This window comes from Melanotaenia boesemani, chromosome 2, assembly GCF_017639745.1.
Source record: "Melanotaenia boesemani isolate fMelBoe1 chromosome 2, fMelBoe1.pri, whole genome shotgun sequence".
NCBI lineage: Eukaryota > Metazoa > Chordata > Actinopteri > Atheriniformes > Melanotaeniidae > Melanotaenia > Melanotaenia boesemani.
In genome coordinates this window covers 14,500,065-14,644,243 of record NC_055683.1, presented here as the reverse complement: position 1 = coordinate 14,644,243, position 144,179 = coordinate 14,500,065, and the positions used below count along the sequence as shown (strand labels likewise).

Here is a 144,179-nt window from a genome sequence, read left to right as displayed (position 1 = left end):
TCAGGGTGAAGTCCTGCCCGTTCATATGCTCAAGGTGATGCTTCTCTAAAGCCCTCTGAATCACCTGAGCAGTTTTGTCCTGGCTGGTCAGCTATGAAGGAGAAAGAACAACAAGATCTTTTTGGCATGTTTACATTTACACAGCGTGTCTTTATAATGAAGTCCTGAGCTTTAACTCACCAGGATGCTTTTGTACATGTTGCCATTGTTGTGACCCAGGTCCACGCTGACCCTGACGATGCAGCAGTCGGCCACCTGGCGGTTATACATGGGCAGCGAGGTCATGGACACGCTCCGTTTGTGGTGGGAGGCCAGAGGAGGCTTCAGCCGTGTCCCACCGCTGGACGACGATGAAGCGGAGCAAAGATCAGTGCTGCAGTTGGATGGAGTCGGAGAGTCTGAAGAGGAAGTTGCAGAGGAGCACGGGGAGGATGAAGAGGAGGACAAGGAAGAGGAGGAAGAGAAGGCCTCGGACACGTTGTTGCAAGAGCTGTGAAAGGACTTTAGAAGAGGGCACCAACAAAAGAAATATTGATGAGCATCAGCTACAAAGATATTATGAAACGTAAGAACTGTGTAGCATTTATGGGTTTCTCTGGCTCAGCTTAGGTCATGCTCAATTGAAATTCCACTGGTGAGGAACTCACTGCAGTTTCGATGGTCCTCCAAAGAGGAGATTACGCAACATTCCCATTTTATTCTCATTAGAAATGCTTTAGTGGTTTGTTTGACTGCTTAGAACAAGGCGGCTGTTTGTGATTAAGGAACAAACGGCGCTATTCCAAACACACAAAGACCATCACTGTTAACACAACTGAGAATAAAAGTACAGAAAACAGAGGAGAAAATAGAGGCGAGTCAGTTACACAAACTAAAAACCCTTCTCTTTTATTTCAAGAGTCTTCTTGCTCTTTGGAAGAACACAAATGTACAAGCAAATAAAAAACAGCTGTGGCGTTGTGCTATGTGGGCAACAAGCATCAGACCTTTGCTGTGGTCTTTAGTTATTCAGAGAAATGTGGAAAACAAAAATGCCGATTAAACAGTAGAAGGTGCATTAGGGCAGCCTGCTGGTATCCTACACTTATTTTCTTCTGAGCTCTTTTCTGTGAAAAAACAGTTTTTTTAAGGATTTACACAGCATATAGTAGACCGGTGGAGATGTATAGATGTAGCGTATGAGCAAAACGGAGAGAAATGAGGAAGTTAAAGCTAATTTCTCTCCTTGATCATAATAGGTACTGCGATCACTGGCAGATAAAAGTGGACTAGGTCAAAGTGCTGATGAGGACACGGCAGGAATATTGAGAATACAGTATTATGTTGTTGGCAATGGACTACATTTCATAAATGTTTCCTTATTTACACTGCAGAAATACAGTGTAAATATTTTGCATTTTCCAACTTAGCAATACACACATCAACAAACATAAAACATTAAAAAAAAGGTTACAGCTCAGATATGGATACCATAAACAAACAGGAGGTGGAGGGCAAATTCACAAAGTTAACAAATACGAGGTAAGTCAAGGGGATATCAATCCATCCAATAGTAATGAAAAGAGGCCGGGTCCAATATTGTCCAGGAAAGGACTATAGCAACATGCTTAGTAGCATGCATAACATAAAAGGCTTGTGCTTATTTTTCACAAAACAAAGTGCAAGTTATGTAAATGTTACATGACTCCTATGTTTGGATATTGAGAGTTTTCATTACATTTCCACTATAGTTCTCCATCCCAGAATGAGCCAGGAGACACTAACCCTTAGCATTACATGTAACAAAAAGGGCTAAGTGGTGGGGGCAAAGGGCTAGAAATAGGATTGGGTATTCAAAACTACCTGCAGTCTGATGGAACAGGCCAAGTTCGGGGAGGAGAGATCCTCCATCTCAGATCCACTGGATCCAGAAGATGAAACACTGATCTGGTCAGCAGGGACTCTCTTGGCTTCGTCGCTTGCTGAACGAAGACTGAAAAAGCAAATTTAGTTTGAGAGCAAAGCTACACCTAGACAAGTATACTGCAGCTGGAAAGTAAATGACATAATGTCAGCAAAAAGCATGACCTAAGCATCTCATTTGAAGACAAAAAAACTTCATGATAAGCCAACCCTGTTACCTCTTTAGTGGTAAATAGCTGTGTGCAGGTCTGTGTACTTAGTAAAATGTGTGCATGTTGGAACATATGCAAACTGGACCAATGCGGCCTGGTACTCACAAGGAGAGTTTCTTTGTGAGCGAGCGTTGGCTCCAGGACGGCGGTGAGCATAAATCCACTGGAGGCTCCAGCTGTGTCGACAATTCATAGCTGCAACAAAAACACACAAGAGTCCTGCAAACTTCGTTGATCAATGTAGGAAACCTTGTTGACTCAGTCTAAAGACTACAAATGTTTCTGTTCATCATCCAAAGGCCTCACATGTATTTGCCCTCTTAAAAAATTTTTATAACTTTCAGATTACATAACAACCAAACTTAAGATCATAAGCAGCTAAAGTATTGTCAAATGCTAAAAGAAAATTTTAAAAAAAGGAGAAAACTTTGGCTCACCTCTCCTGATCGGTGAGCAGTTGGTGTCCTTGTAGCCAGGCAGCGACTCTGGGGTGATGGGGGAGGCTGTACTGCGAACAGGTTGTTTGCAACAGACGAATCTGTGACAGGACATCAAATTCCTGTAGGGAGAGAGAAATACTGATAACGGTTTATGTTCTTAAAAAGAGGTTGCAGACCAACCTTTTTAGCTTAGTTGTTATTTGAATTGCTATTTGACTGTTTTAGTCTCTTATTTTCTTTATTTCATTTTATACATCTTACTTATGTAATTATATGCTTTTCTATTTTAAATATCACCTATTTATGTTGCTCTCTGTCTTTATTGTTTTGTTTGCATGCATGTTGTATGTGTCTGTGTGTGTGGGTGTGTGAGAGAGAGATTAAAAGTGTAAGTAAGGTCATATACTTGGGTGTGTGTAGAGGCCCTTCATACGTATGTAAAGCATTTTGTGCTCCTTTTTTTAAGAAATGTGCCTTATAAATAAATTTTTAATTTAAGGCATAAACAGGAAACACATGCAACATGTCCTGCCTGCCGTCATTAAAGTAGTTGCATAACCAGATTAGACTAGAAAGGTGAAACATGAAATAGTGTGCTGCAGTTAATACGTTAATGTTTAAAAAGTATCACGAGGTGTCTGGTTCAACCATACACTAAGGTAGGTGTCCTACCTTTTGTTTACTTTGACAACACATATCTACTGCCCAGCCAACATGTCAAAATTATAAAACACCTTTGGACCTTTTATTTAACTGTTGTGGACCAAAAAGATCAAATAAAAAAAAAAAAAAAAAAAAAGGAGGGATGCATAAAAGATGATTTAAGAGGAACCACTTACCCTCCTCCTCTTCTCAAAGTTTATGAGGCCACCCTGTCAAAAAGAGTAAATGGTTAGTACTTCAATTTATTGCACACATCAATGATTAATTAGATACAAAAAAATACTGAGCAGTACATGAAAGTAGTAAGAAACTCCAGTGTAGTTGAAGGATAAGGTGTATGTGATTTAACGATGCATTGCTAACAGTACATTATAAACATTCCCAAAAGAAAAACTACTGAGAATCATCCTCAGTGTTTGCATGACTGACGGGGGTTTTGAATACAGTGATACTCCTTTAAAAGACCTTCAATTCGTCCATGAAAGTTAAATAGGTGATTTTTAAGCATGAATGAGGAAATTTACAGTAATCTGACACCGGTGTTGTAAATCAGCTCAGTCAGCCAGGCTGAAAAATATGCATTAGCTTAGCAAAACAGTACTAGCTTACAAGACTTTATATGTAAGTAAAACTTCTGGTCCCAACCAATGTTTGCATCACCAATAAAGGAGCCATAAGACAATCCTATATGGGACCATTTCACTCTCAAAGCTCTCAAAATAGTTTTTTCTATTCTAACCCAATAAAAAACAAAAAGAAAACACTTGAGTGTTTCTACACTACTTATCAATAACTGCGGTGGATTTAAGTAAACTTCTTGCTACTTTGTGCTGGAATAAAATTCAAAATATGTGGAAATCTTCTGTATACTTCATCACTAGACAACGCTGTCAGCTACTGCAGAAGAAGTGTTCAATTGACTGGGATGTACCTTCACAGTGTCTGGCAGAGCAGTGTCCAACATGGTGAGGATGGTCAGATAGGTTCCCAGGTAAGGAACTATTCCATTTGAGGTACTCTGCAAACACACAACATAACACACTCATATGTTCAAGTTGCAGCTGTAGTCACTGCATTTCCTTAGCAGCCATTCTTTTAGCCCAGTCATTTTTTCCCCCCTTAGAGCCATTTTTGTCTTTAATACTGACACGACAAAGTCCACACAAGGCAGAAGCCAGTCAGCAGCACTGTGGCCTCAAATTTCAGCCCAGGAGAATGTGCATATGACTCATAAAAAGACCCTAGTCTGGTCTATTATTACTGTCCTATAATCATGGTGACCTGAAGCCATTTGAAACCTGCTAAGCTCTTAGTGAAGCTAAAGATAGGGTTGGACTTCAGCCATGCCAAAGATATTCCACCCGCACCAAGGGAAATTTGTGCTCCTGTGGCTTTGAGGAGGATAACATGAGAGGGATTTTTACATGAGCCTTCTGTCTCACCTGAAAATTACTTCTACAAAAAAAATAAATCATGTTTTGCAGCATTCTTCTTGTGTGCTCAGGCTGAACTCAGCAGTGTGTCGCACTGGCTTTAAGACTTGTTTTTACTTTTTGCACAAAGCTTACCATCTGTCTGGGGAGGTGACACCTCTTGGATATCTTTGGAGAAATGTTATCCACAGTTACTTGGCCTCCGTCCTGTTGAAGATGGGGTTATAGTTAGTTAAAAGATTACAGACACATGTGGGTCACTTATAACATTTATGTCTGTGAAACAGCTTTTTATATGAAAAATGTTAACAATCAGCTAAATACAACCGTCACCATGTGTATACATTGACATGTCCTGTTAATTATGCTTTATAAAATAATAAATTCCAAGCTTTTTAATAATTGTACTGATAAAAAATAGGATTTTAAGTTCATAAGAGTTTACAAAGAAAAAAAGCCACCACCTTTTCTGAGAACTTATTGTAGTGCAGTAAATACAAGATGTTTTGTTGTCGTGTACAGAAAGTTCTGTGTTGATCCTGAAGTTCTTTCATTAAAACTAGACAAAAGACGCCTCTGATGCAGATGCCTAAAGACGACTACAGTGAGGGAGAAAAAAAGAAAAAGAAAAAAGGGAACACGATGTGCTTGAGGCCTCTTGTTTGCCATTAAAACTTTGCTTAACATTTCAGTAAATATTAACTCAAGAAGGAATCTTTTTAATGATTAAGAGAGAAAATTCACACTCAAGAGGACAAATATTTCCAGCATGTAATGTAATGTTTCCACTCATTTCTCATTGTGAACTTTTCTGTTAAGGGTTATGAGAGTATTTTAGCTTGTAATTTCTGATAGGAAAATGAGCATAAATTGAAATTAAAATATCGTGTCCTTTAAATTATTTTATGTGTATCTACAGGGTTTTTTGTTTTTAAAATCTTTCAGTCTTTCGGCTCTGGCTTTGGCTATTCAGACCAGTGAATCAGAACAAAATTTGATTCTGAAGCTAATATAACATAAGCAAACTATTTTCTATTCATTTAAATAAATAAATAGTTCCTTGTGCTTCTTGGCTCTTTCTAATGGAAAGGAAATTTTGGTTAGTATATAGCCTGATACCATGGAATATCTACACTGAGTAACCTCTTTGCCAGCTTCTGTGCTAACAGCCATGCTAACTTGTAACCTCTTTGCCAGCTTATAAGCCAACTTCCTCTGTAACATGTAAGTTAAACTCTGTGCCAGCTTCTATGCAAATTTCTTTGCCAATGTGTATGCTAACCTCTGTGCTAGCTGCAGTTGTTGAACTGTGGCTGCTAAGTTTAGGATGATGCAGGTTTGAAATGAGTGAATAAATAAAAAAGTTAATTAATCTAGTGCCAAGTCATACAGCAGTGAAATATGGTTAAGTTTCTCACAAAGGAGGTGTTTTGGTTGACCCATTTTACTTTTGTAATATTTCCCCATGTCCTAAAATGGAGTCCTTTTCAGATAAGAAAATAAACTAGATTTAAGCACAAAAGAATGACTTTGACCTGCATAACCAAGAATCTACACCCACATAGTCCCTTGAACAATTCAATGTTCCATAAAAAAAGGTATTTATTGACAAATGAGTCAAACTGAACAAGTAGTATTTCTTTCTCACCTCCACCAGGAGCCCCCTGTTTGCTAGAACACAATTCTCATCAGGGAAGGTCTCACAGAGATTATCAAACGTGGTCATGCTGTCTCTGCAAAAAGAACACGAAATATAATCACAGCCTAATCTGACCAAAAGTGAGACATTTTGATAATTTAACCTTCATTCGTTGTAATTTGTGTTAAAGATTTACATATTACTGCTTGCAAGCTGTTGATACCACACAGAAAAGCTGAAGTTATGGCATGCTTATTCTTTTAATCCAATGTTCATGACCTAAACCAGAATATGGGTCATCGCCCAAAAGCCAGACATTTGCTGACTTCCATCATTGTCACTGAATTGCACTCATTAAAATGATGATTATCTAGAAAAACCATAAAAAACACAACCAGAGGAATGTGGTCTTTAAAATGGCAGAGATCCAACCCCCACCTGCTGACTGCGGCCCAGGTCTTTCTCAGCCTGTAAACAGGATTAGACTGCAGGGCAGACAGGATCGCTTTTAGAGACGAAAAATTCTTCAACAGACGGCAATCCTGCAAAGAAGCAACTTCATTTTTAAGTATTCCAGTAAGTTTGTTTTCTATTAAAAAGGCTGAGAAATTGCATTCTTATAAGGCCTCAAAATACATCTTAAACCTCCCAAAACTGCTGCATAATTACAGTAACATAATAACCAACCTGTGCCACTTTGATCCACTTCTCTATGATGCGAGCCCTCTGGGCCGGCGATGTGGAAGGCTGTCGGGAAGAAATGCGACCCGAGTCTGCAGGCTGGCAGAGTAGCGACACAATCACCAGGTTGGTGATAGCGTTGAACTGCGTGATGGTGGCTCGGATGGTTGGTGACATGTTTTCCTTTTTGTCTCTTTGAGACCATACACAGCCCAAACACTGGTAGGGCACCACTTTGATAAAAAGAGCCTGAAATAGCAAGAAAAGCCACAATCAGTGAGGCTTTAATCATCAGAATGTTATAAGCTGAGTTTGAGGAGTATTCTTGAACATACGGAGTCCATTCGAGTGAGCTGCTCAGCAATGGCTGCAGCTGAGAAGCTCATGAAGCTGCATTGATCTGGAGAGTTTTCACACCCCGAGTCTTCATCGCTAGATCCCTCCTCATCTTGCTCAGTATTTGCTGCAGCAGAACTAATTTCTGAGGAAGAACACAGCAGGAATCAATAATTTTATCACCAGCAATACTAATTTTGAGGCCTTATAAGCCAAGTCATGCCATGAAGGGTCACCTTCTTTCTGGAAGCTCTTGAGCAGTTCATCAGCTTGCCCAGCCAGTGAGCAGAAATTGGGTTGACTGTGCATGCTATCATGCACTGCAGAGCTGATCCTCAGGTGATCCAACAGCAGCCTGAGTGCCGGGTGCAGTGGAGGGTCCCTGAAGTCCTCGCTGTATTCATCCAACCATGTCTGGACAAAGGGCAACAAAGGGCTGAGGAGACAGCGGAAGAGACGTTATTCTTTCACCGTTTAAATGACACAAAATATTTATGTTTCATCCATTTTTAAAGTCAAAAGTTAATCTATTTACCTCCTGTAGTACTCAGTGTTGTCCAGGTCTGCAGAAGTGCTGTCTCTGCAATCATAAAAATCATAGAATTAAAAATGTTTGTGTACAGAGCCTGTTTTTCCCCTTTTGACTAGTTATTTCATAATTATTATTTGTCGACCTAAACTTGACCTCAAATCCTGCCAGCCACGGTCTAAAAATGCTCTGTGAGCATAATTGTTGTTGTTGAAAGGCTGCAGATAATGAGCACCAGCTATGTACTTATCATTACATCAAAGCTAGGGTGAGCAAAACTAGCATGCTCGCTGTTCAGTGGAAACATGGAACAAAAAGACTCTTATACAACATAGTGACTCTGCAAGAACAGAGGAAAAAAAAATCTAGCAGATTTAAAGACATCACACGGTGGATCCTCAACATTCTTTATCAGAAAGGTTGAAACTCTGCAGTAAAAACACGGAGAAAAGGACTGCAACTACTGCTCACCTGAAGGACCAAAATTATGCTAGTTTCACTGTCCTTGACTGTACTTGTTATTTTTGTCCTTTAATGACATTGTTTTCACCAAATTTTCCACTAATTTATAATAGATTTTAGATTTTATTTGTCGTACGCAGTGCAAGTGACATCTGGCTAGAGTGTCCTTCATCTTTTTCAGTTTTAAATGAGGACATGGAGGGTGTTGATCTTAGTTTCATACCTTTTTGGTACTCCAACGCAAGTTTGCTGCTAAGGTGGTGCAGCAAGTTGTTCATGTTGCAACAACAACAACTTTAGTCAAACAGAATTTGCAGTAAATAGTTATTTAGTCCACGTTTGGCCTTTTAAAACCAAAAGTATCTCCAGACAACATAAACATCTGCTACAGCTTCACTTTCTGAACTTAGTTTATTGTCATCGCTCAACATTTATGTTTAGTGGTGCAGCAGTGAAAAAGGTCCCCCACAAACTGTTTTAAGCTAGGTGTACTAAACGTAATAGAATAGAATAGAAATACTTTATTAATCCCTTTGGAGAGTGCTCAGGGAAATTTGGGAATTAATTGGTAATTAATTAAATAAAATAATTAAATAAAACTAATTCATATAACAAAAATTTAAATGTTTTTTGGTGTAAACCAGTGTACTCCCCAGCACAAACTGCAGCAGGATCAGAATTTCACTGCACGATTATCGTGGACAAAAGCATTCATGATAATTTTGAGATATCTAACAATTAACTTCATCAACTTTGTTACACTTAAAATACACTACTCACAAAAAGTTAGATAAAGCCAAATATCTCTAAGATTTCAGAATGAATCCAAAATGCACTATAACCTCTACATAGGTGATGCTTTGATGCATTGGCATGTACAACTGTTCAGTGTTTTATTTCAATGTTTAACATGCTCTTCTCTCTTATTTAAAAAAAGATTCCTTTCTCCCCGTAGGGTAGTACAACTATGTTTAATTAGCTCACACAATAGCTGGCATATCCTCCTAAATATTAAATAAGTAATAAAAGTAAAGTTGAGTAAACAATAAAATATATATAGTACCTAAAAAATATTCCATACATACTCACATGCATACCCACAACTATCATAACATACGTAAAAACAAGTCTATCAAGTTACTGGCTCTATAATACCAGTCAAGTTTTTCACTAGATTTAACGGGAAAGTGTCCAAACTTTAGTCTGGTACTGTACATTTCACATTCAATTACAAATAAAAAAATAACTACATTAAAATGATTAGTCTTGCACATAAGATATTTGTGATAACAAGTTGATTAACCACACACACACACAAAAACAGAAGAGCCCAAACCATGAACGGACCACTAAGTGTTCTGGTTCACTAGCAGCTTGTATCTAAACAGTCATCTTCATCATAATGTTCACATTTTGACATCATCAGACCGAGACAACACTTAACACACAAGACACTGATATTTTAAGTTGTAGTAAACTCACCACTAATAGATTTTATTTTAATGAATTGTAAGAGATGGAGGAATTACCATCAGGTGATTCCACCTAAATGCCCTGCATTCATCAAGTAATATAATTAGCATGAGCTTTTTACATTTTCTGTCAGTTTCACCCAAAAGTTGAACATCTTTAGGTTTTTGTGAGGAGTGTATATCAATATTTCCTTCTTGTTGCTATACTGTGTCCCAATATGTCAATACAACATGTGGGTATCACATTGGTCCTGACAGACGGACGGACGTGAACTCACTCGTGTTTATGTGTGGTTGTTTTTTCCCCCCTCTTGGTATTGATTAAACGGAATAACTTAAAGCCAAAACCCAGAAAAGAGCGCTAGAAATCAAACATCCGTACCTCCGGAAGAGCAGGTCTATGAGCTGTGTGGTGCTGGTGAAGGTTCTGTAGGTGGAGAGGAAGATCTTGCTGTAGTCCTGGTCTTGGTTGCTGCTGTCGAGGAGGTAATTTACCAGCAGGTCGAGAGTGGCGGCCTTCAGGCGCCGCACCTTGCAGGTCCGGTACTGGACAAAAGCAGAGCAGGGGCTCGTCTCATTGGGGTTAGGGGAGGTAGGGACGGGCTCCCGTCGCAAAGTGATCCCATACACCACGCCACCATCCACCTCCTCACCCCACTCCTGCACTGGGTTCTAGAAACAGGAAAACGGCTTAAAAAAATACCAACGTCAGTCAGATGTACAAATATAAATGCAATTCTGTTTGTGGTTAGAACAGCAGGGTCAGATGTTGAGTCACGAAAAGCTCAAACTTGTGACAAACCATGATGGTCCCACAGCCAGGTGTGACAACACAACCCACTAAGACACTCAGTGATCCTGCGTATGATCCGCAGCATCATTCCAAGCCTACACTGACTGCACAAACAGGTTTATGTGTAATAATAATGATAATAATAATAAGCTAAGAGGTGTCCACCCCTACGGGAAACATGGAACAAATATGCAGCTTCGCTTCCATGAAAAAAAACGTCATGTTACGCCAACATCAAATTTCCAGGCATCACAGAAACCAGAACTCTCCAAGAAGCTTCTGGGTACACTAGTGTTTGTGGACAAATAAGGGATTAGCATGACGTTTGTACATCAAAGAAACACACAGCGGGCGTTAATTCAGCAGGTGCAGTCACCTTATTGAAACTGTTTGTCATATATTCAAACAGGAGTTCGGGCCTGGTTTGATGTCAAAGAGCTTTTGAATTATTTTTATAGCCAAACCTCTTCAGAGCATCCAACAGCTCTCAAAATGACAGAGAAACCGGTTTAATCAAACATGAATACTAAGCACCTTGTTCAGGTTTTAACAAGACAGCAGCTGGGGTGCATAAAATTATGCAAAAATAAATAAATAAATCTTTCATTTAACCTCCACGACCCAGTTTAGAGCAAGTCTCCAACACTTCCAGTTCCAACTGTATAATATAACCAGAGGTGTTGACAGTAGCTCCTGCATGACTTGATTTCATCTGAATTCCATGCAAATGACTCACAAATCTACCTTTACTGAATGGCATCACTTAAAAAGCCAGGAGATGGAAGGATTTGCATGCCTCCCTATGTAAATGATTATTCAAATATTCCTTCATGGTATGATGAAGATTAGCCTCTGCATCGGCAAACCAGTAATTGAACAATCCTCCATTGTCTTTCCAAGAAGTTGGAATCATGCACAGTGCATGGTGTCAGTGTCAGCAGAGCACTGCTGGTACAAAGCACTGAAGAAGTCAAATCTGCACAGACGAACGTTTAGTGAGAGGAGTAAGGAGCCTGTACAGGAGGTGGTGACTGATGACGCACATAAGTTGCTTCAGAGTTGGATTGTTGATCACCTGCAGGTTGAATTTAGGCCTCCATTGAGTTCACCTCACATTTCAATCACGGATAAATTTAAAGATCATCTCTGTTGCAGCAGTAAGCAAACATTGCTACTTAATTTAACAGGTTAATTACATATTCAAACAAATGAAGGAGTGAAGAGACCTCCATACAACACTTAAATTTCAGAAAAATCCCACATCTCTGTGGATGTGTATGATCACCTCTTACAGTCGGCTCCACGTTTTTCTGACACTTATAAAATGTGATCAGCTCAGACTCACCATGGTTAGCTCCCATTTTCCCATCTCGCTTGGTCGTTTAAGGAGCGTTGCTCTCCATCGTGACAGGAACGGGTCTCAAGGTTAACTTCCACGCTTTCCCTTTAATTTCAAACAGTACTATTCTTACGGTTGCATATCGATATAAAATTTTTAAAAAACCTCATTAAATTCTGTGGTTTCACGCGCAGGTATATTTGTATTTTCTTTAAAAACGCCACAGTTTTCGCTACATTTTGTTTTTTGTGTGTAAATGCGACGGTTTGTTCCCGCGAGGCTGTTTGTGTGGACGCTGATAAAGACGCAACCTGATCTGTTCGGACGTGTTTGGGCTGAGGAAGGACCTGAGAGCACAAACACCCGCTGGGAGCTCTCCTCTGGGACCAGGAGGCGACTGAAACCAGCTCGGCTTTATACTGGGAGGCGACTCTCTCCGGCAAGTGGTGTGACAGGAGGTGTGTCCGTGACGGTGTGTGTGCTCCAGCTGCTTTAAATACGATTTAAGAGCATTAGGCCTACCACTTAATGCTTTACCACAGTTTTACTGAAGGAGTTCACTTGTACTGAACAAATAAATAACAAATAATAAATAAAATAAATACAAAAACTAATATTACCACTGCTGGCCTTCTTTTATTAAATAATTTAAAAGAGTTAGTGTATTTTTGTATGTTTTAATATAACAATAAATATCTTAGAAATACTCTTGCCTTAAATTTTGTTCTGACAACACAAACTAGTAAATAAGTAGGAAAATGTAACTGCAAATACAGCTTTGTGTCACTTACTTACTTTTAAAAGTGACATTTGTTTAAAATTGATTGTAAATTCAGTTTGACAGCATTTGACACATTTTGACAGAATTTTAAAAGAGCCCAAGATTTTTTAATAAATTTATAACAATTCCTCCCCTTTTTGGAAGGTATTTTTTACATTTTGAAAATTTCTGCATTATACACTTTTAGGTCCAGCTTGCTGGCACCAGGTTGGACCCATTACCTTCAGAACTGTCTTAGTTCTTGGTGTGATAGATTCAACAAGGTGCTGTAAACATTCCTCAGAGGTTTTCTCCTTGTTGACATGACAGCATCAAACAGTTGCTGCACATCCATGATGAGAATTTTCTGTTTCACCACATCCCAAAGCTGCTCCATTGGATCGATCTGGTGACTGTGGAGGCCATTGGAGTCCAGTGAACTCATTGTCATGTTCTCAGTTGGAGAAACACAATTTTTGGAGCCAATCAAAACAGTGTAAGTTTGAGGCAGAGCTGCTGCTGAGAGAGCTCAGTAACTCTCAGCTGTCTGGTGCCATGAAAAATGGTAGGGACAATCAAGGAGTTGCTAATATTGGTAGGGACATGTCTGTACCATCCCTACCCAATTCTACATACAAGGTACTAGCCAGTACCACTACATGACTAAACAACTAGATATGGGATTTATGGCTCTTTGAAGGGAGCTGGGGAGCTGTTTCTTTTAAAGAGCCATTCAAAAGATTGGCTCGTTCTTACAAAATCTTACAAAATTTCACAATATATTAGGATGACAAACAATCAAAATATGTACCTATATAAAATCTACTATACAAAATTTTAAAAATTATAGGAAAAATATAGATGAAAAAGGATAAACCTGAGCAGTCAGTGCAAATTCTAGTAAGTGTTTTGGCTAGAACTCACAGTATTTGTTTCCAAACAATACTCTCTGCCCGTAGATGGAATGAATGGAGCGTGTTGGACATCAGACTTCTATGATGTCACAAATGTGATGAAGTCAGTGTGGAAAATTTGTATATAAAAAGAATGGCTTACAAATGAACACCTCACAACTGTGAATTGGTTCCCACTGTTTATTTAAAAGAGCCGTTAAAAAAAATCAATTCGTTCATGAACGTCACATCTCTATAAACAACTCATTCTTACTGAGCTGTCCCCAGATCAAGAGTCCATTACTGGCTGTGAAACCAGAAAACAAGTCATGCTTGCACATCATTCAACTTTAACTGGCAGGAGGCACACTGCCTTTCTCAGCACATGATTATATCTGGATGAAGCTTAAATGTCACAGTTTGGGGCCACTATCTTTACTGTAAAAGGTCCCAAAGGTTTCTTCATCTCAGAAAACATAAACAATAAGAAATTAATAAAAACACAAGAAAGGAAAACCACTGATATGATTAAAGTACCTGAAAAAATTCTCTTCTCTTTAGCATAACTTGGGAAAGTAAGGAGTGGAGAAACCACACATGCCTTAATATTTCAAAAACTTGAAGTACCATAGTACCACTCCAACAGTTGAGGCGCTGCATAAAATGTCAATAAAAACAGAAAATAATGATTTGCAAGTCACATCCCCCCATATATTCCCAGTAAATGATAAACAACATATCAGATGTTAAAACTGAGACTTTTTACCATTTCATGGAAAATATATGCTCATTGTGAATTTGATGGCAGCAATACATCAATAAAAAGTAGTTCCAGGGTCATGTTTAGCATTGTGCAGCATCCCCTCTTCTTTTAACGACTGTCTGTAAATGTCTGGGAAGTAGTTTTAGGAGAGGAATTTTGTCCCATTCTGGTCTGATGCAGGACTCTGGTCTTTTTTTTTTATTATTGGTGAAAGGTAGTATGACTAAATCTGCAAGGAAAGAGACATCTGGAGGGAAGCAGATGTTGCTCTAAAACTTTTATGTACTTTTCAGCATAGATGGAGCTTCACAGATGTAGAAGCTGCCAATGGTTTACAAATAAATAAATGAAAAATCATATTTTTAAATTTCCACTTTGCCTCAGAGATTCAAAGGGAATTTTGGTCCACAGAGGGCAACAGTGTTTCTGGATCGTGTTCACTTATGGCTACTTTTTTGCATGATAGAGCTATAGCCTGCTTTTATGGATTTCAGGGTTAACTGTGTTCTCTGGAAGTGTTCTTGAGCCCATTTTGTGATTTCCATTAGACAATCATGTCTGTTTTCAATGTGGGGACGCCAGAGTACCCAAAGATCACGACCATCCCATCCTTAAATCCAGCCTAGTTCTTTGTGCACAGAGATTCCCTCTGAATCTTTTGACAATATTATAGATTTTAGATGGTGTGATCTTCAAGGTCTTCACAAGTTCCTCTTGAAGAACATTTTTCTGAAATTCTGCCACAATTTTTAGATCACGTTTCTTGCAGATTGGTGAATCTCTGCCCATCTTCACATCTAAGAGGCTCTGCCTCTCTGAAGTGCTCCGTTTAAACCCAGTCATGTTACTGACCTGATGCCAACTAAGCTAATTAGTTGTCAAATCCTCCCCCAGTTGTTACTTGTCCTGCCTTTTATTGCCACGTTCCAGCTTTTTATAGATGTGTTTCTGCCATCAGATTTAAAATTGGCTCACATTTTCCATGAAATAATAAAAACAAACATTGTTATTTATGTTCTGTTAGGACTGAAATATGAATTCATGGGATTTCTAAAACACTGTTTCCCTTTTATTTCTTCTTTTCTTACAGTTTACACAGCATCACAAGTTGTTTGGAATTGGGGTTGTACCATTTTCCATAATGCCACTGAAATTAATATTTATGCTTGTCATCTCAATCTGTTCCAAAGCATATTGAAGTCGTTATGATTTGTGATCCTTGTTCAGATTATTATTTTATTGCTCCTGTTGAAGCAATGAAAATCATTTGACAAGGCCCTGATGCAGATCACCTGCAGACTGAATGACTGAGTCTTTGTGTTTCAGGCAACATCTCTTCAGGTCGATCTCGATGACACCAACATTTCCAAGAACAGGAAAACAAGCTAAACTTTTCTGTGAAAGATGGCCTCGCTCCCTGTGCTTGACATTTGTACCCTGAATTAACTGACAGATTGTTTTCCTCTTTTCTTCCAGCTGAAACAGGCAAAAAAATCATATGCTCTTTATTTAGTGAAGTGAACTTTTGGGCTAAGTACTCATGCATGAAACTATACCTCCCAAATCTATGGTAACAATAGTTCTGAAACAACTGGCAAATATATTCTTTTTGGTCTAAAATCTTAATGTAGAAGTTTCTGTAATCCAACCAGCACAGAAAACGTCACAGAAAACAAACCCTCTGTTGCCTTTGGATGTGGTACACTGAATCATGGTGTTATGTAATAACAAGGCTCCTTGCAATAACAACACCTCCACTTCGTGTCATTTGTATTTGTGTATTCTCTAAGTTCAACTAAAGGGCATTTATAAGGGTTGAACAGATCATAATTATTATAAGGCCTTTATACTTAAATTGCTGTAAATTCAGGTTGAGATTTGCCTAATTCAAAGATTAGCCAAGAATGTGCACACATAAGTGTAGTTATTATTGTGTAGGTGAATGGAAGTTGTATGATTTTGAGATGTACAGCAAGAAGTAAATTATAAAAAGTTACTAATTAAATCTTGACATTTAGAGCCAACAGTAACCTTCAGGCAACATCTTCTGAAAGTTTCCTAAAGCTAACTTTTAAGGAAGATATTGGCTAAAGGCACTCTGGACGATATATGAAAATTAAGTATGACTATACATTACCTCGACATCAACAAGCTTTTTAATAAAGACAGTGATGCAATGTTTGCCTTGTGCCACAATTTCAGGCTAATGTATTCTCCCTCATTGGCTAGCGTTAGCCTATCCTACTCATAGCTAATAAGTGCGCTGCTAAGACACAAACAGAGATCAAAGACAGACATTTTCCCAGACGCGTACATATACGTGTAGGAGAAATAAAATTTTTATTGTAAACTGTAACCTTGAAAATTAATAATGAAAATTAAAAAAATAAAAACTAAACAGTCCTACTGCCACAAGCGTACTTTGCTGCAACTTTGCCTTTAGCCTAATGCTAACATTAGCATGCTGATTTTTTTTAATGCTTTCAGTCACAAGTGTGCTTAGTGCTAACATTTTAATATTAGCAATGTGACCTATATAGTGTAATTTTCATCAGTTTAAGTTAGTTTTAACATGCTTACACTTAATAATAGTTTTTTTAAATCATACTGTAAAAAAAAGATTTACTCATATTTGAGTGGCATTTAGCTTAGTTTAGCTTAGCTAACTTCCCAACAGGGTTTATAAAGACCCCAAACGCCACAAATTTCAGGCACCTTCTTTCAATTGTATTTTTAGCTCCAAAAAAGTGATTCACACTGGTCAACAAGTAACATTACAGCTTTTCTAAGACATGAAGTGCTTGCTTGTAATAATTAAAATTATATTTTTTTTTTCTCATATCAACATTCAAACGGTGAGAATTTGGTGGAAACAACAATATGGATCCATCTTGGCGTGGGTAACCGGTTCAGGCTGGTTGTGGTGGCATTGAGGGTATTTTCTCAGCTCACTTTGGGCCCATCAGTACCAATGTAGCATGGTTTAAACACCACAGCCTACCTCAGCATTGTTGCTGACAAAATAATGCACCATGCTGCAAAGCTCAAATCATCATCAACTGATTTCTTGAACATGACAATGAATTCACTGTACTCCGAATGGCCACCACATTCACCAGATCTCAATCCAACAGAACTGTCTGTTTTAGCTGACAAGACCACTTTTAATTGCAATGCTCTTCTGCTGCACTGTCATACATATTGCCATGTCTGAATTCATGTGAACGTCTGTCAGGGAATCAACTTTTTAGTGCTCACAGTGATTGACCTAAAAGGCGGCATGCCACTTCAAATGGAAACAGCTGACATAAGAAGTGGGAGTGAATCCCACGTCCCCTCAAAAAGAATTACAAACTAAAATCATAAAATATAAGTATCTGAGCCTTGGAATCTGGAATTCAAAGACTTTCAAAGTAGGCTGACGCATGACATGTTACAGCTGTGAGGAATGCAGACAGACGCTTCTTTATCGAGAAAACACAAAGGACAAATACCTTTTGAAAGTCTCAGCGTTCCTCAGCCTCATGACAGGCACGTTTAGGAAAAACCAGTATGTTTACTGACAGGACATTTATTCATTGCAGCACAGCTTAATATGATTTAACGCTGCTGGTTCTTTAGCCTTAGTAGGCAATTGTTTTTGTTTTATTCCCTTTGTAATTAGAGGCTTTAACCCTCACCAAATTATAAAATATGCAGATTTTTGGGTAATTCTGGTCTGATTCAGCTGTGTGCATCCTCGTGTGTTCATGCAACAATGGCTGACCCTCATGTCAAAGAAATTACTCAACCTGTGGGTGCCTGTTAGTTTTGTTTTTTAAGCAATCACAACAGTATAGTGATTCCCAACCCTGGTCCTCAAGGCACACTATCCTGCAGGTCTTAGATATCTCCCTGCTGCTGTTAGATATCAATGCTGACCTTGCATTCAGCTAACATTGATAGGATCTTTGCATCCTTAGACTCCTGGTTCCAATAGAGAGAAGTCCAGCTTCAGTGTGACTATAAACCAGTCAGTCAGCAAGTTTCTGCAGGAACATCTCTACATTCTTTTTTTGTCATATAAAAAAAAAAGCTTTTGTTACCTTGACATGTTTCATTGCGGTAACCAAAACCTTTTCTTTTTATCTGTCCGAAAAAATAAAACAGATTTTATAACCTGAGTATGAAGTTGATCGGCTGATTCCATAAATGCTTGCTTTGTCCAAACTTCTTAATTATTATAGTTACTTAAAGAAAAGAATATAACAAAATGTGGAACTCTATAGGTTTTACATGAAAGATCGACATTTTTACACAAAAAGGGGCCAAAGATCAACTACCACTTCCTTTAGCACATGATACACGTCGTCATCCTTAATAAAAAGTTAGAGGGATCTCACAATTTTTTCTTTCTTCATCTTAGAGGTAAACTTTAAATGTTGTCTTATGTCATTTAGCAGCAAGCCATTATTATTGATGAGGAATGATAATTTTTTCTTAAGATCATTCTCAGGATGAAAATTTCTGCTATCTGAACACTATGTTGTGACCCTGATCTTTGACTCGGGCCTCAAATGTGAGACTGTAAAACAAAGTGTGATTAATATACCCTGGATATCTCTCTGAGACCTACTCAGACATTTGGGATCTGGACAAGCGATACTATAAAGCTGGTTATTAACTCGATAATTCAACCCAGGATTTCCCCATGTAGATCAGTGCGCACTCACATAAAAGGGGTGAAATTTGCAGTGCCTAACCAATCGCAGACATGGAGCAACCCTGCAGAGCAGCATACTTCACCATGGAAGAGCAGATGTTTCAGAGCGCTTCCTCAATTTCGTTTTTATTTATAACCTCTGCCTAGGCATGTACCTTTGTCTGTCTGTCTGTTTGTTAGCAACATAACTGGTTAGATTTTCAGGAAATGTCAGAAATGGAATAAAATAACAAGTGATTATGTTTTGTGGGTGATCCAGATCACCACCTGGATTGAAGATTTTTGTAAAGGATTCTTTAAGATAAAGATCAAATGGCTAAATTCGCTCATCCAGGTGTCATTAAGCTCTGCAGGAGCCTGGTAACAAACCATTCATTTGATTCAGGTGTGTTGGAGAAAGGATGCATCTAAACACTGCAGGATAGTAGATCTACTATCTACATCAACACTGAAAATATCATTGGCTGTTTTTCCAAATTTAAAATTTGATGACCACTGAAGTTCTAATAATCAGCTAATTATTCACTAAAATCTAAGCCTTAAAAAAAAAAAAAAAAAAAAAAAAAAAAAAAAATTTTCTTTTCCTGGTCTGGCTCCTGCCTGGCCCCCTCATCAAAACTTTTCTAGGCCCGCTCCTGCATATAAATCCTGTCTATTACCTGGCTAAACAAGGGTCCTGCTTTGATTTGTATTTCAGAACCTGCTCATAATTTCCCATTTACCACATTCATGGCTCCTAAAAGGTAAGCCTGCCTATCCAACACCTGCACAGCACCAATGATTTAGAGAAGACATCATGTTTAATCTTGACACTTGCTAGATATCTGAACCTGGTTCATCTGGCTGTATTCTGACCAGCAGATTTTACAGCTGTGTCACCAGCAAACCCCAGCAAATAATGAAAATAATATAATGTAAATGCAAACAAAAGGCTATCTAATTGAAACAGGCTACCGTTTTGCATTGATATCCTGCTAGTTTCCTCTTCCTTAACACAAGCTGAACAATAAACAAATGAGACACACTGAGGCAGCAAAGCAGATCAGCTGATCATCGACAGTCACATCATGAGTCAAGGAGTAAAAGGAGAGTGACACACAGCGCAGAGCGACTGGAGCAGCAACTTTTTTAATGTTTTATGTAAAGCACTGAATGGTCTGTAAATGAAATGTGCTATACAAATAAACTTGCCTTACTGCAACCATGTTTGGTTTAGACTGTGCCTATTTTTATATTTAAAGCAATAGTTTTATGTAGGATTTTAGTGTGATATGATTATCTGAAAATAAAATGCTGAAACCATTTTTGTAAAAAACTATGTTTTATTTGAAGAAATTTCAGCTTCAAAAGTACAACAGAAGCCCAAAGATAAATTCTGTACATCAGTTAATATAAACATAAACTTGTGTTTTGTTGTTCTCTCTCTAAATGGATGCTGATAAAAGTTACATCAGATGATTTTTAGCACAAATATAAATGTAGAAAAAAGGCTGTAACAACAACTGACTGGCAGTGTACGTGCTATGGCTTTGGTAACAAGATTACATATTCAACGAAATATAAAAGCGCAGCAATAATAAACAACTTCAACACACTGTGTGCCTTCATGTAACACTTGAATATTGAAAACATGCCCAAGCTAATCTTCAATCTAAAATTAAAACGTCAAAACACACTAAAAACATGCTTAAAATTGCAATTAATCTCAAAATGGTCCACTAAACTGAAGAAGGGTCCAAATCTCAACAACAAAAGAAAAACAGCATGAGAACGAGGACCCACTAAGATGCTGGCGGAACGTCATGTTGGACCAAAGATCTGAACCATTTAGAAAACACAGTGGACCTGCAGACCGGTTCCCTAAATGTAAACAATCAGATATATTTGTGTAACAGGTGTGTTACACAAATATTTGTTATTTTTTTTTTTTTCGTTTTCTTTGTTTGTTTTTTTTTTTATTTAGAGCACTTATTTTTTTGGAAAACCTTTATTTTCTTAACGTGATCCCAGTTTCCTTTGGTGATGTCACTTCCTGTTCACGTCTTGCTCCTCAGTTTGCCAGCAGCTCCGCTGAAGAGAGGTGAGGCTGTAGCGCTTCACGCTCTATAATGTGGAAAAATGTTAAAATACGGTTTAAAACTCTCCCAGTCCGCCTCATACATGGTTTTATGGTTACGCTGTATATTCTTCCTGTTATGTTTGTTAGTTTGGACGCAGTACAGAGCTTTTATTGAAACATGCACATTTGTCATGTTCAGCTAGCTGGAGCACATGCCTGGTCTCTCTCATGCAGTCCGCTGTTCTTTTCCTTGCTGAAGGTGTGCATGGTGAAGCCAGGTCAAGTCAAATTGCAGCACTGATTTATTTTGAACAGAATAAACCTGCCAGCCAGTTGCAAGACAACAGTGGTGTCCATCTCATCCTTTGCCAAATTACACGATGCAGATCTTGTACTAGACGGTGCAGAGTCAGACCGGTTACATTTGAGCTGTAGGGTGACCAATGACAAATTTTAGCACATGACAGGCTTCAGGTTTATACTGGCTACTGGCAGTGGGAGGAACTGTAGTTAAAATAATGAAAAAAAGGCAACTTCTAAGATTAGCTACAGTTCCCTTCAGAATAGGCTGCTCATCCAGCATCCAGATATTTACCTGAGCAGCTAAACACATTCCAAGTTCAGCTTCACTAAAGACCACACAACATATTAAAGTCATGCAACAAATCACACACATCTCATCTGATTAACATTAAGATGATGCTAAACGTTCAGCTGACCACATCCGCTTAATTATAAACACAGCCCATGAATGGCTGATAGGTGAACGTTAACTGTGGTTTTAGAGACAAAGCTACTGACTTCTAACAGAGACAAACACCAAGCTTCAGGCTTTCATCCTGAATGATGACTGCTAAGCTAGCAAGCTAAATTAAGCTAACTTAATGTTAGCAAAATTAATGGTTAGAAGTTGATCACAAAACACAGAAAACTCGGCCTCCCACATACTGAGTCATGTAGAAAATGTGAAAATAAAGAATCAGGCTTTGCTCCTGAACTGCTGTGATCTGACAGTTTTTCTTTTGCTGCTAAAGTTTAAGTAAAATTGCAAGAAAAGTCTTTTGTTTCAAGTCCAAGTTGACCACATGTTGCCGTTAAGCCTCCAGTACAGAATTTATCATCATGCCTGTTTGTCCCCAAATCAAGACAATCTGCCACCTTTGATTTTCCCTGTGAAAGATTATATCAGCGCTGTAAGCTTAGATGGTGATTGTCAGATGAGACTGCAGTTATGAAGAAAATTTAATAATGAATTAAAAAAGATTGTATGAGAGCAAATTGACAAACCCTGGTTACATAAAGCATTTCCAGAGTATTTACCACTTGTATTTACAGTCGATTTCTGATGCATTTAGACGTCTGGAGAAAAAAAAAAAACAGAAAAATGTGAATGAAAGCAGCTGTTTTGGGAATTTGGTTGTATTCATATACAATTAAATATTTTGATGAAGAAAAATCTGGAGCATATGCAGCGCATCGTTTGGCTAATTTAAGTCTACTTAAATAATTCAACCTCAAGCTGTATTATCTATTTTATCTATTGGATTAACACATTTAATTTTATAAAGCTAACAGAAAATACACACCCCACACACACACTCACTGGATTAATTAGGTGAGGAGTAGCAAATGGTCAACAAAGGATTTCCCACATTTCCTTCTTTTAGTGCACAAAAAAAAGGTAAATAATCAGAGTTACATCTATCAAAGTTAATCAGTGCAGGGCAGAGATTCAGTGCAACCCAACGGTTTCCTTATCCAGGGTTTCCTTTTCTATGAACTGGACTAATCGTGATTTCTTCTCATCAGATTATAAGGAACTAGACTACATCTTTAAAAAGTACCTTTAGAGCTTTACAAATAAAAGCTAAACTGAAATTAATCTGGTCCACTTTAAGGCTAAATGTGTAGTTGTGTTATAGACTGTCTCAGAGATAGACAGAAGGCGATTTACCTGCTTGGTAATAAAGCTCCAACTCTTCATTATAGTGATAAATGGTAAATTGGGAGGAGGAGAATTGTGGGAAGTGAGAAAAAGGGAAAGTAGGGACAAAAAGAAAGAGGTAGTCAAATAGCAAGCAAGCAAAGCACCCACAGGCAATGCAAGTTAAAGCTCATCACAAAGCCGGCACTTTTATCAGGTAACAATAAGCCAGACTTGTTTTTAAATAAGAGAAGTTTAAGTGCAGCCCCCCCTTCAAGCAGCTTAGAATTAGAGACGGCCCAAAACCAAAAGACCACAGTCAGAAAAACTAAAGATATCACCACAATGATTTCTTTAGTTTAACATTCCTACATCATTTTTCTTCTACGTGTCACAAATTAAACACTTTGTGGAGAGAAGAGACGGAGGAAGCATCACTTACAGAAACAGAGGAACAGCGTGTCCACACACATGGCGTAAACACTGAAGAATCCATGAGCGATGAGGTACGAGCCAATCACCACAGTCTGATGAGAGCAAACAAATGTCATTCACACACACGCACACACACGCACACACACACACACACACACATACACACACACAGGTTAAAAATAAATAAAAATTACATTGAGTTAAACAATACAATGTACACAGATATAATTAAAACAAATATAAAATAACATATAAATGAAGAAAAACAGGTATAAAATAAAAATTAGGTTCATACACCTATAAAAATATAAAACACAAAAACATTAATTAAATAACCTCACCAGGATGGGCACCCAGTAGTAGTGAAGGTGGGGAGCAGTATTCTCAAACGCCTTCACTCGTCCAGAGAAGAAGAAGAAGGCAAAGACCCCTGTGGACAAAAACAACAAATTCATCATCTGTACAGTTCATTTACTATCATTTCATATTAATTATTGATATCATTTATTCCTGCTATAAAAACTCTAAAACTTATTAAAAATTTGAGTCACAGAGTGACGGGCTCAGTGTGCTTTTTTTTTTTTTTTTTTTTTTTTTTTTTTTTTTGCTTTAATTCTTCTTTTAGCATTTTGTACTTTTCATGCAAGGAGGTGATCCATAAAAAGCATTTTATAAATAAAAATTGTTTTGTCAAAAAAATATATAATAATAAAAAAAATTGGAATGAATTCTTTTAGAAAATGTCTGAAATTGTCTCCCATTGAAACAATAATGCCAAATGCTGGATCCAGGGCCCCGTTTCAAAAAGCAGGTTCAACACACTCCGAGTTAAAAGTGCAACTCGGGGTTAACTAATTCTGAGCTGTCAAACTCAGAGCTTTTGGTTTCAGAACAGGTGATAACTATTAGTTCAATCAACTCTGAGTTAACTTACCCCTGAGTACAGCTCATGCATGTGCAGATAAAAAGCCCGCATCAATGGAACACGGAAAACATGATTCACCATGGCAACAGGTGAAAAAAAGAGGCGCTCCTCCTATTTTTCTCCAGTGGAGTTAGAAAAATTAATGAATGCATATGCAGAATATCACCATATATTTAAGGAAAAAAAGCAATACAGTAGTGGCAGCAAAAGAACATGAGCTGGCAGAAAATAGCTGACCGAGTCAGTGCGTGAGTAGTATTTTTTTTTTATTTCAAGTGTTCCACTTATTAAATATTTGCATTTCTACTTTAATGTATCTTGGTATTAATATTCTCAAAAGACATTTCTTAATTTGGTGCTTTGTAATTGTTTATGCACTGCAACCCTACTAGAATTTTCCTAACTGTAGGCAGATCGTTCTCGTTGACAGTCTGATCACATCCAGCAGTGACAGTTACCTAAGCAAGAGTTGCTTTTCTTTCCCTTTAAATATCGCACTAATGCACAAGCATCACGGTCATCCTGATACAAAATCAGAATCAACTCAGCATTTTTACATGCCACAGAGCATGATTGGATGTTAAGTGCATAATTTTACCATGCAGTCGACTTGTTGGAAGTATCTGCATTTGTTGTGTTTCATCACTCATTAATTCAGGTTTGATGCGTCACCCATGTGTGCGCATTTTAATATGATCTGTCTTTCATGTGATTTAGACTCAAGATCTTTATTGTCATTATGCCAGCGTAACAAAACTTCGAGGAGTCTCTCGGCTTAGCACACTTAAAGAAAATAGAAATATAAAAGGCACACAAAAAATATGAAAAAAATTAAGATATAAGAACATCTCTATATTTACAAAAAAGTTAAATATATTTAGCATCAAGATTAAGGATTAAAAAACAGCGGACTCACCTACAAGTCCGACCGACGATGAGCAGTTTGCCCAAAAATAAGACGAAATCTGTCACTTTATCCACGTCAGCAAGCCTAAGGGATTAATGAATTTAATTAGATTATTATTCATTAAAAATTAAACTCTACTTAAGCCATGACAAAATAAATAAATAAATAAATAAAAAATAAAAAAAATACCTCTTCCTGTTCCTCCTGAGAAGGAAGGAGGCATCTTTGGCAGATGTGCAAAAGTTTTTGCCATATATCGCCACCTAGCGGCCAAGTTTGCACATTACATCAACAGAAAAGGTCCAGGCGTTAGTTTTCATGATGGCACAACAACACAAATTAATGGGTTAACAAGTATGCTGCAAATGGACTCAGATTTCAGGATCACTTCAGTGATAAACCTGGCTAGATCGCCATGGTAACTGATGTTGACTGAACAGCCTGCTCAGGAAACAGTCATGTTTGGAGTTTAAACTGAACAGGCTGATTTTCTGAGGAGATCTCAGAATGAAAACATGTATAAAGCATAACTGAAAATGGTTGAAACTAACCAGAAGCATTCCAAAACCGCAGGATTTTCTTAAGGTATCAAAAACACAAATTTAATTATGAGGAAAACAAAAAGCAAATGAACAACAGTATTGTGAGCATCTATTGCAGGCATTGCTAGCCATAAAACAGATCAATTCTAACTAATTTACACTTTATGTAATGAATTCTGTTGAAGATGTTAAATTTTGGCGAGCACACGAGGAAGAAGAAAAACTTTTCTATTACTGATCTGAGGTTTAGACTCCAATGTTGACTGTTAGGGTGAGAGGTGTTGACGTAGCTGACTGTAAATAATTATATTTAAAAAAAAAAGCGGGATGTGGTTGTTTTTGTTGAGGTCCATAGCTAAAAGAATATCAGACAGGGATTCAGATGGGAGGAGGGGCAGCAGAAAGTAAGTGAACTACTTTTTTAAGGTCTCAAATCTGAATGAATAGAAGGTGTCGAGGGTTTGCAAGTGAAATTTAAACAACAATTCTGTGGAAAAAACATAAAATAAAGACATGCTGTGTTTCTTTAACTGATCAAACCTTTAAGATGCCAGATTCTGACTTAAAGTGTTAATATGGAGGGTAGTGCAAACCAGAGTCCCTTCAGAGTTTTAGAGAGGAAGCAACAACAGGGGTTTTGTTTCCACAATCTATGAAAAAGAGAAGAAGATGGGAGCTAAAGAGGATGCTGCTGCTTCCAGGTATATTTATACAGGCTGGGAGTTGCATACACTTATCCAACAGGTGTTACTACACTAACAGAGTCTAAAGTTGGAGAGTGTTGGGCTGCTATCAATTTAGCATTTCTGTTACTGTGACTAACAGAATAAGTTTTATCAGTGATCAATCTACAAGCTCATTTCATTTTGTATCAGTGAAGTTATTTTAATTCATCCTCACTGCAGCAGAGTCAGAGCTAAAAACCACCTTTAAACATGTGAATGTGTCAGAACAGCTTGTGTTTACTAACGAACAGTTTCCTGTTGAGAGAAATAAAACAAAACCAACCATAATGTAGGCGTTTCGGTTCAGGAACTTGTTGATTTTCTTGCACAAGAGGCATTTGACAAACTTTTTTGGGGCTCCTGTGAACGATAGCACAAGTCGATGGATAAGCAAAACCAAAACAGAAACAACATACACATCTGTTCTGAGATCTTTTATAGATACTTTAAGGGATCATTAATGTACCAGACCTTTCAGCATGGTGTCCAAACACTCCAACAAAGTCTTGATGATCCACAACAGCGTGATCTGAACGATTGAGAGGATAAGGGAGCCAAAGGCCAGAGTCCCTGTGTGATACCTGAAACAGGATTTAAGTCATTCTCAGTTGTCAGCTGAGAGACGGAGCAAACAACACAAGTTTACAATAAACATCTACACACCTGAGAGCTCTCCCCAGGGAAGAAAACACTGGGAAGGCAGGAATGTCAGCTGGTTTCCTGAAAGCCCAGTAGTAAGAGGCAAAAGCACCAGCTAAGGTCATCTGTCCCAGAGCTGTGACGAAGTTGGCACACCAGAAGAAGAGGAAGACGTTGTAGAACTGCAGGCCGATCAGGTATTTGTGGTAAGCCGTTTCTCCACCGTAGAAAGCAAAAAGGCACTGGGAGTTGGGGCACTGCGTCTTCATGGGACTCGTCGAGTAGTTCTGAACAGAAATCCCAAACAGGTTCCAGAAACCCAGAACATTTAATGCTCAATGAGACCAATACAGAGATAAAGACCACAGAAAATGAATGAAGGGAACTTACAGCTGGGTTACACGTTGCTCTGGAGTACTCACACGCCATCTCGTTGAACACTTTGTAGATCGGTTCATTAGAAGTAGACAAGAAACTGATCTTTTCTGTTAAAGTCTACAATTTAAATTCTTCTCCATGACTGGATGCAAAACATGCATGTTCTCTCTGTAAGCCAGACAAACTCATACATCAGCTCATTGCAGTGCTACACATTTACATTTTGAAGCTGGACACTACAAATCTAACAAATCCATCGGGTCTGTACAACATTTCCAGTCTTGTAAATTGAAAGTTTATGAAAAGGGCTCAAGCAGACTTCCTTATACTCTAAGATAAATCACACAGTAAAAAAAGTTAAATAAAAGGTGAAATCAACAATGACAAAAGCAACTAGACACTATGTGTGTTTTTCAAAGTGAGAAGCACTTTATAAATAAAATTTGATTAAAATAAAAAAAAGAATCTAATAACAAACTTTTGATACATACAGAAAAACATCCGTAGTAAACAGAAAATTACCAGGACATTTTACTTTGTACGGACACTTTCATTAATCTAAAAACTGGAGTTCTGTCCTTCCACTGTAGATCTCCTGTTGAATTTGCTGAATAAACCAGATTAAATGAATTGCTTTAACTGGTAACAAGTTTAATTGATCCAGGATCAGTTATTAAGTTCTTATCCCGCATCATTTCTATTACCAGTGAAACACAGATTACAGCTAGTGGTGGTGGTCAGGTTCTGTGAATCTGGTGTAAAGTGTATGTCATTAGGAGACTAAAGCTGTGTCAAATCTACTGTTGAACTTAGAAGAAAACGAATCTTGGATAAATTCATAAGGACTCCAGATATGTTTCATTTTGAGAAGAGTTTTTGTTCCTAAGATGTACAAAAAACCCAGAGAAAAAACAAAACAGGTAAAACTACTGTGAAAAGTTCCTTTTATGGACTTTTCTTAGAGGGTATGTGACATTTATTCTTTTTTGGACACAGTCTATTCAGATATTGCAGCTGCAGAATGCAATTAAGTAATATATTAATTTAAGTCTTGCATTTAAACCTGCAGTAACACAGGCTCCTCCTGATGATGATAAATATACATCACAGCACTGTGACAGTCTGCAAGGCTGCAGTCAGAATGGTACAAGCTTGGATCGTATTATATCGCTGATAAAGACTTTAATATGAACTGGATATTTACTTACTAATTCTTGAAAAATCACTGCAACCAACCTAAACATACTAGTGTTGTCACATGCTGGCGTCTTCAAAACATGTTTCGTTTGAATGCAGAAAAGGCCATTATAGCAGACTATGAGTCTTCATGAGCAGAGCTTAAAATCTCTCTACTTGTGTATTTAAGAGTAAAGGTGGATTTATACTTGCGCGGCATCTGCGTGCGGTCGGCTACGGTGTAGCTAACGCTGGTAAGTTTGCTCTCACAAGCGAGTGTAAGTGTTGTGTTGCAGTTTATCCTCCTAATCTGAAGGTGGCAGCAGGAGTGGTATTGGCCGGTAAACTCACCAGGTCGGAGTTCTTTTGATGGTTCACTTCAGTTTGGTAGGTATTTTCTGTTTTAAAACAACAACGGCGTCCAGTTTGGTTCAGTGTCTTTATTAGCTTTGAACCCTGCTGTAATGTTTAATGTTTAATGTAAAGCACTTTGAATTGTGTTGTACATTAAATGTGCTATACAAATGAACTTGCTTTTGTCTTTGATCCACTGGTTATTGTTTTTAAACACGATCAATCACAAGGGAGTACCTCCACGTAACCGTTTGCGTAGCAGGGGTGCACGTCAAGCCTCTGCAGGCCTATGCGGCACCTACAGCTGTGGTGCAGACACCGTGTGAGTATAAATCTGCCTTGTTGTAAAGGATACACAGCCGTTACTTTCCAGTAGGCGATGACCAAGACCATGAGGAAGAAAGTGAAGAGTGGGTAGAAAAGGGAACCCATCACATGTCCAATGGCTCTGCAACCAGCATAAAAACAAAAGATTCCTAGATCAGAACTATCCAACTTTATCAACCTCCTTTCCCCACATCATCATGCTCTGCTGTGAACTCTGACTTGCTGGATTCTTTAATGACAGCAATGGTGAAGCCGATCCTCTTCCTGAGGAAGATCACCAGCAGGATGATGACAATTTCCACAATAGCCAGGATAATCACTAGGAGGAAGAGGGAGAAAATACAAGAGCGTCTTACAAAAATAAAAGGCTTATGAGTCTGAGAGCATATTGTAGTTTGGGTTTGTACTGACTGAAGGCCTGCCAGGGCTCTCTGATCTTCTGGTAGAAAAAGTACTGGAAGCCCAGTTCCTGCAGAGTCACATTAGCGCCTGGTTCTCCTTTAAGGGAAGCGTACTCCATGTAGCAGTGGAAAATACCTAGACAGCAAGAAAAACATAACATTTGTTTTTTAATCCATACATGTCTGTTCAGACTCCTTAAAACTCCTTTGAGGAATTTATCAATAGTATTCAACCGATTTTGTAGCTAATAGCGACACATCTTTCCCCAAAAGGCTGCAAGTTCTGAGATTCCTGAGTCATTTCTTGAATATGGAGTTATAAACACCTCCCTAAAGATGACGGGCCAGTTGTTTAAAAATTTTAATCTGGATAAAAGCTATCTGGATTTGGGAATCCAGAATCAACATCCAACTTGTGGGCGCGAGACTCGGTGAGAATTGGCAGGATCAACATGGTGAAAACAAACAGCCCGAACTAACAGAGGAAATTTTAAATAATAATTATATATATATATATATATATATATATATATATATATATATATATATATATATATATATATATATATATATATATAAAGGGTCAATATTCCAAACCACACCAACCCTGTCACTCTGGATCACAGCAAAAAAGATCTCACCAGGCCAATGGATTTTATCAAAGAAAACTTCCAGTGGATCATGATGGGGAAGTCAAACGCTGCTACGACATGCTCGAAAACAGGCTCCAAAAGAGTTCACATGGTGGATTCCCCTGAAGCGACCAGTCCAGTTTCTCCAACCGGCAGCGATACAACAGATATCTTAATCTCCATCGACGAGAAGCTATCCAGTCTCAATGCCCGGCTGCCCTGCTGGAAGTTCTTTATCGTGAGTTTCAGTCCTTAAAAGAAAGTTTGGAATATGGCCAAAAACAGGTGGAAGCTCTTGCTTCAGAGAACAACGTCCTCAGAGATTCGGTGAAAACCCTTACCAAAGAAGTAAGCCAACTATCAATGGAAAAAAAAAAAAAAAAATTAAAGAATTAGTCCTAGATCTTCAGGCTCATAGCATGAGAGATAACTTAGTTATTTCAGGGATCCCTGAGCAGGTGGAGGAAGATACAGAGGCAGCTGTAAAAAGATTTATCAGAACCAACCTGAAACTTCCAGAGGAAAAGGTAAAAGCCATCTCCTTTCATCGAGTTCATAGGAGGGAAAAAAATGGAGGGTAGACCCAGACCGATGGTAGCTAAATTCGTTCTCCATAAAGAAAAAGAAGAGGTGAAGCGTTGCAGCAGACAGCTTCATGGGACTGACCTTAGCATGAGCGATCAGTTTCCCAGAGAAATCCTGGAGCGTCGCAAGATCTTGTTCCCCATCAGGAGGAAAATCCTGGATGGAGGAGCCCGCGCTGTCATCTCGGTGGACAAACTTTATGTCAATGGACAGCTACATCATGACCATAACACCACTCCCTGGCTCTACTGACCTCAGATATGTATCCACACTCTGCACACTTTGCACAGGTGATATAAATGCTAATCAGACTCACTGGGCTTAAGTCACAGAGTTTGTTTGTTCACATTAGACAATAATACTGCCAGTCTCTAATGTTCACTGTAGACTAAAGAGCACTGTAGACTGAAGAGAGCACTGTAGACTAAAGAGAGCACCGTAGACTAAAGAGAGCACTGTGGACTAAAGAGCACTGTAGACTAAAGAGCACTGTAGACTAAAGAGAGCACTGTAGACTAAAGAGCACTGTAGACTAAAGAGAGCACTGTAGACTAAAGAGAGCACCGTAGACTAAAGAGAGCACTGTGGACTAAAGAGAGCACTGTAGACTAAAGAGCACTGTAGACTAAAGAGAGCACTGTAGAATAAAGAGAGCACTGTAGACTAAAGAGAGCACTGTGGACTAAAGAGAGCACTGTAGACTAAAGAGCACTGTAGACTAAAGAGAGCACTGTAGAATAAAGAGAGCACCGTAGACTAAAGAGAGCACTGTGGACTAAAGAGAGCACTGTAGACTAAAGAGCACTGTAGACTAAAGAGAGCACTGTGGACTAAAGAGAGCACTGTAGACTGAAGAGAGCACTGTAGAATAAAGAGAGCACTGTAGACTGAAGAGAGCACTGTAGAATAAAGAGAGCACTGTAGACTAAAGAGAGCACCGTAGACTAAAGAGAGCACTGTGGACTAAAGAGAGCACTGTAGACTAAAGAGAGCACTGTAGACTAAAGAGCACTGTAGACTAAAGAGCACTGTAGACTAAAGAGAGCACTGTAGACTAAAGAGCACTGTAGACTAAAGAGAGCACTGTAGACTAAAGAGAGCACCGTAGACTAAAGAGAGCACTGTGGACTAAAGAGAGCACTGTAGACTAAAGAGCACTGTAGACTAAAGAGAGCACTGTAGAATAAAGAGAGCACTGTAGACTAAAGAGAGCACTGTGGACTAAAGAGAGCACTGTAGACTAAAGAGCACTGTAGACTAAAGAGAGCACTGTAGAATAAAGAGAGCACCGTAGACTAAAGAGAGCACTGTGGACTAAAGAGAGCACTGTAGACTAAAGAGCACTGTAGACTAAAGAGAGCACTGTGGACTAAAGAGAGCACTGTAGACTGAAGAGAGCACTGTAGAATAAAGAGAGCACTGTAGACTGAAGAGAGCACTGTAGAATAAAGAGAGCACTGTAGACTAAAGAGAGCACCGTAGACTAAAGAGAGCACTGTGGACTAAAGAGAGCACTGTAGACTAAAGAGAGCACTGTAGACTAAAGAGCACTGTAGACTAAAGAGAGCACTGTAGACTAAAGAGAGCACTATAGACTAAAGAGAGCACAGTAGGGAGCAAAGGCAATCTCCGTCCCGAGCAACGTAGCTCTACTCCAACGCCACTCCAGAAATACCAGCAGCACAGTCTTCGCCAGCAAAGCTTGGAGAAAATCCACGGCCCAAACAATAAAACCAGTAGGGATGTTATGCTCGAGCCGATCTGCTCGATCATGTGTCGAGTATGTGACACAGAAGTGTTGTGAGTATTGTCTCTGAGTGGGATTCAGCATGCCAAAAATCACGTGAAAGACCAAACGAGGTCTCGTTACGTCTGCCAGGGTAACTGCTGAAGGAGCTCAGAGTGTGAGAGAAGGATGGAGCGGACGGTGCCTTCAACATCACAGGGAAGCTTTATTTCCCTTTCTTTATATAGATGTTTTTTTAAATAGCCTTGCAAAAAGCAGACTTTAAAGTTAATCATAAACTACAACCAGAAGCATCAGAGGAAACGTCTCAGTCTACATCTGCAGAGGAAAACCACAACCTGCAGGACGCCGAGCTGGTTTCTGATCATCAGCAGCAGAGAATTTAATGGTTTTAAACTTGGTTAATTACAATTTTGTTCTTGTGTTTCTTTCAGGTGCAACCTCTCCAAAGCTGGAGAGGTAGTGTGCCAGAAGAGGAGTAACTGAAGCCTGACATTATTGAAAAAATACGTTTTTAAATAAAAATGTATGACACATCACAGTGTTGCCAAAGTTTTTTTCTCAAGATTCAAAGTGTTTATTGTCATTTGCACAGTAAGGAAACAAGTTTCCCTGAACAATGAAAATCTTACTTTGCCGTCCACCCTGAATGCCATAAAACATTATAAAATAAAGAATAAACAATAAAAAAAACTAGATAGAAGATAAAGATAACAAAAAAAAAACTGAGTAAATAATCTATGTACATAAATGTGCAGTGTGCTATAAACTGTTGTGCCACATTCAACAACGATCAGCTATGCAAAAGAAAACTCATGAGGTAGACACACATTTGCAATATCTATTATAAATAATAAGACACATAAAACAGTAAACAATTTTACTATAACTGTATAAAATAACTAAAAATCACTATCCCTGTTGCACAAGCACTCCTTCCCTCATGCCTTCCCACTGTGAGTAGACTACTTTCATTACAGACTGGTATACTTAAGTTACACCACAATTCTCTTACCTAAACAAATGTTACCTAATACCCCTCCTTGTTATTTATATGTACAGCAGAAAATAAATATTCACTCGGATGGTAGATTACGTAACATTTATTCAACACGTATTCCAAGTTGAGATAGGGATGACAGATGTGAGGTGTCAACACTGTCCTTCTGATGCATCAGACGCCCACAGCCAGCAGATGGAGCTCTTTGATTTAGTCAAATGATTCAGAACACTAAGTCGTTTTCATGCATTTGGGTCAAAGTTGGCTCGATGATTCATGAGGCCTCGGTTTCACCATCCCTAAAAACCAGACAACCTGGCTCTAGCAACAAACCACGGCAACCAGCTCGTGGCGACACGCCGCACCGCCACCAACACAACCAAAGGTAGAGAGATGAAGACTGTCTAGCTACCGCACCTGTTTATACTCTCCCTGATGAGCCTAAGCGGAGAAACAGAAGCAGAAGTACAGCCCGTGATGCCTTCACGACCACGCATAGAGTCGGAAAACACACCGCCATAATTACCCTGGACTAAAACCACCTGGTTACATCTACATTCATTTTTCATTCTTTTTTCTAACTGCCACCTCACAAAACCACATAACATGAATGCTAAGCTGCACAGTACATTTAGTAACACCTGCATATAACCCAACACTCACATTTATTAATTCAAGTACATTTAATAACATTCAACACAGGCACACAACATTATGCATACATATTCATACACTTACACACACACACACACACACACACACACACACACATACACACACACACATACACATTTATATCAACAACAAGCATCCAACACTCACCTTTTCACCACAAGCACGACCATACTTAGATTTATCACTTGGAATGTGCACGGAGCTGGGACCAAAGAGAAGAGACTAAAAATTTTTAATAGATTAAAGCATCTGCAGGTAGTGAATGCCCTCTCTACAACACAGTTTCCTCATGTTTGCTCAGCCTGTTATAACTCCAGACAGAAAGGGGTGGCCATTTTGATTAATAGAAAAGTCACATTCACAGAAATCAACGTAATCACAGATCCAGATTTAAACAGATTCGGCTTTGGACCATCTTTCATTGGCTGGATTAAAAACTTATACGGTTCTCCTAATGCGAGTGTCAGAACAAATTATCAAACCTCTCCAAGTTTTAATTTACAAAGGGGCACAGACAAGGTTGTCCACTATCCCCCTCACTTTTTGCTATATTTATTGAACTGCTAGCCACTGCAATTAGACAAAAATCAAGCTATTAAAAGCATTCAGTTCAAAAATATATTTCATAAAATAAGTCTTTACGCTGATGACGTTTTACTTTTCCTCCAGAACTCACAAACCTCTCTATCTAAAAACAGTCTCACTAATAAATAAATTCTCATCACCGTCGGATTACTCCATTAACTGGTTTAAGAGTACAGTTCTACCCATCAACTGTAGCTTTCAGAATCTACCCAACATCAGCTTACAATCAGGTAACATTAGATACCTTGGTGTAAATATTCCCTCCAGGCTCTCAGAACTAACAAAACTTAATCACATTCACCTTCTTAAGACAATAGAAGATGATCTTGCACGCTGGAAATCTCTACCCATTTCACTCATGGGAAGAGTTGCCACTATAAAAATGATGGTTCTACCCAAAATTAACTATTTGTTTTCTTTGATTCTTATGAAACCCCCATCCACCTGGTTTAAATCATTAAAATCACACATCTCCTAATCCCAAAAATAAACCTCCCCGGATCAGTTTAAAAACTTTACAGAAGCCGAAAGACAGGGGAGGATTAGACCTGCCTAACTTTCAACATTACTTCCTATTAGGTTGGGCTATTAGGTTGCAATATGTCCTAACATGGCTCAAACCTAGTCCACTAGATGACTTGTGGATAGACATAGAACAAACATTTTGTGACAATTTGGAAAATTCTAATCTTCTTTTTTTTCAGCTCAAGTATAAAAAAGCTAAAGTGCTTCTAAAGTGTCAACATCAGCACTTCTCTGACAGCCTGGTGGGAATTTCTCAAAAAAAAAAAAAAAACAATTCCTCAATAATACCATGTAAACGCACATATTCTACTAAACGAAAATTTGTTAAATTTTAACCAATGGATTACCAAAGGAATTAAATACTTTCAACATATTATCCATAACAGAAACATTTTATCTTTTAATACACTCTCATCACAATATGGGATTAACAGCAGCAGATTCTTAGAATATCAACAACTCAAAACCATAATACACACAAAATTACCCTTTCACCGAACAGACCTAGAACTTCCTCCAATGGTAGCAGATTTGATGGACCTCTGTACACCAAAATTACTTTAAAAATATACAGATTAATACTAAAAATAAATTACTATTCATATTCCCTACCTATTTCAAAATGGGAGATAGATTTATCCATCAATCCTATTCAATCATTGTGGCTACAAATATGTCTTAATGCCTTTAATATGACAGACAGCCCAAATTTACAACTCATACAATACAAAGTCCTCCATAGAACGCATTACACAGGACAAAGGATGTTCAAGATGGGTCTTAATCACTCATATATCCGCACACAGTGCACAGGTAACACAGCGTGTGTGTCTGTGTGTGTGTGTGTATCCCCAGGAGTATTACAAAAGTGCTTCAATAGCAGCAGTACTGTGTTTTATCCTAAAACCTGTTTGCAAATTTAAAAGAAGCTCATTTGAATATAAAAATTCTTTAAGTTGATCACACACAAGAGATTCAATAATTTTTGACAAATGCACAAATATGATATTGACCTGTAGTTGGTTAAAACTGCCGGATCACCTCCTTTTAAAAGAGGAACAACAAAAGCTGACTTCCAAGCTGATGGAATTTCTTTACTTTCAGTTGAAAGATTAAGAAGTATCGTAAGAGGCTGTGCAACAAAATTAGCAGCCATTTAAAAAAAAAAAAAAAAGGCTCCATCAAGTCTGGTCCGGGAGGTTTTCTGTGAGTTAAACATTTCAGGGCTTTATGCACTTGCTGCACAGTAAAAGGTATAAAATGAAAACATTTGAGGGTTTATACAGGGAGTCATTGAGGCAGCTCCTATAGAGTCAAACAAAGAACCAGATGCCACAAAATGCTTGTAAAGTTATCTTTCTTTGGCTGACCTAAATTACTATTACCAATGTCCATGTCTGATTCGGACACGTCTTCTATGGCTACTCCTTCGTCTGTAACTAATCTTTGCTACCCTCTACAAAATAATGAAATCAAAAAACAGAAATCAAATCAAGCTTATAATGTTACAATGTTGTAATATAATACAATTTTTTTTAAATCAACATCTTCCAGCACAATATGGAGTACACAGGAGGTACATGAGATAAATACAACACCAGGTAATGAAAACTTTGAGTAATTAATAATTAGTAAAAAAATAAATAAAAATAAAATCGACATGAAAGAACAAAATAATGTTTCCTAGAAAGCATTACTATTGAAATATTTCCCATGTCATTTTTTTCTTAACAAGGGGTTTGCCCTGATCAGGGTACAAGACTGGAAAAAAATATTCCAAAAGGGGTAAAGTACTGAAAAAGAACCCCTGCTATAGAGCATGAGCAAACATGATTCAAGATATGATAACTTAACATGTTTTTGTTAAAATTTGGACTTAAATGTGCAGCCTTCATTTGTGCTGAGATGTTGCCATTCAGTTGCATTAATGCTAACTAAGGATAGCAGCTTAGGTAGTGTTAGCGCGTTCTTTTCTTATAAAAGACGCTCTTTGCTCTCCGCTTACATGCATCCAAGTTCGACGCGCTCCAGCGCTCTTTGGTTCAAAACAAATGATCATGAAGTCCAAACATTTCTTTCCTCTGGATCAATGATTTTATTTCCAAAAGTGTTAGCGTTTCTTACCGCACCATGACATGACTGGCAGGCATCTTTCTTTCTTTTTATCAAAACAAAACAAAAATAACCAACGCTGGCCGCGGTCTAAAACTGTATAGCTGCGTGCCTGAAACCGAGAGCTCACCTGGCCCCAATAGCCAACACTAATATAGCCCAGGTGCTGCAGTCACCTGTCCATAAAGAGGGGGCGGAGATGAGAAACGGCATCAACCATGCGCAACAGTAAACAATCAAAATAAACAATTCATTACTTTAGTTCAACTCATAATTCAAATCCTAATACTTCACATTTTTATCTCATAAACTAGCAAATAGAACAAATAACAGCCATTCAGAAACAATATAAATCCATCAAAACATAACACAATAATTTGGCTCCTACATTCCGGCCCCTAATTGGCATGTAGGAACGAATGTCAATTACCAAAAATAAGACCTAGGAGCCAAAGTCCCTTTTTTTTTTTTTTTTTAAAGTCCATTACGATGTCCACAGGTCCTTGTGGGCAGTAAGCATAATCGTCCAAGAATGTGTGCATGTGTGTGTAAGGGACTCGTGGGGGGTTGTGGGGGGCATGTGTGTACTTGTTTGGATTTCAGTCCCGACATGGAGCCTCCATAAGAAGAACAAGTTTGGTTACAGGCCTACGGAGAGTGCTGGTTTTGGTCTGAACTTGCACTTGTCTAACAAGCCCCTTGGCATCCGGTAAGGTTTCTGTGATTCGGCCCATAAGCCATGAACTTCTTGGAGCTGTATCATCAATGATTAGGACGATGTCCCCTTTGTCAAAGTTTTGTGTTTTCCTTGTCCATTTTTGTCTTTGTTGTAGTTCAGGCAAATATTCTTTTATCCATCTCTTCCAAAATACATCTGCCATGTACTGAACTTGACGCCATCTCCTCCTGCTGTAAGAATCCTCTGGTTTGAACACTCCAGGTGGAATGGAAGGTTCTGTTTTGAGAAGTAGTAGATGGTTTGGTGTTAAAGGTTCCAAATCCATGGGGTCATTGGTTGCTGTAGTGATTGGTCTATCATTAACGATAGCTTCTACCTCACAAAGTAAGGTAGCAAGTCCTTCATCTTCCAATGTTTGCTGGTGTAGGAGAGCACTGAGAATCCGTCTGATAGTTCGGATTTGTCTCTCCCAGATTCCTCCATGGTGAGATCCTGCAGGTGGGTTAAACAGCCAAGAAATGCCTTTTTTTAAAGCGACAGTTTGAATTCTAGAGTTGTCCAGAGCTCGAACAGCCTCTCTCAGTTCACGCTCTGCTCTGACAAGATTGGTCCCATTGTCTGACCTCATGACTTTAACTGGGCCTCTTCTGGAGACAAATCTTCTAATTGCATTGATGCAGGAATCTGTGTTGAGACTATGTGCAATCTCAATGTGAACTGCCCTAATATTGAGACAGGTAAAGATGACTCCATATCGCTTTACAGTAGATCTTCCATGCTTTATGTCAAATGGGCCAAAGAAGTCTACACCCGTGTTGGTAAAAGGCGGTTCATCCGGACTGACCCTTTCTTTTGGTAAGTCAGCCATGAATTGTTCACCTTTCACTGCGCTTATTTTTTTACAGATGACACATTTGGAGATTATCTTTCGAATAGCTGAGATGGCTCCTGGTATCCAGAACTTTTGTCTCAAACGTGACAGAGTGTGACTTCTTCCACTGTGTCCAACATTCTCATGGATGTGTCTGATAATGAGCTGTGTCACTTGGTGGTTCTTTGGCAAGATGACAGGGTGTTTGGATTCCGACGGCATAGCAGACCTGCTTAATCGGCCACCGACTCTTATCAGGCCATCCTGAAGAACTGGTGACAGTTTGCGGAGATGACTGCTTGTTTTCACTGCGTGTCCTTTCTTTAAGGCAGTCATTTCATCAGCAAAGTTTGTCTCCTGGCAGAAACTAATGATTGCAACTTCTGCTTCTTGCAGATCTTGCACAGATAGAGCTTGTATGTCCCTTTTATTCCTTTTATTCCTAGGGAAATCCTTTTTCTTTGAGATTGTCAGTTTTAGTATAGCTTTGACACGAAGAATCCAGGCCACAGCCCTTTTAAGACGGTGCCAGTCAGAGTACCATAAGAACAGCTTACCGATAACGCTTGCGCTCTCTTCCACAATGACAGCGTTTGATACAAGTATCTTAACCTCTGGATCTTCGGGAGTGAGAGTATAATCTGAATCTGGTGTCTTAGGCCAATCAGATTCGGGTAGCCACAGAAACTCTGGGCCTGAAATCCAGGTCCCTGATTTTAAGAAGCTGGGGACAGAAACCCCTCTTGAAGCGCAATCAGCAGAATTCAGGCCACTGTTCACATATCTCCAATGAGAAACACTGGAAGCAGATCGAATAGTTGCGATTCGATTAGCGACAAAGGTGTTAAATCTAGATGTTTCATTCCTTATGTATTTCAACACTGAAGTGCTGTCGGTCCAGAAGACTGATGGCATAAGAGGGACTTCAAGCTCTTCTTGTAACATCCGGTCCATTCTTACTGCTACAGTGGCTGCTGTGAGCTCCATTCTTGGGATAGTTACAGGCTTTAGAGGAGCCACTCTAGCTTTGCCAATAACAAAGGCGCAGTGAACTTGCTGATACTTGTTTGACATCCTCAAGTAGGAGACGGTGCCATAGCCACCTTCGCTCGCGTCAGCAAAATGATGAAGCTGTGCAGATTCAAGTTGACCAAAATCATCAGGTTTGAGGCATCTCCTCACCTTGTAGTCTTCCACAAAGCTCAAGTTTCTCAACCAGGTAAACCATTTTTGACGGAGACCTTCAGGAATAATCTCATCCCATCCAAGATTCAAGCGGCAGAGCTCCTGCAAGATCTGTTTAGCAGGAAGAATGACTGGGGCCAGCATTCCAAGAGGGTCATAAATGGAACTAACCATTGATAAGATCCCACGCCGGGTGAGTGACTTATCTTGGAGCTGAATCATGAACTTAAAAGAGTCTGTCTCAATGCACCACTGTACACCTAGCGCTCTTTCGACAGGCAAGATGTCTTGGTCAAAATCCAGATCTCTGACCTCCTTGGCTCGGTCCTCCTCGTCTATGGTAAGAATCAATGCTCTGTTATTGCTGATCCACTTGTTTAACTTAAAGCCTCCTCTGGCGCACAAAGTGCTCAGGTTCTTGGCAAGGAACAGGGCTTCTTCCTCACTCTCTACAGACTTGAGACAATCGTCGACATAAAAGTTTCTAAGCACTGTAGAGGTGGTTTCTGCATTAAATTCTTCCAAATTGTCTGTTGCACACTGCCGCAGAGCAAAATTCGCACAACTTGGAGAAGACGTAGCTCCAAATATGTGTACAACCATTTTGTACTCCTCAAGCTCTTTGCTATAATCTCCGTCGGGCCACCAAAGAAACCTTAGCAGGTCAGAGTCTTCCTCAGGGACTCTGACCTGATGAAACATCCCTTCAATATCAGCCATGAAGGCAACAGGTTTCTGGCGAAATCTAGTGAGCACACCAACAAGGCTGTTGGTCAGGTCAGGACCTTGCAATAGGTGATCATTTAGACTGGTACCCTGACAGCTAGCACCACAATCGAATACCACCCTGAGTTTATGTTTTTTTGGGTGGTACACGCCGTGGTGTGCTATGTACCAAATTCTGTTACTGTGGCTTGTCTTAGCTTTGTCTTCAGGTGTCAACTTAACAGCAAATTCTTTGTTCAGCATGTCCATCATGAACATTTTGTACCCTTCATAAAACTTGCTGTTCTTTGCAAACTTCCTTTTCAAATTAAGTGCCCTCTGTTCAGCGACACAGCGATTGTTTGGAAATTTGGTGTCTCCTTTTCTTAACGGCAGTCCAATACTATAATGTCCATTTACCAATTTTATGGACTTTGAGACACTTTCCATGAACTTTCTGTCCTCCTGTGACATTTCAAGATGCTCTTCATACCGTCGCTCTGGGAAGTCTTGTTCAATTTGCTGCTGCATCAATTCTTCCAACTTGACAACAGAAATCCTACAAGCCATGACAATCTGTTTACCAGTCTTTGAGACACTGGTTTTTCGAAAAGGACCATTTACAGTCCAACCCAATGCAGTTTTCACGGCATATGGTCCATCCTCCTTGCTGCTTATGACTTTCCATGGCTCCAATGCCTTGGGAACATTGCTGCCAATCAGCAAACCAATATCTGCATCAATTCGTGGGAGCTTAACCTCTTTCAGATATGGCCATTGTTCCAAATCTTTTTCTGCAGGAATGTTTTCCTTTTGTACAGGGATTTCTTTCTGCATGTAAATATCAGGAAGATCAATGTATTCACTACTGTCCAAGCTACATATCTCCAAATTGGACACAGTAGCTGTTTTGACGACTTGCTCTTTGTTCATCGTGCGTAACAGTATGTCAGTTGCTTTTCCAGTCAGTTGTAACTGTTTGAGAAGCGCCTTGGTACAAAAACAATCAGTGCTGCCTGGATCTAGGAAGGCATACGTCAAGACTGTTTTATCATCTCTTTTGTTTTTTACTTTCACAGGAACGATAGCCAGGACAGATTCAAATACACCGGCCCCCGTTTTACCCGGCCCATGCATCTGGCTTTTTATTTCCACCAGACCACTTGTGATAGATTTTTCTTTGTCTTGAAGGTTTGTTATGGCCTTACTGTTTGTGATATGCAAAATGGTGGGGTGCTTGAGGAAACATACTTGACAGGTCAGTCTTTGAGAGCATCCTTTGCTCATGTGCCCCACCTCCAAACATCCAAAGCACACTCCTTTCTTTTTCAGGAACTCCAGCCTTTCTTTGTGGGCTTTCTTTTTAATTTGGGAGCAGGAGTTAAGTTTGTGAAATTCATTGCAAAATAAACAAAGTTTGTCGGATTTTCTTGTAGCAGATGGGCCGTGAACAACAATGCCTCCTGCTGTGAGTTCTGTGACTGGTGTCACACTGGTGACAAAACCACTCTTGCTCTCCCTGCTGGACCTTGGCAGTTGTTGCGCAGAGGAGCTCCCTCTTGTGGTTGGAGCAATCTCCTTTAAACTGCCAAATACTGGATGACATGCAATTTGAGCCTGCTTATCCACAAACTGCACCAACTCCGCAAATCTAGCTCTCCTTGCGGTCTGGTCCTGTAGCTCCCAAGCTTTAAGTCTCCATTTTTCTTTTAGCTTGTAAGGAAGCTTGGAGATAATGACTTTCATGTTGGCTGGATGATCCAATTCCTCCATATAGTCCACAGTGTTCATAGCATTATGACAGCTATTTAGGAATAATGAGAAACGCTTTAGAGCTTCAGCGTTTTCCGCTTTTATAGCTGGCCAGCTAAATGCCCTATTCAAGTAGGCTGTGGCAATTGTGTAGTCGTCTCCAAAGTGTTTTTTCAGCAGTCTTTTTGCCTCCACATATCCTGTTCCTGATGGCATATACTGGCAGCTGCGCACCAGCTCCTGTGCTTGGCCAGTTGTGAACTGCTCTAAAAAGTGAAGTCTGTCTTTAGGGTTGTCCGTTCGCTCCTCAATACCATGTTCGAAAGCCCTCATGAAAAACTGATATTCCAGTGGATCACCTCTAAAAACTGGTATGGTGAGTGAAGGTAACAATGATATGTTTTGTTGTTTTACAAGAGCTTCTGTTATTCTGTTTTGTTTTTCCATGATCTCTGTCAAATTGTGTGCTTTATTGTTTTCTTGTCTGGATATGATGTTGGGCCTGTCAACCATGGCATGTGTGCGCTGCTGCACAACAGACTTCTGGTCCAGTTGCAGGTCTTGTCTCAGTGAATACTGCGGATCAGGAGGCCTGCCAGAGGGTAAGTGGTATTGCATCCCTTGAGTGCTGACATATGGTGATCGTGTTCCATTCCGTACTTTTGGTTTCACCACTTGTGGCTGCTCCAAATGAGCATGTGCAGCTTGAGCAGCTCCCTTTCTGAAGTAAGAAGCCATCCCATCCTTTCCACTGGATGCTTCAGAGCCCAGTTTTGATCCCATGACCTCCAGTACATTGATTTTTGCCATTGCAGCTGCAAGTTCTGTTTCCAATTCCAGTTGTTCTTGCCTTTTCTTTAATTGCTCTTGTTGTGCTTCCAGCTCATGTTTTTTACTTAGTGCTGCAAACCTTTCCATGATAGCAGCTCTTTCAGCTTCTGCCTTTATGCGAGCATGTGATGTTGATGACGTGCTTGATGCAAGAGACTTAGATTTGACTTTTGATTTTGGAGCATTTGAAACGCTGTCACTCGGTCCAATGTCCGAGTTTACAACACTGGGTTGCTTGTCACCTTGAATAATGGAGGGTAAACTTATTTGATGTTCATCACAAACCTTTGGTTGTTTACATTCACCCAACCATATTTGCGCATCCTGTTCAAAAGCAGAATATTTATCCATTCTTTGTTTAAGCCACTGGGTTTGCTTTTCGAATTCATTTTCAGGCAGAAAACCCTTCAGTGAATTTTGACATTCATATGCTTCATCACAAAGCTTGTTTGTTTCCTCTAAATGACGTCTTATTTTATTTGCATTTCCATCTGATTGCATGAGCTCTTTCATTGTTTCCATTAGTATTTTAGTTTGTTTGCATTTTGAGTTTCTTGATTTCTGAGTATTCACCAAAAACAACTCCAAACCTTTTGCAGTGTGTTTAATAACCCTTTTTTCCTTTTCGGGTTCCGTCAAACTTTCATTTTCCGTTCCAGTACATGACTCAACATCACCCCCTTGTGGCTGAATATTGGACAGATTTTTTGCCGACACTTCTTCATCCATTTCTTTTATTTATTTATTCCAAACGTCACAAGGCCTCTCATGGATTCTGTTCCAAGTTTAGTCAGTCGTGGTTGTTTGATTACCACCAGTGTTTGAGTGCTCACTCCTTTGAATTCAAGGACTTGTTGCGGGATCATTCTTTTAACAGCGTCTTCCTGTGTGGGCGTGTCCACAAGCTCATTCATTCATGATTCCAGTTGGCAGACAAAAGTTTGAAGATCCTCCGTGTATGTACACGTATTCCACAATTACAAAGCAGAGTTGAACTGTGTGTCCCGCTTGACTCCACTACAAGCTGCTGACATCCCTTAGGCAGTTAAGTTTTAGACGAAATGTTAGCGCGTTCTTTTCTTATAAAAGACGCTCTTTGCTCTCCGCTTACATGCATCCAAGTTCGACGCGCTCCAGCGCTCTTTGGTTCAAAACAAATGATCATGAAGTCCAAACATTTCTTTCCTCTGGATCAATGATTTTATTTCCAAAAGTGTTAGCGTTTCTTACCGCACCATGACATGACTGGCAGGCATCTTTCTTTCTTTTTATCAAAACAAAACAAAAATAACCAACGCTGGCCGCGGTCTAAAACTGTATAGCTGCGTGCCTGAAACCGAGAGCTCACCTGGCCCCAATAGCCAACACTAATATAGCCCAGGTGCTGCAGTCACCTGTCCATAAAGAGGGGGCGGAGATGAGAAACGGCATCAACCATGCGCAACAGTAAACAATCAAAATAAACAATTCATTACTTTAGTTCAACTCATAATTCAAATCCTAATACTTCACATTTTTATCTCATAAACTAGCAAATAGAACAAATAACAGCCATTCAGAAACAATATAAATCCATCAAAACATAACACAATAATTTGGCTCCTACAGGTAGTAATAGCATACCTAAACAAAAATGCTGTAAAAGTCACAATGATTGCTGGCTATTGTAGACACTTACATTTCCAATCCCTGATTATAAGACAACCTGCAATTTTCATAACTAATCTTCAAAAAAAAGACTATCAGTGTTTCCCCTAACATTATACCCCTACCAGATCAAAAACTATTCTGATCTGATTTCTATGTAGAAAGTCACAGCAGAAGTCCTTTAAGTCTCATTTGCTCAATAAATGGTCTATACTGAGTTCTTTTATTAAAAACTAAACAGTCTGGTGTTATTTATTTGATATGCACATAGACTGTATAGGATATACATGACATATGTCAGAGCTGATCTCTCTGTCGCGCTCTTGGAGTTTCCCCCAGGATGCGCGCACACACTGACACCTGCGCGCGTGTAACATAATCTAATGTTTTGTGTAGCGACCCCCAACGGCAATCTGCTTGTGTCAAACAAAAATACACATATTTGGGACAATAAGGTATATCGTACCCTTTATTTTTCTTCTAAAAAAGCTAAGGAGATTATTATTTTAGATTTTCTGTCCATTTTGCTAGCTCTGGTTTGCCACGCTCCAACTGCTGCTGCTCTCTCCTCTACAGGTGCCCCCTGGTTATCAGCTGTGGGTTTGTGGCACTATAGAAGCAACTACTGTAATCTGACACCCAGTAACATCATTTAAGATTAGTGACAGGGCTAATCAGACCCTCCAACCTACAGTCCAGCCCTGCTCAGCCCAGCATTGCTCTGGATGTGAGAGTGAGTGTGTGTGTGAGTGTGTGTGTGTGTGTGTGTGTGTGCGTGTGTGTGTGTGTGTGTGTGTGTGTGTGTGTGTACGTGTATCCTGTGGATGTTGAGAAATAACGGAGCAGAGCGGCTGGAGGAGCCGGCGGCAGTTAAGTTTAACAGCATCTATATACAGGGATTTACATTGGTTTTGCTGCCGGAGCTAGACTCAAAAGAGCCGGAGCAAAAGCCACTGCTGGGTGACCTAAGTGACATCAATATAGACACTAACAGAGCACACATGGTCCTCACGGCCTCATGTATCGCAAAGTAAACTATTTTAGGGAAATGGAGTCTAAAAACAATCTAAATACAAACCAGTATTTAGACCGGGGGGGGGGTCATGTTCCTGTCCCTGGGGTGCCAAGCCTTGGTGTTGGGTTGGCATGGCCAGCAGTGCTTTTGCTGGGGCCCTTGAGCCTATGGCGTGCCTGCCCTCCGTGCGGCCTGTGCCCTGGCGCCCGCTGGGCCTGCTCACTATTGCCCTGTGCTGTCCGGTGCCCCTGCCCTGTCGCGCCGGGGGTCTCCAGTCTGGGGGCCCCTCTGCTCTGGTCTGAGTGGGTCACTGCTCTGTCTGCTCTTGCTGTCCTGGGATTGATCCTCTGTGGACCTGCTGGGCCTTCGGGGCCTCGGGCTCCCCCGTCCCCCACTGATGCTTCGAGGTGTGGCATGATCATGGCCCCCTTGCAAGCACACATTTCTTCCTTGTTGCATGGCCACACACGCACGTTCACACGCGCATGCTCACAAATGTGCTTGTCTCTCCATCCGCTTCTGACTAGATGTTGCTGTTTGTGTTGGTACGTTTCTCTGCAGGTACGTTTGATGACTACTGTACTTTTTCATATCATCATTATCCTATTTTTCTTTATGTATCCTGTAGTACTGTGGTAGTTTATATTGTTTTGTTTTTTTTGTTTGTTTGTTTTGTTTTGTTTTGTTGTTGTTGTTTTTTTGTGGTGTGTTTTAGGCAGACCCAGGCGCACTTCAGCACTGCTCATTTATGGCAAGCCAAAGTGGTCATAATTTGCCACTCTATTGGTGCGTTTGTAATAAAAACGGCATTTAAAGCGCCACTTTATGTGGCTAAAATGGCGTAATATACGCCATTTTTTTTTAAAGCTTTGGTAAACGCCAAAATATACGACGTTTGTCACCGTTGCACCAGACTCTGCCACACCTGCTCCGGCCAATCACCGCTGCTCTCCCTCTCCGGAATACTAATCACGCACACCTGCAGGTAATCCCGGATCCAGGACTTATAAGCTCCAGTGCAACTACCAGTCTCCGTCGGACCTCGTTCAAGCAAGCTGAACTTTTCCACGTCCCCGTCCCCATCCCTACTCACCAAGCTAGCAACTTGGGATACTGCTGAACTGCATGATCAAAAGACTCCTGCTTCCATCTGTTTCTCAGTCTAGAATAAAACCTGTTAAAGCAGTCCTGTCTCAGAGGCGTCCTTCGTAACAACATTCTTGGTGGTCATTAAACGCTGCTTTTTGCAGTTCAAAGAACTTGCGTAAAAAGAGCCATTTTTTTGTATTAGAATTATCCCAGCCCCTTTTTTTGTACAGCCAGTAAAATTGAACCGTGATCATCCAATCAGTAAAGAATGAGAGCAGACCACTCCAGTTCATCACTGATCTCTTCTGAAGGATTGTCTGCATTGTTCCAGTAACCATGTGGTCTGCTTGTGTGCTTACATCTCCAGTCATATTCAAATGCACTGCCACGATATGAGTTCAAATATAGATAAACTTTGTTATATCTTTTTGAAAGAAAGAAAGAAAGAAAGAGACAACACTATAGAAATGCAACTTTGATATACAGGACACCAAACTATAAGAACTAAACTTTGATATTCTGTATGTCAAAGTTTAATTTCCATAGTGTTGTCCCATGAAAAGATACACTGAAATATTAGCAAAAATGTGAATGGTGTACTCACTTCTGTGAGATACTGTAAGTGTATAGTTGTATGTCCATACATACACAACCGTTCAAAGGTTTGGGGTCACTTTGCCATGGGATTCAATAGGGAAGTGACCCCAAACTTTTGAACGGTAGTGTATAGACAGATATTACTTAATTGCTTATTTCCATAACACTTCCTCCATAATGCACACTGTGTATACTTGTACATAGAACACCAGTTACTGTGGTATATAGTTTTCATTCTATTGTATTTGTGTTTAATATTTGTATTTTTTATTTTGTTAATCTGCTTTTCTCCCTCTATTTTTCTGTTGTTGAGATATAGTAACACACAAATTTAGCTTTATGGGATTAATAAAGTTTTATCTTATCTTTTATTATGCTGTTCTTCTTTAAGTACAATATACTATAAAAAATATAGTAGTATATACACTTTTTTATCGCGCGTTAAGGTGCAAGAAAACGCCACAAAAAATGGCGTTTAATGACCACCAAGAACGTTGTATTTTTTGGCGTTTACTGAAGCTTTAAATAAATGGTGTGTATTACAAACCCCGTTTTTATTACAAACGCTGCAATAGAGTGGCGAATTATGACCACTTTCGCTTGCCATTCTCATTGTAGAACGAGACGTGCAGTGGAGCATTTAAATTGAGTTCTGAAGAGACGGTTTGCATGCCTTAACTACTTGCGAGTGGAACCACGGGGAGCATGTAACATAATACTTACATAATATACATAATACCAATGTTATGTTTTTATTTTTTCTTTACTATGCTAAAAAGGCTTAATAGTGTGGCAGTATGAAACGAGTACTTGCATTACCAGCCAATCAGCTGAGGTTGGCGACATATTTAAGCAGGCACAGAGCCGGCTCCTGAAATCACGGAAATCAAGGAGTCTAACGTACGCGTGAGTCAGAGGGTTCGCAGGAAAAGCCGTAGCACAATGAAGGTGAAGGCCGGCGCACACCGACTCAGGTGAGATCTCAGGCCCCTTCGGGGTACCTGGGCGCACCACCGGCCCCTCTCACCCACACCGACAGGGAGATGAAGCATGAGCGTGTGCGACAGGATCCGAACGATGGTGAATTATGCCTGGGCAGGGCAAAGCCAGAGGAAACCCTGGTGGAGGCCCGCAGCAGTCCTGACATGCAAATCGGTCATCTGACCTGGGTATAGGGGCGTAAGACTAATCAAACCATCTAGTAGCTGGTTCCCTCCGAAGTTTCCCTCAGGACAGCAGGTGCTCAGAGTCTCACAGTTTTATCTGGTAAAGCGAATGATGAGAGGTTTTGGAGCCAAAGCAATCTCAGCCTATTCTCAAAGTTTAAATGGGTAAGAACTGTTTTTCAGCTGAACTGTCAGGTGGTGGTGCAATCTACTGGTGATTCAAACTGAGGGCCTGGGCTTTACAGCTGGCTTTTATTCTAATTATTTTAAGACAAGTTTACTTAATTTGTGTGCTGCCATGTTTTTATATTTGTTTTATTTACTACCTTTAACATTATTTTATTTCTTTTTTTCAGCTGTCTGAGAGCTTGGGGTGGTGGTGCGTCCTTGGTGTTGGCTCCCTTCCTGGTGTGACCCTCCCCTCTTCTGCATGCTGATCACGAGCCTGTGCTGTGTGGTAGTGTGCATGTTCTGCACTTGTGCTTGTGGTGGCCCTTTCCTGGATTCCCTCACCTTGTTTCAGCCCACCTGTCCCCTAATAAGCTTCAGCCCAGTTTTTATTTATAACAGTTTGTTTCTTCTTTTTAGAATAAAGATTGTTCTAATTTAATTGGATCCTTGTCCACGGCTCATTAGTGAAACAAACCTGGTAATCTCAGGGTGAAACCCCCAGAGTAGCGTTGTCGGAATCTGTAGTTTAACTGAGGTTCACGTACTCCGCCTGTCTCGCCACAAAAGCATATGCACCAAAACAAAAAGGTCTATTGATCAACTGTTCATGTTCTTCCTGAAATCTTCCTTGTAATCATACCCTCTGTTGGGATCAGGATAATCCTGATGTTTTGGATCAAAGTTATAAACTTTTCAAAAGAACAACCCAAACTGAGGGTTTTATCTGGATAGCAATCGGGATTGAATTACATGATCCAGGCCGATTTCAGAATCCGAATTTCCCTTTTGAGCAACCCATTTTCAAGATTTGATCCTGTCCAATAACCGAAATCTGATCAGATTAAGTTTGAAGAACTTGCCTGATAAGATTGTGTGCTTTGGCTCTTACCGTATCCAATCACCAGTATCACCATGGCAATCATGACCCAGATCATGATACCGGCCAGGAAGCGCAGGAGGACGATGAATAGCAGACTGGTGAGCATGGCAATAAGCATCCCTCTGCAGAGTGAGTAGTGTCAGTGGGTGAACAGAGCGTTCAGCCGGTGTTTAAATCACACCAACTGGATCAAAGTGAACAAGAAGCAGGAACAATGAAGATTATTCACTCACATGATGATCCAGTACCAGGACTGTGTGTAATCCTCAAAGATTTTCATCACCACCTGACGAACCTCAATAACCACAGTGGAGTTCCTGTGGAGAGACACCTGTGTGTTTATCCGTTCCCTCAGAGAGGAACTACTGTGACGACGACTGATGTGGCAGCTTGAGGTTGTGGCTTTTTAGTGTGACAATTCTACTCACTTTACTCCATCCACAAGATCCTTGGCGTCTCTGAAGTTTCCTGTTCCATCATCAAACGTAGAGCTGTTTCCTACGGTTATCACACCACCTTTCATGCCCAAACTTGGGAAGCACCTACGAGTGACTGAATGACAGTAGAAAAAGAAATTCTGTTAATTTTATATATCAAGACATACAAACCAGCTGGTCCTCATCAAGGGCCTTACCTATCAAACTGTGTGTAGCAAAGCAAACTACAGGTGGCATGCTTAGGGAAAAAGGAAAATGCGGTGCACAAAAACTTTCCAATTAAAAGCGTGTACATGCACATTCCTTGCCTGTTTCCGTTCATAAATCAAAATCAACTCTAAAGTGGGGGCACATGAGGGAGCTCTTTGTCACGCCCTTGTGGTGGCCATGAAAGCTCAGGTGAACTCCTATAATAAATATTCATCATATCTTTTCTCTGATGGCTCAGGATGGGAAAGAATGAAAAAGCATAAATTCTCAGGGTGTCAGACAGAGATCCTGATGGACCACGTTGACAAATGTAAAAAGGTTTTATTTGGTGGGCACAGTGTGGGCATCACCACTGTCAGAAAAGCAGAGGAGGGCAGCAGGCAGCAGATGCTGTCAACACTGTGTCAGAAGGCAAGACACACCAGAGGCATCAGATGGTGTGGCTGGATCTTTCAGTTGATAGTACATCCGTCTCCCATGCTGGAGACCAAAGTTCAAATCCCACAGGGGTGAATCACTCTGGAGAAAAGCGTCTGCTAGATGAAAGCACTGATGCTGGTAATTTAGACATTTGTTTTAATTTATAAAATAAATATGTACAGATACATCTGAGGTTGGTAGCAGTTTATTTAGTGTTAAATAATATAAACACTCAGAGGAAGTCCTGCAGGTGCAGAGGGACACAATCATCACTATTAACGAGGTGGCCAAAGAGTTGCGGGAAATGAAGACTGTCTGGACAGAAATTAGAACAACAATAAAAAAAGCATTGTGTATGAATAAATAAATAAAAGAAAATCCACCTTGTGTGTTTCATAAACACTCCACTTCACTTCTAGACCTCCAGCCTCCAGTCTGTGTCCTGCTCTGCTGGGTCTTAAAATGAAAGACTGAAGCTACTTTTCGCATTTGGTTCATGCTGGCAGCAGACTGTCCATCTCATTTAGCTGAATGTATTTTATAACATGGACGTTTTGTTTCTCAATGTCAGAACATTTATTAGTGGTTGAGGTTCTTATTAATATCTCCCTTTTTCCTGAAAATTCTGTTTTTTGTTTGTTTGTTTGTTTTCCCCAGCATGCACTCTTAAAAGTATTAATATTGAATATGCCTCTTTATTAATTTCTGCAAATAGTTGTAAATAAAGTTATTGGGTTACTCATCAAGGAATTACTTAAGTGTGCTACTTATTTTCATTTATATTCTTACCCTGTTAATCAAATTAAATATCTCTTATCTTTAAGCTCATATACTTACTAACAGTGTGCTTAAGCAAACATGAGACTCTTCATATGGGGTGAGTGAAAAGAACATATAGGTGTGATTAATTGTGTCTGCTGGTAAAAACAACATGTGGAATGTTACACTTAAAGGAAATTTCTAAGTTAACCGGAGTCCAGAGGAAATCGCCTTGTCTGTGTATTGTCTTCTTGTTCTTGTTTTTTAGGACTCAAGCAGATGGGGTCACAGGACCTGTGACTGCAGCCGATCCAGCTTCTGCAACTGCAGCATTAGTAAAAAAAAACTGTGTATAACCACACCCATATATAAAGGATTTCAGGATCAGTTAGAGGGAGTTCTGACTGTAACAGCAGCAGACTCCGTATTGTATTAGTCCAGGGGACAGATAATAAAAATAAAAATCCAGAATTCTGTATTTGCATATTACTCATTCCAAATGTAATTAATAAATTAGTTAACTGAGAGAAGTAGTCTGTCATATTTTGATCCATCAAAGAACAAGCAGGAGAAGACCCTAAAGAGAAAGGTATAAAGAAATAGTGTGGAACACTACCTGATTAATTAGGAAAGTGGGAAATTAGTACCTGCCTATTTTTATAATGTGGGAAGAAGTACCTGTTCTTTATTACTTTTTAAAGTTTTCTCCAACACAGCTTTAATATATAATGTGGTGTGAAAAGGTAATAGTGGATTGTACACGAATGTCTCACATTTCACAGCATTTCCTTGATTTTATTCTGTACCGTTGGTGTCGCTGTTTCTCATTTTTCTAGATTCTGTGCGTACACCTGGGTAAGAGTTGCTGTGGCGGTAGGAACATTTTCCCATCAAGTTTGGTTTTCATAAATCCCAAAAGTTGACTATAATTGGTGTACGCTGGTTTTTGTTCCTACACCAGCTTGATAAATGAGACCCCTGGTCTTAAAATTTCTTAAACTTACTCTACTGTGTCTTTCTATTTTAACAAAAAATAAAGTAAAACACAGAAGCAGTGTGTGGAAAATTAAGATTTAGTAGCTTTTAAAACTACCTTTAATTAATTTAAGTATTTTTTTTGTCTGTATGAGCTTATCAGTGTCATTGTTTTAGAGGAATTTTGGCCCAGTTTTACTTACAGGGTGGCTTCAGTTCAAGTTTATGGACAGTCAGTCCTGCACAGCTCTCTGAAGAGCGTTTCAGTCAATTTAAGGTCAGGACTGACTGGACCAAGTGAACATCTTGATTCTTTTCTTTTTCAGTCATTTTGCTGTAGATCTTCTGCTGTGTTTGGGATCATTTTCCTGTTTTATGACCCTATTTCAGTTAGGTTTTAGCTATCAGACAGATGGCTCCCACACTCTAGGATACTTAAAAAGATTTTTATGGTCCACTCAATGATTGCAAGGTGTCCAGAACCTGTGGCTGTAAAACAAGCCTAAATCGTCACCTCTCCACCACATTTGTGCTGACATGCTGTTTGATTTTCTTCAAACATACTGCTGCGCAACCATGAACAAACATCTCAACTTTAGTCTGGTCTGTCCAAATATTCCAGAAGGTTTGTGGTTTGTTCACACGTAAATATGAAAACCTAAGCTGTGCCACCATGTTCCTTTTATTTAGAGGCTTTCTCCTGCAACAACATACTTCAGTCTTTTTTTTCTAACCGAGCTCTACGGGGTCTGGATCAATCTTTTGGGTTTTTGAGTTTCTCTGACCACAAATTCAGGAAATCGTTGGGAGTCCGACAATGCCAGCAGTGCATTACACACTATAATCTTTAATCTTTACCAATATTATGAATGTGCCCGATGGCAGACTGTCAGCTTAGAGTGGAAAGGCCACAAGATCATTGCTGATGTCTTTCCTTCAGGTTATTTTGTTAACACACCAGGATGTTCCAGACCAGCAAAGTGACAGAACCTGTGCTTTCACACTGTTGATTATTAGTTTACTCCTTTAGCAGCTGACTGCTTTTTACTTTCAAGCCCTTGGAAGTAGTAAGGAAGGGTGCATTTACTTTTTTCACATGACTGCATGCAGCAGTTTACAATCTATTTAACTCAACTCAACATTTCATAAATACATAAAGATTAAACTCACAGGGCTTGCTGGGCATCAGCATGGCAGGACAGAGACCCTCGCTGAGTATTTGTGGTGCACCCTGAAATGCAGTCATTTATTTATTTCAGCACAAACAAAAGATACAAAACAAGTATTTCCAAAGAAAGTTAGGGTGGAAAAAAACCAAAGCAAAACAATAAAAAAACATGTATGTTTAAATCTTGCAGGGTGTTAGAAAAACAGCAATGTACCATTGATGAAGTCACGCCTTGCAGAAGTTTTTGTAGTAGTCAAAGTCCTTTTGGTTGCTGTGGACTTTGAGTAACGTCATGAACTTATCAGGGCAGCTCTCCACACACATCTAAGGATCAGCAATTTACAGCAGGACACAGTTACGTCATACAAGAACAGGGACATGCAGAACAGTAAGAACCAACACTGCAGTCATGCTGCAAGAGGAAGAAACTGACATCATGTCCTCTCTAAAAACTCACTGAGCATTCATAATTAAAAAAAAAGAAAAAAAGAAAAACGAAAAGATCTCTGAGAATAAACCAGGAAACAGAGTGAAGTTTCCACCTGTGTAGTTTGACACTGGAACTCCAGCAGCTCCATGAGGTTGGTACACTCCATGATGTTGAAGAACAGGAATTTTTTTCTTTCTGTTGAATGTGTGAAAACAATTCAAAACCATCAGATGGTCACTTCTATGTCAGAGTTAGTTTTAAACTTGCTTTCAAGGAGCGGCATCGCTCAGTGGGTAGAGTGGTCGTCTTGTAGCCCAAGGGTTGCTGGTTTGATCCTGGCCTGTTAAGCTCATGTCGAGGTGTCCCTGAGCAAGACACCAAACCCCAAATTGCTCCTGATGGGTCGTAGCTTCCGCCATCAGTATGTGAATGTGTGTGTGAATAGGTGAAGGGGATGTATAATGTAAAACGCTCTGAGTATCGTTTCAGGTACAGTAAAGCCCTATATAAATACAGACCAATTACCATTTACCATTTCAAGGTCCACTCATATGATTTAATTAGAAATAAGATTTATTAGAAAAGGTCTCCTAAAAAATCTTTTATATGAAAATATGAATTATTACAATGAATTGAAGCACTTTCATCTAATTAAAAAAGTGACTTTGAAAAAACTTCTGAGCAGCACTTTTCAAAGTGCTGTAACAAAAAAAGTGTAATTAAATTAGAACACCTGCAGTTTAGTTTCACTCCAAAATGCAGGTGTGAATCCTCTTAATTTGTTGCATGTTGACAGACCAGATAAAACTGGATAATACAAAAATATTTACTGTATCCTAACAAGGCGGGATGAGATGGAGTGGTGTTGAGTTTATTTTCAAATACATTTGTCAACTCAACACAGAAAGGTGGTCAAATCAGCTGATAGTCTATTCATTTTCATTATTTAGTGTGATTTTTGTATATCTTTGGGCTCAGTATGTTAATGAAGTAGGTTAAGGTGAAATCAGTTGTGATCAAAGACGGGCGAAATTGTGGTATATAAAAAGGTAAAAATTAAAAAGTATTCGACAGCCAAAATAGGCTCAGACCCCTCAACTTAAACCCAAAAGGGTTAGAACTGGAAAGATGTGGAAGATCAGTATATAGATATTGTGTTTGAGTTCAACAGCAGAAACAGAAAAGAGTTGAGGACCCTCCAAGACAACAGTCTGATAATGAAACATAAGGACATTCAACCTTTCCACCAAATGACTGCATTATTCTATTTATGGTCATTTGTATTGGACATACTTTCATTCTGAAAAAGGATTTAATCTATGCTTTAGATGTATGCTGCTTTATTATTAACAGGAGTTAAAAAATATATATATATATATCCTCTATGTACTGTGGAGCAGCTTGGATAACAGACGTCAGCTGCAACATTTGATAATGTAGAAAAACTAGAACTTCAGCTTTTATTTCACTCTGTAACTTGCTATCAAATTAAAAAAGAAATGTCCACGGTGACAGAATTACATTTGTCCTTAGTAAACCTACTCAAGTGGCGTGTCGGCCTGCCCTCAGACCTGGCCTTGACTGTCTGTCGGGTAGATCACCTTCTTGGGGTCACCCTGGGAAAAGGCTGGAAAGCAAACATTACAAAGCTTGATCGATCATGACCTGCTCTTAATTTTTCTCTCATTAACAGGTACAATCCTTACCAAGTATTCCCACTGCTATATAACCCAGCACAGCAAGAATGAAGAAGATGCAGCAGACAATGTCTGTGCAGCCCCTAGAACAAGAAGAAAAAACGAGTTAGAAGAAGACTTTGTTACCTAAACAGCAGTGAAATCACAACACCACCTCACCTGTTCTGGTTTGGACCTGTGAAGGTGGGATCGTACATTCTCAGCTGGCCTGCATGAAAGAAGATTTATCATTCAGTGACATGAAAGCTTTGTGAGAGAAAACATCTTCATCTTCTAGCTGCTTATTATTAAAATTCATCATGACTGTTTTTAACAGGGGAGCTGATCAGAGGTTAAGAAGCTGCACAACCTCATCTTTCGCTTTCTTCTGTCACATGACTTTTAACTACAAGCCTGACACACCTGGCAACTCAAAAATTCCTCCCTGGTTATCAAGCAAAGGCCAAAAAGCATGTAAAAAACAAAACAAGAGGGGCTTAATCACATGTACTACTTTTACTTACAGAAAAATAGTTTTCTGACAGATTCATGTCAAATTAAACCATGAATATTCAGAACTGAAGAAACTGAATTTCTGTTCATGGATACAGAAGTGATCTGTTTAAATGTGCTCATTTATACATTTTTATGTGACAACGGCTGTTTTAATAGAGTCAAGATTGAAGCGTTTGCTTTCTTTGAAATTGAAATTTTACAGTAAGCTGCTGCTGAAGACCTGGATGGACAGAGTATGAATGCTGAGTAGCAAGAAGCCCCTTCTCCATCTGATTCAGCAGACTCAGCTTAATGCAGGCTGTCCGAGGTCAGACTCAGAAGCAGGCAGACTCTCTCATATCTAAGCAAATTACGTCCTACAGCTTTTATCTGAACTGACTGGGGAACATGTTTGTGGAGCTGAAATAAAAGCCACAATAACAATAATTTAAAAAAAAGCACCACATAAGCCTCATTAGTCACTAAAATATTTACTACAACCAAACCAAAAACCAAAGTGTGATATTGTCTGTAGCTTCTTTGCATATTAATTATACATATGATGAGTTGGCTAATCCTGAAACTAGCTGGCAATCAGAAAAAGCTGCTTCCTGTCAGAAAGGGTGTGGGTGTCATATTTCATGTAAGTGCTATCATTTGATTTTGTCACTTTTAGCATGCTTTAACAAGTCAAAAAGAGACTTGATTTGCAAATGTACATTTTTATATATTTAAATTATTTGTATTCAAAGAAAAAAAAGCCTCCAGAGTTTAGACCTAGCCCATAGTATCTGTTTAGCTCCCAAACACCTGTATAATCAGCAAATCACCTGTTTTCAACTCTGCAGTGATGACATGCCGATACTGTCACTCCTATTTTACTTATAACTACACATATATTTCTTTCTTTCTAAGAACAATTCCTCAATCTTGTTATGTTTCTTACATGAATGCAGATTAAATAAGATGAAGGTCTAATAAAACACTAATAGTTACCATGCCTTCCATGAAATTCTTCTTCCTCTGGCATGTTGAAATTCATTCCCAGGCTAAAAGCTGAAATGCTCAGAAAAACTTTAACATCTTATCCCCGATCTGTTGCAAACAAAATAGTGTGAGGGAAATGTAGATACCTTGAATAAGAATTGGCTGTGAAATAACGGAAACTCCACCTAATCTCATGTGTCCCCTACTGTTTATTAAGAAACAGCTGCTTCCCCCCAACCTGCGTGCCACTTTTTAGAATCTCTCGACTTCCTCCTTCTTCCAAAAAACTTTTTTCTCTCTGAAAACTCAAAGCCACACAGACAAGAATGTGAACTCCTGTAAAAGAGGGCAGGGGCTGAAAGAGAAAAAGCTAGAGACAGCTGCGAGTTAATGCTGGGTTGACGTTTTAGAGCAGTGATTTTCAAACTTTTTGAGCTACGACCACCAAATTCAGATGCATTGTTGTTCGTGACCCCCACGCAACAACTTAGTGATTAATTGTGTCATATATCAAATGGCTCATCTTACAGCATCCTCTAAATGTAAGGCTGGAAAACGGTCAGAATCTTCATAAATAAGGAGTGTTAAGTGGTTCTTGATGGTTCACCACTGTGACAAGGCACCTACATGCCCAAACTCAGCATCTTCAGCAGAGATAATCTAAAATTTAGATTTTGTATATGGAATGTGTAATATATATATATATATATATATATATATATATATATATTACACACACACACACACACACACACACACACACATATATATATATATATATATATATATGTATATTACACACACACACACACACACACATATATATATATATATATTATATATATATATAAGTACATTTTGATTGAATGTCGTTCTTACAAATATATATATATATATATATATATGTATATTACACACACACACACACACACATATATATATATATTATATATATATATAAGTACATTTTGATATATATATATATATATATTAAATTAAATGTTGAAACCATTTTTTTTTTTTTGTAGAAAACTAGGTTTTATTTAAAAACATTTCAACTCCAAAAATACAACAGAAGCCCAAAGATAAAACCTGTACATCAGTTAAATTTCTCTCTAAATGGATGCAGATAAAAGTTGAATCAGATGATTTAAGTACAAATATAAATGTAGAGAAAGGCTTTAACGACTGACTGGCAGTGTACGTGTTACACCTTTGGTAAAAAGGAAGATTACATATTTAAAGAAATATAAAAACGATCACAACTTGAAAACAACTTCAACACACTGTGTACCTTCATGTAACACTTGAATGTTGAAAACATGCTCAAACTAATCTTCAATCTAAAATAAAACATCAAAACACTAAAAATGTGCTTAAAATTGCAATTATTCTCAAAATGGTTAAAATCCACCATCAATAACACAAGAAAAACGACATTAGAACGAGGACCCGCCAAGATGCTGGCAGAGCGTCATGTTGGACCAAAGATCTGAACCATTTGGAGAACACAGCGGACCTGCAGACCGGTTCCCCTCGCAGCTTGATCAAGTGCTCACTCCATCTAAGTCCTCCTGTTGAAGACTGTGCAGAGGCTCTCTGGCATCATGTAGGGCCTCCCGGCACTGCCATCATTCCTCTCGAGATCCTCCACTGGAGAGAGATGTGATGAAAGGAAAGGTATTAAATTAAGGTCATCAGATTTGCTATCAGTCCAGACAGATATGATTTGCTGTCGTTGTTAGAAAATAATCAGGACAGAAAAAGAACAAGTTTTCTTGGTCAGGTCACTGCGTACAGCTTTAATGAAGAGTTCAGACACTTTAAGCAACATGCATTAATTTTTTCATCATTTGTTGCTGTTATACTTTCTTCTTTAAGTTTATAAATGAAAATCTACACAACTAAAACTTCAGATGCTACAGAGCAAAAGGCTGAACTGATTCCTCGGTTCTCCTGTGCACTATTTTATTATGGCTTAGTGTGAGCATTAAAGGGCTTTACTAAGCAGAATCTGGACACACAGGCGGTCATGTGTGTGTGGCCGGAGGTGTGGCGTGTGGTGAGTCCACTCTGTTTGTAATTCTTTTTGCATGTAGTGTGGCTCCCTGTTTATGGTTTTATATGCTGCAGAGAGATCGTGCTGTTTGGCACGATCTCTCCGTCCCTCCGTCCCTTCTGGGTTTTGCTAATGCTACACCGGTGGTGAGTCTGCAGGTTACACAATGATGAACCAGCATCTCTGTATATTATAGTTAAATTATCGTTTTACTTTTAGGGTGCTGGATATTTGCAGATCCTCTGGTGGGCTTATTAATCCCTGGCGTCCTGCTGTTTTGGCTCTAAGAGACTTTGGACGTGCATTAAAGTGCTCATGCATCCGTTTGGTTTCCGGTTCATTCACAGTAAAGGGTCCAGCACATGAAAAACCACCTGGACTTTCTGGATTCCTCTTTTAAGTGCAACTGCACAGTCTTTTTTTTTTATTTATTTAAATTATTTTGTGTGCACTTTTAACTGATTGTGTTTTATAAAGTTGATATTGTTTTATTGTGGGTTTTTAACATTTATTTTGTATGCAGGTGATGGGACCCGAGGCAGCCTCCCTTATCCTGGTGTTGGCTTTTTGTTGGCATGTAGAGCACTAGTGGTTTGGTTTAAGTTTCTCCGGTTTTGGCTTTATGCTGCTGCCGGTCCCAGCCCATACTTTTAGTTAGGGGTGGTTTTATTTAACCTTTCTTGATTTTACTTTGGTTTACTGTGCCCAATAAACTGTGTTTATAACCTGAACTGTCTCTGCCTTGTGGTGTAACGACGAACCAGCATGCTTAACTACTGTGTGGCAGTGAGGAGTGTTCCCAGAGGCAGTATTCCCTCTGGGTGGCGTTGTCAGGCAACTATTCCCTGTGACCATTTAATGGTGCCTTACAAACATCAGCAACCTCATACTGCCACATGACATTAAATGTAAACAATATATCTGAACTGTAAGGTGCAAAATGACTAGGGATGGACCGATATGAAAATTTTGGCCGATACGATATCCGATATTTAAATTGTTGTTATGGCCGATAACCGATATTAACTGATGTCAATATATAAATTTTGTTTCAAAAGGTTTAAGATGATCAAATTCTGTACAAAGTGAAAATAAGGCAAACATTAAATAAAGCGTTAGCTTCCCACCATTGTTTGTGAGGTTCAGGATGGCAGTTTTTCTGATGACATATCAAATTTATGGTGCTGAATGATTTGACACAGCATCCTCCTTGCATTACTTCGACTTTGCAGATATTGCATACTACATTTCAAGTACCTTCTTTTTACACCATGAAAAATTACCACACAGCTGAAATTGCTTCTAGCTTCAGTTACATCCCACAATGTAGTGCTACATCGCTGTCGCATGTCCAAACATGGCTGCATGGCCAAACCTCCCGACACACGTACACAAACTGCAATTATACGAAAATAAATATCGGCTGTTAATATTGGCCCAGTTTGGCTTATCAGACTGATACCGACATGTTAAAAAAAATTACTAACATCGGCTGATACCGACATTAATGCAGATATATTATGCATCACTAAAAATAATTTACTTTAACACTGTAAATGAGGCACATGACAGGCTTCAAGTTTATACTGGCTACTGGCAGTGGGAGGAACTGTAGTTAAAATAATGAAAAAAAGGCAACTTCTAAGATTAGCTACACCAGTTCCCTTAGGTTGCTCATCCTGCATCCAGATATTTACCTGAGCAGCTAAACACGTTTCAAGTTCAGCTTCACTAAAGACCACATGTCAACATATTAAAGTCATGCAACAAATCACACACATCCCATCATCTGATTAACATTAAGATGATGCTAAACGTTTAGTTTAACACATCCCCTTAATTATAAACACAGCCCATGAAAGGCTGATAGGTGAACGTTAACTGTGGTTTTAGAGAAAAAGCTACCGACTTCTAACAGAGACAAACACCAAGCTTCAGGTTTTCATCCTGAATGACGACTGCTAAGCTAGCGAGCTAAATTAAGCTAACTTAATGTTAGCAAAATTAATGGTTAGAAGTTGATCACAAAACACAGAAAACTCAGCCTCCCACATACTGAGTCATGTAGAAAGAATCAGGCTTTGCTCCTGAACTGCTGATCTGATATTCTTCTTTTGCTGCTACAATTTAAGTAAAATTAAGAGAAAAGTCTTTTGTATTAAGTCCAAGTTGACCACATGTGGCCATTTAGCTTCCAGTACAGAATTTATCATCATGCTTGTTTGTTTCTTGTTCATCCCCAAATCAAGACAATCTGCCACTTGTCATTTTTCCTGTGAAATATTATTTTAGCGCTGTAAGCCCAGAAGGTCATTTTGTCAGATGAGACTGCAGTTATCAAAAAAATTTACTAATGAATAAAAAAAAAATAAAAAAAATCATATGAACGGATTGACAAATCCTTGTATGTAAAGCATTTTTAGACTGACATATTTGGCTTTATGATCTAATTTTAATGCATTTACACATCTGACAAAAGCATTCAATTTGTGAATGTGGCAGCTGTATTGGGAATCTAAAATTAAATTAAAATAAAAAAAAAATCTGGAGCATATGCAGCGCACCGACTGGCTAATTTAAGTCTACTTGAATAATTCAGCCACCAGCTGTATTAACTGGGTTAATTTCATACCAATTTGGTTGGATTGACGTATTTAATTTTAGAAAGCTAACAGAAAATACACCTAAGACTAAATGTGTGGTTGTGCTTTAGACTGTCTCAGAGATAAACAGACAGAAGGCGATTACCTGCTTGGTAATAAAGCTCCAACTCTTTTTATAGTGATAAATGGTAAATGTGGGAAGTGAGAAAAAGGGAAAGTAGGTACAAAAAGAAAGAGGAAGTCAAATAGCAAGCAAGCAAAGCACCCACAGGCAATACAAGTTAAAGCTCATCACAAAGCCGGCACTTTTATCAGGTAACAATAAGCCAGACTTGTTTTTAAATAAGAGAAATTTAAGTGCCGCTTAGAATTAGAGACGGCCCAAAACCAAAAGAGCACAGTCAGAAAAACTAAGGATATCACCACAATGATTTCTCTAGTTTAACATTCCTACATCATTTTTCTTCTACGCTTCACAAATTAAACCCTTTGTGGAGAGAAGAGACGGAGGAAGCATCACTTACAGTAACAGAGGACCAGCGTGTCCACACACTTGGCGTAAACACTGAAGAATTCATCGGCGATGAGGTACGAGCCAATCACCACAGTCTGATGAGAGCAAACAATTTTATTCACACACACACACACACACACACAGAGAGAGAGAGAGAGAGAGAGGTTAAAAAGCAAAAACTGAATGGAAACAGAATAGCACAGTTATTCTGTCCCACTTCAAATCACTTAATACAGGTTTCTGAAAAATAAATAAAAATTACAATGAGTTATACAACGTAATGTACACACAGATATAATTAAAACAAATATAAAATAAAAATTATATATATATTTATATATATATTTAATTATATGACAAAAAAAATTATCAAAACAAACTGACCAGGATGGGCATCCAGAAGTAGTTGAGGTGGGGAGCGGTATTCTCAAACGCCTTCACTTGTCCAGAGAAGAAGATGAAGGCGACAAAGACCCCTGTGGGCGAAAACAACAAACTCATCATCTGTACATTAGCTCATTTACTATCATTTCATTTTAAAGTAAAATTTCCAGCTACAGTCCTGTCTGTCAATAGAATTCAATACTGCTATAAAAACTAAAAATTATTTTAAAAAAAATTCAGCAAGTGGCTAAGTGTTCATTTTTATTTTTTTTATTTTTTGGCTTTTAATTTGCTTTTTGCATTTTGTGCTTTTCATGCAAAGAGCTGAGGTGTGAAAAGCACTTGAAATTAAATTAAATTTGATATCTTTAAAAAAAATTTATAATATTAAAAGAAATTGTGAATTAATTCTTTTAGAAAATGTTTAAAACGCTCCCATTGTAACAGTTAAGCTAAATACTGGATCCAGATCAGTGAATGTGCTTTATTTACTAAATAAGCCCTACAGATGACTGCAAGAATCGACACATGCAGATGTACAATTTGTTTGAAAAAACGTGACAAGTGCATTTGTTTTTCATGTGGTTTAGATTCAAGATCTTTATTGTCATTTTGCAAGCATGACAAAATTTTGAAGAGTCTCTTGACTTCTCACACATAAAGAAAATAAAAATATAACAGGCACACATAAATTTGTGAAAAATTAAGAAGATATAACAACACATCTATGTTTAAAATAAAATTAAAATAAAGGGACTCACCCACAAGCCCGACGATGAGCAGTTTGCCCAAAAATAAGAGGAAATCTATTACTTGGTCCAAAACAGAAATCCTGAGGGATTAAAGACTTCAATAAGATTATATATTTAAAAAAAATAAATAAATAAATAAAACTCTGTTTAAGCCATGACAAAAAACAGTTACCTGCTCTTGTTCCTCATGAGGAGGAAGAAGGTATCTGTGGCAGATGTGCAAAAGTTTTTGCCATATATCGCCACCTAGCGGCCAAATTTACACATTACATCAACAGAAAAGGTCCAGACGTTAGTTTTAACGATGGTACAACAACACAAATTAATGGGTTAACAAGTATGCTGCAAATGGACTCAGATTTCAGAATCACTTCAGTGGTAAACCTGGCTAGATCACCATGGTAACTGATGTTGCTCAGGAAAAGGTCATGTTTAGAGTTTAAACTGAACAGGTTACATTTCTGATAAATAGCATATTTGAAAATGACTGAAACTGACCAGGAAGTATACCACAACCATAGGATAATCTTATAGTCTCAATAACTAATAAAATTATGAGGAAAACAAAAGCAAATAACAGTATTGTGAGCATCTATTGCAGGCACCGCTAGCCATAACAAAAGATCAATTCTAACTAATTTAGACTTTCTATAATGAATTCTGTTGTTGTTGTTAAATTAAGCTGTGGTGAACACATGTAGAAGAAGAAAGACTGTTTTCCATTACTGATCTGAGGTTTAAACTCCCATGTTAACTGTTAGGGTGAGAGGTGTTGATGTAAAAAAAAGAGGGATGCGGTTGTTTATGATGTGGTCCACAGCTAAAAGAATATCAGACAGGGTTCCAGTTGGGAGGACGGGAGCAGAAAGTGGGGGAACTGCTTTAATAAAGGCTTAAATTCTGCAGTAAAAAAAGGTGGTGATGGTTATGCAATTGAGATTTTAACAATTCTGGGGGGAAAAAAGTGTGAAAAAAAACCTAAATAAAGACATGTTGTGTTTCTTTAACACTGATCAACCTTTAAGATGCCAGATTCTGACTTGAAGCGTTAATATGGAGGGTAGTGCAAACCAGAGTCCCTCCTGAGTTTTGGAGAGGAAGCAACAACAGGGGTTTTGTTTCCACAAGCTACGAAAAAGAGAAGAAGATGGGAGCTAAAGAGGATGCTGCTGCTTCCAGGTATATTTATACAGGCTGGGAGTTGCATACACTTATCCAACAAGTGTTACTACACTAACAGTCTAAAGTTGGGGAGTGTTGGGCTGCTATCAATTTAGCATTTCTGTTACTGTGACTAACAGAATAAGGTTTTATCAGTGATCAATCTACAAGCTCATTTCATTTTGTATCAGTGAAGTTATTTTAATTCATCATCACTGCAGCAAAGTCAGAGCTAAAAACCACCTTTAAACATGTGAATGTGTCAGAACAGCTTGTGTTTACTAACGAACAGTTTCCTGTTGAATTCCCCAGAGAAATAAAATAAGACCAACCATAATGTAGGCGTTTCGGTTCAGGAACTTGTTGATTTTCTTCAGACACCAGATGCTGCCCTTTAGACAGCGCAAGAGGAATTTGGCGAACTTATTTTGGGATCCTGTGAACGACAGCACAAGTCGATGGATAAGCAAACATCATACACATCTACTCTGAGGTCTCCTACAGATACTTTAAGGAAGTATTAATCTACCTGACCTTTCAGCTTGAGGACCAAATACTCAACCACAAACAAAACCCTGATGATCTGAACGACTGAGTGGATAAGGGAGCCAAAGGCCAGAGTCCCTGTGTGATACCTGAAACAGGATTTAAGTCATTCTCAGTTGTCAGCTGAGAGACGGAGTAAACAACACAAGTTTACAATAAACATCTACACACCTGAGAGCTCTCCCCATGGAAGAAAACACTGGGAAGGCAGGAATGTCAGCTGGTTTCCTGAAAGCCCAGTAGTAAGAGGCAAAAGCACCAGCTAAGGTCATCTGTCCCAGAGCTGTAACGAAGTTGGCACACCAGAAGAAGAGGAAGAAGTTGTAATACTGCAGGCCGTTCAGGTATTTGTGGTAAGCCGTTTCTCCACCGTAGAAAGCAAAAAGGCACTGGGAGTTGGGGCACTGCGTCTTCATGGGACTTGTTGAGTAGTTCTGAACAGAAATCCCAAACAGGTTCCAGAAACCCAGAACATTTAATGCTCAATGAGACCAATACAGAGATAAAGACCACAGAAAATGAATGAAGGGAACTTACAGCTGGGTTACACGTTGCTCTGGAGTACTCACACGCCATCTCGTTGAACACTTTGTAGATCGGTTCATTAAAAGTAGACAAGAAACTGATCTTTTCTGTTAAAGTCTACAATTTAAATACTTCTCCATGACTGGATGCAAAACATGCATGTTCTCTCTGTAAGCCAAACAAACTCATACATCAGCTCATTATAGCAGACGATACGTCTTCATGAGCCGAGGATAAAATCTCACTAGTTGTATATTTAAGAGTAAGAATAAAGGATACACAGCCGTTACTGCCCAGCAGGCGATGAACAAGACCAGGAGGAACAAAGTGAAGAGTGGGTAGAAAAGGGAACCCATCACATGTCCAATGGCTCTGCACACAAGATAAAAACAAAAGATTTCCACATCAGAACTATCCAACTTTATCACCCGTTCCTCCTTTTTCCACATCCTCATGCTCTGCTGTAAACTCTGACTTGCTGGATTCTTTAATGACAGCAATGGTGAAGCGGATCCTCCTCCTGAGGGAGATCAGCATCAGGATGATGAAGACGTCCACGATAACCAGGATAATCACTAAGAGGAAGAGGGAGAAATTACAAGCGTGTCTTACAAAAATAAAAGGCTTATGAGTCTGAGAGCATGTTGTAGTTTGGGTTTGTACTGACTGAAGGCCAGCCAGGTATGTCTGATCTGCAGGTAGACAGAGAGGTCTGTCTGGAAGCCCAGTTCCTGCAGAGTCACGTTAGCGCCTGGTTCTCCTTTAAGGGAAGCGTACTCCATGTAGCAGTGGAAAATACCTAGAGAGCAAGAAAAACATAACATTTGTTTTTTAATCCATCCCGGTCTGTTCAGACTCTTTAAGTAAGAGGACTTTTGAGGAATTTAATCAAATGCACTGAACATATTCAACCGATTCAGGTACAAATTGCAAGTCCTGAGTCCTTTCTTGGCTACAGAGTTATAAACACCCCCCTAAAGATAAGACTGTGTGCTTTGGCTCTTACCGTATCCAATCACCAGTATCACCATGGCAATCATGACCCAGATCATGATACCGGCCAGGAAGCGCAGGAGGACAATGAATAGCAGACTGGTGAGCATGGCAATAACCAACCCTCTGCAGAGTGAGTAGTGTCAGTGGGTGAACAGAGCGTTCAGCCGGTGTTTAACTCACACCGACTGGATCAAAATAACAAGAAGCAGGAACAATGAGGATTATTCACTCACATGATGATCCAGTACCAGGACTGTGTGTAATCCTCAAAGATTTTCATCACCACCTGACGAGCCTCAATAACCACAGTGGCGTTCCTGTGGAGAGACACCTGTGTGTTTATCCGGTCCCTCAGAGAGGAACTACTGTGACGAGAACTGATGTGGCAGCTTGAGGTTGTGGCTTTTTTAGTGTGACAATTCTACTCACTTTACTCCATCCACAAGATCCTTGGCGTTTCTGATGTTTCCGGTTCCATCTTCAAACGTAGAGCTGTTTCCTTCGGTTATCACACCACCTTTCATGTCCAAACTTGGGAAGCACCTACGAGTGACTGAATGACAGTAGAAAAAGAAATTCTGTTACTTTTGTATTTGTATAACACAATAACTATTACTAGATGGATGGATGGATGGATGGATGGATGGATGGATGGATGGATGGATGGATGGATGGATGGATGGATGGATGGATGGATGGATGGATGGATGGATGGATGGATGGATGGATGGCCAGGCCTTACAGGGTCTGAGATGAAGCTTTTGGGTTTTTGAGTTTCTCTGACCACAAATTCAAGACATCGTTGAAGTCCGACAATGCCAGCAGTGCATTACACACTATAAATAAAGAGACGATAATCATTATCAATATTATGAATGTGCCCGATGGCAGACTGTCAGCTTGGAGTGGAAAGGCCACAAGGTCATTGCTGATGTCTTTCTTTCAAGTTATTGTGTTAACACACCAGGATGCTCCAGACCAGCAAAGTGACAGAACCTGTGCTTTTGATTATTAGTTTACTCCATTAGCAGCTGGCTGCTATTTTCTTTCAAGCCCTTTGAAAGTAGTAAGGAAGGGTACATGATACTTTTTTCACCTGACTACAGTCAACAGCTTACAATCTACTTAACTCAACATTTTATAAAAACATAAAATTAAACTCACTGGGCTTGCTGGGCATCAGCATGGCAGGACAGAGACCCTCACTGAGGATTTGTGGTGCGCCCTGAAATACAGTAAGGTGTCATTTTATTTATTTTATTCTGGAAAACACAAAGATACAAAACAAATATTTCTAAAGAAAATTAGGGAAAAAAAAACAAAGAAAAAAAATACAAATGTGTATTTTTTAGATCAAACGGGTCTAGAATAATACTGGAAAATGAAAAACAGCAACATGCCATTGATGAAGTCACACCTTCCTTGCAGAAGTTTTTGTAGAAGTCAAAGTCCTTTTGGTTGCTGTAGGCTTTGACTAACGTCATGAACTTATCAGGGCAGCTCTCCACACATATCTGAGGATCAGCAATTTACAGGGACATGCAGAACAGTAAGAACTGTGAACAACAACACTGTAGTCATGCTGCAAGAAGAAGAAACTAACATCATGTCATCTCTACACACTAACTCTGAGCATTCATAACTTAAAAAAACAGAGTGAAGTTTCCACCTGTGTAGTTGGACACTGAAACTCCCGCAGCACCATGGGGCTGGCACACTTCATGATGTTGAAGTAGAACAGGATTTTTTTCTTCCTGTTGAATGCGAGAAAAAACTCAAAACCATCAGACATTGCTTTCAAAGTCCACTCATATGATTGATTAGAAATAAGACTTATTATGATTGACATGAAAATATGAATTATTACAATGAATAGATGCAAATTCAGCAAAATAAAAAAAGTGACTTTGAAATAACTTCTGAACAGCACTTTTCAAAGCTCTGTATTTAAAAAAATTTTAATTAGGGCACCTGGAGTTTAGTTTCACTCCAAAGTGCAGATGTGAATCCTGTAGTTTGTTTCATGTTGATAGACCAGATAAAACTGTAGATGTGATAATACAAAAATATGTACTGTATCCTAACAAAGTGGGATGAGATGGGCCGGTGTTGAGTGGATTTTTAAATACATTTGTCAACTCAACACAGAAAAGTGGTCAAATCAGCTGATTTTCTATTTATTTTCTCAATTTGGATGTGATGATTTTTGTACAACTTTGTGCTCAATATTTCAATAAAGTAGGCTAAGGTGAAAAACTAATAATCAGAGTTGCAGAAACAGAGAAGAGTTGAGGACCCTCCAAGACAACAGCCTGATAATGAAATGATATTCATCCTCTCCACCAACTGAATGCATTATTCTATTTATGGCCATTTATATTGGACATACTTTCATTTTAAAAAAAAGAATTAATATGTGCTTTGGATGTATGCTGATTTATTATTAACAGGAGTAAACTCCCTCTATGTACTGTGGAGCTACATTTAATGATGTAGAAAAACTAGAACTTCAGCTTTTATTTCACTCTGTAACTTGCTCTCAAATTAAAGAAGAAATGTCCACGGTGACAGAATTACATTTGTTCTTAGTAAACTTACTCGAGTGGCGTGCCGGCCTGCCCGCAGAACTGGCCTTGACTGTCTGTCGGGTAGATCACCTTCTTGGGGTCACCCTGGGAAAAGGCTGGAAAGCAAACATTACAAAGCTTAATCTATCATGACCTGTTCATTATTTTTCTCTCATTAACAGGTACAATCCTTACCGAGTATTCCCACTGCTATATAACCCAGCACGGCAAGAATGAAGAAGATGCAGCAGACAATGTCTGTGCAGCCCCTAGAACAAGAAGAAAAAACGAGTTAGAAGAAGACTTTGTTACCTAAACAGTCAGCAGTGAAAACACAACGCCACCTCACCTGTTCTGGATCGGACCTGTGAAGGTGGGATCATACTTTCTCGGCTGGCCTACATGAGGAAAAGGAGCATTTATCATTCAGTGACATGAAAGCTTTGTGAGAGGCATTATCTTCATTAGCTGCTTGTCTTTTTAACACTCCATACTCCTGGAGTACCCCTTCCAAGACCCTGAAGACAGTGCAGAACTGATCCACGACCGTGATGAAAACCACACTGTTCGACTATCCGACAGACCCACCTCTCCAAAACCCCTGAATAGACCTTACCAGGGTGGATAAGGAGTGTGATCCCCCTGCAGTTGGAGCACACCCTCTGGTCCTCCTTTTAGAAGAGGGGGGCCACCACCCCAGTCTGCCAGTCTAGGGGAACTGTCCCCCATGCCCATGCAATGCTGCAGAACCATGTCAGCCAAGACAGCCCTACAGCATCCAGAGCCTTAAGGAATTCTGGGCGGACCTCATCCATCCCTGGGGCCTTGCCACTGAGGAGCTTTTTGACCACCTCAGTGACCTCAGCCCCAGAGATGGGAGACCGAACACCAGGGTCCCCAGACTGAAGGTGGAGGGAGGCTACCCTTTCGTCCACCAGGATAAACCCCAACGTACTTGGGCCAAGTTGGGGGGCAATGAGCATGCCCACACTTGCTCGATGCCTCTCACCAGGAGCAAGTCCAGAATGGAAGAGGGTCCTGCCCCTCTCAAGGACAGTGGTTCCAGAGCCCAAGCCGTGCGTCAAGGTGAGTCCAACTATATCTAGCCGGAACCGGTCATCCACACGCACCAACTCAGGCTCCTTCCCCACCAGAGAGGTGACATTCCACATCCCTAGAGCTAGTTTCTGCAGCCGAGGATCAGACCACCAGGGTCCCCACCTCTGGCAGCTGGGAGGGGGGCCTATGTCACCATTTTGGGCTGAGCCCGACCGAGCCCCATGGGCAAAGGCCCAGCCACCAAGCGCTCATCTCCGTGCCCCACCTCCAGGCCTGACTCCAGAGGGGGGCCCCGGTGACCCACGTCCATGCAAGGGAAACCTGGGTCCATGATTTGTCATCATCATAGGGGTGTTTTAGCAGCACTTCGTCTGGTCCCTCCCCTAGACACCTGTTTGCCATGGGTGACCCTACCAGGGGCATAAAGCCCCCGACAACACAGCCACTAGGATCATCAGGAAGCATAAACTCCTCCACTTCAGTAAGGTGACGGCTCAGGGAGGAGGTCATGTCCTAGGTAGGAGGCCTATTTAATGTACTAGAAGAAAATCTATAACAAAATACCATATGCACACAACTTAGTTATTGCACAATCACTTAACTTAGTTAAAGAGATAGTATATAATCTACCACGCGACAGCAGCACCAGTAACCGAAGCAGATCTGTTTGTGTAGAGTGTGCAACAATAAACAATAACAATAAAATTTTAAAATATAAACTGAATACATTGAAAACTTAATGTAACTTTTAAAGTTACATTTTAAAAATAAATGTTTTATCTGAACATTTTTTAACTGTTAATAAATTAGTGTATATATATATATATATATATATAAATTCATCCTCCTAAATTCCAGTCATGGATCAATCATGACATGATGTCCCACACTGGATCAGTCTCAGGAGATGGTTGGGGGATGAAGAACTGGGACACTGACGCTCTAGTCTTCTGTGTTTCTAGTCTTCTGTGTTCCTACGTGCCTCCAGTGTGGCTCTCCTGATGCATGATGCCTGATGTAAGACAGCCCACCGTGCACCACTGAAACCACGCGCCTACACATTTTATAATGTGTCTTGTAAACATCTCCACTGATGCTGTCCAGCTAAGGATGAAAGCATTTTTGCTTTTGAGGACATGTTGGAGTATCAGGTGCAGAGGACATTTTAAAAAAGGTGGAGGTGTTGTGAGCATCTGTGTGGCGTCTGTCTCTAGGCAGCCGTCACTGCAACACACTGGGAAAGACAATGAGCAGCACAAAGAATACAGGACAAGAGACGTCCCGTATCAGACAATCTAATTTAGATAAAAATATAGGATGTCCCGGCTAATACGCAACAGTTGGTAACCCTATTAATCATACATATTACTTTTACTTACAGAAAAATAGTTTGCTGACAGATTCATATGAAATTAAACCATAAATATTGTGAATGGAAGAAACTGAATTTCTGTTCTTGAATACAGAAGTGTTTTGTTTAAATGTGCTCATTTATACAGATTTGTGTGAAAATTGCTGATTTAATAGAGTCAAGATTGAAGCGTTTGCTTTCTTTGAAATTGAAACTTTACTGTAAGCTGCTGCTGAAGACCTGGATGGACAGAGTAGGAATGCTGAGTAGCAAGAAGCCCCTTCTCCATCTGATTCAGCAGACTCAGCTTAATGCAGGTTGTCTGAGGTCAAACTCAGAAGCAGGCAGAGTCTCTCATATCTAAGCAAATTACTGACTGGGGAACACATGTTTGTGGAGCTGAAATAAGGACCACAATAATAACAATAATTTTAAGAAAAGCACCACATAAGCCTCATTAGTCAGTCACTAAAATATTTACTACAATCAAACCAAAAACCAAAGTGTGATATTGTCTGTAGCTTCTTTACATGTTAATTATACATATGATGAGTTGGCTAATCCTGAAACTAGCTGGCAATCAGAAAAAGCTGCTTCCTGTCAGAAAGGGTGTGGGTGTCATATTTCATGTAAGTGCTATCATTTGATTTTGTCACTTCTAGCATGCTTTAACAAGTCAAAAAGAGATTTTGTAACATGACATGAATGGCAAATGTACATTTCTATATATTTAAATTATTTGTATTCAAAGAAAAAAAAGCCTCTAGAGTTTAGACCTAGCCCATAGTATCTGTTTAGCTCCCAAACACCTGTATAATCAGCAAATCGCTCAGCAGCAGCTTCACACAAACACACCTGTTTTCAACTCTGCAGTGATGACATGCCGATGCCACTCCTATTTCACTTATAACTACACATACATTTCTTTCTTTCTAAGCAAAGACCAACAACTCCTCAATCTTGTCACGTTTCTTACATGAATGCAGATTAAATAAGATGAATGTCTAATAAAACACTAATAGTTACCATGCTTTCCATAAAATTCTTCTTCCTCTGGCATGTTGAAATTCTTTCCCAGGCTAAAAGCTGAAATGTTCAGAGAAACTGTAACGTCTTATCCCCGATCTGTTGCAAACAAAATGCCAGCGCGCAAGTGAAATGTACAGACCATAACGGAAGCTCTACCTAACCTCATCCTTCCCCTCTAGATTATTCAAACTGCCAATCTGTGCCCCATTTATGAGAATCTCTCAACTTCTCGGAAAACTCAAAACCATGCAAACTAGAACTAGGTAAGGTAAGGATGCTTACCATGCCTCCCCAGATTAACACACACTGAACCATATAAGGAAAGCTAAACTTGAACTTAATGAAACAATAGATTAAAAAATACAATTCTTAGTACAAAGACTTTGCTTGGAGAGCTTTGAACATGGAGTAAAACCTCGAAGGTTCCTGGATAATCACTTAAAAACAAAAAAGGAGAAAACAACAGTCTTCTCTGTCAAAGATCCAGAAGAAAATATCAGCCACGACCCTGACAAGATAAATAACACTTTTAGAGACTTCTATAAAATGTTATTTAAATCTCAACTAAACACAACAGATGAGAATATTGATCAAATGCTTATTACAGCGTCTTCCAAACTAAAAACATGGAAATAAAATGGTCTTGGATTTATTAGAAATATATTAGAAATAAATAAAAATAAAAATAACTTCAAATATGAACTTAGATAATATTACACTACTATTAAAACCATGAAAAGACCCCAAACTTCCATCCAGGTACCTTCTAATTTCATTAACAAATGTAGATCTTAAAATATTTAGCAAAGCTCTCACCAGAAGGATAGGAGAAAATAACCCCTCTAATAATACATCCTGACCAACAGGCTTCATTAAAGGTAGACATTCCTCTGCTAATATGTGCAGATTAATTAACATAATAGATTATTCTACCCTATATAATCCAGAATCCACAGTTATTTCTTTAGATGCAGAAAGGAATTTGACCTGAGTAAGGCAAGGCAAAGCAATTTTATTTGTATAGCACATTTCATGTACAAGACAATTCAAAGTACTTTACATAAATCATTACAGCAGGGTACAGAAAGCAATACAAGTGCATTAAAAAAAACAAAGATTAAAAGAAATGCAATTAATAAAATAAAAACAGAGGGAAGATGCTAAAATAAAATGGATAAAATGCAAGAAATAAAGTTCCAGTGTGGGGAAAGACAATATTAAAATATAATTCCAGCTTAAAAGAACCAGATGTAGATTTTGACTTCTAAATAAAAACTAGTGAAATGCAGCAGAGAACAGGTGGGTCTTTAACCTGGATTTAAATAAACTGAGTTTCAGCTGATCTGAGGCTTTCTGGGAGTTTGTTCCAGACTCGTGGAGCATAGAAGCTGAATGCAGCTTCTCCATGTCTGGTTCTGACTCTGGGAACTGATAAGAAACTGGAACCAGATGACCTGAGGGTTCTGGCAGGTTCATACTGGGTCAAGAGGTCACTGATATATTTTGGTCCTAAACTATTCAGAGCTTTATAGACCAGCAGCAGAACTTCAAAGTCTATTCTCTGACGAACAGGCAGCCAGTGTTAAGACCTCAGAGCTGGACTGATGTGGTCCACTTTCTTGGTCTTAGTGAGGACTCGAACAGCAGAGTTCTGAATCAGCTGCAGGTGTCTAATTGATTTTTTAGGTAGACCTGTAAAAATACTGTACCTACCTGACCATTTATAGCCATCATGTGGGCATGGAAAGGCATTCCCTCACGTGCGCCCGCTTTAGAGCTGATTCTGATTTCTAAATGGAAACAGGCGTAGGACGTGCATGAGCACACTTTGATAAATCTGGAAGTAGAAACGCACCATATTTCCTTTTTGAACCACAGATGCCACCTGTAGTCTGCTTTGCTATGCACAGTTTGATAAATGTGTCATGGTTTACGGTGTGGTTTCTGATTCTTATGTTTGGTTTTTGTCTGTTTTGGTTTGTTATGCCTCGATCTTGGTTTATTAGTTCTGGTGTTTGTCATGTTTAGTTTCTGTTATGATTATGGTCTAGGTTTTTGTGGTGTTAAATTCTATCTTGCTCTTAGTTTAAAGTTCTGGGTTTTTGTCATGTTTAGTTTCTGTTTTTGTTTAGTTCAGTCTTCCTGTTTTCCCTCATGTAAACAGTTTTCTGTTCCTGGCTTGTTATTTCACCTGGTTTCATTTCTCATTCTCTTCACCTGCTCCTAATACTCCCCCTGTCTACAAATACCCCATGGTTTTCAGCTGTTTCAATGATCATAAAAATGAAATGATCGATTTTTTGCTCCTTCGCAGTTTATTCTTGCGCTGTTTTCAGTTGCAAATCGAGCGACACTGGCATTGTAGCACTCTGCTGCAGACTCCTCTCACAGCCCCAACTGCTTTGGTTTTATTCAATGCGAGTTGCCATCACCTCTCAAATTAGACTGAAGAGTCGCGACTAAATAATCCACCCAGAGACAAAAAGAGATAGCAAATGTTAAAAACAAACGTAACTTGTTTTTCTAACCAAAGACCAGTGCTCAATTAACACAGTGAACAACCTGTGATTTAAGAAACACATCAACACTTTATACAAACGGTATCACTTGCCATCTCATCACCATTTTAGTTGAATGTCTCTCCCTGCCCTGTATGATATGTGGTGTGTTGTAAAGGACATGGCTACAATCCAATGTTTCACCACTGCTACCGACCTGTGGTTAAGCCACACCATAGAGCCATATAGTTATATATAAATCTCACCCTACATTTCATTGATGCGGATTTCAACATGAAAGCAAAATGTTTTCAGACTCATTATTGTATTACCATAGACAATGCTTCAAATGTTACACTGGCTTACTAGATAGATAAGATAGATAAGATAGATAGATAGATAGATAGATAGATAGATAGATAGATAGATAGATAGATAGATAGATAGATAGATAGATAGATAGATAGATAGATAGATAGATAGATAGATAGATAGATAGATAGATAGACAGACAGACAGACAGATTGATTTCAGACTTTAAATCAGGAACAATAGACCAACAAAATCTTAGTAGAGTCTAATTTACTTGCAAAGAGTTCAATTGGCACAAAAACAGAGACAACAAGCTGTGAGCAGTGTGCAGCCAACTGTGAACTGAAAGAGAGCCAAATGTGAAGATGCAATTGTTCAGACTAAGTGTTAAAACTGTATTATCTTCTTAGCAAGGTCAAGTTCAGCTTTCCCATGAGAAGAATGAGTTATGTTTCTACTGACAATATATGCACACACAGCCACAGCTACAGTGTAAAATTCACATAATATGATTCACAGAATATGCTTGCAATAGTTGTAAGAAGAAACTATTGCAACTATAAAACTATGAATTTTATTAAACTTTATTTTTTCGAACATTCCCTCCTGTTTATGATTGTTTTATTCTTTCTATTAAAGATACTTTCATATGTAGACACAAAACCCCATCGGCAAGGTGTAATCTTTTGGGGAAACCATCCACATCACCCAGTTGCCTCAGCGACAGCCCAGGTGTCTGATGAGGGCACGTCAGTATCACAGCACAGCAGAAGGAGTAGATCACCTTGGAATAAAGAAAGAGAATAACATGAATAAACAATAATAATAATACATGTGGATTATCATAAAAACAAATCATTTGGTTAGTATGAATTAGCAGATTATGAGAACTACAACAAAATTAGGAACTAAACCTTTTGAATGTGTGTACATCCCCAAACATATGTAAGTCACCGCTTTTCCCTTCTCATGGATTTTCATAAGCAGGATCATAAACGGTTCACTTGCACATTCTATTTACACATCTTAATACATGTCATCAAAGTTGTCTGAGGTTTTATCCAGACCTTAAAAATCATAGTTCATTGGTATGAGCACATATTGTAAAACTGTTGTCCCTACAGCTTTAGAGATCATCCTTTTAATGCATGGCAACACACAGCATGTGAACAGACAGAAGAGGATAAGTACAACTATAACTGGTGTGAATAATTTAATAATTAGATGATACCAGGGTCCTGATGTTAACCATCCCCAGGCATCCCGGGCTGACCCACCATCAGTGGAATCTTTGGCTTTTATGGAGGTTAACAAATCTTGCAGGTGCTGCTACACAAACCCAGGTGCTGCAAAAGTTTCCAATTAACTGGCATGTACCACCTAACAGGAGCCATATGGTTTTGTAATGCCATGAGTCGTACGGCTTTTAATTCTGGTTGCAATGATGTGAATCCTGCATCTACCAGAGCAGTGAGATTTTCCAAATACATAGCCACATCATTGAGGGCATGAGATAACTGAACTGTACCATAGTGAAGAATCAGTCCTGCCAAAAATCTTTGTCGCTGTTTTTCATTTTCCAGTGTTATTCTAGACTTGTTTGATCTGAAAATACACATTTGTACTGTTTTGCTTTGTTTTTTCCCCTAATTTTCTTTGGAAATACTTGTTTTGTATCTTTTGTTTGTACTTTTGGGAATTAAATAAATAAATTACTGTATTTCAGGGTGTACCACAAGTCCTCAGCGAGGGTCTCTGTCCTGCCATGCTGATGCCCAGCAAGCCCAGTGAGTTTAATTTTTTATGTATTTATGAGATGTTGAGTTAAATAGATTGTAAGCTGCTGAATGCAGTCATGTGAAAAAAGTAAAAACACCCTTCCTTACCACTTCCAAAGGACTTGAAAGTAAATAGCAGCCAGCTGCAAGTGGAGTAAACTAATAATCAACTGTGTGAAAGCACAGGTACAGTCATATTTATAATAATGGTAAAAATTAGCGTCTCTTTATTTATAGTGTGTAATGCACTGCTGGCATTGTCGGACTCCAACAATGTCTTGAATTTGTGATCAGAGAAATTGAAAAACCCAAAAGCTTAATCTTAGACCCCGTAGGGCTCGGTTAGAAAAAGATTGAAGTATGTTAAGAAAGCCTCTTTCTAAATAAAAAGAACATGGTGGCACAGCTTAGGTTTTCATAATTACGTCTGAACAAACCACAAATCGTCTGGAAAATTTGAACATACCAGACTAAAGTTGAGATGTTTGTTCGTGTTTGCACAGCAGTATGTTTGAAGAAAATCAAACAGTATGTCAGCACAAACGTGGTGGAGAGGTGACGATTTGGCTTGTTTTACAGCCACAAACTTATGAAGTTATTTTTGTGTTTTTATTAAATGCAAAAAAATAGTGATTTGAGAGTGGAAAAATTATCAGAAAGGAAAAAAATATATTTGATATAAATATTTTTCACACTGATAGCAAAAAATAATAATATTTGAGACTAAAAAAAAGTTTTGAGATAAAGTATCTTGTTACAGCACATTTAAAAAATAATTTGACATTTAAAAAAATAATTTCCTAGAAAAAAAACCTCTCTCAAAAGCCTTTCTTTACTCTCAAATATATATATTTTTTGCTATCAGAGTGAAAACTTTTACTCTCCCAATTTTTTTTCTCTCTCAAAGCTTTTTTCTTCTCTCTCTCAAAACCGAAGTCTTTGCTATCGTTTCAAGATTTTGCTATCGATGTGAAACTTGTGTCATGGGCGGGTCCATGTTACTATTGGTCATTCTCAACCGAACTGACAGCTGGGTGGCGATCATTTCTCCATACTGATTACGCCTTTCTCATTAATATTCATGACTAACTCCTGCTATCCCTGCGCTGTGATCCACCATTGATTCACTGGGAGATGCAGACATAGTGAATATGCATTGATCTGTTGTTTTTGGCGGCAGAGACTCCAATATTTGGGTAAGATTATGACACAGCACGCACAAAAAAAAAGATAAAGATACTTTATCTCAAAACTTAATTTTTAGTCTCAAATATTATTATTTTTTGCTATCAGTGTGAAAAATATTTATATCAAATGTATTTTTTTCCTTTCAGATAATTTTTCCACTCTCAGATCACTATTTTTTTTGCATTTAATAAAAACACAGAAATAACTTCATAACAGACAGCTCTTTCTGCAACCCAAGAAAGAGGAAAAAATATCCAAGAGCAGAAGTTTTGAGAGAGCAAAGAACGTGTCTGACCAAGTCTGAGCGCAGAGTTTTGAAAGGATGAACAATATATTTGAAAGCAAGAGGGACTTTCTGAGTGTGAAAGCAGAGTTTTGAGAGAGAGCAAGATAATATTTGAGTGTGAAAACCAGAAATCTTGCTCACAAAGCAAACAATTGTGCTCTTGATTAAAGATAGAAAAATACCCCCATAAATGATGAGGTGGAAAGTCTGCTGCCAATATTTACCAGTCATTAAAAGAAAATGCAAAAAGTAAGCTTTGGTCATTCATTCTGAGATCCAGCAGTGTGGGACAGACTGGAGCATCTAGAGGTGATGCAGTGTTTATGACACACACAAGTGGTGGATTTCCTTCATTTGTTTATTTATTTATTTATTCTTACACAATCCTTTTGTAATTGTTGTCTCCACTTCCGGCAACTCATTGGCCACATTGTTAATAGCGTTGATCGTGTCCCTCTGCACCTGCAGGACTTCCTCTGAGGACACGGCTGCTGCAGTGCTGGGTGGTGTCTCTGGCCTCACCCTCTCCAATCACAGCTGCAGCACCGCTGACCCACCTGGAACACCCAGGAACTATAAAGAAATATTATTTAACACTAAATAAACTGCTACCAGTCTCAGGTATACCTGTACTTATTTATTTTATACATTATTTTATACGTTAAAACAAATTACTACATTACCGGCATCATTATTAGCTGCATTTCCATTACAGTTTTTCGCAAAATAAAAGCAATATTTCTGACATTTCGATAAAGTGCATTTTCGAATTGCAGGTATTTCCACTGAATGGTGTGTAGTGCATTAGCCTTTATTCTCAAAAAATCTCATCCCGCGAGACTCCACTTTGAGGAGGATAGAGATTTCTAAGTCTTTGTAAAACTCTTGCATTTCACTGTTGATTGCTATCAAGGATGACCATTATATATTTTTCTTTAATTATTTGTAAAAAAAAAAAGATTTCCGTCTTCTCCTCTGTCTACTCAGACTGCGCCATCTTTATTTGAAATTAACTGGTCACATGACCCGCTACATCACGTCCGGTGAAGCATAAATGCAAGAAAAGTGTTTCCATTACACTTTTAGTGATATTTGAGAGGTTTTTTTTCGAAATGCAGGTGTTTCCATTACCAAATTTTTAATGCAATATTAGCTTTTGTACAATTCTAGGGGCAATGGAAACACACCTACTGTCATTTAGCAGATGCTTTTCTCCAAAACGATTTACTGTGGGCTGTAGTTCTTGTCTAATGCCCCAAGTGGAAGGTGTTACTGTTCACCCCTGTGGGATTTGAACTTCAATCTCCCGCATGACAGACAGATGTCCTACCGACTGAAATATCCAGTCGCACATTCCGATACCTCTGGCATGTCTTCTCTTCTGACAATGTGATGGCAGCATCTGCCATCAGGTGTAGGACGTGTATGTGCAGGCTTTGATAAATCTGAAAGTAAAAGTGCACTGCATTTCCTTTTTGCGCCACGGACGCCACCTATAGTCTGCTTTGCTACACACAGTTTGATAAATGAGACCCCTGATGAGGACCAGCTGGTTTGAATGTCCTAATAATTAACAGAATTTCTTTTTCTACTGTCATTCAGTCAATCGTAGGTGCTTCCCAAGTTTGGACATGAAAGGTGGTGTGATAACTGTAGGAAACAGCTCTAAGTTTGACGATGGAATCAGAAACATCAGAAACGCCAAGGATCTTGTGGATGGAGTAAAGTGAGTAGAATTGTCACACTAAAAAAGCCACAACCTCAAGCTGCCACATCAGTCATCACAGTAGTTCCTCTCTGAGGGACCGGATAAACACACAGGTGTCTCTCCACAGGAACGCCACTGTGGTTATTGAGACTCGTCAGGTGGTGATGAAAATCTTTGAGGATTACACACAGTCCTGGTACTGGATCATCATGTGAGTGAATAATCCTCATTGTTCCTGCTTCTTGTTCACTTTGATCCAGTCGGTGTGAGTTAAACACCGGCTGAACGCTCTGTTCACCCACTGACACTACTCACTCTGCAGAGGGATGGTTATTGCCATACTCACCAGTCTGCTATTCATCGTCCTCCTGCGCTTCCTGGCCGGCATCATGATCTGGGTCATGATTGCCATGGTGATACTGGTGATTGGATACGGTAAGAGCCAAAGCACACAGTCTTATCTTTAGGGGGGTGTTTATAACTCTGTATCCAAGAAAGGACTCAGGACTTGCAGCCTTTTTAGAGAAAAATATGTCGCTATTAGCTCCAACTTGTACTTGAATCGGCTGAATACGTTCAGTACATTTGATTAAATTCCTTAAAAGTCCTCTTATTTAAAGAGTCTGAACAGACACGGGTGGATTAAAAAACAAATCTTATGTTTTTCTTGCTGTCTAGGTATTTTCCACTGCTACATGGACTTGAAGGCGAACCAGGCGCTAATGTGACTCTGCAGGAACTGGACTTCCAGACAGACTTCTCTGTCTACCTGCAGATCAGACAGACCTGGCTGGCCTTCAGTCAGTACAAACCCAAACTACAACATGCTCTCAGACTCATAAGCCTTTTACTGCAAATGCTCATGAGAAATTCATATTTAACCTTTTTGTTTGTTACCCTCTAAATTTGAGTGTTGTGCTTTATTTCACGTGTTTGGTTTTCAGATTAACGAAAGTGTCCGTACACTTAACAGAAAAATGTCCTGGTAATTTTCTGTTTACTACGGACTCTTTTCTTAGTGTCTCAAAAATTGGTTATTAGATTCTTTTTTATTTTAATCTAATTTATTTATAAAGTGCTTCTTACTTTATAAATAAAACAGTATGATGTATGTATTTATTTTTAATCTTTTTAAACAACATTTTGCGGACTTTTACTGGTAGCTAGCTACTTAGCAGTAGCTAATGTCCAACTGCAAATTTATCACTATCTCCTTATAGTGAAGAATCTTTAACAAAAATCCCTGGATCCAGGCATTGATGTGGATCACCCCACAAAATCAATCACTGTTTCCTCATTCTATCTCTGGGATTCCCTGAAAGTTTCATCAAAATCCATCATTAAAATTTTGAGTTACGTTGCTAACAGACAGACAAACCAACACCATCTAAAACACAACCTCCGCCTTGGTGGTGGTATAGAAAATTAGAACATTTAAAATATTCACGTTTAAAATGTGGACTCTTTTATAGAATAGAATAGAATAGAATAGAATAGAATAGAATAGAATAGAATAGAATAGAAATACTTTATTAATCCCTTTGGAGAGTCCTCAGGGAAATTTGGGTACCAGCAGCAATACAACACCAACAGTAAAGCAGGATAAGCACAAGATATAATATATACAGGTATAAAGTAAAAGAGAGGCAATAAGGTGCAAGAAAAGTATAAATAGAATGCAATAAATAATAATAAGATAAGTTAAATAAAATAATATAAACAAGCATTGCACACAGTAGAGGTGGTACAGATTCCCAGTTCACTTATTGCACGTATAAGTTATTGCAACTGTTTGTATGGGTTATTGTGCATGTGTTGTATCAGGCGGACTGCACACCTCCCTCTCCCCCCTCCTGCCTAATGCAGAGTTGTACAGTTTGATGGCTCGGGGGACAAAGGAGTCTCTGAGCCGGTTGGTCCTACTCTTGGGGAGGAGCAGCCTGCTACTGGTCAGGCTTCTCTGTGCACTGATGACAGTGTGCAGAGGGTGACTGGCATCATTCACAATAGCCAGTAGTTTTTTTAGTGTTCTCCTCTCTGCCACTGTCACCAGGGAGTCCAGCGTCATGCCAACCACAGAGCCCGCTCACCTGATGAGTTTTTCCAGCCTGTTAGCACACCTTTTTGTCATGTTACCCCCCCAGCAGACAACAGCATAAAAAAGCGTACTAGCCACCACAGACTGATAGAACATCCACAGGAGTTTCCTGCAGATGTTAAAAGATCTCAGTCTTCGCAGGAAGTACAGACGGCTTTGGCTCTTCTTGTACAGGTGATCTGTACAGCATGTCCAGTCCAGCTTGTTATCCAGCCACAACCCGAGGTACCTGTAGTTGTCTACAATCTCCACCTTGTCGTCCCTGATGGTCGCTGGACGTGGTTGTGGGCTGGACTTCCTGAAGTCAATAACCAGCTCCTTAGTCTTTGAGGTGTTAAGCTGGAGATGGTTCATCTGACTCCAGGTGACAAAGTCACTGACCAGATTCCTGTACTCATCCTCTCCATCATCCCTGATACACCCCACAATGGCTGTGTCATCTGCAAACTACTGCATGTGGCACAGCTCTGAGTTGTAACAGAAGTCTGAGGTGTAGAGTGTGAAGAGGAGGGGGGCCAGCACCGTCCCCTGGGGTGCTCCTGTGCTGCTAATAACAGTGTCAGATGTGGTGTCCTTTAGCCTGACGTACTGCGGTCTCTCTGTGAGGTAGTTACCAATCCAGGACACCAAGCAGGGCTCCACCTGCATCTCCCTCAGTTTGTCCAGAAGCATCAGGGGCTGGATTGTGTTGAAGGCACTTGAAAAATCCAAGAAGTGGATCCTCACTGTGCCCCTCCCCTTATCCAGATGTACTTGGACACGGTGTAGGAGGTAGAGAATAGCATCCTCCACACCCACACCTGCGCGATAGGCAAACTGTAGGGGGTCCTGGGCCTGTTGCACTTGGGGCTTGAGGAGTTTGAGGATGAGCCGCTCCATCGTCTTCATCAGCTGGGATGTAAGTGCCACCGGTCTGTAATCGCTCAGCTCACCAGGGCAGTTTTTCTTTGGAACTGGAACAATACAGGATGTTTTCCACAGGGTAGGCACTTTCCCCAGCTGTAGACTGTGGTTGAAGACATGCTGGAGTGGTTCCCCCAGTTCAGCAGCGCAGGTCCTAAGCAGACGAGGAGGCACTCTGTCAGGGCCTGCTGCTTTCCATGGGTGCCCAGAGGCGCGGCGACCCAGTTTTCAGCCGCAGTCATATCACAAAGATCAGTGAGTGAATCAAAATTGCATTTGCTAATCCTTAACTGAGTAAACATTGTAATGTCCAAAGTTTGTGTCTGTATTATTTAAAAGCCACTACCTGTACCCAGTTTATGAAGAAAAATCTTTTTCTCTTTTTCAATAGGCTCCTCTGCCATCTATCCCTCGACGAAATAGGGCTTCATCAGGTTACTTGAGCCGAAGACACGTCAAAACATACACAAAAGAAGTTGTATGCTTGCCTTTTTCATCCCGAAGCATCAGTCTTTGTCATACCCAGAGGAGAAACTCGGACCAGATTAGCTCAGGCTGGTCTTCTTGGAAAAATTTCCTTTTCCACAGAATGGTCTGAAGATCAACTAAGAGCTGAAATAACTGCCATCTTCAAAGGAGCATTTGGAGCATCAGTCATTCCCATTTAAGTTTTTGAGCACCATCAAAGGATGTAAGAAATTGATTATCACTTCTAATTTTCCTTGGGGTGGTAAAGAAGTTGCTTCAGTCTGTTCCAGTCCTTGTTTGTACATCATGGCAGGGATGGAAGTTCCAGCACAGGTGAGCTTGATATTTCATAACTTAATTTGGAATATTTTTTAATTCTGTTACTTTCTAATTCTTTTTCTGTCATAATATTTTGTCCAAAATGGACCTCTGGAAGTTTCAGATGATAGGGATTTTGAAAGCCCAGTTTTACAATGTAGGAGAGATCGGTAAAAGATACTGGTAACACATTTCATCTTTGTGTAAATAGCCTGACAAAGTAAACTGTTGCTCGCCTTTCTTTGTTTAACAAAGTTTGTAATATATTCAATAATAGTAATTTAGTAATAGTAAAAATTTATTTAATATAATACAGCTTTTTCAAGAATTCAAGAATATGAGAAAAGAATTTTCTCATATAGTGAGTCAGCATGAGGGTCCTTCAACAAGCCAGAGGGAACAACATGAGAGAGAGGATGATGATGAAGTCAGTCTTTCAGCTCATGATGAAATGGACTTTCACGAACAACAAAGGCCAAATGAAGCCTGTGTTCACTTAGCAGATTTCATGTTTATATTTTTTTTTTTTTTTTTACACGAAAGCTATATTATTTCTGTTATTCTGTTTTTCTTACTGAACATTTTTCAGAATTGTCCTTCTCATCTGTAGCCCAGTTGATGTTGAAGAAGATGAAGCCATTGAGGAAGCCATCAGACAAAGTCTTTTAGATTAGATTATGCAGGCTTATTGAACGTTGTAGGAAACAATCTGCAGACTTTGACTGTTTGAAACAAAATGTTGCATCATCCTCTGGACACACACAAGCCGTAAGAGCTGCACCCGCCCTCTGAAATGATTGTGTCACAATCTGCGGTCGATTGAGCTGCAGGTTCTGTGTTAGAGCCAGTTACCTTGGCAACGCGTCACAACGAAATAGTCCACTCAGCCGCTTCTTGTGAAAAACTTACGATTTTACCGGCAAAAAGAACATCAACGCATTAATAATTTATTTAATATTTTTCTTTCTTAATGGACCATGGTATAAGCGGGATAATGCCCTCCATGGTGGCCATTATCATAAATTAATGGACGACGAGGAGGAGTAAACCGTCCGACGCGAAGCCACCTCGTCGGGCATTATCCCTTACATGGATGACTTGGTAAATGGTCTGTACTTATATAGCGCCTTTACCCAAAGCGCTTTACATGTTCGTCACATTCACACACACTGATGGCGGAAGCTACCATGCAAGGCGTTCAACCACGACCCATCAGGAACAATTAGGTGTCTTGTTCAGGGACACCTCGACATGAGCTGTCCAGGCCTAGATCGAACCAGCAACCCTTGGGCTACAGAACCACCACTCTACTCACTGACCCATGCCGCCCCTACTTCTTGACTTAACTTATACTGTATATTATACGCAGATTGTAAAACAATCTTCAGGTATAGTTTGCTTTTTTCATGCCAAACTGTATTCTCACTTGGTTAGAGGCTGTTTAGTGTATGCAGACCTTGAATTATAACTTCACGATCATGTTTTTATCCTGAAACTGCAGGATAAACATCTAAAATCAGATCTCTCTCCATTTCTCATCTTAGTAACCATTAATATGTGTTACATTTTCACAGGTTCTTCCACTCATGAAAGAAACCCCTACCATCAGGATCCTTCTGGATATGCAGAAAGAACCGAGTGATGTTACAGCAGATGTTCTAGCTGCAATCCTTAAACCCAGCTATTCTTTCCTGGGGAGCAACAGAGGACCAGGAGAGGAGTTAATGGTGGTTAAATTCAAAGAATTTCTCCATTATGTCCAAGGTACTTTTATTTGTAATCATTGTTTGTTTGCCTCTTGACCATTTCTTAATGTTTAAAGTCCACCAAGTTTATAACCAAGTGTTTAACCTTTTCATTATTCAACAAAGGTCTTTTTATGTGTTGCAAGACAACAAAATAGGCAATCAGCACTGTGGCTGAAATTTACTTTAAATCTATAGACCACACTGTTGTAAATCAAATTTGCATGTACATCGCTGACCCTCTGAAATATGCTGACAGCTACAGAGAAAGCTGTGACATAATAAACAGTAAAAAACAGACTCATACAATAACATTTTCTCGTGTTTTGTACTTTTCCCCTATGTAGAGAATGAGTTGGAAGAACATCTCAATTCCAGAAACCTCACTGAAGCAGAAAAAGCGTTCATTCAGACTCTGAATCCTGGACACATCCTGGCTTTTGCAACTGGCAGTGGCAAAGTTCCTGCTGTTGGATTTTATCCCAGTCCAAAGCTGACTTTTGTCCATGACGACACAAAACACCTTCCCATTGCTCACACATGCTCTAATGAGATTCAAATCTTTGTTAACACAAAGATGCTGCAGATGATGATGAATTTGGGTACAACTTCTTAGTGGCTCTCAAGAATGGAGCAATTTTTAGTGCCGTATAAAACATCTAAGCACAAGCTTAGACACCATTACTGAGGTCATTTAAAATGCCCTGTGAGAAAACCCACATGCTGGGTATGCAAGACAGCACACAAATGTTTGAGTTCATGCAATGTTGACTGTTATTTTATTCACGTTTAATGTTACAGATGTTCAGTCTTTGAAGTACTAATTTACTTTGGTTATATTTACAGTATTTGCTTAATGCACATTACCACTTCTTGACATTTTAATGTTGCATACAGCTCACAGTTTTTTACAGTAATGGAGGGGAACCCTGGTCCTCAAGGGCCACAGTCTGTGTTTAAAGTCTTTCATTAATTTAAACCAGGTGTTTTGGATAAGGGAAATATAAAGGTTCCCTATCACTGGTTTACACAATAGCTACACACTTGTCATCTTATTATATACTAATTCCTGAACAGTGTGATACAGTGTTTTTTCCCTTGTTGTCGTGTTTCACTTGTGTCTAAAAAACCGGAACTAACCCTCACTTCCCTACGTCACTTCCCTCTCACAATCACGGAGGCTCAGTCCAATACACCCACAACCCGATCTTTACTACACTGATATTTCTATTCACTATGTTCTTGTATGTCTGTGTGTGGTCTGAAATTCAAATAAAGAAGGAATAATATTAACATTAATAGCTCATGCAAATTTGCTCGGATCATGTGGCTAAATACAGGTAAACATGTTTTCAGGTAGGCATAAATCTGCCTTTTAGGTTAACTTCACTCTACTATTTGAACACAACACAATGCTGCCATCTAGTGGCCGCATAGAATAATGTCTCGGAAAACAGCGCACTGGAATGTCTCGTCTGTACAAGAAAAATAACCAATCAAGTTCTACATATCTTTCACGTGCAGTAACGCACTAAACTCAAATAGACTTGTACTAAACAATACTGCAACTGCATGTTAGCGTAAACTTACATGTTAAATGTAAACCAAGGTGTACATAAACAGCATTATTTATACGGAATAACGTACTGATTAAGAAGGTGGAAATACATGACGGCAACCTCGATTAATATGAACATTTCCGACTACGTTTGGCTCTCTTTAAATTTATTAAGTTGTATTGGCACAGGTAAATTGTATTTAATAGCCTCGTTGTTCCAGATGAAATGTAATGTATTTCGACACACCGCTGTTCATGCGTCCTAAATGCGCTGAAGGTAGGTGGTGCAGTTGCGGACTGCGCCCAGTAGATGGGGCCAGAGACCACTGTATTGGTCTCTGTGTTATTAAGCTTTTATCTGGCTGTATGTTTGTTAATTTATGGCCAGTGTTTATTATTTGTCATATAATCACATATAATTGCACACAGAAGATGATCTCACACTGAAAGTCTCTGCTTTTATGCGCACATATTTGATTTATCCTGAATTTTCTTTTTTTTTTATGTTTAAACCATTTTCACACACCTGGCTGAAGTACATGGCTCAATAACAGGACGGTAAAGATTTTCTTTACATCTGTTTGACTTGAATCAGGTGTGTTTGAGCAGGAAAAAATGTTACAACATCTGGGACAGGATCCTGAGGACCAGGACTGAGAAACACTGCTGTAATGTTTCCCGTTTTACAACAGAGCCAGAGACTGGTTTAATTGGAGAAAGATAAACAACAAAGGCCAAATGAAGCCTGTGTTCACTTTGCAGATTTCATGTATATATTCATTTTTTTTTTTACATGAAACCTATATTATTTCTGTTATTCTGTTTTTCTTGTTGAACATTTTTCAGAATTGTCCTTCTCATCTGTAGCCCAATTGATGTTGAAGAAGATAAAGCCATTGAGGAAGCCATCAGACAAAGTCTTTTAGATTAGATTATGCAGGCTTATTGAACGTTGTAGGAAACAATCTGCAGACTTTGACTGTTTGAAACAAAATGTTGCATCATCCTCTGAAATGATTGTGTCACATTCTGCGGTCGATTGAGCTGCAGGTTCTGTGTTAGAGCCAGTTACCTTGGCAACGCGTCACAACGAATTTTACCGGCAAAAAGAACATCAACGCATTAATAATTTATTTAATATTTTTTCTTTCTTAATGGATCATGGTATAAGCGGGATAATGCCCTCCAGGGTGGCCATTATCATAAATTAATGGACGACGCAGAGGCGTGAACCGTCTGACGCGAAGCCACCTCGTCGGGCATTATCCCCTACATGGATGACTTGGTAAATGGTCTGTACTTATATAGTGCCTTTACCCAAAACACTTTACATGTTTGTCACATTCACCCATTCACACACACATTCACGCACGGATGGCGGAAGCTACCATGCAAGGCGTTCAACCACGACCCATCAGGAACAATTAGGTGTCTTGTTCAGGGACACCTCGACATGAGCTGTCCAGGCCTAGATCGAACCAGCAACCCTTGGGCTACAGGACCACCACTCTACTCACTGACCCATGCCGCCCCTACTTCTTGACTTAACTTATACTGTATATTATACGCAGATTGTAAAACAATCTTCAGGTATAGTTTGCTTTTTTCATGCCAAACTGTATTCTCACTTGGTTAGAGGCTGTTTAGTGTATGCAGACCTTGAATTATAACTTCACGATCATGTTTTTATCCTGAAACTGCAGGATAAACATCTAAAATCAGATCTCTCTCCATTTCTCATCTTAGTAACCATTAATATGTGTTACATTTTCACAGGTTCTTCCACTCATGAAAGAAACCCCTACCATCAGGATCCTTCTGGATATGCAGAAAGAACCGAGTGATGTTACAGCAGATGTTCTAGCTGCAATCCTTAAACCAGCTATTCTGTCCTGGGGAGCAACAGAAGACCAAGAGAGGAGTTAATGGTGGTTAAATTCAAAGAATTTCTCCATTATGTTCAAGGTACTTTTATTTGTAATCAAGCTTAAATGAAATGTATTCTCCTACCATAAGCACTAAGTGTAATCTCTCTCCATTTCTCATCTTAGTAACCATTAAATACGTGTTATATTTTCACAAGTTCACAGGCTTTACTTTAAATCTATAGACCACATTGTTGTAAATCAAATTTGCATGTACATCGCTGACCCTCTGAAATATGCTGACAGCTACAGAGAAAGCTGTGACATAATAAAGAGTAAAAAATAGACTCATACAACAACATTTTCTCATGTTTTGTACTTTTCTCTCTTGTAGAGAATGAGTTGGAAGAACATCTCAATTCCAGAGACCTCACTGAAGCAGAAAAAGCGTTCATTCAGACTCTGAATCCTGGACACATCCTGGCTTTTGCAACTGGCAGTGGCAAAGTTCCTGCTGTTGGATTTTATCTCAGTCCAAAGCTGACTTTTGTCCATGATGACACAAAACACCTTCCCATTGCTCACACATACTCTAATGAGATTCAAATCTTTGTTAACACAAAGATGCTGCAGATGATGATGAATTTGGGTACAACTTCTTAGTGGCTCTCATGAATGGAGCAATTTTTAGTGCCGTATAAAACATCTAAGCACAAGCTTAGACACCATTACTGAGGTCATTTAAAATGCCCTGTGAGAAAACGCACATGCTGGGTATGCAAGACAGCACACAAATGTTTGAGTTCATGCAATGTTGACTGTTATTTTATTCATGTTTAATGTTACAGATGTTCAGTCTTTGAAGTACTAATTTACTTTGGTTATATTTACAGTATTTGCTTAATGCACATTACCACTTCTTGACATTTTAATGTTGCATACAGCTCACAGTTTTTTACAGTAATGGAGGGGAACCCTGGTCCTCAAGGGCCACAGTCTGTGTTTAAAGTCTTTCATTAATTTAAACCAGGTGTTTTGGATAAGGGAAATATAAAAAAGGGCCAAGGTTCCCTATCACTGGTTTACACAATAGCTACACACTTGTCATCTTATTATATACTAATTCCTGAACAGTGTGATACAGTGTTTTTTTCCCTTGTTGTCGTGTTTCACTTGTGTCTAAAAAACCGGAGCTAACCCTCACTTCCCTACGTCACTTCCCTCTCACAATCACGGAGGCTCAGTCCAATACACCCACAACCCGATCTTTACTACACTGATATTTCTATCCACTTTGTTCTTGTATGTCTGTGTGTGGTCTGAAATTCAAATAAAGAAGGAATAATATTAACATTAATAGCTAATGCAAATTTGCTCGGATCATGTGGCTAAATACAGGTAAACATGTTTTCAGGTAGGCATAAATCTGCCTTTTAGGTTAACTTCACTCTACTATTTGAACACAACACAATGCTGCCATCTAGTGGCCGCATAGAATAATGTCTTGGAGAAAACAGCGCACTGGAATGTCTCGTCTGTACAAGAAAAATAACCAATCAAGTTCTACATATCTTTCACGTGCAGTAACGCACTAAACTCAAATAGACTTGTACTAAACAATACTGCAACTGCATGTTAGCGTAAACTTACATGTTAAATGTAAACCAAGGTGTACCTAAAGAATAAACAGCATTATTTATAGGGAATAATGTACTGATTAAGAAGGTGGAAATAGTACATGACGGCAACCTCGATTAATATGAACATTTCCGACTACGTTTGGCTCTCTTTAAATTTATTAAGTTGTATTAGCACAGGTAAATTGTATTTAATAGCCTCGTTGTTCCAGATGAAATGTAATGTATTTCGACACACCGCTGTTCATGCGTCCTAAATGTGCTGAAGGTAGGTGGTGCAGTTGCGGACTGCGCCCAGTAGATGGGGCCAGAGACCACTGTATTGGTCTCTGTGTTATTAAGCTTTTATCTGGCTGTATGTTTGTTAATTTATGGCCAGTGTTTATTATTTGTCATATAATCACATGCAATTGCACGCAGAAGATGATCTCACACTGAAAGTCTCTGCTTTTATGCGCACATATTTGATTTATCCTGAATTTTCTTTTTTTTTTTTTATGTTTAAACCATTTTCACACACCTGGCTGAAGTACATGGATCAATAACAGGACGGTAAAGATTTTCTTTAGATCTGCTTGACTTGAATCAGGTGTGTTTGAGCAGGAAAAAATGTTACAACATCTGGGACAGGATCCTGAGGACCAGGACTGAGAAACACTGCTGTAATGTTTCCCGTTTTACAACAGAGCCAGAGACTGGTTTAATTGGAGAAAGATAAATGATTCAGTTTTACTTTATCATCACATCTGGTGGGTTTGTTTTAAAAGCTGCTTTAGATTTCTGACATGAATCAAAATGAGATTTAATCAGTGGTAATAGAGATGTCTTCCTCTTCCATCCAGGTGATGTTAGAGCAGCAGGTTTAAACATTTCTTCTTCTCAGGTTTCCACATGTTAACAGACTGTGTGCTTCCTGAACTCAGACCTAATCAGACTGGTCCAGTTCTCAGCTGCTGGCTGGATTTAACAGGCAGCAGCCAGGAAAACCTCTCTCCTCTTCACATCTACTTTTTGCCCATATGTGAGACCTGACTTTAGTTTAAGCTTCTGGCTATTGTTGATGGTTTGAATGTTGGGTCACTTCACTTTCTTGGCAGATGGCTGAAGAAACACAGACTGTTATTGCAAAGGTCTTGGTAGAGGATGATTGCTTGAAAATCGATCAGTCAGATGGAAGCGAGCTCCTAATTGAGAAGACCTTGATGAGGGAAATTTCGATGTCACCGTGGAGGAAAATCAAAACTGTCAGGGCTGCTGAAAAGCCAAATTGGGTCATGTATTCAAGAAAATAATTAAGTTATTTACCATGTTTTACTATTCGTGATTTACTGAATTTACTAGTCTATTTTTTTATACATTTTAAACATTTTCATAGAGAACAGCACTATTTTTATCATTATATGGCTAATGACCATTAAAAATCTTTTTTATTAAAATTGATTTTTAAGAATACTGTCGTGTGTATAAGTTAGCATTTTTAAGAAAGATCAAATCACATGACAGTATCCTTTAAAATCAACAAGAAATTAATAATAATTAGGCTTTTTAATCCACCTAGCGGAGAGTTAAAACAACACTTGTGTATTTTACTTTTTTTTAAGGCAAGGCAGTTAATTTTTATAGCACATTTCATGTACAGGACAATTCAAAGTGCTTTATATAAAACAAAACCATTACAGATATTTAGAAATAGTAAAAGGCATCAACACATAATCACAATAAAATAATTACATTAAAATGATTAAAGTTTGTTTTAAATGGACTTATTGCTTTCTGCACCTTGTAATGCTTTTAATGTTATATGTAAAGCATTAAAATAGTCTTGTACATTAAATGTAGCATACAAATTTGCTTTGCATAAAGTCTTTAAAAGAGTTAGTCTGGTTACAGTGGATCCATCAGTTACAGCAGCAATGTTAATTATATATACATATATATACATATAACAGCTTTGGGTGTCGCATACTCAAGTTCTCAGGAGATGAAGCTGGGCATTTCATACGTCTAACACACGAAGATGGACAGGTGGGAGGCCTTGAATATGGTTCAGATGCCTTTTCCCACAGCAAACTACCTAAATCTGCAACCTGACCTACCTGTTTTGTGGCTGTTTAGTAAGCCAATAACAAGATTGAGAAAATCAAATTATCATTTATGATAATTCTATGGTGTAAGTCACATTGACCCATTTGGTAAATAAACTGCAATCTTGATCTCGGTGTGAAATGTGGGCAACAGACATGCATATTCAAGAGATGCTTCTGTTTTCAAATGGCTAATAGAGATTAGTTAGTTATTTAGTTTGATCTGATTTCTTGTTCTAACCGCCAAGCAAAGCAAACTTCCATCATCTGGTGATGGGTGAGGGATCTAGTTTTCTGCCTCCGCAGCAGTAAGCTGGCTCAGACGACGTTCAGTGAATCCGCGCGAGGATGAGCAGGTAAACAGTAAGAGGAGCAAGTTGGTCAGCCAATCAGAGTCCGATCTTCGTGACATCGCCGATAACGCCCTCCCGCGGAGTTCGAAGTACAGAAGAAGAAGAAACAGCAGCAGCAGCAGAAGAAGAGCAGAAGAAGCAGCAGCGGGAGTTGCAGAGGAAAGAAGGAGCATGAGACTATGGAAGACGACATTAAGTAGAAGAGGCGGAGAAGGAGGTAAGAGTGAAAGAAGGCAAATATTATTTTTAATAAAACAAGGCTGAGTGAGAGGCGGAAAAATACGGAAAAGAGGAGAAAGACAAGGAGAAGGTATGGGGGAAATCATGCGTACATTAGCGAATACGTGCAAGGCCGTTACAGTGGAAGTTCTCACTTCAATTTAACTTTTTGGAAAAGTACATGCTTAAAATCTTTTAAGCACAATAGATTGTATTTGCAGCCAGTTTGTGAATACAGCCTTGGCAAGGCACTGGGTCCATTAGGCTACTGTGTGCCATTAGCCTGCAGGAAATCAGCTCCGATGTAAGCAGTGAGTTTTTAGCAGTATATCTTTTTACCACACAATGTGTCTATTAAGAGCCATTCTGAAATGGAAAGAAGAATGCACGAAAAAGACCGAAATCAACAGCTTCTTAGATGACACGTGCACATAACAAAGTTTTAAATTTGAGTTTTATTCTTCTCATTTAATATTCTCACTTCACAATATGGAATCAGTAGCAAAACATTTTTAGAATATCACCAATTTTAATCTATTATATGTAAAAAAATATATACCATTAATCAATTAAACTTACAGCTACGTATTAGGGTGGCAGAATTCATGAATCTCAATGCCCCAAAGCTATTATCAAAAACATATAGACTATTATCCAAACTAGAAGACTCAATCTGTCTTCCAACTTCAAAATGGGAGGGTGACTTATCCAGTAACTTTAATAAAAGGTAAATGGTCACAAATATGTTTAAACACCTTTAAAATGACTAAGAATTCAAATATGCAACTAATACAATTCAAAATTCTGCATAGAACTCATTATACAGGACAAAGGATGTTCAGGATGGGTCTGTCACAATCAAACATCTGCACACACTGCAATGAAAACACACCTGACAACTATCTCCATGCCTTGTGGTTCTGCACACCTGTGCGCAGGGTCTGGCTTCAAGTATGTGTGGACATGTCAACATGGTTTAAATGTAATATTCCTACAATCCCCGAACTATGTCTACTAGGTGACTTGGGTGACATTAATATGGCAATTAACTCTGCACACATGATACGCACAGCATTATGCATTGCAAAGAAAACTATCCTTGTGAACTGGAAAACCAAAATAATCTGTGTATTCAACAGTTTAGGAATCTCTTAGTTGACCACATCAGTAATGAGACAATGTCTGCCTCCTAAAAGAACAATGTACCTGAATCTCATTCCCTCTGGTCCCCTGTGCTTAGCTCCATCACTTAGTGTAGGTGGAGGACTGTGACCCCGTTTGGGGGTTGGAAAATGGCCGGGAGTGACTGGCGGTTGCGGGTTCTTTGTGGTTTCCCGTGGTGCAGGACCGGGCTGCTCTGTGGTGGGGGTGGCTCTGTCGGGGGCTGTCGGGGCCAGAGGTTGGAGTCGCCTCGTGGCCGGGGGTGAGGCCACTGGTGGTGCCTGGGTCGGTGGGAATTGGTCCTGGGCTGGGCGGCCGGGCTATTCCAGGGCGGGCTGGGCGGGGTTCTGGGCTCTGGTGCCCGGGGATGGTCCCGCTCCCTCCGAGGTGGTGGGGTCCTTATGTGCCGGGGGTCTAGGCCTGGATGTGCTGCCATGGTGTGGTTTGGTGTATGCACTGGTGTCTGGTTGCCGCCCTGGGACCCAGGGTATGGCCCGGAGGCAGGAGGGGTGCAGGGGTTTGAAGGAGGGCTGAGTGGGATTCGGGGGATTATAGGGGGAGATGCTAGGGTGTGAGACAAGGATGCTTGTATGTTTTGTTTATTTGTTCTATTCTCATTTTAGGATGGCATTACGAGAAGTCCTATGGGAAAGGTCCCCTGAGCCATATGCTAAGCCCCCTCCTCTGCATTTACGAGTCATAGACATGTGTGACATGCCCAAAGTCCTGTCCTGGGATTTTGATAATGGCCAGGCCAAAGCAAGAGCAGTCAAAAATAACATAATTGTTGCAGTAACAGATGGGAGTTCTGTTGCCAAAATAACTCTGTTTGAAGAGTTTCATGACAAGATGACAGTTGGGAAAACTACAGTTTAAGGGGAACCAGCCCCCCCTACAGTATATTAGTTTACAAAGAGACTTGCTTTTATAGGAGCTCACCTGTCACTGTCACAGAAGACCTTGTAGAGGAGGGGAAAAAGCTCATGAGATCAAAGTCAATGCCGACCCTTCTGTCAGAGACAAGAGGAAGAGGTTTCATGACCCTTGAGGGCTGCATTGTAGAGGTAGGTTATGGAGCAGGCCTACTTATATCAGGGCTACTTTTTGTCAGTGTACTGTGCTAATTCTTTAGTTAAGAATGTACACTAGTACATTACCAGTGTGTTTTTTTCCCTTTTTTTATTTTAGTTCTCTGCCATCAGGTTGGTGTGGGTATAGCACGTGCCAGTACGCACAGCAAAAGTCCAACAGGTATGTAGACAGATTGTAGAATATGATAAAGTGACAAGAAAAATGAACGAAATGGGGAGGAAACGGATCTGCATTTAGTCAGGCTAAATAACTTGCAATATTCAATGATTGATACTAATTGATATGACTTTTCAGAGCACTGACACGACCGTACTGACTTTATGGAGGGAAGCGGCCACTACACCACTTCACCCTGGACTGAAAATCAGAGTGACGCACAACAAAAACAGTGATGGCAAACTGCAGACCACCAACTTCAGCAACATTGTGTTAATTTCTACAATATTTAAGTTTAAAATTACAACACACACATTCCCTTCTTCCTCTGCACACTTGTCAGCTGATTACTCACTATTATTCAAATTTTCCTGCTCTCCTCCTTTCCTCACTTCTGCTAAGGTCACATCTTCCTACCTATCCTCAGCTCACTTCTCATCATCTCCCATCTATTTACCTCTCCTCATCACCTTATCTCTCCTTGCGTAATTATTGATTACAAACTATGTTGGAAGCCACATAAGTGAAAATTATCCAAAGCTATTGCAACACTTTATAAAGCAAGAGAATTATTCAATAGGAACTGCCTACTTGTACTATACAATTAACCTATGATGCCTTACATGTCATGAGAGCACGCGCTCTCATAGACATATACCCGCAACGGCCACTAGATGGTGCCAATGCGCTAGTACAACCAGCCAGAGTGCTCCTCAGTTTAATGCTGACATTATGTGGGGATTAGTTATGTTTATCTTTATCCAAGTTAAGTCAGGCCTGCTGATTTAGGTGCTATTGTTTAGTGCAGGTCTGTTTAAGGATATATGTTTGTAATTATCATGTTTGTGTAATGTGTCACATTGAGACCAGCTACTGAGTGGAACACCTGTCAATAAACAGAGCTGGGCTCACAGTTCAAGAAAGATCCTCGCATGCGCCTCCTTCCTGTATCCTGACCAATACACCATCTTGTTACCATAAAGCACCTAAACGAACTGGCTGACCCCTCTACCTATACAACAATTATCATAATGTGGCTGTGCTGTAATAAGCCTCACTGTGAGAAGTAATCCACAAGACTGGATGAACCTGTATGAACCTCCCTGTTAAAACCAGCCAGCAGATTACATGACAAAGAATAAAAACTGTACATATTCGCCTGATAATATATTAACTTAGTGAAATACGCCAATAGAGCGATAAAGCAACCAAATTACAGTAAGATAAAGGTACATGATTACCTACTAAAACTTGTTACAAATTATTAAAGCCTGCACAGAAAACAACAGAATAGGTAGACAGCTCAACTATGCAATGTCTAAGCAGGTTTGGGAGCAGTGTTCGCATAAGAACACACATTAGACCTTACTTTTCAGTATGTACACACCGTGTCAGTACAGTGCATACACTCAGAAAAAAGGTAACATCACTAACACACAAGTGTAAATTAAAATAGTATCTAATAGTAATAAAATACAATTAAGAAGTATTCATGAAGCTGAACTGAAAAGTTGTTAAATATGAAGTTGAAACTGGAATTGAAATGGTATATAGTTGAATGGAAATGATAGTTAAATTGGTTGAAAATGGTTGAAAAGGGCTGAAACGTGCTTGTTAAAAAAAGTATGCAAGAAGCAGAAATGAAGAGTAATATTAAGCTCAAACAGGTGTGTAAATGTATTTGAAATGGTGAAACATTGAGATAACTCAACATAGCTTAAAATGGCTGAACTGTGTTTGCTGAAGAATCAGCTGAAGTAATAATGATGCTGCAGTCAGTAGCTAAAGTATTTTAAGCTGTAAGTGAGTATTAAAGGTGCTGAACTGGTTGAAAGTAGGACAAATCATTGTAAAAGGCAGAAAGAGCTGAAACAGAGTTGAATTGGCCACTGAAACAGAGTTCATCATGTAACTGAGCAGCAAAGGACATGGTGTAAGGACAGACAGAGGAGGACATGTGGCCTGTTGTAATGAGAAGGACGAGGAGACAGAAGTAGACGACAGGGAGACATACCTGTAGTCATTAGGAGGACAAAACCAGGTGAGAAGTCCATGATCTAGAGCAATAGGACTGAATGGATGAGGTCAAAGGTCAGCTGACTCCTAAAAGCTGAGAGCACTCAGTGAGTTGTCATGACAACGCCCCCCCCCCCCCCCCCCCCAACTTAACTGACAGCCACACAGACTGAGAAACGAGCAGAGCTGAACTGACCAGGGTTCCCCTCCATTACTGTAAAAAACTGTGAGCTGTATGCAACATTAAAATGTCAAGAAGTGGTAATGTGCATTAAGCAAATACTGTAAATATAACCAAAGTAAATTAGTACTTCAAAGACTGAACATCTGTAACATTAAACATGAATAAAATACCAGTCAACATTGCATGAACTCAAACATTTGTGTGCTGTCTTGCATACCCAGCATGTGCGTTTTCTCACAGGGCATTTTAAATGACCTCAGTAATGGTGTCTAAGCTTGTGCTTAGATGTTTTATACGGCACTAAAATTGCTCCATTCTTGAGAGCCACTAAGAAGTTGTACCCAAATTCATCATCATCTGCAGCATCTTTGTGTTAACAAAGATTTGAATCTCATTAGAGCGTGAGCAATGGGAAGGTGTTTTGTGTCATCATGGACAAAAGTCAGCTTTGGACTGAGATAAAATCCAACAGCAGGAACTTTGCCACTGCCAGTTGCAAAGGCCAGGATGTGTCCAGGATTCAGAGTCTGAATGAACACTTTTTCTGCTTCAGTGAGGTTTCTGGAATTGAGATGTTCTTCCAACTCATTCTCTACAAGAGAGAAAAGTACAAAACATGAGAAAATGTTATTGTATGAGTCTGTTTTTTACTGTTTATTATGTCACAGCTTTCTCTGTAGCTGTCAGCATATTTCAGAGGGTCAGCGATGTACATGCAAATTTGATTTACAACAGTGTGGTCTATAGATTTAAAGTAAATTTTCAGCCACAGTGCTGATTGCCTATTTTGTTGTCTTGCAACACATAAAAAGACCTTTGTTGAATAATGAAAAGGTTAAACACTTGGTTATTAACTTGGTGGACTTTAAACATTAAGAAATGGTCAAGAGGCAAACAAACAATAATTACAAATAAAAGTACCTTGGACATAATGGAGAAATTCTTTGAATTTAACCACCATTAACTCCTCTCTTGGTCTTCTGTTGCTCCCCAGGACAGAATAGCTGGTTTAAGGATTGCAGCTAGAACATCTGCTGTAACATCACTCGGTTCTTTCTGCATATCCAAAAGGATCCTGATGGTAGGGGTTTCTTTCATGAGTGGAAGAACCTGTGAAAATGTAACACATATTAATGGTTACTAAGATGAGAAATGGAGAGAGATCTGATTTTAGATGTTGATCCTGCAGTTTCAGGATAAAAACATGATCCTGAAGTTATAACTCAAGGTCTGCATACACTAAACAGCCTCTAACCAAGTGAAAATACAGTTTGGCATGAAAAAAGCAAACTATACTTAAAGATTGTTTTACAATCTGCATTATACAGGCTCAGTGAGTAGAGTGGTGGTCCTGTAGCCCAAGGATTGCTGGTTCAATCTAGGCCCGGACAGCTCATGTCGAGGTGTCCCTGAACAAGACACCGAACCCCTAATTGTTCCTGATGGGTCGTGGTTGAACGCCTTGCATGGCAGCTTCCGCCATCAGTGTGTGAATATGTGTGTGAATGGGTGAATGTGACGTACATGTAAAACGCTTTGGGTAAAGGCACTATATAAGTACAGACCATTTACCAAGTGATCCATGTAAGGGATAATGCCCGACGAGGTGGCTTCGCGTCGGACGGTTCACGCCTCCGCGTCGTCCATTAATTTATGACAATGGCCACCTTGGAGGGCATTATCCTGCTTATACCATGGCCCATTAAGAAAGAAAAAATATTAAATTATTAATTCGTTGATGTTGTTTTTGCCGGTAAAATCGTAAGTTTTTCACAAGAAGCGGCTGAGTGGACTATTTCGTTGTGACGCATTGCCAAGGTAACTGGCTCTAACACAGAACCTGCAGCTCAATCGACCGAAGACTGTGACACAATCATTTCAGAGGGCGGGTGCAGCTCTTACAGCTTGTGTGTGTCCAGAGGATGATGCAACATTTTGTTTCAAACAGTCAAAGTCCGCAGATAGTTTCCTGCATCGTTCAATGAGCCTGTAGGCTGCTTTAACAGCGACGCCCTGTCACAGAGGTGATCTGGCATGTCTCCAGCGGCGACTCTTAACCGGCTCTAAAACAGATCCTGAAGCTTGGTCGGCCGCAGCTGTTATATTAGACCAGATCAGTGGAGGGAAGGGAGATGATTGTTTAACGTTATGTTATGTGACACAAAGTGTCATTTCAGAGGGCGGGTGCAGCTCTTACAGCTTGTGTTTGTCCAGAGGATGATACGACATTTTGTTTCAAACAGTCAAAGTCCACAGATAGTTTCCTGCATCGTTCAATAAGCCTGCAGGCTGCTCTGATCTGGCACGTCTGCAGCCTGGCCTGAGTTTCTGTTGCCACGGTTTCCAGCTACTGTTTAGTCAGCGCAATAACTTACAGCAATAAGGCGACTTGGCCGGAACGCCTTTTATAGGTGTCCATTATCACTTTTTAATGGGAGCCCTCCAGCCAATCAGAATCGAGTATTCACCCAGTCCATGGTATAAATCTATTTAATCTAACAGGTATGTGTCCAAATTTTTTACTGGTATTGTACATGTAAGTGCATTTGTATTTTGCAAGCAATATTGTTAATAATATTGACATAATCACACATTGCAGATATCCCTTTCTTATGCAGGTCACATGCACATGTAAATAAAATTGCCTTTAAAATAAACTTACCCCATAGCATTTCAAACACTCAGCCAATTGATCGTAGCAGCTCTTTCGTTGCATGAGAACATGGAAAAGTACTGCACTTTTCATAAATGCATCTTTGTTGTCCATGTTGACCGGGTTTGGAAGTCCTTCAATTTGGTATCTCCATGAGTCACAGCATTCCACAGCTTGAGCCAGATCATCTTCATCTGCTGCTTGATCAACCTCACAGTGTAAAAAGATAATAAATATCATGCATTCAGAACACAGAAATTTAACTTGGAAACAAAAACCCGTGAAAATCTTACCATTTTCAGGGATTCTCTCAGTTCCATGTCAGCCACATCATCAGGAGTGGCATTCACCTCAAAGATGTTTTCTGTCAGAAGGTAGTCTGCCACAAGAGGAGACAGGGGGGCTGGGGGTTCACCACCTTGGACAATTATGGTAGACATCATCTGTCCAGTAGTACTATCCACTCCATTTTGCACATGAGAAATGTTCAGTCTTGGGATGAAGCCATTTGGGGATTCTGGATGACAAAAAGTATTAGAATGAATAAATTCATAAAAAATGAAAAATAAATTGTAGATATACATTATTAAAAACAAGCATGTAAGATAGTTAGCAGCCTCAAATCACACATTTATTACTTTTAATATCTTTATTTTTAGACACAGAAATTAGGGAGTTAGTGTTTGTGTAGGGTGTGGTGTAACTGCTCTGTGTATGTGTGGATATCTGTGTGACTGCGTGTATGAAAGATAATGCGTTTTTTAAATTGCTGTTCTTTAATTGCTGTGTGAATGCTTGTTTTACTTTAATATGCATAAATTGTGTTTACCTTGTAAAGCACTTTGTCTTGCCTTTAGCAGGTAAAGTGCTTTTTTAATTAAAACTTATTTGATTTGATACAATGTTGTCCCTATTAAAATACTGAAATACTGTTGATACAATTCATAGAAGTACAGTTTACCATCTACCTGATAATATCTGTATCTGTGATTTTGAAATCACACAAAAGTTGTGAACTTACACCAAATTAAAACAGCAAATTTTCACTGTAAATGCAGCTCTTAAAGCCCTAAAGGACAAAATAAATATGGTCTCTAGAGTAGGCCTTGTAAAATTTTATGCAGCCACCCAAGTTCATGCTAAACACAAGTGGAAGCAGAGGCATGGTTCTTTAGTATGTTGCAGCTAACAAATTTGACCCCTACACACTCAGACTCATATGCATTAGTTTTAATATGTAATACATTCATAAGTAAACTTATTTATAAGACATAAAAATGCACAACCTTCAAGTAGACGGAAGAATTCCCGCCGGGGCCCTCCAAAGTCATCAGCTTCTTCACTAATGTCTTCATTGCTGGCAAAGGTCACATATAGCACATCAGTACTATCTGCGAATTTCCGTCTACTAAACTATCGGAGAGCAGACTTCCACACATTGGGTCGGCTGATGAAGATTGGTCTGTAGGCAGTTGTGACAACTCTCTCACTGTGTGCCCTCACGATTCCTATAATTTCTTCTTTGCTTAACATTTTTAGAAACCTTTAAAGCATAAAGATAATAACTTTTACTAACATGAAAATACCATTGAGCTCTTCATACAGCATGCAGTCCAACCATTTCAAGCTACATATAGGTTCTGAAACAGACCTTAAATCTTGTGAGGACTGTACAGTTTCATCTGAAAGACTTTGTCTGATGGCTTCATCTTATTCAACATCAATTGGGCTACAGATGAGAAGGACAATTCTGAAAAATGTTCAACAAGAAAAACATAAAAGACAGAAAAAATATAGGTCTCATGTAAAAAAAACTGAATGTATACATTAAATCTGCAAAGTGGACACGGGCTTCATTTGGCCTTTGTTGTTTGTGAAAATCCATTTCACTGACTTCATCATCATCCTCTCTCTCATGTTGTTCCCTCTGGCTTGTTGAAGGACCCTCATGCTGACTCACTATATGAGAAAATTCTTTTCTCATATTCTTGAATTCTTGAAAAAGCTGTATTATATTAAATAAATTTTTACTATTACTAAATTACTATTATTGGATATATTACAAATTTAACAAAGAAAGGAGAGCAACAGTTTACTTTGTCAGGCTATTTACACAAAGATGAAATGTGTTACCAGTATCTTTTACCCATCTCTCCTACATTGTAAAACTGGGCTTTCAAAACCCCTATCATCTGAAACTTCCAGAGGTCCATTTTGGACAAAATATCATGACAGAAAAAGAATTAGAAAGTAACAGAATTAAAAAAATATTCCAAATTAAGTTATGAAATATCAAGCTCACCTGTGCTGGAACTTCCATCCCTGCCATGATGTACAAACAAGTGCTGGAACAGACTGAAGCAACTTCTTTACCACCCCAAGGAAAATTAGAAGTGATAATCAATTTCTTACATCCTTTGATGGTGCTCAAAAACTTAAATGGGAATGACTGATGCTCCAAATGCTCCTTTGAAGATGGCAGTTATTTCAGCTCTTAGTTGATCTTCAGACCATTCTGTGGAAAAGGAAATTTTTCCAAGAAGACCAGCCTGAGCTAATCTGGTCCGGGTTTCTCCTCTGGGTATGACAAAGACTGATGCTTCTGGAGAAAAAGGCAAGCACACAACTTCTTTTGTGTATGTTTTGACGTGTCTTCGGCTCAAGTAACCTGATGAAGCCCTATTTCATCGAGGGATAGATGACAGAGGAGCCTATTAAAAAAGAGAAAAAGATTTTTCTTCATGGACTGGGTACAGGTAGTGGCTTTTAAATAATACAGACACAAACTTTGGACATTACAATGTTTACTCAGTTAAGGATTAGCAAATGCAATTTTGATTCACTCACTGATCTTTGTGATATGACTGCGGCTGAAAACTGGGTCACCGCGCCTCTGGGCACTACTGGAAGAACCTGCGAGTTCTGTAGTCCGGAGACCTAAAAGATTAAAAATAAATATATACATCTTACCGTTAATGGTGTGAGTGGTTGTGTTGGAAATGTACTTTAAAGTGCAGTTCGTACACCTGCGCTGACCGCGCGCTCGATCTCCGCTGCTGGGAGAGAACCAGCCATGTTCGACTTCATCCAGAAAGACATTCATAGTAAAGACGCGTGTGCGAGCGCCTGTATGTGTGTGCGTGCGCGCGAGTGTTTCCCTACTAGCGTATTGGTTGAGGTTAAAAGAGGCGGGGTCAATTAGCATATATTCGAAATATTTAGGTTAAACATTTAGATTTAGATATAAGATTTAGCATTTAAATATAAGATTTACCATTTAGATATAACATAACATTTAGATTTAGATTTAACATTTAGATTTAGATTTAACATTTAGATATAAGATTTAACTTTTAGATTTAAGAGTCAAGATTTAGATATATTATTTAAGATTTAAATATAAGATTTAACATTTAGATATAACATAACATTTAGATATAGATTTAAACATTTAGATTTAACATTTAGATTTAAAACTTAGATTTAGATGTTCTATTTGACTATTATATATGTGGTTACCAGTTATGTTAAAAGCAGGAAAATGTAGGGAAAACGCCCTAAATGTGAGAAAAGTGGGATAAATAATGAAAATGAAAACTAGCTCATACTTCTGTCTACTTTAATTAAACTTGTAATCCAACTGAAAACATAGTTACCCAACCAGTTAGCATAAATTCAACTTCACACATATTTCTACCAACAAGTGGCTACTATCGCTACAAGCTACGACGCTAGTAAGTTAGTCAGCGGTTTGCGGTCAGTTTAAAGTTATTGTTGGAACATTACAGCTGTTGGTTTTATGTTACGTTATAAACAACCACCACCAAACGTTTTGTTAAATTACCACGATGTCTACCACGTGTCGCTTCACGTTTGTGTTTTTCCTGCTACCTTGTGCCCACATTCCTTCCCTTCCTTTGATCTAGCATACGTTTTTTTTCTTCTTCTTATCCTTTGTTCCTTCAATGTAGCGAAAATGGGTCCATATATCACGTCTTCTCTTTCTCTGTGGCTCCGTGCAAAGCATGGCCAGTAATGTTATAGTTTGAACTTTTCACCCTGAATCCACCTCCTTCCTGTCCCTTGTGTTTGTAAACCTGCCCACTGCAGGTTTGAAATGGGGCGTGTGTGAGTGGCCAAAAAACCGAGGAGGACGACGGGATTTGACAAAGTCATATGATATAATCATGTCATTTTCGTCTCGTCTTTGTTCGTTAACTAAAATTTCCATAAATTTTATTCCTGTTTTTATTTAGTGAACTACATTTTCGTCTCGTCTTTATTAGTTCACGAAAATGCATTCACATTTAGTCCCAATTAATGTTTATTAAGTGGGATTTGTTTTATGCTCGTCTAGTCTAGTTGTCGTCCAGTGAAAAACGTGCGAAAAACGAAAACATTTTCGTTTAGTTTTCGTTAGTGTCGCTCGACCACTGACATACAGCATGGTCTAACAGTAGGGTATTAATAACTTTTATGCAACAAGGACTGTATACGTTTACAAAACAAATACAAGTCGAGGCTGTAAATAAAATTACCTGAATCCTCTTATTATACTTACCATCCGGTTCATGCCTGGTGCAGGTTGCAGGCACTTTTCCCCGTCCCCTGGTGCTCCAAAGAGCTGCCGTAGCACGGTTGAAGCAGTCTACATCCAGCAACATTTCTGGGCCCAAAGAAATTTGTTTATGGTTATAAACCTTAGGCTGTGGAGAGTCGGGGCATCCGCTTCGGCAGGCTCTAGGAGCCCGTGACAAACCGCGGCCACAACCGGTCGCCACTTTCTACCACTGCCACGATTTGAGCTTGCTGTCTCAGTGCCCGAGAACGGTGACAAGAACTGTGCATTCTTACATGTGATTGGACCAATACTTCACCAGGGAAACGATTGGTTAGAAGAGGCGAGTGTCCCTCCCCCCGGAGCCGTGTTTTTTTTCTAGGTTTTCAGAGTGTGAGTTTCAGGGTTTCAAATCAAAACAGCGAGAAAAACGCTGCCAAAAATCACCCCATCGCAACGCGCAGCGGTGCAGACGAAACTCCGAAAAGCGGATGTTGCAAAGTTACGAGCGCAAAAGTCCATCCGCCCAGATTTCACATTTAATCCTTACACAATGATGTTTGGAGAAGATTTTAACATTTCAAAACTCAGGTTTCAAGGTTTCAAAACTTTTTTGCGAAGATGCATACAGCAGTTTTCAGGTCTCATATTACAAGGTTACAAAACTAAACTAAAGTGGTGGGTGTTGGAGTTAAAATTTTCCTAAACCTGTAATATTAATCAGAAGGAGTGTTCAAAATTCCAGTTGAAATAGGGAGACACAAACACCAGAGAGTTTGAGTAGAATTAATAATTCTTTGTTTCCCAGAAGAATAAAAGTTACATATCTCTTAAGAGGAGGTCAATTCTTTAGCCTTAGCTGCTGATCTCTAGTACATGAAGTGCAGAGTCCTCAGGTTCAGCCAGAAAGACCTGCCTGTCCTCAGAATCCTACTCATTTTATACTGTTACAATGTGGTGTTACTATGTGTGTGCATGATAGTGTAATCTCATGTAAATGTGTATTTTTGCAGAGAGTTGCTCAGTCTTCTCAGTTTCTCCTTTGAATTCCTTCCCGGGTGCTGATGGGTGTTGAGTCCTTGAAGAGATCTGCAAAGCTCTGCACCGCCTGTACTATCTCTGTCACGTACACAGCTGGTGTTTTTCTATTCTCCCTGTCCCAGTAGTTTTCTGCTTCTATGTTAAGGCTTCCCCCTAGTAATTTTCCACTGTTTCAAGCTTCTCTGCTCTGCTCTTCTCTATACTATGCTGTGTATTCTGCAAAGCTCATAAAACAGCTTAAAACAATCCCTGATTAAACTGCTACAAGTAAATGATGATAGAGTGAATGATAAAAGTAAAAATATAAGATAAATGCTTAGAATGATACTGAAGAATAAAATATTTACAACATGGGAAAACAATGCCATATTTGAAACACTGAAAATCTTTACTTGAAAACAGCAAGGTTGTAACAAGGGGTTTGAATCTCTGAAAATGTGAGGCTGAAACTCTGTAATATGCATGTTGCACTTAGGAAAAAAAATCAAATCCAAAATTATGCTTGCAAGGTTTCAAAACTTATTTTCAGACTTGCAAAACTTTATTTCAGGTTTTAAATTTTTAAACACTGACTTTCACGGTTTCAAAACATTTTCTTTCAGTTTCAGATTATGGCAGTGTTCTCATCATGGGCCATGTAAGTAATTGTTACAGGGAACCAAATAATTGTATTTACTTGGTACAACTTCACAATACTAATCTCTGAGGTAACAACATGCAGTGTCCTGCTGCACAGTGCTAAAAGAAAGAGTAACACCGCATGTTGTTACCTCAAATATTAGTACTGTGAAGTTGTACGAAGTTGTTAATTAGATTTTACCAATATTAATATTTGATTTAACAAAAAAACATTGCCTATTAGCTAAAATCTGGTAGCATCCAACATGTGAACTTCGAAGCCCAGAAAAATTCACACCAGTTACTTCTGACTTGACCTATAGCTTTAGTGGTAGGAGTTACTTTTAGTTTATAATTTATATTTATGTGAGGTTGATATATGACAGCTTATGGAACACAGGCTGTACAAAACTTGTTTTTCTGTGTCTGACTGCAAAATATTACGGAGACACGTTTAACTATACACACGCTAAGTGCTGCTAAACAAAGGGACACATTGAATAAACAGAACATTTTCCTAATTCTCTGCAATATAATTGATGGGATGCCTTGTGGATTTAGTTTAATGTCTTAAACATTTTCTTGCACACACACACACACTTCTGTTAAATTTTGAAACCATGTTTTTTTTTTAGAAAACTATGTTTTATTTGAAAACATTTAAACTTCAAAAGTACAACAGAAGCCCAAAGAAATTCTGTACATCAGTTAATATAAACATAAACTTGTGCTTTGTTTCCGTTACATTTCTCTCTAAACAGATGCTGATAAAAGTTCTATCGGATAATTTAAGCACAAATATAAAAGTAGCAAAAAAAAGCAGCTTTAACAACAACTGACTGGCAGTGTACGTGCATGGCTTTGGTAACAAGATTACATATTCAAATATAAAAGCACAGCAATAAACAACTTTAACACGCTGTGTGTACCTTCATGTTGCACATGAAAACATGCTCAAACTAATCTTCAATCTAAAATTAAACATCAAAACACACTAAAAACATGCTTAAAATGGAAATAATCTCAAAACAGTTAAAAACCACTAAACTGTAGAAGGGTCCAAATCTCAACAAAAGAAAAACGGCATGAGAACGAGGCGATGTTGGTAGAACATCATGTAGGGCCAATGATCTAAACCATTTAGAGAACACAGCGGACTTGCAGACTGGTTCTCCTTGCCATTCAATCAAGCGCTCACTGAGCCGGTTCCGTGTTGTTCTTCTTGTTCAGGATTTTGCGGAGGCTCTCTGGCATCATGTAGGGCCTCTCAGCACTGCCATCGTTCCTCTCGAGATCCTCCACTGGAGAGAGATGCGATGAAAGGAAAGGGATCAAATTAAAGTCATTAAAGTTGCTATCAGTCCAGACAGATATGATTTGCTGTCATTTTTAGAAAATCTTCAGGACTTTAAAAAACAAACAAAAAAAAAACAAGTTTTCTAGAAAACGAAGGCGTACAGCTTTAATGAAGAGTTCAGACACTTTAAGCAACATGCGTTCATTTTTTTCATCATTTGTTGCTGTTAAACTTTCTTTAAGTTTTTAAATGTAAATCTACACAACTAAAATGTAAAGATGCTACAGAGCAAAAGGCTGAACTGATTCCTCAGTTCTCCTGCACACTATTTTATTATGGCTTCGTGCGAGCATTAAAGTGCTTTACTGAGCAGAATCTGGACACACAGACGATCATGTGACATTAAATGTAAACAATCATATTTGAACTGTAAGGTGCAAAATGACCAACTTTAACACTGTAAATGAGGCACATGACAGGCTTCAAGTTTATACTGGCTACTGGCAGTGGGAGGAACTGTAATTAAAATAATGAAAAAAAGGCAACAACTAAGATTAGCTACAGTTCCCTTCAGAATAGGCTGCTCATCCAGCATCCAGATATTTACCTGAGCAGCTAAACACATTCCAAGTTCAGCTTCACTAAAGACCACACAACATATTAAAATCATGCAACAAATCACACACATCTCATCTGATTAACATTAGGATGATGCTAAGTGTTCAGTTGACCATATCCTAAACCACGTCCCACTAATTATAAACACAGCCCATGAAAGGCTGATAGGTGAACGTTAACTGTGGTTTTAGAGAAAAAGCTACCGACTTCTAACAGAGACAAACACCAAGCTTCAGGTTTTCATTGCTAATGACGACTGCTAAGCTAGCAAGCTAAATTAAGCTAACTTAATGTTAGCTAAATCTAATGTTAGAAGTTGATCAAAAACACAGGAAACTCGGCCTCCCACATACTGAGTCATGTAGAAAATGTGAAAAGAATCAGGCTTTGCTTCTGAACTGCTGTGATCTGACAGTTTTTCTTTTGCTGCTAACGTTTAAAATTGCAAGAAAAGTCTTTTGTTTCAAGTCCAAGTTGACCACATGTTGCCGTTTAGCCTCCAGTACAGAATTTATCATCATGCTTGTTTGTTTCTTGTTCATCCCTAAATCAAGACAATCTGCCACCTATGACTTTCTATTTAGAAGATTATATCAATGCTATATAATGCTATATAATTTTAATAACTGCCTACTGCAGTTATCAAAAAACTTTAATAATGAATTAAAAAAGAAAAAACAAATCGTATGAGAGCCAATTGACAAATCCTGGTTACATAAAGCATTTCCAGAGTAACACACTTGTATTCATACTTGTATATCGATTTCTGACGCATTTAGACATCTGACAAAAACAGAAAAATGTGAATGAAAGCAGCCGTTTTGGGAATTTGGTTGTATTTATATACGATTAAATATTTTGATGAAAAAAATCTGGAGCATATGCAGCGCATCGTTTGGCTAATTTAAGTCTGAATAATTCAACCTCCAGCTGCATTATCTATCCATTGGATTAACACATTTAATTTCAGAAAGCTAACAGAAAATACCAAACACACTGAATTAATTAGGGGAGGAGTTTAGCAAATGGTCAACTAATCATTTCCCATATTTCCTTCTTTTAGTGGACACAGAAAAGGTAAATAATCAGAGTTACATCTATCAAAGTTAATCAGTGCAGGGCAGAGATTCAATGAGACCCACCAGTTTCCTTATCTAGGGTTTCCTTTTCTATAAACTGGACTAATCATGATTTCTTTTCATCAGATTATAAGGAACTAGACTGCATCTTTAAAAAGTACCTTTACAGCTTTACAAATAAAAGCTTAACTGAAATGAATCACTTTAAGGCTAAATGTGTAGTTGTGTTACAGCCCTTCGCTGAGATAAAAATACAGAAAGCAATATCCTGCTTGGTAATAAAGCTCCAGCTCTTTACTACAGTGATAAACAGTAAAGAAAAAAAATCTGCATTTTTCTGTGCTACAAAGTCAGTGAAAGTCCTTGTTTCTAAGCGTTGTCGTCCTCCGTCTGCGGTTTGATCCGGTCGTCTTCAGCCTCCTGCTGAAGAGCAGAAGACCCAGACGGATCCTCAGCCTTGTCCTTCCACAGAATCTCATGAAGAGTTGAGGACATGTAATAAGGCCTTGCAGCTGAACCGTCGTTACGCTCCAGGTCTTCACCTTATCGTGTGTGTGTATATTTGTTTGTGTTAATGGGTGGAACAGAAGATTAGTATAAAAAATTAAAAGAAATCAAAGTAAAAGTGATAAGTGTTTGAAGGGGGGTAAATTGGGAGGTGGAGAATTGTGGGAAGTGAGAAAAAGGGAAAGAAGAGACAAAAAGAGAGAGGAAGTCAAATAGCAAGCAAGCAAAGCACCCACAGGCAATGCAAGTTAAAGCTCATCACAAAGCCGGCACTTTTATCAGGTAACAATAAGCCAGACTTATTTTTAAATAAGAGAAGTTTAAGTGCAGCGCCCCCCCTTCAAGCAGCTTAGAATTAGAGACGGCCCAAAACCAAAAGAGCACAGTCAGAAAAACTAAAGATATCACCACAATGATTTCTTTACTTTAACATTCCTACATCATTTTTCTTCTACGTGTCACAAATTAAACACTTTGTGGAGAGAAGAGACGGAGGAAGCATCACTTACAGAAACACAGGAACAGCGTGTCCACACACATGGCGTAAACACTGAAGAATCCATGAGCGATGAGGTACGAGCCAATCACCACAGTCTGATGAGAGCAAACAAATGTCATTCACACACACGCACACAGAGGTTAAAATGCAAAAACTGAATGGAAACAGAATAGCACAGTTATTCTGTCCCTCTTCTAATCATTTAATACAGGTTTCTGAAAAATAAATCAAAATTACAATGAGTTAAATATAATGTACACACAGATATAAAATATAAAATATATAAATGGAAAAAAAACAGGTACAAAATAAAAATTAGATTCATACACCTATAAAAATATAAAACATAAAAACATTAATTAAATAACCTCACCAGGATGGGCACCCAGTAGTAGTGAAGGTGGGGAGCAGTATTCTCAAACGCCTTCACTCGTCCAGAGAAGAAGAAGAAGGCAAAGACCCCTGTGGACAAAAACAACAAACTCATCATCTGTACAGTTCATTTACTATCATTTCATATTAATTATTGATATAATTTATTCCTGCTATAAAAACTCTAAAAGTAATTTAAAAAATTATTTTAAAAACATTTAAAAATTTTATGCACACCGAGCGACTTGCTCAGTGTGCATTTTTTGCTTATATTCTACTTTTTGCATTTCGTGCATTTCATGCAAGGAGGTGATGCATGGAAAGCACATTAAAAATAAAATTTGATTTGTTAAAAAAAAAAAAAAAAAAATCGAAATTGAATTCTTATAAAAAAGGTCTAATATGGTCCCACTGAAACAATAAAGCCAAAAGCTGCATCCAGTTCAGTGAATGTGCTTTATTTACTAATAGTTTAATAAGCCCCACAGATGGCTGCAAGCATCAGTGCATGCAGACATACAATTTAACAAAAAAAAAAAAACCTAAGAGTGCTTTCATGTAGTTCATCAAGGATGAAATAAACTAACTCACCCACAAGCCCCACGATGAGCAGTTTGCCCAAAAATAAGAGGAAATCAGTCACTTTATCCAAGACAGCAACCCTGAAGGATTAAAGACTTTACTTAGATTATTGTTAATTAAAAATAAAACTCTGGTTAAGCCATGACAAAAAACAGTTACCTGATCATGTTCCTCATGAGGAGGAAGAAGGCATCTCTGGCAGATGTGCAAAAGTTTTTGCCATATATCGCCACCTAGCAGCCAAGTTTACACATTACATCAACAGAAAAGGTCCCGACGTTAGTTTTAATGTTGGTACAACAACACAAATTAATGGGTTAACAAGTTTGCTGCAAATGGACTCAGATTTCAGGATCACTTCAGTGGTAAACATGGCTAGATCACCATGGTAACTGATGTTGCTCAGGAAAAAGGTCATGTTTAGAGTTTAAACTGAACAGGTTAAATTTCTGATAAATAGCATATTTGAAAATGACTGAAACTGACCAGGAAGTATACCACAACCATAGGATTATCTTATAGTCTCAATAATAAAATTATGAGGAAAACAAAAGCTAAAAAATAACAGTATTGTGAGCATCTATTGCAGGCACCACTAGCCATAACAAAAGGTAAATTCTAACTAATTTAGACGTGCAGCTGTAAATAGTTTTATATATAAAAAAGGGGATGTGGTTGTTTCTGTTGAGGTCCAGAGCTAACAGAGTATCAGACAGGGCTTCAGATGGGAGGAGGGGGATCAGAAAGTGAGGGAACTGCTTTAGTTTTTAGGTTCAGTTCTGCATGAAAAGAAGGTGGTGATGGTTTGCAAGTGAGATTTGAACAATTCTGGGAGAAAAAAAGGGAAGAAAAACTAAAAGACCTGTTGTAAAACATGATCAAACCATTATAATGCCAGATTCTGGCTTATGAGTTTATATTTAAAAGGTTAAATTGGTAATATAGAGAGGAAGCAACAACAGAGGTTTTGTTTCCACAATCTCTGAAAAAGAGAAGAAGATGGGAGCTAAAGGGGATGCTGCTGCTGTTTCTTCCAGGTATATTTATACAGGCTGGGAGTTACACTTATCAAATAAGGGGGTAACTACACTAACATATGCTCTAAAGTTGGGGAGTGTTGGGCTGCTATCAATTTAGCATTTCTGTTACTGTGACTAACAGAAGAAGTTTTATCAGTGATCAATCTACAAGCTCAGTTTCATTTTGTATCAGTGAAGTTATTTTAATTCATCATCACTGCAGCAGAGTCAGAGCTAAAAACCACCTTTAAACATGTGAATGTGTCAGAACAGCTTGTGTTTACTAACGAACAGTTTCCTGTTGAATTCCCCAGTAAATTAAAACAAGACCAACCATAATGTAGGCGTTTCGATTCAGGAACTTGACAAATTTTTCCAGACACCAGAAGCAGCACTTCAGACAGCACAAAAGGAATTTGGCAAACTTATTTTGGGCTCCTGTGAACGACAGCACAAGTCGATGGATAAGCAAACATCATACACATCTACTCTGAGGTCTCCTACAGATACTTTAAGGGAGTATTAATCTACCTGACCTTTCAGCTTGTGGTCCAAATACTCCAGCAAAACCCTGATGATCTGAATGATTGAGAGGATAAGGGAGCCAAAGGCCAGAGTCCCTGTGTGATACCTGAAACAGGATTTAAGTCATTCTCAGTTGTCAGCTGAGAGACGGAGCAAACAACACAAGTTTACAATAAACATCTACACACCTGAGAGCTCTCCCCATGGCAGAAAACACTGGGAAGGCAGGAATGTCAGCTGGTTTGCTGAAAGCCCAGTAGTAAGAGGCAAAAGCACCGGCTAAGGTCATCTGTCCCAGAGCTGTGACGAAGTTGGCACACCAGAAGAAGAGGAAGACGTTGTAGAACTGCAGGCCGATCAGGTATTTGTGGTAAGCCGTTTCTCCACCGTAGAAAGCAAAAAGGCACTGGGAGTTGGGGCACTGCGTCTTCATGGGACTCGTCGAGTAGTTCTGAAAAGAAATCCCAAACAGGTTCCAGAAACCCAGAACATTTAATGCTCAATGAGACCAATAAAGAGATAAAGACCACAGAAAATGAATGAAGGGAACTTACAGCTGGGTTACACGTTGCTCTGGAGTACTCACACGCCGTCTCATTGAACACTTTGTAGATCGGTTCATTAGAAGTAGACAAGAAACTGATCTTTTCTGTTAAAGTCTACAATTTAAATTCTTCTCCATGACTGGATGCAAAACATGCATGTTCTCTCTGTAAGCCAAACAAACTCATACATCAGCTCATTGCAGTGCTACACATTTACATTTTGAAGCTGGAAACTACAAATCTAACAAATCCATCGGGCCTGTACAACATTTCCAGTATTGTAAATTGAAAGTTTATGAAAAGGGCTCAAGCAGACTTCCTTATACTCTAAGATAAATCACACAGTAAAAAAAGTTAAATAAAAGGTGAAATCAACAATGACAAAAGCAACTAGACACTATGTGTGTTTTTCAAAGTGAGAAGCACTTTATAAATAAAAAACGTCCGTAGTAAACAGAAAATTACCAGGACATTTTTCTGTTAAGTGTACAAACACTTTCGTTAATTTAAAAACCAGAGTTCTGTCCTTCCACTGTAAATCTCCTGCTGTATTTGCTGAATAAACCAGATTAAATTAATTGCTCTGGGGACATGTTTAATTTATCCAGGATCAGTTATTAAGTTCTTATCCTGCATAATTTCCAGTGAAACACAGATTACAGCTAGTAGTGGTGGTGGGTTTCTGTCTCTGTACTGTCCCTCACATTCATGAAACAAACTTTGTTTAAATATAAACATGTGAAATAAAGCACAAAACACAAATTTAGAGGGTAACAAACAAAAAGGTTAAATATGAATTTCCCATGAGCCTTTGCGGTTTTGTTAATGCATTCAAAAACATGTTACATTTGAATACAGAAAAGGCCATTATAGCAGACGATACGTCTTCATGAGCCGAGGATAAAATCTCTCTACTTGTGTATTTATGAGTGAAAGTAAAGGATACACAGCCGTTACTGCCCAGTAGGCGATGACCAAGACCAGGAGGAAGAAAGTGATGAGTGGGTAGAGAAGGGAACACATCACATGTCCAATGGCTCTGCACACAGGATAAAAACAAAAGATTTTCAGATCAGAACTATCCAACTTTATCACCCTGTTCCTCCTTTTTCCACATCCTCATGCTCTGCTGTGAACTCTGACTTGCTGGATTCTTTAATGAGAGCAACGGCGATGAGGATCCTCTTCCTGAGGAAGATCAGCAGCAGGATGATGATAACGTCCACGATAGCCAGGATAATCACTAAGAGGAAGAGGGAGAAAATACAATGTCTCACAAAAATAAAAGGCTTATGAGTCTGAGAGCATGTTGTAGTTTGGGTTTGTACTGACTGAAGGCCAGCCAGGTATCTCTGATCTGCAGGTAGACAGAGAGGTCTGTCTGGAAGCCCAGTTCCTGCAGAGTCACATTAGCGCCTGGTTCTCCTTTAAGGGAAGCGTACTCCATGTAGCAGTGGAAAATACCTAGAGAGCAAGAAAAACATAACATTTGTTTTTTAATCCATCCCGGTCTGTTCAGACTCTTTAAGTAAGAGTACTTTTAAGGAATTTAATCAAATGCATTGAACATATTCAACCGATTCAGGTACAAGTTGGAGCTAATAGCGACTCGTCTATCTCCAAAAAGGCTGCAAGTCCTGAGTCCTTTCTTGGCTACAGAGTTATAAACACCCCCCTAAAGATAAGACTGTGTGCTTTGGCTCTTACCGTATCCAATCACCAGTATCACCATGGCAATCATGACCCAGATCATGATGCCGGCCAGGAAGCGCAGGAGGACGATGAATAGCAGACTGGTGAGCATGGCAATAACCAACCCTCTGCAGAGTGAGTAGTGTCAGTGGGTGAACAGAGCGTTCAGCCGGTGTTTAACTCACACCGACTGGATCAAAGTGAACAAGAAGCAGGAACAATGAGGATTATTCACTCACATGATGATCCAGTACCAGGACTGTGTGTAATCCTCAAAGATTTTCATCACCACCTGACGAGCCTCAATAACCACAGTGGCGTTCCTGTGGAGAGACACCTGTGTGTTTATCCGGTCCCACAGAGAGGAACTACTGTGACGAGAACTGATGTGGCAGCTTGAGGTTGTGGCTTTTTTAGTGTGACAATTCTACTCACTTTACTCCATCCACAAGATCCTTGGCGTTTCTGATTTTTCCGGTTCCATCTTCAAACGTAGAGCTGTTTCCTACGGTTATCACACCACCTTTCATGCCCAAACTTGGGAAGCACCTACGAGTGACTGAATGACAGTAGAAAAAGAAATTGTTAATTTTATACACCAGGACATACAAACCAGCTGGTCTTCATCAGGGGCTTCATGTACAAAAACTTGTGTGGATTACCCACTGAAAAATGGCATACACTCAAATCCAGAAAATGTTGTACGCACCAATGGAAAAAAAAAAAAAAAAAAAAAAAAAAAAAATCCAGATGTATGAATTTGTCCACATGCATGAATCCAAGCACATTTCTTTTGTACATCCCAATTAACATGAAATTGAGTGCATGTGTTGGTGTACCCGCCTCCTCCCTTTCCATGCCCCTATTTAAATACGCAAATCATATTCAAATGAGTCCGAACCCGAGACTACCCTCTCTGCACGATCAGAAATTTAGAAGAATGAGTGTGACAGGGAAAAGGTGAGGCTGCCTAGAGCCTACGACATTTTACACTTTATGCATGGGGTTATTAAAAGGTCCCATATTATGCTAAATTCACTTTCTAAAAGGTTTTCCAACAGTCATGTATCTTCCTAGTCTGTGAGGCCCAAAAATAAAATTTTCTCCCCTCACTTGCTTGCTCCACTTTTTAGCGAATGTGTGCTCAAACGGGTGAGTCTAAGCTCTTTGGCATTTGAAATCAACAACATGCACTCTGGACATGATACCATCCGACTCAGTTTTTACCTCAGTAAAAAGTGATCTCCTGCTGATAGTTAACAGCTCACTGGCATCAGGCATTTTTCCCAAGTCACTAAAGATAGCTGCTATTAAGCCACTCCTAAAGAAAAGGACTCTAGATATCTCTATAATGAACAACTATAGACCTGTCTCTAACCTCTCTTTTATTTCCAAGAATACTGAGAAAGTTGTATTTCACCAGCTTCATGACTTTTTAAATGAAAGTGGAAATCTTGATAAAATTTCAGTCCGGCTTCCGACCTCATCACAGCACTGAAACAGGTCTGGTCAAAGTGTTAAACGACATTAGGTTGAATACTGATTCTGGTTAAGTATCAGTCGTGGTTCTGTTGTATCTCAGTGCTGCGTTTGATACTGTAGATCACAGAATCCTGTTGCACAGGCTGGAAAACTGGGTTGGACTTTCTGGAGCGGTCCTTAACTGGTTCAGGTCCTATTTAGAAGGCCGGAGTTATTTTGTTACGATCGGCAGCTTTGAATCTGAGCGAGTGGTCATGACTTGTGGAGTCCCCCAGGGGTCAGTCCTTGGACCTCTTCTGTTCAACTTGTATATGCTCCCTTTGGGTCAAATATTACAGAACTATAGCATTAATTATCAAAGTTATGCAGATGATACCCAACTTTATGTGTCTCTGTCACCAGATGACTGCAGTCCAATAGACTTATTGTGTCAGTGTCTGGAGCAAATAAACACCTGGATGAAGGAGAATTTTCTACAATTAAATGAAGACAAAACAGAGATTATTCTGTTTGGTAGCAAAGAGAAGAGGGTCAGCATTGGCAAACACCTGGAGACTCACCGACCAAGTTCGTAACCTTGGAGTGTTGATAGACTCAGACCTGACTTTCTGCAGCCACATCAAAGCTGTCACTAAGACAGCTTTTTACCAGCTCAGAAACATCAACAGAATTAAAGTTCAGTCTCCCGGAAAGACCAAGAGAAACTCATCCATGCATTCATCTCCAGTAGGCTGGATTACTGTAATGGTCTTCTAACAGAACTTCCTAAAAAGAACATTAAACATCTGCAGCTCATACAAAATGCTGCTGCTAGAATTTTAACCAGGACTAAGAGATCTGAACACATCACACCAGTTTTGAAATCTTTACACTGGCTTCCAGTCAGTCACAGAATAGATTTTAAAACCCTTCTGATTGTTTACAAATCCCAGAATGGTTTAGGCCCAGAATACATCTGTGATATGTTTAGAGAATATAAACCTAGCAGAGCTCTTAGATCCAAAGACTCTGGTCAACTAGTCCAGAGTCCAGACTAAACATGGAGAAGCAGCATTTAGCTGTTTTGCTGCAAACAAGTGGAACAAACTGCCAGTGGAGATTAAACTTTCACCAAATGTAGACATTTTTAAATCCAGGTTAAAAACATTTCTTTTCTCATGCGCCTATGCATGAAATCTGCATGTTTACTTATTTTTTAACTTATCTTGCTTTTAATAATTTTAATGTAATTTATTATTTTATTGTGATTATGTGTTGATGCCTTTTACTATTTCTAAATATCTGTAATGCCTTTGTTTTATGTAAAGCACTTTGAATTGTCCTGTACATGAAATGTGCGATACAAATAAACTGCCTTGCCTTGCCTTCCCTTTGTGGCCTCATGAAGGGAAATAACCACTGATCCCGGTAGTGGATACTGCCTTGACCCACCCCCCCAGCTAGCTGAGCCTGCCCTCTAAAATCACCGAGCGGACGCCAGCGAAAGCCAGAACCCTCTTCCACAGAGGGGCGTGGACAGGCACCACTCGTGAACATTTAAAAGTTCTGGGGCCTCATTTATCAAGCTGGCCTATGAACAAAAAACGGCATATGCCAATTATAGTCAACTTTTGGGATTTATATAAACCGAACTTGAAACGGCAACACCAACGGTACAGAATAAAATCAAGGAAATGCTGTACACAATCCACTATTACCTTTCACACCATATGTTAGATAATGAATAAAGACATTAAAGACATTATTAAAGACATTCAGTATTAATTCTAAGAGTGCACGCTTGGAGGGAGAAAAACAGGATTTCCAGGAAAAAGGGAGATATAAGAACCTCAACCACTAATATATGTTCCATCATTGAGTAACAAAACGTCCATGTTATAAAATACATTCAGCTAAATGAGGTGGACAGTCTGCTGCCAGCATGAACCAGTCGGTAAAAGGAAATGCGAAAAGTAGCTTCAGTCATTCATTTTAAAGACCCAGCAGAGCGGGACACAGACTGGGGTTCTCGAAGTGATGCAACGTTTATGAAACACTAAGAGGTGGATTTCCTTTTATCTATTCTTACACAATGCTTTTTTATTGTTGTCCTAATTTCTGTCAAGACGGTCTTCATTTCCCGCAACTCCTTGGCCACCTCGTTAATAGTGATGATTGTGTCCCTCTGCACCTGCAGGACTTCCTCTGAGTGTTTATATTATTTAACACTAAATAAACTGCTACCAATCTCAGATGTATCTGTACATATTTATTTTTTTAAATTAAAACAAATGTCTAAATTACCGGCAATAGTGCTTTCATCTAGCAGACGCTTTTCGCCAGAGTGATTCACCCCTGTGGGATTTGAACTTTGGTCTCCAGCATGGGAGACGGATGCCCTATCAACTGAAAGACCCAGCCACACCATCTGATGCCTCTGGCTTGTCTTGCCTTCTGACACGGCATTGACAGCACCTACTGCCTACCTACATACGCCACCTGTAGTTTGCTTTGCTACGCAGTTTTATAAATGAGGCCCCAGACACAGAAACAGCCTATTCTCCATAGAGCCCACTGGAGCCACTTTTGGAATGGACGGAATTAAAGACCAAGGCTGAATTTGGCCCCTTTGGGCTCACCACCTGCAGGAGGGGCCATAGGGGTCGGGTGCAGTGTGAGCTGGGCGGCTGCCAGAGGCGAGAACCCTGGCAGTCTGATCCTCGGCTGCAAAAGCTAGCTCTAGGGACGTGGAATGTCACCTCTATGGCGGAGAAGGAGTCTGAGCTGGTGCGCGAGGTTGAGCGGTTCCGGCAAGATATAGTTGGACTCACCTCGACGCATGGCTTGGGCTCCGGAACCACTGTCCTTGAGAGGGGCTGGACCCTCTTCCATTCTGGAGTTGCTCCTTGATGAGAGCAGCCGAGCAGGTGTGGGCATGCTCATTGCCCACCGACTTGGCGCCTGTACATTGGGGTTTACCCTGGTGGACGAAAGGGTAGCCTCCCTCTGCCTTCGGGTGGGGGGGATGGGTCCTGACTGCTGTTTGTGCTTATGCACCAAATAGCAGTTCAGAGCAGCCACCCTAAATCCGAGTGGTGCTTTGTTGTTGGACTTCTGTGCTCGTCATGGACTGTCCATAACAAACACCTTGTTCAGACATAAGAGTGTCCACATGTACACTTGGCACCAGGACACTCTAGGCCGCAGTTTGATGATCGACTTTGTAGTCGTGTCGTCGGACTTGCGGCCGTATGTTCTGGACACTCGAGTGAAGAGAGGGGCGGAGCTGTCAACTGATCACCACCTGGTGGTGAGTTGGCTCAGATGGTGGTGGAGGATGCCGGTCAGGCCTGACAGATCCAAGCATGTTGTGAGGGTCTGCTGGGAACGTCTGGCAGAGTCCCCGGTCAGAAAGAGTTTCAACTCCCATCTCCGGCAGAGCTTCAACCATGTTCCGAGTGAGGCGGGGGTGAGTGAGTCCAAATGGGCTGTGTTCCGTGCTTCTATTGTTGAGGCGGCCAGAGGGGGTGGTGGTCCTCCTCTTCAAAATAGGGGGACCGGAGGGTGTGCTCCAACTACAGGGGGATCACACTCCTCAGCCTCCCCAGTAAGGTCTATTCAGGGGTGCTCGAGAGGAGGGTCTGTCGGATTGTCGAGCCTCGGATTGAGGAGGAGCAGTGTCGTTTTCGTCTTGGTCATGGAACAGTAGACCAGCTCTACACTCTCTTCAGGGCCTTTGAGGGGACATGGGAGTTTGCCCAACCAATCTACGTTTGCTTTGTGGACTTGGAGAAGGCATTCAAGGACTTGGAGAAGGCATTCAACCGTGTCCCCCGGGGACTCCTGTGGGGGTACTCCAGGAGTATGGAGTGGCGGACTCGCTTGTTCGAGCTGTCCGGTCTGTGTTCGACCGGTGTCAGAGCTTGGTCCGCATTGCCGGCAGTAAATCAGAATCGTTTCCAGTGCGGGTTGGACTCCGCCAAGGCTGCCCTTTGTCACTGATTCTGTTCATAACCTTTATGGACAGAATTTCAAGGCACAGCCAAGGTGTTGAAGGGATCCAGTTCGGTGGCCTCAGGATTGGGTCTCTGCTTTTTGCGGATGATGTGGTTCTGTTGGCTTCATTGGGCTGTGATCTTCAGCTCTCACTGGAGTGATTCACAGCCGAGTGTGAAGTGGCTGGGATGAGAATCAGCACCTCCAAGTCCGAGACCAAGGTCCTCAGCCGGAAAAGGGTGGAGTGCTCTCTCCGGGTCTGCAATAGGGTCCTGCCCCAAGTGGAGGAGTTCCCGTATCTCGGGGTCTTGTTCACAAGTGAGGGAAGGATCAACAGGAGGATCGGTGCACCATCTGCAGTGATGCGGACTCTGCATCGGTCTGTCGTGGTGAAGAAGGAGCTGAGCCAAAAGGCAAAGCTCTCAATTTACCAGTCAATCTACGTTCCTACCCTCACCTATGGTCACGAGTTTTGGGTAGTGACTGAAAGAACAAGATCGCGAGATGGATGGTTGAATTTGTGGTAATACACTTGTAGCTAGGAACCCCAGTGTGGTCAGCACCTGCATGGGCACAGGCAGCACATGGCTCGTCGCCATGTTGCTCTCCAAGGCCAGTCACAGCTCTGCTCAGTTCCAGGAGGATTGCTCTTCGCAACCTAAAACAGCTGATGAGCCAGTTGTCATCATGTTCAGGTAAATTTCTCCGTCTCTGAACACATGCTCTCTTTGTATCGGTACATTTACAGCGTCTAATACGGCTAAAGCAGTTAATGGTTTTAATGGTTATTTTTGCACCGCGTTGCACATTGCCACTCAACTGCAGATACGTGCATGTGTTGTTATTGCTCATCAGAATTTAATTGTTCATGTGTCTCCAATGTGTGCATCACTCAGTCCGAGGACAAACTGTTTTCATATTTAATTATAAAAGTTTTCCAGCCTGTTTTTGCCAAAGCATCAACAGCTGTAGAAACGTACGTGCACCAGTCATGCCACAATCATTTCGCTCTTGATACATCTGAACTTTGCCGTGACAATGAGTGTACGCCACATTTTTGTGTGTACGCACCCTTTGTACATGAGGCTCCAGGTCTTGAAATTAGGTAAATACAACCAAAGATGAACACATGACTTACAATTCTGTTTATTTATAACAATAATGTCAAAATGCAGAAGCAGTGTAGAAGATGAAGATTCAGTAGCTTTTAAAACCAGCTTTTATACAAATAATTTTTTTTCCCTGTATGAACTTATCAGTCTCATTGTTATGGAGTTTTGTCCACTTTTACTTACAGTGTTGCTTCAGTTCAAGTTTATGGACTTGAAAGAGCGTTTCAGTCAATTTAAGGTCAGGACTGACTGGACGAAGTGAACATCTTGATTCTCTTCTTTTTCAGTCATTTTGCTGTAGATCTTCTGCTGTGTTTGGGATCATTTTCCTGTTTTATGACCCTATTTCAGTTAGGTTTTAGCTATCAGACAGATGGCTCCCACACTCTAGGATACTTAAAAAGATTTTTATGGTCCACTCAATGATTGCAAGGTGTCCAGAACCTGTGGCTGTAAAACAAGCCTAAATCGTCACCTCTCCACCACATTTGTGCTGACATGCTGTTTGATTTTCTTCAAACATACTGCTGCGCAACCATGAACAAACATCTCAACTTTAGTCTGGTCTGTCCAAATATTCCAGAAGGTTTGTGGTTTGTTCACACGTAAATATGCAAATCTAAGCTGTGCCACCATGTTCCTTTTATTTAGAGGCTTTCTCCTGCAACAACATACTTCAGTCTTTTTTTTCTAACCGAGCTCTACGGGGTCTGGATCAAGGTTTTGGGTTTTTGAGTTTCTCTGACCACAAATTCAGGACATCGTTGGAGTCCGACAATGCCAGCAGTGCATTACACACTATAATCTTTAATCTTTACCAATATTATGAATGTGCCCGATGGCAGACTGTCAGCTTGGAGTGGAAAGGCCACAAGATCATTGCTGATGTCTTTCCTTCAGGTTATTTTGTTAACACACCAGGATGTTCCAGACCAGCAAAGTGACAGAACCTGTGCTTTCACACTGTTTATTAGTTTACTCCATTAGCAGCTGACTGCTTTTTACTTTCAAGCCCTTGGAAGTAGTAAGGAAGGGTGCATTTACTTTTTTCACATGACTGCTTGCAGCAGCTTACAATCTACTTAACTCAACATTTCATAAAAAATACATAAAATACATAAAAATTAAACTCACAGGGCTTGCTGGGCATCAGCATGGCAGGACAGAGACCCTCGCTGAGTATTTGTGGTACACCCTGAAATACAGTCATTTATTTATTTAATTGCCAAAAGCACAAACAAAAGATGCAAAAGTATTTCCAAAGAAAATCAGGAAAAAAACAAAGCAAAACAGTAAAAATGTGTATTTTTTAGATCAAACGGGTCTAGAATAACACTGGAAAATGAAAAACAGCGATGTACCATTGATGAAGTCACACCTTCCTTGCAGAAGTTTTTGTAGTAGTCAAAGTCCTTTTGGTTGCTGTGGACTTTGACTAACGTCATGAACTTATCAGGGCAGCTCTCCACACACATCTGAGGATCAGCAATTTACAGCAGGACACAGTTACATCATACAAGAACAGGGACATGCAGAACAGTAAGAACTGTGCACAACAACACTGCAGTCATGCTGGAAGAAGAAGAAACTGACATCATGTCTTCTCTATAAAATAACTGAGCATTCATAACTTAAAAAAGAAATTGATTGATCTCTGAGAAAAACCCAGGACACAGAGTGAAGTTTCCACCTGTGTAGTTGGACACTGGAACTCCAGCAGCACCATGGGGCTGGCGCACTTCATGATGTTGAAGTAGAACAGGAATTGTTTATTCCTGTTGAATGTGGGGGGAAAAAAAAACAAAAAACTCAAAACCATGAGACGGTCACTTTTATGTCATAGTTTAAAACTTGCATTTAAACATTTTTAAAGAAAATGTTTTAAAAATTTAAATTAGGACACCTGAAGTTTAGTTTTACTCCAAAGAGCAGATGTGAATCTCTTACATTTTGTTGTTGACTAGATTAAACTGGAGATGTAATAATACAAAAATGTACTGTAATGTAATGTACTGTGCCCTCCAGCGAGGATCCTAGGATGAGATGGAGTGGTGTTGAGTTTATTTTGACATACATTTGTAAACTCAACACAGAAATGTGGTCAAATCAGCTGATTTTCTATTAATTTTCTTAATTTAGTTTGATTTTTGTGCATCTTCAGGCCCAATATGTTAACAAAGTAGGTTAAGGTAAAGAAAATTATGATCAGACATGGGCAAACTTGTGGTATATAAAAAAGGTAAAAATTAAATTTTCAAAAAGGATATAATCTATGCTTTAGATGTATGATGACTTATTAATAACAGGAGTAAATTCCCTCTATGTACTGGGGAGCAGCTTGGATAACAGACGGTCAGCTTCAACATTTGATGTAGAAAAACTAGAACTTCAGCTTTTATTTCACTCTGTAACTTGCTCTCAAATTAAAGAAGAAATGTCCACGGTGACAGAATTACATTTGTCCTTAGGAAACTTACTCGAGTGGCGTGCCGGCCTGCCCGCAGAACTGGCCTCGACTGTCTGTCGGGTAGATCACCTTCCTGGGGTCACCCTGGGACCAGGCTGGAAAGCAAACATTACAAAGCTTGATCGATCATGGCCTGCTCTTTATTTTTCTCTCATTAACAGGTACAATCCTTACCAAGTATTCCCACTGCTATATAACCCAGCACAGCAAGAATGAAGAAGATGCAGCAGACAATGTCTGTGCAGCCCCTAGAACAAGAAGAAAAAACGAGTTAGAAGAAGACTTTGTTACCTAAACAGTCAGCAGTGAAATCACAACGCCACCTCACCTGTTCTGGATTGGACCTTTGAAGGTGGGATCATATTTTCTCGGCTGGCCTACATGAAAAAAGAGGAGCATTTATCATTCAATGACATGACAACCTTATCTTCCTCCCTTTCTTCTGTCACATGACTTTTCCCTACAGGCCTGACACGCCTGACAACTCAAAATTCCTCCCTGGTGACTAAAGGCTGGTACATACATAGGGATCTTATAAATCTAAAGAGATTTTCTTTTTATGTTTGGAACCCCACACGTGAAGATAAAAAAAAGAAAAATCAGGCATTTAACCATTTTGCTCACACTGTGTGTGGTGTGCTCTGATAATCTCATCACAAAGCAGCACACACATAACTATTCTGTCCCGCAACCGATCTACAACCTAGTCCTCCAAGACAGAAATGTGATCAAATGTGAGCTAACAAAAATGAAGAAGAAACACGGCAACAATCAGAAAAATGAAGAAAAACCATGGCCTAACAAACCAGAAAACAATACCCAGCATGGCAGAGGACATACATGGTGAAGGAATGATGGCGGTCTTCCAACTATTGTTAACCGAAAAATCCAGAACTGAAAAAAATAGCTTGGAGACAGCGTGAACACGGACTTTATATCCTTGCTTCCTAGTCATCTTGCTCTCTGATTGGCTACAATGCATTCCACATCATAATTTTTGGAGTCACAACTCCGGAGTCGTCGGCTTTCCTCACACACGTTAAGATTTTTAGTCGTAAATATGAACATGTTCAATACTTCTGATGGTCGGCCACGACCCGTTTCGGAGCAGATTGTCGGGATGAATTTGCTCGTAACACACCTCAGAACGAATAATAATTTTATAGGAAAATCTTGCTAACACAGATTTGTGTCATTTTAAACCATGAATACTCTGAACGGAAGAAATTGAATTTCTGTTCATGGATAAAAGTGATGATTTATACATTTTTGTGTGACAACGGCTGTTTTAATAGAGTCAAGATTGAAGCGTTTGCTTTCTGTGAAATTGAAATTTTACTGTAAGCTGCTGCTGAAGACCTGGATGGACAGAGTAGGAATGCTGAGTAGCAAGAAGCCCCTTCTCCATCTGATTCAGCAGACTCAGCTTAATGCAGGCTGTCTGAGGTCAGACTCAGAAGCAGGCAGAGTCTCTCATATCTAAGCAAATTACGTCCTACAGCTTTATTTGAACTGACTGTGGGAAACATGTTTGTGGAGCTGAAATAAGGACCAAAATAATAATAAAAAGAAAAACACCACCACATAAGCCTCGTTAGTCACTAAAATATTTACTACAACCAAACCAAAAATTAAAGTGTGATATTGTCTGTAGCTTCTTTGCATGTTAATTATGCATGTGGTGAGTGGGCTAATGCTGAAGCTGCCACTTATCCTGGCCATCAGAAAAAGCAGCTTCCTGTCAGAAAGGGTGTGGGTGTCATATTTCATGTGAGTGCTACCATTTGGTTTGGTCACTTCTAGCATGCTTTAACAAGTCAAGAAGAGAAATGTATATTTCCATATATTTAAATGATATGTACTCAAAGAAAAAAAAAGCCTCCAGAGTTTAGACCTAGCCCATAGTATCTGTTTAGCTCCCAAACACCTGTATAATCAGCAAATCTCTCAGCAGCAGCTTCACACAAACACACCTGTTTTCAACTCTGCAGTGATGACATGCCGATACTGCCGCTCCTATTTCACTTATAACTACACATACATTTCTTTCTTTGTAAGCAAAGAACAACAACTTCGCAATTTTGTCACGTTTCTTACATGAATGCAGATTAAATAAGATGAATGTTTAATAAAACACTAATAGTTACCATGCTTTCCATAAAATTCTCCTTCCTCGGGCATGTTGAAATTCTTTCCCAGGCTAAAAGCTGAAATGCTCAGAAAAACTTTAACGTCTTGTCGCAAACAAAATGATCAAGCTCGAGGGAAATGTAGGTACTGTGGAGGAAGAAACCAGTCCAACCTGTCTCTGAATAGGCTGTGCAATCAGGGAAGCTCCACCTAACTTCATGCTTCCCCTCCTGTTTATTCTGAAACGACTGCTTCCCTCCAATCTGTGCTCCACCTGTGAGACTCCCTCAACCTCCTCCCTTTTCCAAAAGACCTTGTTCTCTGTGAAAACTCAAAGCCACGCAGACAAGAATGTGATCTCATGTAAAGGGCTGAGGCTGAAAGAGAAAAAGCTACAGACAGCTGCGAGTTAACGCTGGGAGGATGTTTTAGAGAAATGTCAGTAAGAAAACAACAATGAAAAGGTGTCCTGATCTTTTGCTGCATGTTGAGAAGGACTGATTGATTTCAGGAGTGTGGTGTATTTCTAGAAAACAACTTGCCAGAAACTTCAGTGTGTGTTCTTTTGGAAGCAGGAAAAGCAGTAATTCGAGGGAAAATAATTTCTTTCTCTTCCCATAAGAACAAGAAGGAAACTTCAAGAATTTTAGTTAAGATTTGCGTTAGAACTCAGAATTAAATCCTTAGAGGACGCTTACCATGAAGAACACACTCTGAACGATGTAAGGAAAGCTAAACTTGAACTTAATGAAATAATAGATAAAAAAACAATTCTTGGATAATCAATTAAAAACAAAAAAAGGAGAAAACAACCATCTCCTCTGTCAAAGATCCAGAAGGAAACATCAGCCACGACCCTGACAAGATAAATAACACTTTTAGAGACTTCTATAAAATGCTATATAAATCTCGACTAAACACAACAGATGAGAATACTGATCAATTTTTTAGTTACATCAATCTTCCAAAATTAAAACATGAAAATAAAATGGTCTCGGATTCACCTCTTTCAGTCCATGAAGCTCTCCAGCCCAACAATAAAGCTCCAGATGGTTATCCAGCAGAATTCTACAAAGAATTCAGTAAACTTAACACTGGCACCCACTTTCTACAATATATTAGAAATAACAGAAAAATAAAAAATAGCTTCAAAGATGAATTTAGCTAATATTATTAAAACCAGGAAAATACCCCACACTTCCATCCAGTAACCGTCCAGTTTCATTAATAAACATAGATCTTGAAATAATCTACAAATATCTTATGCTTCACAAAGATAGTTTTTTTTTTTTGCGATGCATAAGATATTTGCAGCTGGTTGGTGGTGTTAGAGACAACAATCCAATCTATCTACTGTATCTTTGTCTCCTTTTCCTATTTTCTACTTTCTTTTTTACTTCTCTCAAATATTCTCTTTTTTTCCTGTCCCCTCCCAGTTACATAAATTCCATAATTTGAAATAAATAAATAAGATAAAAAACTAATAAATAAATTTAAAAAAAATTATCAAGAGGAGCCTTATACCCTTAAAAGCTCCCCTTGGCAAAGCAAATTTATTCGGCACATCACAGCAGCCAGACTGTCATTCTGCTGCTACCATGCTGGACAGGACAAGCAAAAGAAAAAAAGGAGTGTGGTGTATTTCAGAGTATAAATACTATTAGCAGCTGCTGTATCAGAGCTGCTCTGAATAATACTAAATAGCTCAAATTTGTGATAAAATCCTCTCCAATTTATTGGAACAGGACGAAAGGGGGGAAAAAACATTTGGCATGTTTTTGTTTTTTCTTTTTTTTTTTTTTTTACTCATTCTTGGCGAACGGATGTTTTGGACTTCACTGTTCTGCGCTCACCAGCCAAAAGCAATCAGAGCATGTAAAACACATTCTTCGCTTTAACAAAGAGCACACTGACACAACAAATGCTGAAAATGTTTTTGCAAACCCTGACAGAGGCAAAAAAAAAAGGGAAAAATAAGCTGAAATGACTGGGAGTTTCCATCTGCTCTGCTTCTGCTTCTTGGCCAGTATTTTAGCTCATACCATCACAGGCTTTGAGTGTGTTTGATGAGTTTTCTAACATAACAAAACCTTAATCATCCAGTCATGAAACGAAACCAGAGGCATGTAGTTTCTCTGGTATTTCACTGTGTGGATGACAATACTGGAAGCATGTCAAAAGAGTAGCTTTAAATCTATGAGTCATGAACATCCCAAACCATTAAATCCAAACTATGTTGATTTAAAGATGGGATATCAAACTGGTTTGAGTAAGTCTTTACAGAGAGAAAAGAAATCTTAGGTATAATCATAGCATGAACTTTCCACTCTTTGCCAACACTGTTATTGTCTAACACGTCCTGACATTCTCCGACTCCCCCGCTTTAGTTCCTCAGTAACTCCCTTCACATCCTGCACCTACACAAAATGTCTTAAAAAAACTTTTTTTTGTAGCTATATTTCTATCAGTTTGCAAGGACGCAAGATTTTAATTTAGGGATTTTCCAAAAACAGTATTTCATTTACAGCTGTCTTTCAGACAGCACAGTAGGCAAACTCCTCCGTTTCTGGAAGTTACAGCGACTCCTCCTCACCGTTTGTTTCCCATATGTCTTTCATTACAGAGAGGGGGTGTGGTTTCTGCATCTGAACTTGGACTGCAACGCTAAGCTCAGATCTATTTATGGAGTTACAAAGGAAGCAACACAAAGACCACACACATAAGTTATAGCTATCTAGAAACTTTTGCATCCTTTAGAAAATTATGGAACATGGATTTCTGACTGACTCTGGACGACTTATCAGCTGTTTCTCAGGAGCTTTGTTAACTTAAATGGACAATCCTGCTGTGCATCTGGATGGCACTTAACAAAACTGATGTAATTAGAGACATCCCTCAGCAGTCTGCATTCAGTTTTTGACTCTTACTGTTGAGAGAAGCCCCGTTTAAGCAGCTGATCTCTTATTTAGAAGAGATCTCCAAACAGCAACATGAGAAAAGCACACAGCCTCTTACAACATGACTAAAAATAGAAAAGAATCAACTGGTTTCTTCTACGTCTTAAAATTCATCATATACAACCCCTCGCAATATTATTTAAGTTCACTCTCAATGCTTCCACATGAATTGATCAAATACCCTTCATTGATTTGTAGTGTGCTCAGTAGGAGCCTTCAGGTGTGTGTTTACACAATGCCAAGGAGGAAATACATCAGCAATAATCTTAGAGAAGCAACTGTTGCTGCACACCAGTCTGGGAAGGATTATTAGGTCATTCCCAACCAATTTGGAATCTATCATTCCACAGTGGAAAAGATTATTCAGAATTGGAAAACATTAGAGACGTATGCCAAGTTCAGTCCAAGCAGAGCACAATACAGTCTTTCATTTTTAAACGGAGCGTAGATTTAGTCACACTTAGCAGATAAAATATATACAGTAGAATAGGATAGAAAAGGAATAACTGAAATAATAATAAAAGCAGAATAAAATAAAGTTATAACACGTTTAAGCTGCTAAAAAGTCTAACCATCTGTTAGTACTGACATGGCAGAATTTCCACATATTGTCTGGTCTCTGGAATATTGTTAGTGAGTAACATGTTTATTTCCCAGCTATTTTCCTGAGAAATTCAAACTATACCGCTTCCTTGCTTCTGGGATGGTTTTAATCTGGGAACTGAAACTAAAACTAGAACTGGTTCTCAAACTTTTTTCAACATTGTACCCCCCTGTGGGATAATTTTTTTCAGCCTTGTACTCGCTAACTAATGCCAACCTGTTTGGTTGGAAACTGAAGTGAAGAAAATGCTGCCATCAGGTCCTGATTTATTAAGATTTGTAACTAAAAAAAACACTTAAACTTTAAACATTTTTAAAGGACATACTTCAAACATGTTAATCATCCATGAGTAAATTCATGGCAAATGCATTCATGTAAATGCTAGATAAAACTAAATACTGCATATACATTTTAGTTTATAAACTTACATATTATTATTTTATTTATATCACAAGATTATTATAAATTTTACATGGACACTTTTTTTTATTTTTATTTTCTCAAGTACCCCCCTGGAATGTCTCAAAGTACCCCGAGGGGTATATGTACCCCTACTTGAGAAGTACTGAACTAGAGAATGTTTTCCATGTGAATGCTAATTACATGAACTTTGCCAGCTGTGTGATCTACACCAGGAATATCCTAATCTGGTCTTAAAGGGCCAGTGTCCTACAAGTTTCCCTGCTTCAACATTCTTGATTTAAATGAATGGATCAAAGCTCCACTACTGTGATGGACTGGAGACCTGTCCGGGGTGTACCCTGCCTCACGCCTGCTAATTCCTGGGATAGGCTCCAGCTTCTCCACGACCTTGAATTGGAATAAGTGAGATATAAAATGAATGAATGAATAAAAATGTAAAGAGAAAAGACACAATTAAGACACTATTTAACAATAACAGTAAAGAGGAAGCCATTTCAAAATCTCAGCCTCACTGCTTAAATTAGACAATATTAACAAACATGTGGTTTCTGATTGATAATTAACAAGTGATGATTTAAAGGGGAGCTTTCAAAACTGTGCCAACATATTATTGCCCTTTGTACCATTTGTAGCTCTTCCCTCTGAGCCTAATAAACAACCCGCTTGTGCTTGAAGTTGTGGGCAAGTTAGCAGAGAGTTAGTACAGTCACATGCTACACTTTGGGCTGTGAGAGTATAATCGAGAACGTCTAAATGTAAACAGATGGCAGAATAGGCATGCTCTATGTTTAAAGCTGGTACAGAAAACTGAAAATGCACCAAGTCCAAACTGAGTGGAGAAACAAAGTTCATTTGCAAATATAAATCTGAACCACTTTTAAGTAACGGGGATAAGAAGACAGAGAGTCTAGGGATCAGGTTTCAAACCACTCCCTTCTAAGTGTGTCTTATAATTAGAGCTAATATACACCAGGGAATGGCTGCATAGCTGTTTCAGATCCTCTCATTGTGGTTTCCTTCATATACATCAGCTTGAAATTACTCCAGCACGTAAAACCAGGGTGGATCCTGAACTCAGTCGTGGCATGTTGAGGTTTTAGTCCATGTTCCTTCTGTTTCTGAGAAATACACACAGGGTGATACACAGAAGGTTTCTTGTGGCTGCTTCCTCAAACCATGCCTAATTTCATAAGTGAGATTGTTGCCAAGTCATCATTTTCGCCTTCCCTTGGCATGAACATACATCTGTGCTTTCGCTGCTTTTCACTTTCCGCACTTTCCACACACACACATACACACACACACACACACACATACACACACACAGTATGCACTGCTTCTCTTGGTAGGTTAGTAAAGTGAATCAATTAGCCATCATGTGGCAGGGAGAGTGGGAAAGGGTGTGTGCAGACAAAGGAGGAGAATACTATGGACGCCTGTAAATAAGAAAATATCAACATCCTGCAGAAGTGGTGTTATTAAGAATAGTTTACATTCCAGACTGTCTAAGAAAGGAAGTTGTATCTATTACAGCATGCAAACGACACGGTTACTGACCCAAAATAATAGCTTATAAACATTCACCCTTTCTCTAATACAGTTTCTTTACAAGAATCATACAGGGGTGCATTGAACAGTATATTCCAGTATAAAAACAAATGGAGTTTGGAGCTTGAATGGCATAATTACAGCCACATCTGATAACTACAGGAGAAGCATTTCAACAGTGCTGACATCCCCACATTATTACCAAACTGCAGTATGAAACGAAACTGTGGGGACTGTGAAATCACCTGCTTGACAACTGGAGACCCCCTTCTCTTGTTTGAGGCATTTTCTAATAAGCTAAGCTCTATACTGGGCGACAGCTAAGCTCCAGTTGCCTCTCATACCAGTCTGAGGAATGTGGCAGCAACCGGACAAGCACAAGACTAACTGGGACATTGTACAACCTGACAATACACGAAGAGTCCTCCAAACTAGCCCACAGGGAGGGGGTTCCTGAAGATTAAAAACACGAGCAAAAGTGGAAATTGTATTAAAGCTACATGACTGTGGGAGACGTTATTAGAGTATTTGAGAAAGTGGCTACCACGTTCACGTTGCACGAGAGAAACTGATCTTTAAACTTTCCCCATAACAATGAAACCGAAGGAGAAGAAGAATGGGCGAGAGTCTCAAAGGCTAATGTTACTGAAACCGAGTTAGGAAATGCTACAACACAACCATTAACAAAAAGAAAGGAAGAAAGAAAAAACGATACCGCCACGCATCATAACAAAACTAGCAACATTGAACTCATATAAAAGTCTCGGGACAAATAAAGTGAAGCGTGTCCGCCTGGAGCGTTAAACACTTACCATATTTCGGTTTATCTTCCATTTCCATGACTGCAGAGTATTTCCTCTGGACCACAGCTGCTCATAAGCGACAATTACTTCATATTTCCAGCTTTCGCTGTAGTTACTTTGTAGTGTTTCTTTCAACTTCAACTTCGTTGAAGTCCGCTCCAAAATCTTGACGGTCTTATTTAAAGGGAGATACCGTAGAAGAGGGTGCTGGCCAATGAGAATGCGGGAAACTATGACGGACATGAATATTAACCAATCACCGACCAAAAAAGGTTGTCTTATTAATGGAGATGGGGTTAATTTTTAGCACCGTTAAGTTGAAGTAGTTTACTGTCTACTGAATATCTGAAAAATGAGTTTTGCTCATTCTCATTGAGAATTTTTTAACGAGTAACAGGATTTGCTTAGCCGCCATCATTCATCCACATTAAAAAATCGCATTTGCGAAGAATGCAATTACTACTTTTCAAGCGACATTAACCCTTTGATGCATAGTGTCCACCACAGAGGACACATATTTAAAGGCTTTTTTAAAATGTATGCATGGGTGTGGCTCGTAAATTAGCATCTTCAATGGACATTAGTGAGTCACCAATATTCTGCCACGTATGAAGAATTAATATATTTTATATAGTATATATACATCAATACACTGAGTAAAAGTTAAAATAAGATTAAAATACAGAAAAACATCAATGTGCATGTCTGTAGCAACAAAATGTGGTACTGTTTTGTAATAATTCATGCACCAGAGGGTTAAATATACAAGAAATTTGTTCGTTTATGTTTAATCTTGCAGTGCACTTATATACCCCTCGTCATATAGTGCACTGAGTTCTGACAGCTGCAGTGGGCTGCTGTGCACAACAAAGTGACAATCCTGCACAAAACAAATATGCAAACTCTGTAAATATGAATTATTTTACTTCAACAAAGATCCATGGTTTATAAAGGCATGCAAACTGTGCACTCAGTGCCTGCGTGTGCTACACTGACTCACAAAATACTGTATTATACATTATATATTTATATGGAAGCTCCCTCAACCCTAGAAGTCATCACTGTGTTGTTCTCCCAAGGGACAAGGATGGGAATTAGCTTTAGTTGCATATTTACATTTTATATTAAGATGCATTGTCCCTTTTCAAAAATAAAATTAAAATTTACCCAAACTCAATTTCATGTGTTTTTACCGTCTGATTAGTGCTTATAATGTGTTTAAAAAAAAAACACACAATAAGACTACAGTAACACCAGATGTCACTGTAGCATCCATGCACTGAATGCACTTTGTGTAGTGGATGTCAGTGGTTCACAAAATGTTTTACAAACTTTGTACCCCCTGTGGAATATCTTTTCAGCCAAATACTCTCTTAAACCAGGGGGATCTAGGTACATTTTAATTCAAAATTTAATTAATTTTACTTCAAAGAAGTAAAAGTACAATATTAAGATGTTTATATATAATGAACTTTCTCTTTAGAAAACATAATGAGTAACCTGAAATTTCTTGAGAAATCTAAGCAGTTTAATAAATATTTTGGCTCATTTATTGTTTAATATAATTTTGCACCCCAAGTTACCTAAATGTTGTTTCCTTTGTTTTGTTTTGGTTTTTTTCCACCATCATTGGAGCGTCTCCAAGTACTGCAAGGGGTACGTGTACCCCAATTTGAGTGGCTTAAATAATAGGAGAAAATATTAGTTAAAAAATACAATAACTGCCCCCTTTATTGGAACTGGGTTAGTTTTATTCTGGGAACTGCAACGTGAATGAAGCCAGCGTTCACTCCCCCACTGTTAAGCCAATCAGTCCTCTGCAACAGTTGACTCGTCATTTAAAGTTATCTTCTGAAATACTACATGGACTCAGATTAGGAGATAAATTAATTATATTCATGTTTGATTGATTTTGTTTAATTCTATAGACGAAAATCTCGATTTTGCACAGAAATAATTGATAACGGCTTGTAATTTAATTCTTTTTCACCCAACGTCAGTCTTTAGCGTTCTTTACGTGGTGACGTAAGAGTATGTTTTGACGCTGAGTGTCACTGCTCTGTGAAACTGACGGACGAGGGAAGCTAAGACGTGGGTGATTTGTTCCACGTAACAGGTCATTGCTTTTCATATACTTGTCACAGTGGTCTCACCTCTTATTTGTAACACAAATGGTCATACCACTGTAATTATATCTTATGACATTCCCAAATTTCCTCTTAAGCACTCAAGTTACTTGCTAGCCATCGTGAACAGGTGCTATTAGCTTGTAGCCGTCGTAAAGTTACCTAAGACCGCGCAACATTAGCTAAGCTAACCTAGTTTAACGGGGCTTGTGGCGGCTGCTTTTATGTTATTAAGGTTTTATATTTAATCTGTCATTGCTAGAAGCTACTGTTAGTCATATATATTGTCAAGTAAGGCTGAAGTCCTACATTAGCCGTTGTGGAAGTTTGAAAGTTTCGAGTGATTCATTGACTAAACGTGGGTTATAATAGTTTGTATCCTCCACAGACTCATTTCCATCATGGCACTTAGAAGCACTGTGTGCCGTCTTTTGGTAAATCCTCACAGATGTGCGCTCATCTCAGCTTCAAGAGCCCACGGAACTGCAGCACCTGCCCCATACGGTTAGTGATAGAGACACATCATTACACCAGTCGCACAGGTTTTTTTCTTTTAAAGGAAATGTTCCACCACTTTCAGTGACATACAGCCTTTCAGCCCACAAGGATACAGTAAGCTTTGGTGTCTGGTGTTCAGAACATACGAAATATGAATTTTGTGCTTTTTTTAAAAAGAAATGTTGTGACTGAGGGGGAAAAAATTGAGGTGTTACAATTATAAATCCAGTTACAAGAATGAAATCTTAATGTTGAGAACATTTCCAAGGATAAAGTTGAAATGTTAAGTTTTAAGGGGCGAAAGTTGGCTAAGTGCCAACAGGTGTACATCTATGAGATGTGGAAGTGGTACAACTGCAGTCTTCCATTCATATGACATAGCGACTAAAACCATTAATACAACCGTTAATCACAGTCCTGTGTTGCATAATTATAAACACACTTTAAAGGAGTAGAAAATCAGAATGAATTTATTTGTTTCTATAACTTAAAGAACGTTACCGTGTCAATAACACAAGACACTTTATTTTTTTAAGGATATATTAGCACACTAGTGCTGGTTTGAATTGATTTTAGTGATTCAATATTTCCACCCAAATTTTCAAACAGTAGGTAATTTTTTCTTATTTATTTTAACTTAAGTTTGGAAATAGTATTTCAACTCTACACTCATATTCCCCACAGTCTGACTTTGAGTGGAAAAAAGAGGGCAAACTACTTTATTACTCTTGTTATTTATTTCTTCATGTGACCCTAATACTTCAGTGTAAATGTATGCATGGATATTTTGTGCCTAAAAACGAGTCAACATCAAATGTTGGACTGCAGCAAATGTCTGCATTGTAGGAGAAATGCTCTGATCAAAAACTCATGAAAGAAGTTTTCCTACAGTGAAGCTAGAAAACCAGTATTTAATCCTCGTATTTTTTATGACCTTTTCAATATTCATAAATGAAAAATGTCCATGTAATAAAATCTGTTTTGATTCCTAGATGCAGAGAGGCCTCAAAAGTCTAAAGCACGTAAGTGTTGTCAAGCTTTCAATAAGAACTTAACATATTTGACAACATCTTGACGTTGGATCTGGTGCCAGATGATGTTTTTAAATTATTTCCACTCTAAATGTCTGGCAGCAAAGGTCCAGTTCGACTGGCGCGATGCCCTGGACCTCGAGGGCCAGCTGACGGAGGAGGAGATCATGATCAGGGATTCCTTCCGAACCTACTGCCAAGACAAGCTCATGCCTCGCATCCTGATGGCAAACAGGAACGAAGGTGACACTGTGGTACTCATTTCACTCCATGCCTTAGCAAAAGTGGAGGAAAAACAAGACTTAGATTAGACAAAATTTCGCATGACATGTTTTTTGTTCTCAGTGTTTCACAGAGAAATTGTGTCAGAAATGGGAGAGATGGGGGTCCTGGGCCCGACTATTAAAGGTCAGTCTGGACACATGGTTGTGTTTTTATGTAGAGCTGTGAAGATGAACTATATTTATATTATGAATCAGCCACATAAATAAATAAAATCAGTCATTTGACTTCCTGATTTTGACATCCAGGTTTCGGCTGTGCTGGGACGAGTTACGTGGCCTACGGTTTGATTGCCAGAGAAGTGGAGAAAGTGGACAGCGGCTATCGCTCCGTTATGAGCGTGCAGTCATCACTGGTCATGCACCCCATTAACGCCTATGGCACAGAGGAGCAGAAACAGAAGTACCTCCCCAAGCTGGGTAAGAGGAAAATGAACTGTATTAATTTTTATTGCTCCAACTGTAAATTATGCTGATGATAATAATGCTGAGCTCTAACGTGTGTTTGTCATGAGTTATTTCTTCTGCCACGTTCAGCTCGTGGAGAGCTTCTGGGCTGCTTTGGCCTGACGGAGCCAAACCACGGCAGCGACCCCGGCAGCATGGAAACCAGAGCCAGATACAACCCGTCCAGTCGCACCTACACCCTCTCCGGCTCCAAGACTTGGTGAGTAGTACGAGTACACATGGCAGAGGTCGATTGTGATGATACTCAGTAAGAATGAATATGGTGCAGAGAAGAGTCTGATGAAAGACAAGCCTGTAGCCATGTACCCCATCATCAGCATATTGTGACCTTATGATTTATTTTATCACTTCCTCTGAGCTCTGGATCGTTTTTCGGTGTGAGTCCTCCTCCTGCTGAGGATTTCTTGCTCTTTAGTGAATGTGTGAACAGAAAATTAAGAACAGCATCTGAATCCTGGTCGTCAACGTTTTTTGTGTGAAAACAGCTGATGTAGGTAGTTGTCTACATGGTGGAGCTCTTCACAGCTAGGAACTGCATGAAACATGCATGTGAGATTTATTATGGTCTCTGGTCATGTTTGTTATACTTTAACTTTCGAAAAATAATAAAATATGCTGGACAGCAATAGTGTGAAATTATCCTTTTTTTTAAAAAGTTAGACCAGTTTTCAAAGCTCTCCCTCCTGTTTACTGTTACCTCCAGGATCACCAACTCTCCAGTGGCAGATATTGCAGTGGTCTGGGCTAAATGTGACGACGGGAAGGTCCGTGGTTTCATCTTAGAGCGCGGCATGAAGGGCCTCTCCACACCAAAGATCGAAGGAAAGTTCTCTCTGAGAGCTTCGGCTACTGGGATGATCCTCATGGACGAGGTGGAGGTTCCTGAGGAGAACCTGCTGCCTAAAGTCTCTGGTTTGGGGGTAAGTGGGGTGGATCTTTCTGTTATTATACATTTGTTCTTAAACTTAAACTCGGTTCTTGTAAAGATGAAATGAAAACACACTGTTTGTTTCCTCCAGGGTCCTTTTGGCTGCCTGAACAACGCCCGTTATGGCATCGCATGGGGCGCACTGGGTGCTGCCGAGTTCTGTTTCCACGCAGCTCGTCAGTACACACTCGACAGGTCGGAAAACACACCTGGACAGTGTCTTTACATAAAACGAAACATTTCTGTTCCATTTAAACAGAGACTTTGAAGTAGTCGTTTTTCTTTCTGTTTTCTAAACCAGAATCCAGTTTGGTGTTCCTCTGGCAAGAAATCAGCTGATGCAGAAGAAAATGGCCGACATGTTGACAGAGATCACCATCGGGCTGCAGTCCTGTCTGCAGCTGGGCCGACTTATTGATGAGAAAAAGTGAGAAAATTTCGTTGTCTGATTTGTAGTGAGGGGCCCATCCCTCAAAATACAACGTCTCCCCATCAGCATGGCAAGAGGAAATGACTTTAACCACCATGTTTTTGTTAGCAGCATTATAAAACCAGTTAAGATCATAGAACTGAGTTATAGCACAAAAGTATGTTAATGGGACAAACTACCGAACTGATGGTCTGCCATTATGTTTTAGTTAACGTTTAATAATCTACCACATCAGATGCTGGTGCATGCATCCCTGAAAGATGGTGCCAAACATTTCTGGTGTTTTCCGAACAGAGCGGCGCCGGAGATGATCTCCATGCTGAAGAGGAACAGCTGCGGTAAAGCCCTGGACATCGCCAGGCAGACCAGAGACATGCTGGGAGGAAACGGCATCTCAGACGAGTACCACATCATCCGCCACGTCATGAACCTGGAGGCTGTCAACACGTACGAAGGTCGGGAGACTGAGTTGATGGTGTTAGTTGCTAAACCTCTTCCAGCGTTCGTTGTTCCGGTTTGATCTCCCTTTCCTTTCTCCTCAGGAACTCATGATATCCACGCTCTGATCCTGGGCAGAGCCATCACCGGGCTGCAGTCCTTCACCGTGGACAAATAGATCCAACTTCTGGTTGCTCTTCCAAGCAAACAGTCAGAAGTTTATCTCTCTTATCAAGTCTGTTAAAGTTAAAATCAGTGTTTTTTTCAGGCTTGTAGAAAATATATTTGAGTGCTTTAATCAGAGAGAAGTTTGCTGAACTTTTGGACTGTAATTACTTCAGGAGTCGATATTTTTAATTGAAAAGGGACTATTTTTCCACAGCAATGAGCAGTTTTATGTAACAGAATATACGGTCTCCTTTGTTTAATGTGGCATGAAGAGGTAGGTGTAGCTTTGTCGCTGTATTCACACTAAATACTGTTAATTATAAAACGATAAAGCTTAAGTGCTCGTCGTAGCTTCGCTTCTGACTGAGGCCTTTTTGTTTGAAATGTTTTAATTAGCCTAAGAGATCATCTTACTGTCCATATGTATGTTGTGGTTGTTACTTCTGGCACTTTACAGGCTCTGACACAAAAGTGTTTTAACTCTGCGAGGGGTCAAAAATGTTTCAGAGTTTGAATAAATAAAAACATGTGTCCCACATGTTCAGACTCAATAAAGCACCTACACCACTGCATCAGAGTAAAAAAATCATTACTTTCCATTTAAATGAAAGTAGAAGTATCTGATGCAGCCTTAATGTACTAAAAGCTGAGAGAAAACACACAAATCATCTTTATTAATCGTAAATCTGGTCAAATTATCTGTGATACTGTGTAAAAATGGAATTGATTGGTTTAATTTTAGGTCTTTTCTAGCTGTTTGGGGTCAAGAGTACGAGGGAAGAAAGGCACCACATAAATACAGCATGAAATATTAAATTTATTAAAACTGGAAATAACTCATTAAATATATGTAAATAATACAGTGATGAATAATTACTTAAATGCTAATTTAAATTGATATATAAATTTAATTTAAATATAATTTCATTGTAAAAACATTTTTTTTCATGCTTCCCATTTCATTATACATGTATTTAATTTATTTACAATTTTAACAAATTAATTACAGAATAAATAATTAAGTGCTTTATTTATGTACTTGATGGTGACACTTGTCTCCCTCCAGAAACCAATAAATTTAATCTATATAAAAATAGTTTTAGATAAAAGTTTTCTCCACCAGATGGCAGTGTAGGTGCCACCATTTGAGACGGTTCATACAGAACTTCAAATCAGAGGAAACTGGATAAGTGAAAGGAAAAAGAAAAAGACTTTCTACAGTAGATCAACTGGATCTAAAATTGTTCCAGCAGACTTAATACAGAAAGATGCATCTGGACCATCACTGAAGCTCCATCAGAAACGGTCTCCATGGAAACGTGGCTGTCAAGAAGCCACGTTTAAGGAAAGGAAACAGGGAGAAAAGGCTGAAGTATGTCACATGACACAAGAACTGGACTGAAAATCACTGACAACAGGTTTGATGGAGAAATGAATCCTCCCCAGAGTCTGGACCTCAGCAATAATGAAGCAGTGTGGAATAATCTGGACAGAGAACAGAACAAAAGGCCGCCAACATCCACAGAAGAACTCTGGAAAGTCCTTCAAGAAGCCCGGAGAACTATTTCTGATAACGATATAAAGATATTACAATAAAGATTGTATAAGAGGGTTCAGCCTGTGTTGAATAATTAAGCTGCTCAGACTAAAAATAGACTTTTAAACTTTTTAGAAGTGTAAATACTTTGTTTTTACATTAAATACTTTAACCTTAGTTTATGTTTGTAATTTATTTCATCACACTGAAATGCTTAGTTCCCATTTTCCTGATGGGGCACAAAAAAATTAGGAAAGGCTCAAGTCTTAAACCTTTTCTAAGGAAGGTTAAATAGCTCAGACTACTTCATATTTAGGACAAAATACACAGACTAATACCAAATATCAACTTTAAAATTCTCCATTTATGTTTGTGCTTGTTTAAATATATTTAAAAAACTTGTTTCCCTCTTTACCAGGTCATATGTACAGAAATGATGGGTGGCATCACCTCTGATTAATGGATTAAAATACTCCCAAAAGAAAGTCCTGTATGATCAGCCATGTTTGACTTCATGGTCACAAATGAGATCAAAGACTAACTGGTTGGTTGCTTTAACTGTACCCTCCAGCTCCACAGCTAGACGACAAACGACGCTTTCTCTCCGAGCTCCATCAGCTGCTTACCTCTCCATCTGAAACACTGGGCGCGAGCACACGTCTGCATCAGCTGCTCTGTGATGATCAGACAAGGATTTCACAGATAATCCTCTCATTTTAACGTTATTGGAAACAAACCTGCAGAAAACACACGCACACACACGTACGGCAGATATTACATCATCGGTCAGAAAGCAGCTGTTCTGACTTAAAAGAGAAGCAAAAGGGCAGAAACACAAAATTCGAACCCTGCAAAGAAGAAGCGGTTTTCTGGTGACTCGTTGCAGTGTCTGGGTCATACGTGTGAAGGTCTGGTTTTGTACGTTAGGAGCATTAAAACAGGATGGGCGATGCCACCAGCAGAAGCTGGATTATTTCTCTCCACGTAGGGAGGAATTAAAAGCACATTTCTATGTAGATCATTTCAAACATGTTACTGAATTTATACTTTTACATTTTCTTCTCCTTACACGTGTGAAAACGCAGAAGCGTGAACACTTACCTCATTTCTGTAGCAGCTCATCAGTTTACTTTCACAATTATTTACAAGAACAGATTTATCCACAAAACAAAAACATCTGGTTCACTGGTCTTAAACTGAAACACACACACCTCCCACTTTCATTAAAACCCTTTTCTCTTTCTAAAAATACATTCTTTATTCTACTTCTCAAAACATTATTTGTAATTATTATATGTATTATTTATGTATTTATTTAATTAAACTTTTATTTATTTAGTTGTTTTTGCTTTTATTTCATAATGGCATTTTTGTTAAAGGTAAATAAAAAGAAATAAATAAGTTGTTAATAAACAGACATTTGCAAAAATGTCATCAAATAAATAATCATTTTATCATTAAAATGTATTTTTTATTAATTTATTTGGGTTTTTTTTTATTGGTATTTTATTTATTTAATGACACATTTATTTATTTGTTTATTTATTTATTAATTAACACTTTTAATTCATAATGGTATTTTTTATATGTGTAAATAAATAAAAATAAATAAATAATACAAATGTTAATAAATACATTTTTAAAAAGTTTCTTAAAATAAATAACAGTTTAGCAAATAATATATTTTTTTGTATTATTGCATTGTTTTTTAATGACTTTTATTTACACTTTTATTTCAGTTAAAGAGGAAAAGATAAAGTGTAAATAAATAAAATAAAGTAATACAAGTGTTAATAAATCATTAAAAATTATTTTAAAGTGTCATCAAATAAATAACCATTTATAAACATGACATTTTTAAATTTCGTTAATTTATTTTGTATGTATCAGCATATCTGTTTTCTATCTATTACTGGCATATCTATTTATTTCATGGAATATTTATTTCAGTATTTATTTATCTAATTGTGAATAAAACGGCTCTCCAGACACAACATCCAGCCAAGCGATGAATCCTCTCCAGGAGTGAACAGAACAAGCAGAAAATGTCGGACTCGTGGCTTTCCATGATGTGAAAGCTGCTGGATGACACGCCGTCAAAGCAACGCAGGAGAGAAAGTTGGGATGTAGAATATCCTGCAATCGCCTGATCATAACCTCATCACAACAAACAGAAAG

The 144,179-nt window shown here is 39.2% G+C and overlaps 5 protein-coding genes, 1 long non-coding RNA gene and 1 pseudogene across 10 annotated transcripts in view; 2 read left to right on the top strand and 5 right to left on the bottom strand.

Annotated features, from left to right (window-relative positions):
* LOC121634410 (ral guanine nucleotide dissociation stimulator-like) overlaps window positions 1-12,311 on the bottom strand; it is a 14,007-nt gene extending 1,696 nt beyond the window's left edge. Inside the window, exons 1-16 of the mRNA XM_041977011.1 lie at window positions 11,908-12,311; window positions 10,152-10,441; window positions 7,842-7,886; window positions 7,543-7,742; window positions 7,306-7,451; window positions 6,977-7,219; window positions 6,728-6,831; window positions 6,299-6,383; window positions 4,786-4,857; window positions 4,149-4,235; window positions 3,394-3,426; window positions 2,552-2,673; window positions 2,220-2,309; window positions 1,843-1,972; window positions 181-501; window positions 1-91 (exon numbers count right to left, since the gene is read on the bottom strand). The exon at window positions 1-91 is cut by the window's left edge and continues 24 nt beyond it. Of these exons, the coding sequence (XP_041832945.1) occupies window positions 1-91; window positions 181-501; window positions 1,843-1,972; window positions 2,220-2,309; window positions 2,552-2,673; window positions 3,394-3,426; window positions 4,149-4,235; window positions 4,786-4,857; window positions 6,299-6,383; window positions 6,728-6,831; window positions 6,977-7,219; window positions 7,306-7,451; window positions 7,543-7,742; window positions 7,842-7,886; window positions 10,152-10,441; window positions 11,908-11,931 (2,083 nt within the window). The 5' untranslated portion in view covers window positions 11,932-12,311. The remainder of the gene's footprint in view (window positions 92-180; window positions 502-1,842; window positions 1,973-2,219; window positions 2,310-2,551; window positions 2,674-3,393; window positions 3,427-4,148; window positions 4,236-4,785; window positions 4,858-6,298; window positions 6,384-6,727; window positions 6,832-6,976; window positions 7,220-7,305; window positions 7,452-7,542; window positions 7,743-7,841; window positions 7,887-10,151; window positions 10,442-11,907) is intronic.
* A 10,822-nt stretch (window positions 12,312-23,133) lies between these two features.
* Window positions 23,134-58,014, bottom strand: LOC121634440 (annotated as a pseudogene).
* An 828-nt stretch (window positions 58,015-58,842) lies between these two features.
* LOC121634432 (choline transporter-like protein 2) lies at window positions 58,843-73,473 on the bottom strand. The gene is made up of 22 exons (XM_041977060.1): window positions 73,361-73,473; window positions 70,274-70,322; window positions 70,120-70,193; window positions 69,956-70,040; window positions 69,027-69,111; window positions 68,758-68,871; window positions 68,522-68,582; window positions 67,787-67,910; window positions 67,591-67,674; window positions 67,368-67,480; window positions 67,029-67,160; window positions 66,837-66,936; window positions 66,641-66,733; window positions 66,374-66,458; window positions 66,008-66,270; window positions 65,825-65,925; window positions 65,623-65,726; window positions 64,302-64,375; window positions 64,139-64,209; window positions 63,378-63,469; window positions 63,004-63,088; window positions 58,843-59,470 (listed from the first exon to the last, which is right to left on the bottom strand). The coding sequence occupies exons 1-22, from the start codon at window positions 73,392-73,394 to the stop codon at window positions 59,382-59,384; spliced, it is 2,112 nt and encodes a 703-aa protein (XP_041832994.1). The 5' UTR covers window positions 73,395-73,473; the 3' UTR covers window positions 58,843-59,381.
* Window positions 73,474-77,922: 4,449 nt separating this feature from the next.
* Window positions 77,923-82,113, top strand: LOC121634536 (choline transporter-like protein 2). The gene is made up of 5 exons (XM_041977239.1): window positions 77,923-77,960; window positions 81,028-81,151; window positions 81,261-81,344; window positions 81,456-81,568; window positions 81,812-82,113. The coding sequence occupies exons 1-5, from the start codon at window positions 77,939-77,941 to the stop codon at window positions 81,859-81,861; spliced, it is 393 nt and encodes a 130-aa protein (XP_041833173.1). The 5' UTR covers window positions 77,923-77,938; the 3' UTR covers window positions 81,862-82,113.
* A 17,051-nt stretch (window positions 82,114-99,164) lies between these two features.
* LOC121634550 lies at window positions 99,165-101,730 on the bottom strand. Its single transcript, XR_006009255.1, has 3 exons — window positions 101,653-101,730; window positions 99,912-100,100; window positions 99,165-99,582 (listed from the first exon to the last, which is right to left on the bottom strand). It is a non-coding gene; the product is annotated as an uncharacterized LOC121634550 (long non-coding RNA).
* Window positions 101,731-108,470: 6,740 nt separating this feature from the next.
* Window positions 108,471-134,283, bottom strand: LOC121634414 (choline transporter-like protein 2). 4 transcript variants are annotated; one of them, XM_041977045.1, is made up of 22 exons: window positions 134,106-134,281; window positions 125,960-126,008; window positions 125,806-125,879; window positions 125,642-125,726; window positions 124,855-124,939; window positions 124,526-124,639; window positions 124,299-124,359; window positions 117,031-117,154; window positions 116,835-116,918; window positions 116,611-116,723; window positions 116,236-116,367; window positions 116,047-116,146; window positions 115,850-115,942; window positions 114,913-114,997; window positions 114,547-114,809; window positions 114,370-114,464; window positions 114,168-114,271; window positions 112,974-113,047; window positions 112,824-112,894; window positions 112,234-112,322; window positions 111,871-111,955; window positions 108,471-109,161 (listed from the first exon to the last, which is right to left on the bottom strand). In XM_041977045.1, exons 1-22 carry the CDS (start codon window positions 134,131-134,133, stop codon window positions 109,055-109,057), a joined length of 2,115 nt encoding a protein of 704 aa, XP_041832979.1. In that variant the 5' UTR covers window positions 134,134-134,281; the 3' UTR covers window positions 108,471-109,054. The 4 variants fall into 4 exon arrangements, with proteins under 4 accessions (XP_041832979.1, XP_041832971.1, XP_041832962.1 ...); XM_041977037.1 differs by lacking the exon at window positions 134,106-134,281 and adding an exon at window positions 127,779-127,998; XM_041977028.1 differs by lacking the exon at window positions 108,471-109,161 and adding an exon at window positions 109,310-111,396 and having other exon boundaries at window positions 134,106-134,283.
* Window positions 134,284-136,110: 1,827 nt separating this feature from the next.
* On the top strand, window positions 136,111-141,034 carry gcdhb (glutaryl-CoA dehydrogenase b). Of its 2 annotated transcripts, none has more exons than XM_041977160.1 (12): window positions 136,111-136,212; window positions 136,611-136,726; window positions 137,713-137,742; window positions 137,854-137,994; window positions 138,097-138,159; window positions 138,282-138,452; window positions 138,570-138,699; window positions 139,204-139,420; window positions 139,520-139,623; window positions 139,730-139,855; window positions 140,153-140,313; window positions 140,401-141,034. In XM_041977160.1, the coding sequence occupies exons 2-12, from the start codon at window positions 136,624-136,626 to the stop codon at window positions 140,472-140,474; spliced, it is 1,320 nt and encodes a 439-aa protein (XP_041833094.1). In that variant the 5' UTR covers window positions 136,111-136,212; window positions 136,611-136,623; the 3' UTR covers window positions 140,475-141,034. The 2 variants fall into 2 exon arrangements, with proteins under 2 accessions (XP_041833094.1, XP_041833086.1); XM_041977152.1 differs by having other exon boundaries at window positions 137,851-137,994.
* The last annotated feature ends 3,145 nt before the right edge of the window (window positions 141,035-144,179 follow it).

What these genes read in the sequence shown, in the direction of transcription:
- LOC121634432 (XM_041977060.1), bottom strand. Translation starts at nt 73,394, where the DNA reads ATGCCAGAGGAAGAAGAATTTTATGGAAAGCATG. An exon ending in GAGCAACGTGTAACCCAGCT is followed by an intron (nt 66,271 to 66,373) that starts GTAAGTTCCCTT and finishes ATTTCTGTTCAG; the next exon opens with AACTACTCAACAAGTCCCAT. An exon ending in CACGCTGGTCCTCTGTTACT is followed by an intron (nt 59,471 to 63,003) that starts GTAAGTGATGCT and finishes ATCTCTCTCCAG; the next exon opens with TGGAGGATCTCGAGAGGAAT.
- LOC121634536 (XM_041977239.1), top strand. Translation starts at nt 77,939, where the DNA reads ATGCTGATGCCCAGCAAGCCCA. An exon ending in GATCTTGTGGATGGAGTAAA is followed by an intron (nt 81,152 to 81,260) that starts GTGAGTAGAATT and finishes GTCTCTCCACAG; the next exon opens with GAACGCCACTGTGGTTATTG. An exon ending in GATACTGGTGATTGGATACG is followed by an intron (nt 81,569 to 81,811) that starts GTAAGAGCCAAA and finishes CTTGCTGTCTAG; the next exon opens with GTATTTTCCACTGCTACATG.
- LOC121634414 (XM_041977020.1), bottom strand. Translation starts at nt 127,812, where the DNA reads ATGCCCGAGGAAGGAGAATTTTATGGAAAGCATG. An exon ending in TCCAGTGTCCAACTACACAG is followed by an intron (nt 124,640 to 124,854) that starts GTGGAAACTTCA and finishes GCTGATCCTCAG; the next exon opens with ATGTGTGTGGAGAGCTGCCC. An exon ending in ATCGAAACGCCTACATTATG is followed by an intron (nt 113,048 to 114,167) that starts GTTGGTCTTGTT and finishes CTTGGCTGCTAG; the next exon opens with GTGGCGATATATGGCAAAAA.
- gcdhb (XM_041977152.1), top strand. Translation starts at nt 136,624, where the DNA reads ATGGCACTTAGAAGCACTGTGTGCCGTCTTTTGGTAAATCCTCACAGA. An exon ending in GAAGTACCTCCCCAAGCTGG is followed by an intron (nt 138,453 to 138,569) that starts GTAAGAGGAAAA and finishes TGCCACGTTCAG; the next exon opens with CTCGTGGAGAGCTTCTGGGC. An exon ending in CTAAAGTCTCTGGTTTGGGG is followed by an intron (nt 139,421 to 139,519) that starts GTAAGTGGGGTG and finishes TGTTTCCTCCAG; the next exon opens with GGTCCTTTTGGCTGCCTGAA.